This window comes from Talpa occidentalis, unplaced genomic scaffold (genome assembly GCF_014898055.3).
Source record: "Talpa occidentalis isolate TD23 unplaced genomic scaffold, MPIMG_talOcc4v2.1 talOcc4.8, whole genome shotgun sequence".
Lineage (NCBI taxonomy): Eukaryota > Metazoa > Chordata > Mammalia > Eulipotyphla > Talpidae > Talpa > Talpa occidentalis.
Genome location: NW_023605194.1, coordinates 75638612 through 75767405, shown reverse-complemented (window position 1 = coordinate 75767405; position 128794 = coordinate 75638612). Strand labels below are relative to the sequence as shown.

The window sequence follows — 128794 nt, the reverse complement described above, 5'->3', positions numbered from 1 at the left end:
CCAGGGAAATGCGCAGCCCGGTGGAGGCTCCGTAAGGAATGAACAGCAGCGGGACAACTGTATTTCCTGGCCCGGGACGTGAGGCCATAGGGGCCTCTCACTAGCTTCTTTTGGGTCCAAGTAAAGTCTCTGGTCCAGATCTGGGTTCTTCTGTGCTCAGGGTCAGAGACCTGGGCTCTGAGGCAGGCTGTGCTGAGTAAGACCCTCACCTCCAGAGCTCACTGGCCCTGTGACTTTGGGTAACTCACTCAACTCCCCTGATTCCTCACCTGCAAATGGACGCATACCGTGACACTCTAGTTCATAGGGGGATTGTGGGACTTCAGTGAGACCGTCACCTGCTTAGTGCACTGCCTCTCATAGAGCAAAAAAATCAACAGATGTCAGCTACTCTAGTAAGTCAGCAGACACTCAGGATTTTAGGGCTGCGCTCTGTTGGCTGCAGAAGCACAGGACGGGGGGAGTCCGAAATAGCCTTGGAGAGCTACTTGAACCCCTCATTTGCCAAGATTGTTTTCTTCTTATATGAAGTTTCTTAGCCAGATCGACACTTGCCTTTCGATGCAGAGCGGTAGGTGAAACCTGCACAGTCCATACGATACCTGAAAGTGTAAGGACGCCAGGGACAGTGGAGGCAGGTTTCAGTTGCAGTTGGCAACCTGTGTGAAACGATCCAAAAGGTTTGTTTTCCTTTTCTCCTGGGCTGGCTGAAAATATCCCCTGCTTTGAGTTTTTGAAGCAGCCAGTATACCTTCCTGAGGCGAGGCAAGGTGTGTTTTAGTGGGGTGGGTACCCATCTGGAGGGAGAGTTGGGGAGGAGAGGAGAGAGGGCACCTGCACTTTTCTGCTCTGAGAGACTAAGGAGATAATGTTCTAGTGCTTCTGACATGTCCACTGCTGGCCTAAGAAGCCACACTGTTGATCGCTGCCACTGCCCGGTTATGGTTGGAGAGGTTCTAGACTCTTCCCTTTGCTGGATAGAAGGTATAATAAGAGAGAGACACATGGGAAAAAGGAGTGTATAACTATAACTCAGGCCTCTCTCAGCAATTGTATTTCCTGACCCCCAAACAGCACACTTTAACTAGTAAGAGTACGTGACTGGGAACCATGACTCAGAGTGTTTGCAATTGGGCTTGTCCTGGAAACCTTAACTGTGTGGTCTCAGTAACCATGGGTGAGTGCCTGAGTCCTAAAAATGGAGGCGTTAGGGAGGTTGGGGAGCACTGCTGCCTTGAAGGGGCAGCTGCTCTGACAGGTCTTTCCTATCTCAGATTCTGTGGCTCTAATAGTGTCATCCAGCAGTTGAGCTTCCCTCAGGGGGAGTCACAGTAACCCTTCGTTTATGGATGTTTCAATTCAACCTTTAAAGTGTATGATTCCTTCCTGGATAAATAATAGAAGAAGAGCAGTACACGTAGTGTAGTATGAGGGGAAAGTAGAATTCAAAGATATAGTTCATCTGTATTAGGCTGTGAAACACAGTGGTCCTTTTAAGATACGAGAGGAGGAGAGTGAGGAGAGTGGGGAAAAGACCTGCTTATATAGTGGCATGGAGGAATTGGACTGAGAAATGTAATAGCAAAGACAATAAAAAATTAACATTTATTGAGTCCTTCTAATGTACTTAGTTCTAGGTAAATTGCTTTTCATGTATTCTGACAACATCCACTTAATCCTGACAACAATCTGTGAGATGGGTGTTATCACTAATATCTTGATTTTATGGATGGGGAAACAGAAGTTTAGGACAAATAAGTAACTTGGCCAAAGATGACTAATAAATGGAAAAGCAGCTGGATGCCAGGCAGCCTGATGTTGAAGGTTAACATCCCACACCCCCTTTATAAACAGCTCTAGTACAATGAAGTTCCATGTACCCATCACCCATCTCCTACGATTGTTAACTCATGGCCAGGCTTATTTTATTTGTTTCCTCTCTCCAGTATTATTTTTAAGGAAGTCCCATACAGCACATATTTTTGTCCTTAAATATTTTAGCGTCCTTCTCTAAAACAATAAGAACTTAAAAATAGTCATGATACCATTATTTTACCTGAAAATAATTAACAAGATTTATTTAATTTCAACAACCACTTTGTCAATATTCACAGTTCCAATTGTCTCATTTTTTAGCATTTTACTTTGTCCATATTAAAATATATTTTTAATGTACAATTCTATGAATTATAGCACATATATAGATTTGTATAACCACCACAATCAGAATATACAGTAGTTTGATCAACTTTTTGTCCAGTCTCTATGAACATAGATTTAAAATTCTTTCATAAAGTAGTAATGGGGCCTCCCTGGTGGTGCAGGTGGTTGAGTGACGCACTGTGAAGCTGTCCGCAGCCTCTGCAGCATAGGGTTCGATCCCGGCTGGCCGGCGAGAATCCCACATGGTGTGGCAGACCTCTCCTGTCTCGCCCATTGCTCCCCTCAGCAGTGTATTTCATCAGTCTGCCTGTTTTGTTCCCCACTCTGTCTCTGGTGAATCCTCTCACCCTCCTGCGCATCTGGTCTGTACCCCGGATCTTGCATAAATAAATAAATAAATAAATAAATAAATAAATAAATAAATAAATAAATCTTTAAAAAAAAAAGTAGTAACAAATCATAGCCAATATTTATTTAAAAAATTAAGGAACTAGGGCTTCCCCTGGTGGCGCAGCAGTTGAGCCCTGGGCTGAGAAGCTGCCCGCAGCCTCTGCAGCACTGGTTCAATTCCCGGCCGCAGGCGAGGGTCCCACATGGCGTGACAGACCTCCTGCCGTGCCCGCTGCTCCCCTCAGCAGTGTGTTTCGTCAGTCTGCCTGTTCTGTTCCCTGCTCTGGCTCTGGTGAATTCTCTCACCCTCCCGTGCTTCTGACTGTACCCAGTGCTTGTATAAATAAATAATAAATCCTTAAAATAAATAAATTAAGGAACTATAATCACGTTGGGTTTATCTCAGGAATGCAAAGATGCTTTACCCATTCTATTTACAAAATTCTGCATATTAACAGCACTTTAGTTCAAAAAAAAATTTACTAGAATGTTCAACCCCATAACTCTTTGGAAACTAGGGCCTGGTGAGAACTTCCTTAACTCAATGAAGATTATATAAAAAAATCCTACTGCAAACATCATGTATTAAGTACATTTCCATTAATCAAGTACAAAACTCAATATCTGTAATCGATGCTATTATTTAATAGGGTATTGATAATCTTAACCCAGGAATTAACAAACTTTTTCTGTTTGGGTCAGATATTAAATATTTAAGAACATACAGTCTGTGTTGCAACTATTTTATTTTTCTGTAGTAGCAGAAAAGCAGCCACAGATGACACATAAATGCATGAAAGTGACCGTGTTACAATAAAACTTGTAGTGAGTAGACAATATTTGACATGCAGGCCATAGTTTGTTGATTTCTGTCCTAGCCAATCCAAAAAAATAAGTAAAATAAATGGGAATAAGAATTGAAATGACAAAATAGCCATTACTGGCATATAATATATTTCTGCATAGATAATTTAATGGGCTCACTATTATAAATAATGAGAAAATTCAAGGTTTGAGAATACAAATTGAAGTTAAACCATGAAGAGTTCATTACACTGTAATTTACTAAATATAAAACTAAATATTACATTAATAGTTTAGTATATTAATATCAACAAGGAGCAAGACTTATGAAAAAATTATCAAATTTTCTCAAAAGACATATAAAGAAATCTCTTCTTGTCATTTTGGTGGATGGAAACGCCACGTTCCCTGTTACTCAGACAGAAACACTGAAGTTACCCTTATGCCTCTCTATACCCTACAACCAATAATGGGAAATAGTCATGATTCCATTCAATAGATGTGTTCGAAACCTGACACTTCTTACCATCACCACCACCACCACTCTTATCCTGACTGCCATCTTCTGTTGCTTGAATTCCTGCTGAAGCAACCTCTTTGACTCTGCTTCCGTCCTTGTTCTTCTCAATCCACCCTCAACACAGGAGCCAGGATAGTCCTTTAATAGCTTCAGTCACACCATGGGATTTCTTTACCCCATTCACCCCTGCTGTGTCTTGCATCACACTTCTGTTCAACGTCTTCCCTTTTAGTATGTGAGCTCCAGCAAGGTAGTCAGCATGGTATATTCACGTGCATCCCAAGTGCCTGGAGCAGTGCATATAGTAAAAGAGGTAACTATTAGCTCCAGGAAAAAATTATACGCAAAAGAAAATACAATCATAGGGCCTCCCTGGTGGTGCAAGGGGTTAAGTCTTAGCACTCTGAAGCTATCTGTAGCCACTCAGCAAGCGTTAGAGCTCCAGGCAGGGAGCTGACCCATATGGCGCAGCAGACCTCTCCTGTTTCACCCCCTGCTCCTTTCAGCAGTGTATTTCAGTGGATCTGCCTGTTCTGCTCCCCAGTCTGTCTTTGGTGAATCCTCTCACCCCACCCAGCACCTCCAGCCTACACCCCAGCTCTTGTATGCATAAATAAGTAAAATAAATCTTAAAAAAACAGAAAATATTATCATAGACTGTGACTGTTAAGTGATCAGCAGTCCTCAAGTACAGTGACTTTGGGAGAGTCACCTGTCACACTTCCATAAATCCAGTTGGTAAGGAAACAAAGAGACCTTTATTCCTGTTGACCTTGAGCAAAAGCACTCAGTTATTCCAATAACAAAATGGGTGTGTTTGGAAACAAACAACAGTAGAGCAGGCAGATGGGAGAGTAGTGCAACATGATGAGATGAGACCCACATGCACTTCCATGGTCCCAAGGCTGGCAAGTCCCTAAATAACCCCTGAAGGACATCCTCCTGGGTTCTAACCAGGAGGAAACATTTCTCATGGGAGATGCAAAACCTGTTGGATCCTGCAGGTTGCTGATTTAGGAATGTGTGATCTCTTCCTTCCTAACCCCAACCTCATTTAAATAGGGTTAATTTTTCAATATGAACATGGCATACCCTTTTGGCATACCCTTCTCCCCCAGTCCCAATGAAGAATTTATGGGGGAGGGTCATGGGAAGAAGCTAATCAGAGCATGGCTCTTGGTATCACAACCCGGAAATGCTAAGCTTAGGAAGTCCCCAATCCTGCAAGGGGACTGCTCTGCTCTCAGACTGCCCAACCTTAGCCCCACAGGGAGACATTATCCTTATTATCCTGGTTTGGAAACAAATCTTGTCTGGGGAGGGAAAAGAGATCAAATTATTCTGCAGTGTCTCTGGAGAACTTGTCTCTAAGTCTCTCCTGAGAGAGTCACTGTCTTTATAAACAAATCTTCCTTTTATAATCTCCCCTTTATAAACAAATCTTCTGCTCAGGAGAAAGACACTGGCTCTAGCTTCTAAGGCTGTCTGTTGTACACATTTTCTTGAAAAGAGATCCTGAGATGTGGAGAAATGCCTTGGAGAACTGGTTCCCAACAATTTAGTTGTTCAGCAGTGGATACTTTATAAAAACACCACAACATAGTCACCGATGGAACTGTAACGAAAGCATGGAACTTCACATAATATTTGTGCAATTGCATAAAAGGGCTAACACCTTAATTGTCATGGCAAAGAATTGTATATAAACTAATATGTTTTAAAATGTATTTTAATGGGCCTCCCCGGTGGTGCAGCGGTTGAGCGCTGGGTTGCGAAGCTGCCTGCGGCCTCTGCGGCGCCGGTTCGATCCCCGGCTGCTCCCCGGCCACCAGAGGAGGGTCCCACATGGCGCGCAGACCTCTCCTGCCACCCGCTGCTCCCCTCAGCAGTGTACTTCGGTCCTTCTGCCTGCTCTGCTCCCCACTCTGGCTCTGGTGAATTCTCTCACCCTCCCGCGCTTCTGACTGTACCCAGTGCATGTATAAACAAAACAAACAAATATAATAAATAAATAAATAAAAACATGCCTCTATAAAAAAAAAAAAAAAAAAAAAAAATAAAATGTATTTTAATGTGCGTGGTAGGTTAAATGTCTTATTTAGAAATATGGGGGCAAAACCCCCCCCAAATACCAGAAGAAATCGTTAAAAGACTTGAAAGTAGCTGTGTCTGGAGAAACAGAATTAGGGGAGGGGTAGTGGGGCTGCTTTCCTTATGCCCATTGTACTGCTGTTTCACCTCATCTCCGCTGCCAAAGCCACTGACCCATGATCAAGTCAGCTTTTATGTGGCCTACGGGCAGCATTACACTTTCTTCATACCACACTTCTCTGTCTACTCTTTTTCACCTTTGCTGGTTCTCCTTCTTCTTCTTGACCTTTTGTTAGCGGGCAAAAGGAGGGGCACCCCGGGAGCAGACCCACAAACCTGCCTGCTCTAAATGGGTTCTGCCATTTGCCGCATAAAGACAAAACATACTCTTAGTGTGTAAGACCTTCAATAGAAAAAAAATTTAAGTCCCCCTAACAATTGGTCTGCAATAGAGAGAAGAGAAGAGAATAGTTTCTAACTAAATATTCAAAGTTACCCATTCCTTTGTGGGTAAATGCCCAGCCAAAGAGGGTTGGCCCAAAGCAGGACTACTGAGGCCTGAAAGCCTGCCACAGTTTAGGGCAACTTCTGGTGGGAAAGGGGCAGAAGAGACCAGGCAAGTCTGGAAGGAATGGGACAAAATCAAAGTACAAGTCAAGATAAAGCTGCCACTGTCAGCCTTCCAACGCGTCTCCACCCACGTCTCTTTCAAGTATCTCCGTCCATATCCACCAAGTCCCTGGTGCAAGTCCAAGTCTAAGAAGCAAGTGCAGCTTGTTCCCATGTCTCCCTGGCCACATGCTTCCTCCAAGTCTTCTCTCTTCCCTGTCTTTTCTCCCAATTCCTTTCTGACTTCTCACTGCTTAGCCCCACCCTTCGTTAGTTGGGGCAGGGAAACTGGAACCTTGCCTGCTTGGGGATTACATGGTCACACTTTACTGATGAAATGATCTGGGCTCAGTGCTTGGAAATCTCATGCCTTTAAAAACTGACAGATCTCAAAATGTGCAACCTGGAGGTCATCAGAAAACTTAACAAGAGCTGTTTTGGTTGGGTGATAGAAGCAACATCCTGATTGGGCAGGGTTTAAGAGAAAAGGTCTTAGATTTATCAGGGGTGGGTGGAGTCACTTTAAGGATCCATGTATCCTTACATACAAAACCCCAAAGAAAACCTTCTATTTAACAAAACCTACCAATCCAAAGGTAAAGATCATTATAAAGTGTTAAAAGAGATCCTACAAGAAATTCTTCAAGATTTCACATTTATAAATATTGTCCTTTTGTCTGGGGCAACCTTGGGGGAAAGAGGAATGACCCAGTTTGTGAGTCCACACGTGCATGCTTCAGAACACTGGAGGACACCCAAAAACTGACACACAAAGAGAAACAAAAAGAATTTACTTAGATAGGAAGTGAGAAAAAAGGAGAACAGAGAGAGAGAAAAAAAAAAGGAAAAGAGAATATACTGGCCAGCACGTGGCTAGATGCCATCTGGTCACCCCAGGAGGTGTCTGCTGGTGAAGCGGGACCTGCATGTGGTGAGGAAGCTTGACCCATTTATGGGGGAACAGTGGGGGACTTCTTTCTCCATGGAGCTGGCCGTGAGCCTCACCCCTGGCTCAGCAGCTGCTCCCCTAACACCTTAACACCCTAACACCTTTTCTAGACATATTTTATGTACCACAATTTCTTCATTGACTTGTTCTACCTTTCGGGGATGAAAGGGTTTTTTTTTTTTTTTTTTAATTCATCTACCGTTTGATAAATGGATTCTCTCCTTACCTAATTTTGATACTTTCTGCTTAAAAAGAAAGTTTAAAAGTAAACCTGTCACAAGTGCTGCTTCTGATTCATGGAAGAGTATGTTTCTCAAGCTTGACACTCTTGATAGTTTTAGGTGGGCTAATTCCTTGTTGTTGGGGACTGTTCCGTCTGTTGTCGTTTGCTTAGTGGCTTCCTCCTTCTCTTCACACTAGATGTCAGTAGCATCCCCCAGTTGTGACAACCCCACATATCTCCTGACATCATTGTCAAGTGGCCCCTGGGTTTGGAACCGCTGTTGACAGGGTCAGGAAACAATGGGATGTCGGAGGCTGGGACAAAAAAGTTTATATTCTACCTTCATATGAAAGATAGAACTGGGGAAGCAAAACCAAGCATTTCTTTGTTATCTCACTTTATTTTTTACCTTAGTTCTAGCCTTTGTCATTCTTTGTTATTTGAAATAGCCCTCAACATGCCCCCTCCCTCCAGAAAATGCCATGCTTGTGTTTCAACTGTATTTCTATCTCTTCTGGAATGGCACAGCTGGGAGTGAGGAGCAAATGCCTGGGGAGGATTAAGGTCTTGCATGGGCACAGAAAGAGCTCTGGAAATTACCGAGATCAATCATTTCTCCCCACCACCACCCCCCCAAACGTTTCTGTAATCTTTGCTTTCCTGCCTACTGCTCATTTGGAGTGGTGCTAGTTCAGTAATTGCTAAGGGTAATGGTCTGAATCAAAACCAGGTTCTTCATGCCCCTTTGAACATTGTGATTTGTTAGAGTCCAGGGAGAAATGGTCGGATGGGGAGTGAGGAGTGTGGGATGGCTGGTGGATGGCAAGTGAGCTGGCAGCTGTAGATAGTGGTTAGATTGTATTATTGCAACAGAATTAGTTTTCTTTAAGTAATGATATTAAACTAATTTAAATAATGATTTTAATCATTTACAATCATATGAATGATAGTGGTAGCTAAAATAAATGAACCTGTAGTGTATGCTTGTTACTATCTAAGTGTCTTTCATGAATCAACTAATTCAATCCCCATAAACCCAGCAGTACAAATTATTTTTATTCCCACATTAGAAATAAAAAAGGCAGTGCAAATAACTTTCCCAACGGGCAAAGCTGTGCTTTTAATTCAGTTGTGAATTCATTGTGCTTTGTATTCTGCTCTCAAATCTTCATTTTTCAGCCCAATGATATTTGCAAATGATGTGGCCATTCTAGAAAAGGCCAGTGTCATTGAGAGAGGCTGCTTAAGTCACTTTGGGATTGCTTTGCATGGTTTTATTTTGCTTTTGGTAATATCTGCAGGTGCAGTTGCAGGATTATTTTCAGGGGAGAGATGGTCCCAGGTTCTTGTATAAAGTTGTTGACAAACATGAATGGTAGCTGGGCTCTCCTGTGTTTGAGAAGACATCACTGACACTGTGTACTCACCTGTACTGTGAATTATTTCCTGCTTGACTATACCTCCTTCCTTGATGTCCATCCCCCATGCTTACATAGATGGAATCCAGTGGCCCATCCCCACGGTCATACCTTGCACATACTTGTACCTTCTTTGCCTCTCTCAGTGCATTGTATAATTTTGGTGAACTTATAACCTATGGTCTATTTAAATATAATGGTCAGGGCCTCCCCTGGTGGCGCAGCAGTTGAGTGCTGGGCTGCGAAGTGGCCCACAGCCTCTGCAGCGCCGGTTCGATCCCCAGCCACCGGAGAGGGTCCCACATGGTGCGCAGACCTCTCCTGCTGTGCCCGCTGCTCCCCTCAGCAGTGTACTTCGGTCCTTCTGCCTGTTCTGCTTCCCGCTCTGGCTCTGGTGAATTCTCTCACCCTCCCACGCTTCTGACTGTACCTAGTGCTTGTATAAATAAATAATAAATCCTTAAAATAAATAAATAAATAAATAAATAAATAAATAAATAAATATAATGGTCAGTTTTCTTGGTCCATCCTGAACCTGTACCTCTTCGGCCGCCCATGGCTGGGAGTTATGCACAGCCATGTTGATCAGGGTCACTTGAATTCCTGATCCTGAACCAGAGTGGGGCCATAATGCTGTGGTAGAACTGCCCTAGGCCATTCTCTCTTTTACTGTTGTAGAATATTTACCATCTTCTCTGTCATCTTGGCTTCCAACACCTCTTCCTCCGTCCTCAGCTGATGCATTTGTTTCTTTTTTCACTGAAAATTTGAAGCAATCAGAAGAGAATTTCTGAAGACACATTGCACTGCTTCTACCCACCCGCCAGAGTCTGCACCCACATACTCTGCCTCCCCACCTGTTACCATTGATTAATCCTAATCTGAAAACATTTGCTCTGCTTAGGCACCAGGTCACACCCTCCAACTAATTGAAGATAGCGTTAGGGGGAAAGGATGCCTGAGCAAACTCCATACAGGTTTTGTGGACCCTGCCCCCACTCCAGACCAAAGCCATCAAGACATTGGGAATGACAAATCCCATCATCACCAAAGGGATGGCTGCTGGGATCTGAGAGTGGGGTTAAGCAGCCAGGTTTGGTGTAAAACCAGACACGTGCCTTGGGTTGTGCCCGTGGCCTCATGGCTCTTGGCTCTTCGCCAGCTGTCAGTGTGCCATTGGTATTCCAAGTCAGAGGAACCAGTAGGACACATTCATGAGTTTATCTCCCTCTTTTTCTCCTTGAGTTATTCATTTCTTCATTTTCCCTTTCTTTTGTAAATAAACCTTTTATTAACCTTTTTTGTGTGCCTGCAGTTGAGTATTTATAAGTCCTTTTTAAGCACGCAGGTGAGGACCCACAGTCAGGCAACCCGTTTTATATCAGGGTTGCCCTGTAAAATAGGAGGGCAGTAATTCTATTGTCTATGTCAAACTTTTCACTCTCAACTGGATTGTTACCATTGGCATTCTTAAAAATAGAAAGCAAACTACCTTGTCTTCATTTCCTCTGCCAATTTACTCATTCTATTTTCTCCCTACTTTTGCAGCAGAGCTCCCCTAAAGAGTTGCTTCCAGTTTTCCTCTCCCTGTTGTAAATTAAATCTAATTATGTTTTGCCTCCTAATATGCAGGTATCAATGACTTTCCACCAAGAGATCACACCCACTTGGATTAAGAAATAAAATGTAAGGGCCTCCCCGGTGGCGTGGCTGTTGAGCGCTGTGCTGTGAAGCTACCTGCAGCCTCTGCAGAGCTGGTTCGATCCCTGGCCACCGGGTGAGGGTCCCACATGGCGCACAGTCCTCTCCTGCCATCCGCTGCTCCCCTCAGCAGTGTACTTCATCAGTCTGTCTGCTCTGCTCTCCCCTCTGGCTCTGGTGAATTCTCTCACCCTCCTGCACTTCTGACTGTACCCAGTGCTTATATAAATAAATAAATATATCTTTAAAAAAAAAAAAGAAATAAAATGTAAAAAAAATCAGGACTTCAGCTGCCTCTATGTGCACTCCCATTTTCTACCACTCAGAAGTAACTGTCCTGGATCTTTACTAAATCCAAAAAATAAGTCCCCACTCCTTGCTCAGCAAGCAAGTTTGGGAGGCTTGAATGGATAAAGGGAGTGGATGGGGCTGCCATGGGAACCGGGCTGCTAAGCTGATGATCCCTTAAGCTGATGAGTCAGGACACACCCAAAACCAGTCACCCTAACCAATGATGCCTGGAGTATAAATAGAGCCTCAAGCACATCTCTCTGTCCAGCAGACCTCTCCTATCTCACCTGCTGCTTCTGAAAAGTGTATTTCAATAAATCTTCCTTTTCTGTTCTCTACTCTTTCACCCCTGTGCCTCTGGCCTACACCCTAATTCTCCCCTACAACAGTAATTGTTACCCAGATCTCACACAACAAATTAATTTCACCCTTTATAAGGGTTTATCTGTACTATCACTCCTTTGTGTCAGCTTCTTTGGCATTATATTTGTGATGACATAATGTGATGACCATTTGTTCATTTTTCACGACTGACTAGTATTCCATTGCGTGACTGGACCAACTTTATTTGTCCATTCTACTGATGATATCCCTTTGGTTACCTGGAATTTGTGGCTACTATAAATTGTGCTCCATATACGTTATTGGACATGTGCTTTTGCACTTGTATTTCTGTTGTATATATCTAGGAGTGGATATATATAACAGGATATATATGTGCCTCATCCTAAGTAGACAGACATATGGTTACAGTAAACACTGACAGTTTTCCCAAGAGGTCATGTTAGTTTTCACTACCCCTGGTGGTCATGAGAATTCTTTGCAAGTTACGGAATTTTCAAAGACCATTAATTCTGTTTGAAGCATCCTCATGTTTTCTCTACCCTGTATTTCTGCTTTTGTTCATTATTTTTCTAATTTTGATAAGCACAGTTATAACTGTTACCTTGAGCTCCTTATCAGATAAGTTTCATGGTTCTGCCAGATTTGGACTTTTTTTTCACGGCTTTTTGTTCTATCATTTTTGATATGTTCCTCACTTTTAGTTTATATGAGTTGAGATAAAGAGCTTTCTTTTCTTGGCTTGGTGAATTTGCCTTGTATGGCATTTATAGGTTGTAGGATAGAACCCTTGGTTTACCTGGGATCCTTGGTGTCCATTGTTTTGAATCCTAGGGCAAGTTAAGGATAAATAGGCAGCCTCAAGGACAGTGCAGGGACTTCAGGAGAGTTAAGAGCCACAAATTCCAAAGGGTACTAATCAAATGCCCCAGGACTTATGACATTAGGGACTTACTTTATGACCTTAGGGTCAACAAGACATTCCAAATAGAGGGCAACGAAGAAAAAAAGATAAGCGCTTGGACACAGAGACTTAATTCTGGGCACAGAAACATTTAGGCAGTGAGTGAGAGCACCAAGAACTAACCAATCACAAAGAGACTGGTGGAGCTTTAGAATAATTGGGGAAAGAAGGTCTGTATTCCCTGAGACATGACTCCACTTCTCCTTCCTTGCCCCTCCCTGGCCTGGTTCCATGGCCTGGGAGTCCCACTTTGTGAAACACCAACCCCAGGTGGTCTAGTGGCTGGGACTCAGTGCTGCCCCTGCAGCCTGGGATCCGTGCCTGCCTAGGAGAATAGGCCTGAAAACCTACAATTCCGGTATCAGTTTCACAGACTAATGCCTTGGCACCTGTTCAGATGACTGAGGTCTGGTGCCCACAGGGAGTAGGAGGTAGGAGCTGGGGCAGCTTGGTACAAGGAGGTTGCTGCTAGCAAACCCCAAGAGTTCATGCTCCCTGAAGTGCCATAGATGCCCACATTGTATGTGTGTGTGCATGCGTGCATGTCTCCTCTACAGTGACTCCTCTTCCTAGACCTGTTCCATAGTTAGTGTCCCAAATATTTCTGGGCTAGCACCAGCCTCTCAGCTGTGGGTCAGCTCTGGTATGTGGATTCTCTGGCAGATTTTCTTTCCTTTCTGGGTTGTGGGAAGGAGCAGAATAGTCTGAGAGTTGCTTGTTCTTACTGTGGACAGGCATCTGTCCTGGTTCTGGTTACAGATCCATGATGGGAGTGTGTTTCTCACGGTTTGCAGGTGCCTTCCACAAAAGCGTGCCTCCGCTGCAGACCTCTCTCAATCCCCTTTCAATGGTCATAGCGCCAGGAGGGATGGTAGTTGGATAGAGTTGCTGCAGGGGGGGTGGGGTGGGGCGTGTGTGTTGTCCTGATAGGGGATTGGTTGTTCCCTGGCCTTTCAAGTGCAGAAACTTACCCCGAGGCACTTGTTCCTGTTGCCAGTACCCAGGTATTTGAACTCGAGTTACTGGCCTGGCCCCACAGGGGTGAAGCGGGTATTTTGTGTGACATCACTGTCAGTTACAGAGAAGAGCCGCTTCTGTATGGAAACAAAAGTGAGCTGGTCTAGTCTTTCCCAACAGTTAGGGCTCTGTCTGTTCACACACAACAGTCACAAACTCAAGCTGACAATCACCATCTTACACAGACCCCACACTGGTGGTTGCCAGGAAAGCCCACTGCCAGTGTCTCTCCACGCCAGAGGCAGGGGTTTCACTGCATGGAGCCGGTGCCTGGCTGCTCCCTGGCTGTGTCGTGTCTGCCTTTGCTCCGGAGTTCTGTCCACTCGTAGAGTTTTCTAGAGGTAGAAACCTCATTCCTGCACTTGACTATGTGCGCATTGCAGTCCTGGGGTCCTAAAGTCCCAATGTAGGCATGAGGCCTTCAGCAGGCAACAAAAGAGAGGCTTTCTGGGACTGTGCTGCATGGGCGATGCTCTAAACACCATCACATTTCCATTTTGCCTGTCCACTCTGCTGGGCGGTTGCTCTTTATACACACATTGCTCATCTGCTGGTCCTCAGTGACAGTCGTGTTCATTTGTGTGTGTAAACATGTGAAGGTGGCGAGTCCAGTGTCTTCACCCTTCCACCGTCTTGCTGGATGTCCCTCCATTGGGATTTACATTTCAATTATTATTCTTTCATCTCTCTTTTTAAAGCACGGAACACTTCAAAATTTACATGCTATCCTTGTGCAGGGGCCATGCTAATCTCCTCTGTATTGTTCCAATTTTAGTATCGTGCTATGGAAGTGAGCACTTACATCTTTTATCTCTGTAAGAGTTCTGTTTTACAAATATTCTTGATCATTTTTTCTAGTCATTTGCTGTTTACTCATATTTTCAGTTCTTTTAGTTTTAATAAAATCAATTTTTTAAAAAATTCTGTGTCTGCTATTTCCAATATTTGAAGTCTTTTGTTTTTTAAGATTTATTTATTTATGCATAGATGAACTGGGATGTAGGCCAGAGGTGCAGAGAGTGAAAGGATTCGACAGAAACAGAGCGGGGGGCAGAACAGGCAGACTGACTGAAATACACTGCTGAGGGGAGCAGCGGGCAAGACAGGAGAGGGCTGCTGCGCCATGTGGGTGAGCTCCCTGGCTGGCCAGGGATCCAACTCAGGCCTTAGCAGTGATAGTGCCACTGAGACTTAATCCCTAGGCCACCAGGGAGACCCCCAATATTTGAAGTTGTTTTAGCTCTTGTTAACTGAAAAACAATGAGGGCCTCCCTGCTGGCGCAAGGGGTTGAGCACAGCACTGTGGGGCTATCCGCAGCCTCTGCAGCATGGGTTCGATCCCCGGCTGGCCAGGAATCTGTCCACGTGGTGCAGCAGACCTCTCCTGTCTCGCCTGCTACTCCCTTCAGTAGTGTGTTTCAGTCAATCTGCCTGCTTTGTTCCCCACTCTGTCTCTGATGAGTCCTCTTACCTCCCACACCTCTGGCTTGTACCCCAGTTCTTGGATGCATAAATAAAAATAAATCTTAAAACAAAGTAGATGAAGAGTTTATTAGATAATCAAAGTGAGAATTTGAACCCAGGAAGCAGTCCAACAGATTTTATTCTGTTGAAACTGTTCCTTGTTCCTCCAAACACAAGTTTGAATTTTGTTTATATTTTGTTTATATTGAATTTTGTTTATATAGGCAAAAACAGTGAGCCATTGATTGACATTAATGGGGGGCGGGTGTTGGTTCTAAATTGCCCTGATCTAGAGCTATATTAATGCCAGAGGAAGGCTCGATTTATTCTCCTCCTCTCTGAAGCATGCGCTGCAAAGGAGCATATGCTGGGTACTCATTGTTAGAGCCTTTTTTTGTCTGAAAAGACCGCCTTGTATGGGTGGAACCTGCAACAATGACTTCGCTATCTTTCCTACTAGACCAGGGGGTGGGTCCCCAGGAAATTTCATATTTTGTTTACACTCTGATTCATTATTTTTAAAATTCTGATTCCCATTATTGTTACCAAGTATACCATTATTGTTACCTCTTTTGTGACCCCCAAAGGGGGATCCTTTGCCCTCTTGAGAAAGAATTCACCAGACAGCACTAGATGTAGTTGAACCAGGCAAGTCTTTATTAGAGACTCATGCACAAGAGAACCAGTGCTGGAAGGGAGAATTTATTTTTTATTTTGTTATTATTATTTTTATTTTATATATTTTTTATATCATTCTTCATTTTTGTACAATATATGCTTTCTCGTCTTGGTTATAGTCCCCATGAAATTCCCACCACCCATTCACCTGTGAACCATCACCGTGGTCCCTTGTGCTCTTGCCATCCCTGTTTTGATCCTACTCCCTTCTCCCCCTGCAGAATGTCTCTGGTTTATAGTTGTTTATTGATTTTGATTTTCACTTTATTATAATAACTTTTTTTTACCCCCGATCCCTTATTTGGATCCTCTACGTGCCTCCTACAAGTGAAACCATCCAATATTTTTTCTTTTTCTTGGAACGGAGAATTTAGCTTGGCCTCTCGGAGGGAGTTAGGAGGCAAGAGTAGGTCCGCGAAGCAGGTGGAGGAGAGCAGCTCCATGCCTGGATCAGGGTGGGGCAATGCCCGGGAGGAACAGACTGTGCATGTGGGCTCTCAGCCTACTCCCTCCAGGAAACTGTGCGATAATCACCAGCCATAATCTAAAGCTTTTTGGCTAACGTGGCAACTTATGGTCAGTGTGGGGGGACCAAGTTGTTTGATCAGAATGAAAAGTAGAACTGCTAGTCCATGATTTAGATCACCTGTTTCGACAGGATTCTGTGGCACCTCAGCCTGGGATTCAACCTAGCTGTTCACGCAGGATGTGGGCAGTTTACATCTTACTAGCTGCACATTTCTTTCACTTAGACTGTTCCATTTTGAAGCCTATTTCCTTGTGTGTTTTGTGATTTTTTTTTTTACTGTGAACTTATTATTTTAGAACTTTTCAAAGATTCTCAGAGTCTTAGTTTCCTCTGAAAGATTTGCATTTGCCTTTTCAGGCATCTGGGGTCGGGGGAGGGAATGAAAGGCAGTGCCAACTTGAATGCTGATTTTTTAAAATTTTTTAAAAAGTTTTTTTTAAAGATTTATTTATTTATACAAGAATGGGGGTACAGGCCAGATGCACGGGAGGGTGAGAGGATTGTATTGATTAGTCTTTTTCCTGGTCTATTATTTAAGTTTTCTAGATTCCTGCTATGAGTGAGACCATATGGTATTTTTCTTTTTCTTTCTGACTTATTTCGCTGAGCATGATCCCTTCCAGTGCCATCCATGTTGCTGCAAACTGCATGTGTTTATCTTTTTTGATTGCTGAGTAATATTCCATTGTGTATATGCACCACATCTTCTTGATCCAATCATCCATTTTTGGGCATTTGGGTTGTTTCCATAGCTTAGCTATTGTAAACAGTGCTGCTATAAACATAGGCATGCAGATACCCTTTGGAATTAATGTTTCTGTGTCATTTGGGTAAATACCTAGGAGTGGAATTGCTGGATCATATGGAAGCTCTATGTTTAGTAGTTCAAGAAATCTCCACACAGCTCTCCATAGTGGTTGGACCAGTTTGCACTCCCACCAGCAGTGCAAGAGAGTTCCTTTTTCTCCACAACCTCGCCAACATTTGTTGTTGCTAGTTTTTTTCAACATGTGCCATTCTCACCGGTGTAAGATGGTATCTCATTGTAGTTTTGATTTGCATTTCCCTGATTACAAGTGATGTTGAACATTTTTTCATATGCCTGTTGGCCATTTGCATTTCCTCTTCAGAGAAGTTTCTTTTTAGCTCTTCTGTCCATTTTTTGACTGGATTATTTTCTTTGTTTTTGTTGAGTCTCATCCAAAGCTGAAGAGATTTTTGCCTTTCAGCCAACTAAGGCCCCTCTTGGGGTTTTTAAATGGAAACCTTACCTGAAGATTTTGCTTTCATCCCATTGGTTAACCCAAATGGCAAACACATGGATTTTTTTGTTCTTTTTTAGGTGTGTACATAGTCTCCTCTGTTGTAATTCTATTTTTAATGAAATGGGAGGATAAATATTCTAGTGAGAGACAACTGCTTATCCTAAAATATTTTTTCCATACATTTCATTTTAGGAAAAATTTCAAGATGAAAAAATGACAGAACCCCTCATCTGTGTATTTATGGGGATTCATAAACTTTATTAATCAATTCAGAGGAAACTGACACCTGTATTTACACCTACATTTTATTTTAATGGCTGATTTTTGATAAGTCCCTTGTTTGGTTAATTTATTATTCACACCGTCTTTAACAGCACTCAGTCATAAGTCTATACCCAAATATTTGTTGAGTGGATCATAAAAGAACATGTAACCCTAATTTCTAATTTTCCCAATGGATATAGAAATATTTCTGTTGTGACAGATTGTTTCTACACTCAAAAGATGTTTACAGCTGCTAGTTTCACTATTCTTAACTTTTCAGAGGTAGATACGAACATTTCAATGCTTTGATGAACATATTATCTCCTCAGAAAAATCTGCATATGAATTCATACCAAAATTTTCACAGCCTTCTAGGGGATTCACAGAAACTTGAATTGCTCCTTCCTGAATCCTGGCTGAGCAAGCTTTGCTCCAACAAGGCGTCAACCCTGGAGCATTGGAGGTTTGGGTCCTGCAGTGGCCCATATTTGTCTACCTGCCAGCCTCCCAATTCGTATGTTGAAATCCTAACTCTCAAAGTGTTGATATTAGGAGGTGGGGTCCTTGGGATGTGATTTGGCCATGTGGGCAGAGCCTTTATGAATGGGATTAGGTAACCTTAAAAAAGAAACCAAGGAGTTCCTTTACCCCTTTTGCCATATGAGAACACAGTGACGGTCATAAATGAGCCAGGAAGTGGACTTTCACTAGGCACTGAATCTGCCAGCACTTGATATTGGACTTCCCATTTTTTGGAATTGAGAGAAATAAATTTTTGTTGTTTATAAGCCACCCAGACTATGGTATCCTACTACAGAAACCTGAACAGATTAAGTCAAATACAGATTTGAGCCAATGTCACCACCTATGTCATCATACTACCAAACCCATCGCAGCTGTAGATAGAGCAGCAATTCCTTCATGGAAAGACCTTAAGGTGTTATAGTTGCATGTAGACGAGAACCAAGACAGTTCTTGGTGATTCCCTCTCCGACCCTTGGAAATCAGAAGAATATTGTTTTGTCTCTGCCCCTCATCAGACTTAAGTAGACTATAAAAGTCAGCGTTAGGATGACCAGGCATCTCAGCTTGCCTGAGACAGTCCTAGATTACAACTATTACTCTAGTATAATTTTTATAGTGCTTCCTTTTACTCTTAGAAATGTTCCAGTTTGGACAATAAATTACATGGTCACCCGACGACACGGTGGTCCCCGGAAAAGGGGAGGTTCCAGATTCCCTGCCCCACCCAAGGGAGGGTGGAGCTGAGCAGGGAGGAGGAGAAGCTGGAGAGGAGACTGGGGAAGGAAGGAAGCAGGATGGGGAGCCAGAAGGAGACCTGGAGGAGGCACAGGGAATAGAGACATATGAAGAAGCTGCTCTTGCTTTTTTGGTCCTAGACTGGTTGAAATAGATGTGGGATAGATGAGAGACCTGTGGGGAGGTGACAATGGCAGCTTTTTTCTTGGCTTTGATGTTGCTCTTTTCCTCCCAGATTTGTCTGCCTGTTTCTGACCCTCTTCTATGGGTCACTGCCAGACCGTGTCTCAGCCACATGGCAGTGTTTCAGCCCTCACTGCCCCTGCTTTGGGCCAACCCTATTTGGCTGGCATTTACACACGAGGGGATGGGTAACCATTAAAGGTCTTATATGTTTAGTCTTGTGGCCGATGGCAGAACCTACTTAGAGCAGGCAGGTCTGAGGGTTCTGGGGTGCCCCTCTCCCTGTCCTGTAACCCTTGGAATGAGCAGGCCTTGTTCAATTTCTAGCTTTATTTCTTGCCAACCATGTAGATTTCATCCTCAAACCCCATCAGGCAGAATTTCCTTTTCCCTCGAAGTCTCTTCTTCCTCATTCTGAGTCCAGACTTTGATCTGCCTGATCAGGAGCAAAGACTCCTGAGATGCTAGCACGAGCAGTCGTATGCAACTCAGCTCCTCCACAGAATCTGTTTCATAAAACACCCTCTGATCCAAATTTCCTTCAACCAGGGGCCCCAGCAGACTATAGCGAGCACAGCCTTTGGCATTCTTGAGGGGATCATAGCCCAGTTCTACTTGCCCGTGTTGCATCTGGTACTGCTTTTGTTCTTCAGAACCCGTCAGCACCTCTATCCGGATCACATTTTGTGGCCTTTCAAAAACCACAGTCAAGTAGTTGCCTCTTACAGCATCGAGGGTAGAAAAGCACTCCTTGTTCAGAAAATATGCATAATCTGGAATAATGTTGGATATTGTCATCATGTCAGTGAGGACACTGGCACTGGGGTTGTCTGGTTCACCGAAGATCTTTTCCTCCTGCACGGGAAAGCACGTGTCCTGGAACACAGAATAATTGTCCCAGTGGTAGAAGACAGAGGGACTGAAACGAATTGGGACACTTTGGGCCAAGAGGAGCTGGAATTCAGAGAGAAGTGAGTGAGTGGGAATGTCCCGCTGCAAGAGGAGGAAGAAAGACGCCAGGCGGTGGAGGTCATGGGTGTGGAAAACTTTCCCGGAGAAACTCAGACTGGAGAACTCCAGGATTACCCAAGGTAGATCTTTCCAGGCTAATAATGTCCAGTAGATGGTGGACACAAACTTGGGGGCACAGCGAATATTATCTTCAAGCATCAGAAAGTATTCTGAGATGTTGATGGCGAAGTTCATGAGCAGGGAGTAACTGACTTTCTGCCTGGAATAAAGTGCCTCGCAGTGTGAGGAGTTCCTGGCGCTCTTCAGATCTCCTGGGGGAGGAGAGGCACCAAGATGACCTTGGATCACAAGCAGCCTGTGGGCCTCGAGATGTGCTTTGAAAAGGCTTTGGATATTGGCAATCACTTGGCCGAGCAACTCAGAGTCAGGGACTGACAGGTGGACCAGCACCACAATGCAGTTCAGCTCAGATTCTGTGGAACCTTCAAACAGGGACTTCAGAGTGTCCAGGAGGTAGCTCTCTGAAGGATGCCTCACTGAGGAAATCCCCACCGTCAGCAGCTCTGGGGGTGGGGGAGAGATAGGGAATTTTTAGCACTCCAAGGAGGTGAAGACTTCCTAGATCTCTTCTCCCTGGTCTTCCCCTTAATGTCAATACCTGTGACAAATTCGCATTTCCTTGCCCAGGGATAGTGTGGTCCAGATAAGAGGTGAGTGTCCCCTCGGTAGTTGTGAAGTGGTTTTATTAGATCGCTGCTGTGAAAGGCTGAAGGGGGAAACTTTATGAAGGACAGGGCTCTCTCTGATGGGGAAGGCTTCCTTGTTCCAAAGATAAATTGACGGGCTTGGCAATTGATCTCAGCCTGGCCTTGACCTAAGAGTTATTTTAGCTGCTATGAATCAGCCAGATGTGGATTAGGGTATCTCCAGGGGCCTAAGTGAACCCCAAGTTCTGGTAACCTAGTGTACAGTGCGTCCATATCCATCAACCCTCTTTGCCCTCTACCAGGGCTCCCTCCCCTTCTCCTACCCTGTACTGTCCTCCCTGGGGACCTGCCATGAATGAGTTTCACTATGGGGGGGCTCCTTTGTGGGTGGCTATGGATTCTTCATTCTGTTAGTCATTCAAGGGGGCAGCAGGTGGGGAGAAAATATACTCAGGATTATAACCTGCACCAAATTCCCTAACATGCTCCTCTCAGAGTGCCCTCCTTTCCTTACTGGTTGCCAGCTCACTCTTCCTTGTTACCCACTTGTCTTGTTCTTGCAAGACTGTCTTGTCTGACCTTCTCCCAGTATGACCACTCCCTCCCATGGACTCACTCTTTTTCCGGGGAGGAGCTCCAGCCAGGAGTTTGTAGTTAGCATGTTGGAGTAAAGGGGAGTTTTTCTGCATTTCCTTGAAGGTCTCTAGATGATTCTTGCTTTCATTAGTGACTAGCTCCTTATGTAGCTGCCAAACTATTTTCTTCTTTTCTTCCTCCTGAGAATGGAATACACATCAGCTCTGAGGTTCAGCCCTAGATTTCTGGAGACAATTGAAGGGCAGATCCACTTGTTAGTCACCAGAGAGACTGAGTGTCAAAGCTCAGTTAACCATTATCCCCATCTCATCCTGGGCCTTCCAGAAGGTGTGGTGGACCCTGGAGTCAAGGAAGTGGGACTCCCTAATCTTGTGTGGTGTGTCTGCAGGAAACCCCTGGGCTTACGTAGAGTAAAAAGTTGTCTGCCCCACCATGCCCCCCATCTAATTTCTGTACCATTGTCAGACTGCAAGAGTCACCTGCCTCAGTTTACACTGTGCGGGTGCTGAAGACCAGTGAATTGTCCTGCCCTTTAGGGAATCACACACGGCCCCTCCATGCTACGGGTTTCCCTTTTCTTCAGTTCTGACCACGCACACTGAGCCACTTCCCACACCCACCTGCTTGCCTTTCTCTAGCTCGTCTGAGGCATTTAGGAAAGAATGTTTACACCAGAACCTCCGCGTGGCCTGTATTGGATTTGGTCTTCGCCACTTGCAGATGTTCTATGCTTAGGAAATTACTCTAGGGCTCTGAGTCTCAATCCCTTCACATAAGGACTGGAAGGATAACATCTCTCATGCAGGCTCTGGTGAGGAAAGTAGCTGGCGCTTAGGCAGGCATTACTGCCGCTAGGCCCACTCGTCAACCTGGTTTGCAAGAAGTGTCTTGTGTGTTGTTCTCTCCACACTTAAAATGCCTCTCTTCCTCCTTTTCCTCCTTCCACCCTTCCCTCCCCTCCCCTCCCTTCCCCTCCCCTCCCCTCCCCTTCCCTTCCCTTTCCCTTTCCTTTCCCTATCCTTCCCTATCCTTCCATTAACTTTTTAAAATTTTTTTACATTGTTCATTTTTAAACAATATTTGCTTCCCCCACCCCCTCAGGTGTAGTCTCCATGGAATTTCCTTCCCCAATGCACCCGTGCACCATCACCTCAGTCCCCTGTGCTCCTCCCTCCCTCCCTCTGATCCCTCTCCCACCTCCTCCCCTGCAGGATGTCTCTGATTTATAATTGTCTGTTTTTGCTTTGTTGTGTTTTGTATTGTTATTATTTTTTTTACACTGATGTCTTATTTGGTTCCTCTATATTTCTGCCATAAGTGAAACCATCTGATATTTTTCTTTTTCCTTCTGGCTTATTTCACTGAGCATAATTCCTTCTAGCTCCATCCATGCTGCTGCGAATGGCATGATTTTTTTGGGGAATCACACACAATCACACACAATCTTTTTTGATTGCTGAATAGTATTCCATCGTGTATATGTACCACATCTTCTTGATCCAGTCATCTATTTTTGGGGATTTGGGTTGTTTTCAGGTTTTACCTATTGTAAATAGTGCTGCAATAAACATAGGGGTACAGGTGGTCTTTTGAATCAATGTTTTTGTGTCCTTTGGGTAGATCCCTAGCAGTGGAATTGCCGGATCATGTGGTAGCTCCATTTTTAGTAGACTGAGGAACACCCAGACAGCTCTCCATAGTGGTTGGACCAGTTTGCACTCCCACCAGCAATGTAGGAGAGTTCCTTCTTCACCCCATCCTTGCCAACATTTGTTATTGCTAGTTTTTTGATATGTGCCATTCTTAGTGGTGTAAGGTGGTGCCTCTTTGTGGTTTTGATTTGCATTTCCCCGATGATAAGGGATGTTGAACATTTTTTCATATGTCTGTTGGCCATTTGCATTCCTCTTTGGAGAAATGTCTTTTAAGTTCTTCTGCCCATTTCTTGACTGGATTGTTTACTTTGTTTTTGTTGAGTTGTGTGAGTTCTTTGTATATCTTTGTTATCAGTCCCTTATCAGTCGTATGGAGTACAATTTTTTTCCCCCAATCAGTGGGGTGTCTCTCTGTTTTGGTTAATGTCTCTTTTGCTGTACAGAAGATTTTCAGTTTGATGTAATCCCAGGTGTTTATCTTTTCCTTGACATTCTTTACTTTGGGTGATGAGTCTTTAAAGATGTTATTGAGGGCCTCCCTGGTGGCACAAGGAGTTAAGATGCAACCTATGAAACTGTGCGCAGCCACTACAGCACGAGTTCGATCCCCTGGCCAGCCAGGGAGCAACCCACATGGCGCAGCAGGCCTCTCCTGACTTGCCTGCTGCTCAGCAGTTTGCACTTCAGTACATCTGCCTGTTCTGCTCCCCACTCTGTCTCTGGTGAATCCTCTCACCGCCCCCCACACCTCTGGCCTGTACCCCAGCTCTTGTATGCATAAATAAATAAATCTTTAAAAGAAATTAAAAAAAATAAAGATGTTACTGAGATGTATGCTTTGTAGTGTTTTACCTACATTTTCTTCTATATATTTTATGATTTCAGTTCTTATGTCCAGGACTTTTATCCATTTTGAGTTGATTTTTGTGCATGGTGAGAGGTAGTGGTCTAGTTTCATTTTTTGCATGTAGTGGTCCAGTTTTCCCAGCACCATTTATTGAGCAAACTGTCCATGTTCCATCGCATACTTTGCTCCTTTGTCAAAGGTTAGTTGTCCATATAAGTGTGGCTTTATTTCTGGGCTCTCTATTTGGTTCCATTGGTCTATGTGTCTGTTTTTGTTCCAATACCAAACTGTTTTAATTATTTTGGCTTTATAGTACAGCTTGAAGTTTGGAAGTGTGATACCTCCTTTCTCTTTTGTTTTCATCAGTAGGGCTTTGGCTATTTGTGGTTTTTTGATGGTTCTGTATGAATTTCATTAGTATTTGTTCTATTTCTTTGAAGAATGTCATTGAGATTTTTTATTGGAATAGCATTGAATCTCTATATTGCTTTTGGTAGGATGGCCATTTTAATAATGTTAATTCTTCCAATCCATGAGCAGGGGATGTCTTTCCATTTCTTTGTGTCTTCTTCTATTTCTTTTAACAGTGTTTTATAATTTTCTTTGTATAGGTCCTTCACCTCTTTTGTTAGGTTTCTTCCCAAGTATTTGGTTTTATTGTTGCAATTATAGAAGGGAGGGATGATTTTCTTGATTTCTTCTTCTTCAGATTGTTTGTGTATAGGAAGGCTATTGCTTTTTGTGTGTTGATTTTGTATCCTGCTACTTTACTAAAAAGGTTGACTATTTTGAGTAATTTTTCTGTGGAGCTTTTAGGGTTCTCTATGTATATTATCATAGCATCTGCAAATAGTGATAGTTTTACTTCTTATTTCCCTATTTGGATTCCTTGTATGTCTTTCTCTTGTCTTATTGCTCGGGCTAGGACCTCCAATATTATATTGAAGAGCAGTGGTGAGAGAGGACATCCTTGTATTGTTCCTGATCTTAACCTCCTTGTCTTTATTTAAATCTTGTACCTGTTTCAAAGCTAGTTCAGTATCTTTTCTCTACATCTGCCCTCTTCTTAAACTTCTGTGGTGATTCTAGAGTGTTTGCATACCTGGAAAAGTCCCCTCCACGACTGAGGAATTGTCATATAGTGCAACTCGATTGCTGTACTTACCAATGACACACTGTAGTCAAGATACTCTTTGTTATTCTCTTGGAAGAAGAAGCTCAGAAAGATTAAGGACACAGCAGTTATGATGTATGACCACAGGCAGCGCTGCATGGTCTTGGCCTGGTGTAGCTCTGCAAAGAAATGGAAGCGGGGCAAGGATCCTGAGTCATCCTGTGGACAAGTGTCAGGAAGATTTCCTCCTGCCTGGGACCTCCCACTTCCTTGCCCCATCTTTCCTCCTGGACACCACTGCCAAATGATTTCCTTAACCTTTTCTTTCTTTCTTTTTCTTTCTTTCTTTCTTTCTTTCTTTCTTTCTTTCTTTCTTTCTTTCTTTCTTTCTTTTCTTTCTTTCTTTTCTTTCTTTCTTCTTCTTTCTTTCTTTCTTTTCTTTCTTTCCTTCCTTCCTTCCTTCCTTCCTTCCTTCCTTCCTTCCTTCCTTCCTTCCTTCCTTCCTTCCTTCCTTCCTTCCTTCTTTCCTTCCTTCCTTCTTTCATTTTATTTAGTTATACAAGAGCTGGGGTACAGGCCAGAGGCGTGGGAGGGTGAGAGGATTCACCAGAAACATAGTGGGGAGCAGAGCAGGCAGATGGACCTAAAACACTGCTGAGGGGAGCAGTGAGCGAGACAGGAGAGGTCTGCTGCATCCTGTGGGTATCTCCCTGGCTGACCGGGAATCGAACCCATGCTGCAAAGGCTGTGGACAGCTTCACAGCACTGCCCTCAACCCCCTGCGCCACCGGGGAGGCCCTCCTTAACCTTTTCTGACCCACTCGGGCCCTTCTCCCCTGCTTGTCACCATCTAAGAAAATACAAAGACCAAGGAGCTTGATACTGTCCAATCTCTACCTTCTTCACCTCCTGCCTGGATTTCCAGGTGAAATTATTGTAGCTTCTTTCTTTTATCCACTCTTGGAGAAGAGAAGCAACCAAAGATGTGTCTCCAAGAAGAGGAAATCAATGACTAGTTATTAATCACTCCCTTCCCCAAATTTCAAACTCAAGCCAAAGTCTCTACACAGGTGTCAATGACTAATAAATTAGATTTCATCCACTAGCTCCCCACTTACTTTTTTGTCTGATTGTTTCCAGGATTATGTTAGGCAGATTAGGAGGTTTTGAATGAAGTCAGAAGGAGCAGAGAAAGCTGGATATCTCCCCAGTGCTGGACAGGTAAGAAGGATGGAACCTGAAAGTGACTAGAAATTTCCAATCATGTGAGTCTTTACCGTATTTGAGTGCTATATCCACCTGAGTCTTTGTATCTAACAGAAAATATTGCTTGAGGGTTTAACAAAGAAATCAAAAGAAAAACTTTAATGTTGCAGGAGGGGTCCCTGACTGGCTCTTCTGAGGTAGCAGAAAGCAGTCACCCTCCCAGGAGACCCTGCTTGACAACCATTGTTCACCCTGAATGGGGAGTTGCTCACCACTCCAGCCTCAGTCAAGCACCTGTGTCTGTGTAAGATGGAGACAAAGTTTTAAAGCCAGCTTTCTAGTCATCTCAAATCCAGACAGTTGGCAATTAGCTGTCAGTTGAATCAAATTGGCAAGGGTAGGTTTTGAATAACTCCTTCCCCTGTTGATGGCCCTCCCAGATGGTACATGGAGAAGTCATTGCTTCCATTCCTAACCGCCCCCCCCAACTCCCATCCCCTGCTGCTGTCTCCTTGTGCTGCTTGGTGAGCCTTTTAGTCACCACAAATTGGTCCTCAAATCTCCAGTTCTTTTGTGAACCCAGAACCTCCCAGTGGGCCTCTGAAGTTTCCTTTCTTCCCTTTATCTGCTCTTTGTCATTACCAAGAGTGCATCTCCACATCTTTTTTCCCCTCTCCCACCCCTCCCCTCCAGGCTGGCACTAGGCCAAATGTAGACTGGCCTTTCACTAAGAAAGAAGATAAAAAAATGGCATATTCTCCTAATGGGTTTAGTTTTGTTAATTTAGCTTTTTTAAATATGAGAAATAGAACCTAGATGTGGGGTGAGATATTACTAATAAGTACTGTTTTTTTCTTTCAGTTCTGAGATTTAATTGACCTACAACATGCTAAATTTGAGGTTACAACATGTCGACTTGACGTATATGTATTGTGAAATGATCACTACCACACCCTATGCCTTTACTTCATAGAGGTCCAGGAAAGGAAAAAAAAATGTCCTTGTGATGAGAGGTTTAAAAATTTACTCTTAGCAACCTTCAAACATACCACAGTGTAGTTTTAAATGTAGTTGTACTTTATATCCCAACACTTCTTTATCTCACACCAGAAGTTTGTAACTTCATCCAGTTCCCTCTCCTCCTACCCTCTGCCACTGGTAACCACAGACCTGATCCCCTTTTCTATGAGTTGCTTGTTTTTTTGTTTTTTTTTTTTAAGATTCCACATCTAAGTAAGATCATAGTATTTGTCTTTCTCTGCCCGACTTATTTCATTTAGCATAATGCCCTCAAGACCCATCCATGTTGGGGCAAAAGTCAGAATTCCCTTTTTTTTTCAATTTTTATTTATTTATGCATACAAGAGCTGGGATGTAGGCTAGAGGTGATGGGGGGAGGTGGGGTGTGAGAGGATTCACCAGAGACAGAGTGGGGAGCACAACAAGTGGATCTACTGAAATACACTGCTGAGGGGAGCAGCGGATGAGACAGGAGAGGTCTGCTCTGTCATGTGGGTTTCTCCCTGGCTGGGGATTGAACTCAGGCTGTGGCAGTGATAGCCCTGAGACTAACCCCTACACCACCAGGGAGGCCCCTCCCTTCTTTTTTTGGTTGAATAATATTCCACCACATATGATGGTATAATCACACACACACACACACAAATACATCACATTTTCTTTATCATAAGAATGTTGTTTCCATGAGACCATGTATTTAAAAGCTCTAGTTTTTCTTCAGGATATAACTTCTTTGAACTAAAACCTTTCTCCTTGCCTTCCCTTCCCCTCTTCAAATCCTCTCTCAATTTTCCCTCTTTCCCCTCTTAAGACCAAATAACAAGCAGGCAAAAAGAGAGAAACTTTTGAAAGTTTTATATTGAAGTTAAGATGGCTAGAGAGGATCTAGAACACTTTTTTTTTTTTTTTGGAGTAAGGGTTATATATAATTTCAATGGTCAATTTGTTATTTCTTTCTTTTATGGTCTGATTTTTTTTTGGTCTGGTTTAAGAAATAATATATACTACTAGGCTGCAAAGATATTTTTATATTCACTTCTAGAATTTTTAGTGTTAGTTCCCCCACCCACAACTTTACTCAGGTATATTTGACATAAACTGTATATATTTAAATCTATATCTTGATGTCTTGATAAATATTTACATTATGAAACAATCACTACACTCTAAATAACATATCTATCAATCTAAATACCAATCTAATAACATATCTATCACCTCACATAGTTACCAAAATAAAGTTGCCACACTTGAGTTACTTTCTTAGCAAATTTCATATATGCAATACATTTTTATCTTTATTTATACATATATTTTACATCATTGCTCATTTTTTTTAAAACTTTTTTTTTTAATAGAGGCATGTTTTATTTATTTATTTGTTCGTTTGTTTATACATGCACTGGGTACAGTCAGAAGCACGGGAGGGTGAGAGAATTCACCAGAGCCAGAGCGGGGAGCAGAGCAGGCAGAAGGACCGAAGTACACTGCTGAGGGGAGCAGCGGGCGGCAGGAGAAGTCTGCGCGCCATGTGGGACCCTCCTCTGGTGGCCGGGGAGCAGCCGGGTATCGAACCGGCGCCGCAGAGGCTGCGGGCAGCTTCGCAACCCAACGCTCAACTGCTGCGCCACCAGGGAAGCCCACATTGCTCATTTTTAAACAATGCTTGCTTCCCCCCCTCCAAGTGTAATCCCCATAAAATTTCCTTCCCCAATGCACCCGTGCACCATCACCTCAGTCCCCTGTGCTCCTCCCTCCCTCCCTCTGATCCCTCTCCCTCCTCCTCCTCTGCAGGATGTCTCTGGCTTACAGTTGTCTGTTTGTTTTTGTTTTGTTTTGTTTTGTTTTGTTTTGTTATTATTTTTTCCCCTGATGTCTTATTTGGTTCCCCTAATTTCTTCCTATAAGTGAAACCATCTGATATTTTTCTTTTTCCTTCTGGCTTATTTCACTGAGCATAATTCCTTCTAGCTTCATCCATGTTGCTATGAATGGCATGAGTTTATCTTTTCTGATTGCTGAATAGTATACCATTGTGTATATGTACCACATCTTCTTGATCCAGTCATCTATTTTTGGGCATGTGGGTTGTTTCCAGGTTTTACCTATTGTAAATAGTGCTGCATTAAGCATAGGTGTACAGGTGTTCTTTTGAATCAATGTTTTTGTGTCATTTGGGTAGATCCCTAGGAGTGGAATTGCAGGGTGGTATGGTAGCTCCATTTTTAGTAGACTGAAGAACCTCCACACAGCTTTCCCTAGTGGCTGGACCAGTTTGCACTCCCACCAGCAGTGCAGGAGATTTCCTTTTTCACCACATCCTCACCAACATTTGTTGTTGCTAGGTTTTTTGATATGTGCCATTCTTAGTGGTGTAAGGTGGTGCCTCTTTGTGGTTTTGATTTGCGTTTCCCCGATGATAAGGGATGTTGAACATTTTTTCATATGCCTGTGGCCATTGCAATGAAGTATTTTTAACTATAGTCTCATCACTCTACATTAAATCCCCAGAACTTAATCTTGCGTAACTGAAACTATATTCCTTGACTAAGAGCTCCCCACTTCTCCCTTTCCCCAGTCCCTGGCAACCCTATTCTAATCTGCTTCCATAATGAGTTTGGCTATTTTAGATTTCTTATACAAAGGAAATCATGCAGTATTTGTCTTTCTGTGTCTGACTTATTTCATTTGGCACAGTGTTCTCCAAACTTATTTGCTTCAAGTTGTAGAAAATGGTGGGATTTCCTCTTTTTTCAATGCTGAATAATGTTTCTTTGTTTATATACAAATCATTGTCTTTATCCATTCAGCTATCAGTGGACATTTAGGTTGTTTCTCTATCATGGCTATTGTGAAGAATGCTGCAATAAACATAGCTTGCCTATATCTTTTTGAGATACAGATTTCATTTCCTTTGGCTATATACACCCAAATTGAACTGCTGTTTCGTATGGTGGCTCTATTTTTAAATGTTTGTGGAACCTATATACTGTTTTCCATGGTGGCTGCACCAATTTACATTCCCACCCATCGTGAACGGATTCCCTTTTCTCCACATCTGCACCAATACTTGTCATTTTTTAAAAAGATTTATTTATTTATGCATACAAGAGCTGGGGTGCAGGCCAGAAATGTGGGGGGTGAAAGGATTCACCAGAGACAGAGTGGGGAACAGAACAGACAGACTGACTGAAATACACTGCTGAGGGGAGCAGCGGGCGAGATAGGAGAGGTCTGCTGCGCCATGTAGGTTGCTCCCTGGCTGGCTGGGCATTAAACTCGTGCTGCAGAGGCTGCAGACAGCTTCATTGTGGGGTGCTTAACCCCTTGCGCCACCAGGGAGGCCCCATTTCTTTTTTTTTTTTTAAAGATTTATTTATTTATGCATACAAGAGCCAGGGTACAGGCCAGAGGTGTGGGGGGTGAGAGGATTCACCAGAGACAGAGTGGGGAACAGAACAGGCAGACTGACTGAAAATCACTGCTGATGGGAGCAGCGGGTGAGTCAGGAGAGGTCTGCTGCGCCATGTGGGCAGCTCCCTGGCTGGGGATCAGACTCGTGCTGCAGTGACTGGGGACAGCTTCATAGGTTGCATCTTAACCCCCTGTGCCACCAGGGAGGTCCTTAATACTTTTCTTGACTGAAAGAAGTGCTATCATTGAGTTCATCATAAACTATTATGAAAGAAGCAGACAGATGTTATTAACTTTGTCTCAGGATAATCAGGGAAGGCTTCACAAAGTAGTTAACATTTAAGTTAGAATTTGAGTGTGTACTGGGAATATTTTAGGTGAGTCTGAAAGGGCACATTAGATGATCTTAATTTTGGGTGGGCAGGAAGCAATAGAATATGATCTGAGAAATTTGATGTGAAGACTCTTGAGTAATGCAGGGTTGATGTTTACCAAGTTACAAGCAGTTAGTAAGCAGTGGGTGTGCCCCAATGTCCTAGCCATCTGGACCCCTTCTCTGAGAGGACTCAGGCCTCCCAAGACCTCAAAAACTAAGTGTTAAGAGCTGGCACAGCAGGGACCTTCTAAGACCTTGTGCTATTTCTGGGACTCGTGCTTGATTGAAGGATGTTTGTTTCACCCAGGTTTCAATACTTTCAAGCACCACTTCTGATTTAATGCAAACAAAGAGACCCAAACCAAATCCTCCAAGAGAGAGAATATTTACTGAACAACTTACATGCCAGATGCGGTGATAATGGTGATGGAAGTCATTTGTTAATGTGTTCTTATTAAATACTTGGAAATACTGTTGGCATGTTTTTTATCCTCACATTAAAGATGAGGAGAGGAAATTCAGAGTAGTAAAGAGAAGGAAATTTTATTAAGTGTTTGCTATTGGAAGATGCTCCTCGGCTCTTGCCTTGGGCCAGGGGCATTAGTATTTATCTATCTAGACTCTGACTCCATCCTTGGCCCAAGTGCCTTAGGATATTCCACTCTAGAGCTCACTTTCCCACTTCTGGGTGCTTGATGTCAACTGCCTGAGCCATGTGTCCACTTTGTTGTTCAGAGCCCCCTCCATGAGACTTGGTGTGCACAACATGTGAAACAGAAAACTTCACACTGTACCCACGCCCATATGTCCATCCACATTCCTTTACTCCAGTCCTTGGCATCCCTTTAGTCCTTCCCTTCAAGGCCCCTGATTGGACAGCCAGACCTTTGGCTCCTGCCCAGCAATCATGAATGACCAGGTACACAGTCTAGCTCTCTGCCCAATGGGAAGATTTTCCTTCTCTATGTCTTTTAAAGTCACCCCTTAATATGGCTGTAATTCAGTCACTGTCCATTTTCAGCTTATACTCATGTATTGAGCATACCTACATGTAAATCAAACTTGGGCCTTTTCCCTATCCTTCAGCTAGCCATATGGAATTTTCCATATGGCCACAGGTGTGAGCTGAGTGACAGCATGATGTAACCAAGCTGGATGACATGGGAGCATGCCAAGTGACGTGGGAGTCCAGGCTGCCTATTAACACAGCTTACTCACACCTGCTGGTCCTGCTGCATCCAAGATGTACCATTTTTATTTTTGATGGGCTGCTGCTGGCCTTGTCTGACTTTTGAATCTCTGGATATCAGTATCCACTCAGATCTTATGTCCAACCCTCGAGAATATGTCTGAGTACCCTCCACCCTCACCTTCCCAGTTGTTCAATTACTCAAGTAAATGACTTTAGGTCCCTTGGGAGAAAAAACTGGGAAATAATTACAGGATAAACATGATACAGGTCTTTCCTTCTAGAGGCCTGGTCATTTCTTCTATTAATGCACATGGATCTGAAAATTACCTCAGGTCCAGGAACCATGAAGGGTTACAAGTTTTTACCTGTGTGAAAGTCCAAATCCACTTGCTCCTTCCTTTTTGCCTTTTCTTGGCTGTAGTTGTTAAGTATCAGCCTTATTGTCTGACTGTTTATTTCTCCTGTAGTGATAATATTTCATATTAACTTAATTTTAACCTCTATTTTCATGTGTTCTTGAGGGTCATGAGCAAGCCAACCCCAAATCCTTGTCTTACTATTTTCCCACTCTTAGTGCCCCTTCGTTAATTCATACCTACCAAGATGATATCAAAATGGGATTAGATATACAAGAGATTTATTGGTGGAGGGAGATTTACTAATGGAGGGGGAAGGTGAAGATGGGGAGAGGCCTCAAATAAGGGTGAAGATCTGAAAACTGTGGATGTTGACAGAAAAGGAAGGATTGACCATGAAGGGTCTAAGACTATAGTTTGGTTCTGAGAAAGTTTTGCATAGGCTTATGGAGCACCCTCGAGCAAACCTCACCAGCTGAGGATGGGCCCATGTTTTCAGAATGGGCCTTATGTGGTACCTCCACTGTGGTCGCCATTGATAGGGAGCATTTGGCGGCAATTGTGGCTTTGGCACCAACACTATGGTGGATCTACAGGGCAGCAGTGGGACTGTCAGTCAATCATGGTGCTTGTAGCAGGAAATTTGAAGGGTACTTTTTATGGCTGCCATATTCTCTTGCCGCAGCCCTTGCACCTGAGGCTCTCAAAGCTTTTACCTCCCATCCTGATTTTCCCACATCCTTCTTGTTTTCATCATCATTATCCCATTGTCCTGTTTCCAAATTCTCCATTTTTTAAAAAGATTTATTTATTTATGCATACAAGAACTGGGGTGTAAACCAGAGGTGTGGGGGTGGTTGAGAGGATTCACCAGAGACAGATTGGGGAGCAGAACAGGTAGATCTACTGAAATACACTGCTGAGGGAAGCAGTGGGCGAGACAGGAGAGGTCTGTTGCACCATGTGGGTAGCTCCCGGGCTGGCTGGGGATCAAACTCCTGCGGCAGTGACTAGCGATAGCTTGATAGTGCTATCTTTAACCCCTGCACCACCAGGGAGGCCCCCAAATTCTTTATTTCTATCCACATTGACCAAAATCCTTTGGCCACACTACCTGGCTTTATATTTGAGCTTTACCCAAATATTCCTCTTAAATTGGTCCTTTCCTCTTTCTTTCTCCTTGCCTTTTTGGATTATGGATCTCAAATTACTGAAAATCTCTGCTTAGACATTGCATATTACATATGAATTTAAGACTCAGGGTTCCAGATTTGGTGCTCAGATTTTTCTGGGAATAAAGATCTCATAGCAAAATGGGCTAAAAACACGTTAATAAAATGTCCAATGTTTTTCCTATCAGAAAAATTCAATTTCCCTATAGTCCCAGAGATAAGATGATGCTGGAAATAGGAACTATTAGAAATCACAGCAAATTATTTTTCAATAACTTTGATACTATTCAAAAACTATCCTGGCATATTGGGAATTCACGTAGAAGAGGATTCTGCTTAACCATAAAAGGTTCCCCATAAATGGTTATCAAGTGAATGACTTACTACCTTCCATGAAAAAATAAGATCACAGAGAAAATGTTCCTCTCTTGGCCAATCTATCTTTGTGGTCACATAGCCCATTCAGCTTTATTTATTTATTTATTTATTTTTAAAGATTTATCCGTTTATGCATACAAGAACTGGGTACAGGTCAGAAATGTGGGGGCAAGAGAATTCACCAGAGATAGAATGGGGAACAGAACAGGCAGACTGACTGAAATACACCACTGAGGGGAGCAGCAGGTGAGCCAGGAGAGGTCTTCTGCGCCATGTGAGTAGCTCCCTGGCCGGGGATTGAACTCGTGCTGCAGTAGCTGCAGACAGCTTCACAGGTTGTGTCCCAACCCCTTGCACCACTAGGGAGGCCCCCATTCAGCTTTTAATTAACCCATTTCTTGTTTGATGAAAGATCTTCTGTCTCTTTCTTGCACTGCTTGAGTCTTGTGACAGGAGCATCAGTCAGTCCTACCCACAAGTTCTTGTTTCTAGAAGTTTGGTGTTCTTAATCCAAGGAGACAATTTTGGATGGTAGATCCTTTTGGATAGAAAATCAGGGAAGGGGCCTCCTTGGTGTGCAGTGGGTTGAGCGCCACGCTGTGAAGCTGTCCGCAACCTCTGCAGTGCGGGTTCGACTCCCTGTTGGCCAGGGAGATTCCCACACGGCACAGCAGACCTCTCCTGTCTGGCCTGCTGCTCCCCTCAGCAGTGCTTTCGGTCCATCTGCCTGTTCTGCTCCCCGTTCTGTCTCTGGTGAATCCTTTCACCCTCCTGCACCTCTGGCCTGTGCCCCACTTCTTGTATAAATAAATCTTTAAAAAAAAAAAAAGAAAATCAGGGAAGGGTTTAACAAGCCCACTTCACCTGCCCATGGCTCTCTGGGACCTAGAAGATGTTACCTTCACTTAGCCTATCAACATGCTCAATCTTATGAATTGATAACCCTGAAAGTACCCAACAATGAGGTCTCCCTGGCCAAGTTCAATACTTTAATGTTTGTTAAAAGAAACTCCGTAGACTCTTTCAACCTAGCCACTCTCAGAACTCTCAGTGGTTTCTTCATATACTCTTAAACTTCAGTTAATCCAGAGGTTGATGTGCCTGAATATTATTTCAGAGGGTGAAGTGGCTGTCACAAGCAATCTCACACATTTCACCTTCTTCCCAGACTCATTATATAAAACCCTCTTATTCAGGGTGCCATTTATCAGAAGCCCCAGCAGAATATAGTCATCACAGTCAGTGATTCTATTAGTAGCATCAAAGCCCAGTTCTACTTGTCCCTCTTTCAGCTGGTTCTCATCTTTTAGGTGAGAGTCAGTCAGGACTTGAACTCGGAACACTTGGGCAGGTTTGTCCAAAACCACTGTCAGATGGCTGCCGACTTCCACCTCCTTGCTAGAAAAGTAAGTCCCATTCAAGCTATAGGCGTTCATGGGGACAGTGTCATTGGTAGCCTTCAGGTTAGTGTAGACGGAGGCAGCAGGGTTGCTTGGAGAACCAATGTCATTTTCTTCAAACTCTTCATCGTTGAGGCTATTAGATGTTTTTCCAAAGGAGGAGAAATTACCCCTGTCCGGGAAGAGAGAAGGGAAGAATTGGATTGGTGCTTGTTGCATGAGGTCATGAAAATGGATGAGGAGGGAGCCATAGGGCATTTCTTGGTAGAAGAGGAGAAGGAAATGAGCAAAGCTTGGGAGGTCTCTAGTACGAAAGAGTTTTCCAGTGAAGGGCAGCTGAGAGAACTCCAGAGTCACCCACGGCTTGTACTCCCAGGCAGACACAGTAGTAGCTATCTGGGTGACAAATCCAGGGGCACATTGCACACCATCGGCCATCATCAGGAAATAGTCAGAGTACGGGGCAGCAAAGTTCATGAGGAAGGCATAATCCATGTTCTGCTTGGAGTAGAAAGCTACATAGGCAGGGTTGCCATTCCAGTTTTTCTTACGTTTCTTCAAGGGAAGGTAGCTTTTAAGAGGACTATTGATCAGTACTAGCTGTCCAGCCTGGATGTATGGTTTAAAGAGGGTTGAGATGCTGGCGCTCATTTGACCAAGCCACTTGCGGTCAGCATATGCTAGGTGTACCAGAACAATAAAGTGTTTCTGCTCTGATGAGGAGGAAACAGAGAAGAGAGATTGCAGGGTGCCCAAGAGGGAGCTCCTTCTGGGGTGCTGCACTGAGGAAATCCCTATGGTCAGCAGTTCTAGGATTGGGGAGAAAAAGAGGACCATTATCACCTGAGGGAAGTGAAGAAAAGTGAGAAAGTGAAGAAAAGTCACTATGGGTGAGATTAGGATACTCTCCTAGGTCTTTCCACATGCCAACTTCGTGTGTTAGTAATTTCACATTTTCTCTTCCACAGAACTGAGTATCCATGATATTATGAGCTACTATCAGGTTACAAATTGTCAGTTACAAAAAAACACTACCTTTTGAAAAGTATCGTGGGAGAGATAAAAATGATAAACTAAAAACTTTTGCATCTATGTCTCCTGCCACCAAAAATCCCATTGAAAAATAGAAAGAGTGCCAGGCGAGAACCCCAGGATTTGAAGAATTCCCAGAAGATAGAATATGGAAAAGGATTAGTGGAGAAATCTAAATGGAAGAATTCACCATCCTAAGACACACATACTCACCTTCCTACCAAAAGCCCCAGAGTTCAGAGTCACCAAATCAAAGCACTGGGCCCTGGGATGCTCACCCTGACACTTATGCTCACCCTGACACTTGTTTCCAGAACCAAGGATCAGGGACCACCAAGGGCCTGGGGTGGCAATATCCATTCCCAGGCTAAAGTCTGAAGGGTTTCCGTCTAAATACCTGAAGCCCGGTGTGTGGGTCCTGAGGTTGGCTTCGGACTCTAAGCCAAGCACTCCCGGCCAGAGTTGGGGACCAGCGGGGGAAGGGGCTACATGGCTCCCAGGGCGTTTTCATCTACCGGGAAGCTCTGGGTATGGTGGGCCTATCAGACGTTCAAAAATTTTGAGGTTGCCAGAGTGTGTATAAGCAAAAAATGTAGAAATGCTCCAAAGGACTCAGGGCTCTCTTAGAAGAGGTGGGGGGACACATCTCTCAGAAGACCAACTGCCCACGTTCCTTACTTGTTCCTTGCATCACCGCCCTTTGGCAATCTAATGAGGTTTCCACGCTCACAGTCCCCTTTCACAGAGAGGCAATCAGGGATGTTTATTTAGACGGGAGAAATACGCTGTTCATTGTAGCCCCTCGGATCTAAATAGGAACCATGAATCACCAACATAATGGAAGAGAAAGAAGTCAACCAGGAGCACTCCAGAAATAGAAGTTACCAGAGGAAACAGGGAATTGAAGAGCATTTCAAATATATTAAATCAGTCCTCAGAGAGATTGATGTTGGAATTATCAGGCATGTATTTTCTAATAGCTATTCCAGTTGTCCTCAAAGAAGTTAAAGAAAAATAGGCTTGCAATTTATTTTTTTCCTTTATTTTTAAAAATTTTCTTTTTATTTATATATTTTTTATATCATTGTTCATTTTTATTTTATTTTTTTATACAAGCACTGGGTACAGTCAGAAGTGCGGGAGGGTGAGAGGATTCCCCAGAGCCAGAGCAGGGAACGGAGCAGGCAGACTGACGAAATACACTGCTGAGGGGAGCAGCAGGCGGCAGGAGAGGTCTGCATGCCTTGTGGGACCCTCACCAGCGGCTGGGGATCGAACCAGCGCTGCAGAGGCTGCGAACAGCATCGCAACCCTGTGCTCAACTGCTGCGCTACCGGGGAGGCCCTCACTGTTCATTTTTAAACAATGTTTTCTTCCCTTCTCTGCGCCCCTCAGGTGTAGTCCCCACAGAATTTCCTTCACCAATGCACCTGTGCACCATCACCTCAGTCCCCTGTGCTCCTGCCTCCCTCCCTCTGATCCCTCTCCCTCCTCCTTCCCTGCAGGATGTCTCTGATATATAATTGTCTATTTGTTTTTGTTTTGTTTTGTTATTATTTAGGAAGTCTCAAAAAAGAAAAAAAGACCTTATTTTGTCTCAAGATTTATTTTTTTCTTATCAAATACGATTGCAACATATGGGGAATCAAATGAGGTTCCTCATTTTTTACAAAGATGGTGTCTTAAGTAAAGGAAGTTTCTGTTCCTTCTAAAGCTGAAGCCAAAGAACAAGCTTTTAAAGCCAAAAAAAGCAGTGCTGAAACATGCTCACAGTCACAAGAACAAGAAGACCCACACATCACCCACCTTCCTGGGGCCCCAGACACTGCGATGCTGAAGGCACCTCAGAAGAGCACCCCGGGGAGAAACAAGCTTGACCACTGTGACATCATCAAGGTCCCCTTGATACCGACTCAGCCATGAGGAAGATGGAGGACAATACCACCCTTGTATTCATGGTGGAGGTCAGGCAACTAGCACCAGATCCAATGGGCTGTGAAGAAGCTCTGTGACATTGATGCGGCCAAGGTCAACACCCTGATCAGACCTGATGGAGAGGAGAAGGTGTGTGTTCGACTGGCTCCTGACAGTGATGTTTTTGGATGTTGCCAACAAAATTGGGATCATCTAAGCTGAGTCCAGCTGGCTAATTCTAAATATGATTTTTTTCATCATAAAAACAAAAGAAATGAGTGTCCTAGTTGGACCTCAGGAGGGTGCACAGTGCCAATAAGGCTATTTCAGCAAAGAGAATCACAAGTTCCTGACAGATAAAAGGCCACATATTCTTTAGACACAGACTTAGGATGCCAGCAGGGTTACCATGCCAGGGGTATGTGAGCACCACGGACTGATCTAGGCTGGAGCTTGAATTTTGAGAGTTATAGTGGCATAAAGATGGTCTTTACGGCTGTGGGGCTGAACGAGATCACTAAGACAGTCTAAACAAGGACTGAATCCTTGGGTACATCAACATCACATGTGGAGAAAGAAGATCAGCCAGAGGGAAATTGAGAATCTACCAGTGAAGTTGGAGGAAAACAAGAGTGTGAGGTTCTGGAGGCAGTTGAGAAAGTTTTGAAAGAAGAGAGTGATCTGTGTCAAATGCTGTCATAGATCACTTTTCCTTTTCATCTGTCTTCTCTCTCTCCCCTTTCCTGATTTGCTCCTGCACATTCTGTACCTCTTGTACATACTCACTTTTCTCCACAGGGGGCGCGCCAAGCAAAATATGGGGATTCACATTTGTGAGTGATCCAGAGTTTTCCTGCATATCTTTGAAGGTTTCCAGGTGCTTTGTTCTGCCAGGGCTGATCTGCATCTGGGCTCTCTGCAAGGCTAGTGCCTCCTTTTCTTCCTGAGAAAAAAAGTTAAGTTTCAGCTCTATGATTCATGCCCTTTGGGGATAATGCTGGGTGGATTCCCTTTTGCATAACATAATAAAACATCTCCAGGATACAGGGCGGCTGGCTCAGAGTTCCCTTCAGTTTCTTCCTTATTGTCTAAAAATGTTTGATGCTAGGACTTCCTGTATAGGTTGTGGGTCCTGGGGTGAAAGGAACTGAGCTTTCTCTAGCTCCCCTGAATGATATGCAGGGAATGAGACTGTGGCATCTATGCCGATCTTCATCCACAATCACCCCTCTGACATGAGTTATTCAATCCCATAAGGGACAAAATGTGTTAGGTGTGAGAGCTATGAGACAAGGTCATACTGTTAGGGGGAAATGATGTCCTGAGATAATCCCATGCAGGCTTTGTGGACCCCACCCCCACTCCAGACTAAAGCCATCAAGACATTGGGAAAGACAAATCCCATCACCACCAAGGGGAAGATGGCTGGGACCTGAGGGTGGAGTTGGGCAGCCAGGTTGGATATAAAAACCAGACACGTGGGCCTTGGGGTCTCTCTGGCTCGCGATCGCTCGCCTCCCGGCTTCACGGCTCCTGGCTGGCGGCCAGCTCTCAGAGCGCCATTTTGGGATTCCTGATCGGCGGATTGGGTAGGACTCATTTAAAATTTTGTCTCCCACTTTTCTCCCAGAGCTGTACATTTCCTCATTTCCCCTTCCCTTGTAAATAAACCTTTTATTAACCTTTCACGTGTGCCTGCAGTAGAGCATTGATAAGTCCTTTTAAGCGCGTGGGTGAGGACCCACAGTCAGGCACCCCGTTTTGTATCGGGGTTGCTCTACAACAATACCACTCCAGTGCCCCAATCTAAACTTCTTCCCATTAGAAATTCGAGTTCAAATTCAAATTCATCCACCACTCTCCCTTTTCTTATTTGTATTTCCTGGGTTATGGTGGGATTTTCTCAGCTCCTTAGAAATTTCTTGACTAGGACAAATGACTTAACTACACCCAGGTTCAGGATCCTATTACATAAAAATGGGGCAAAATGTATAACTTGGAAATCAAGGGAAATTTTCAAAATAGGAAAGTACTAAACAAAGAAAATATTTTCTACCTTAGTAATTGCTGTTAAAAAAAAGAAAGGGCGTGGGTAGGGTAGAGAAGGTCAGTTTTGCTGAATCACTAAATAAACATCATTTCCAGCCCCGAATTCTCTCCTCCAGTGCTACACCCCTTATTGCCTCAATGATGCATGGGTCCTCCAACGTTATTATTTTTCTTCTTTGAATGTCTCTGTTGCTAACAATTTCACGCAGACACTTAGGTAATGTCTCCTTTTTTTCAGTCCAGGGATTCAACTTTGCCCCACCCATGCTTTCTGATACTCACTGTGGACAGGAATATTGTAGTGTCAAAGGGGTTTCCTTTAATGAAAAAGATGATTGGTAACATCATGACTGTCGCAATAATGATGAGTCTCCAGAAGAAATCTCTCATAGTGTGGGTTTGGGAGCTTGGACAGCTGTTTCTCAACCTGTGATCCTTGAATATATATCAGATGTCTGCAATTCGCATACCATTGAGAACAGTTTTCATTTAACAGTAATAAATATTTTTATGAATTAAGAAAGTATACTAGTATAAATAGCATTTTAATGACTATTTTTAGAGCAGTTTTAGATTCACAACAAAATAGGGCCTCCCTGGTGGCGCAGCGGGTTGAGCGCCAAGCTGTGAAGCTGTCCGCAGCCTCTGCAGCATGGGTTCAATTCCCGGCCAGCCAGGGAGAATCCCACATCGTGTGACAGACCTCTCCTGCCTCGCCCACTGCTCCCCTCAGCAGTGCCTTACGTCTGGTCTGCCTGTTTCGCTCCCTGCTCTCTCTCTGGTGAATTCTCTCACCATCCCATGCCTCTGACCTGTACTCCAGTTCTTGTATAAATATATAAAATCTTTACAACAAAAAAAACTCAATAGATGTAGAAAAAAGCATTTGATAAAATTCAGTATCCATTTATAACAGGCATAGAAGAAAATGGGGTAGAAAAATATACCTAAAGTTGTAAAGACCATTCGTGAGAAACACATAGCTAACATCATACTCATTGGGGAAAAACTGAATGCTTTTCTTCTAAGGAAAAAAAAAACCAAGGATGACCATTCTCACCACTATTATTTAGCAAAGTAATGGAAGTCCTTGTCAGAGCACTTAGGCAAGAGAAAGAGATAAAAGTTGTCCAGATTAGAAAGGAAGAAGTAAAGTTGTTACTATTTGCAGATGATATCACATTATATGTAGAAAATGCTGAAGACTCCACAAAAAAAAAATTGTCAAAAATAATAAATAAATACAGTAAAGTTGCAGGCTACAAAATCAATAGACAAAAATTATTGCATTTCTATATGCAAACAATGAACTAGCAGAAGAGAGATAATTAAAACAATTTACAACTGTCATTTACAACTGCATCAAAAAGAACAAAATACTGGGGCCTCCCTGGTGGCTCAGCGGTTGAGCGCTGGGTTGGGAAACTGCCCACCACCTCTGCAGCGCTGGTTCTATCCCTGGCAGCCGGGGGAGGGTCCCACATGGCGTGTAGACCTCTCCTGCCGCCCGCTGCTTCTTTTTTTTTTTTTTTAATTTTCTAGAGGCATGTCTTATTTATTTATTTATTATTATTATTATTATTATTATTATTTTGTTTGTTTGTTTTTGGTTTATACATGCACTGGGCACAGTCAGAAGCGCGGGAGGGCAAGAGAATTCACCAGAGCCAGAGCGGGGAGCAGAGCAGGCAGAAGGACCGAAGTACACTGCTGAGGGGAGCAGCGGGCGGCAGGAGAGGTCTGCGCGCCATGTGGGACCCTCCTCCGGTGGCCGGGGAGCAGCCGGGGATCGAACCGGCACCGCAGAGGCCGCGGGCAGCTTCGCAACCCAGCGCTCAACCGCTGCGCCACCGGGGAGGCCCCCTCCCGTGCTTCTGACTCTACCCAGTGCTTGTATAAATAAATAAATAAATCTTAAAAAAAAACAACCAAAATACTTAGGAATAAATTTAACCAAGGAAGTGAAGGACCTGTACATTGAAAACTATAAGGTGCTGATGAGAGAAATTGAAGAAGACACAAGAAATGGAAAGATAGCCCATGCTCATTTATTAGAAGACTCAACATTGTCAAAATGTCCATTTTACCTAAAGCTATATATTCAACACAATCCCTATTAAGATCCCAATGATATTCTTCACAGAAATAGAACAAAAAACCTAAAAGACCTCAAATAGCAGAAACAATAATGGAAATATCATGTTTTCTGATTTCAAATTATAATGCAAAGCTACAGTAATCAAAACATAGCATTGGAATTAATATGGCACACAAAGAATGGAATAGAATTGAGAACCAAGAAATAAAACCACACAGAAAAAGAGCACAACTGCTAAATCATAAACTAATTTATGACAAAGGAGGCAAGAACAAATAATAGATAAAGGAAAGTCACTTTGATAAATCGTACTGGGAAAACTAGACAGCCATATGCTAAAGAATGAAATCACACCACTATTGTATACCATATGCAAAATTTAAACCAAATGGATTAGAGATTTGAATATGTACAAAAATCATAAGAGGCACAGAAGAAAACATAATACATTCTTTGACATCGAGCTTTGTACTGTTTCTGTGATTTGTCTCCAATAACACAAGAAGCAAAAAAAAATATTTTTAAAAATTGAGGGGGGGGCAACATCAAACTAAAAAATCTGCCTAATGAAAGAAACCATTGTCCAAAAGAAAAGCAGTCTGCTGAATGGGAGAAGCTATTTACAAAACTCATTTCAGAGAGGGGGTTAATATCCAAAATATATGAAGAATTCATACAACTTAACAATAAAAAATCATATAACTTGATTGAAAAAATGGGTAGAGACTCTAAATAGGCATTTCACCAAAGAAGATATACAGATGACCTATATCGCTGATTAGGGAAATATAAGTCAAAACCGCAATGGGATTTCACCTCACACTGGTTAGGATGGTTATTATCAAAACGTCAGCAAATAGTAAGTGTTGGCCAGGACATGGAGAAAAAGGAATCCTCCTGCACTCTTGGCAGGGGGCGGGGGAGGGGATGTAAATTGGTGCAACCACTATAGAAAACAGTATGGAGGGGCCTCAAAAAATTAAAAATAAAACTACCACATGATCCAGTAATCCCACTTCTGGGTATTTACCCAAACAATAAACACTAATTCAAAACTTTCTAAGGACTTCTACAAGTAGATATTTTCTTTAATCCTTAGGTAAACATTATTTTGAAATATAGCAAGTTCTCAAGGATCTGGGTCATTTACCACTCAAGAGATTACTTAAGCCCAGGTTGGTCCAGGAAATGCATGTGTTTGAATGAACTCTAAGTGATTCAAAAAAGGATTCACAAGCAAATTAGAATATTTCTTTGTGCTATTCTTCTCTCCCATTCACACACCAGTCCTTGTATCTTCTTGTCCTTTTCCCTCCCCCCCCCTTAACCTCAGAACCCTCACAGAGTTTACTGATACTCACTAGTTTTTGTAAGTATTTTACTGTATCAAATCATCTGCTGTGTAAATGGCCAGTATTTGTTATCATCGTTCTGCATTTATTTACTGCACAATTCTCTCAAATTCCCTCCATTTTATTGAAAATGGCTTCATTTAATCTTTCATTGTGGCTGAGTAGTAATCCATAGTGTGGATAGACCATATCTTCTTGATCCAATCATCTACTGATGGGCATTTAGGCTGCTTCCAAATCCTAGTTATTGCAAATAATGCTGCTATGAACATCTTGGAATATATGGGTTTTTGTATTGATGGTTTCATAGTTTTGATAGATGCCCAAAAGTGGAAATGCTGGGTAATATAATATTTTCATTTTTAGTTTTTTAAGAAAAATCTAGATTTAATGTGTTATTTCAACATACAACTACAGTCTAATGTTATTATCTTATTGTAAATAAATGGAACCTTAGAAGACCAAAATAACCCATAGGATATGAGGTTGGTTTTAAGTTGTTCTTTTTATTTAAACAATGTGCACCCCAGTTGCTCAATAAGTCATAAATATGAATGCTGCCTTTTGCAAGATACTACATCTAAGACCCAGGGGAAGTGAGTGGTGGTCATGCTAATTAAACAGTCAAGTAACATCAAGGCAATTGGTTTGCGGCTTCAAGACTGTCCATTTAAGTATTTTTTTTCTTAATGTCAGAGGTTCCACGTTATCCCCACTCTTTACTGTGTTTTATATCAGAGCCAGCACAGAATAGGAACTTTTGGACCTCCCACAAGCAGCAGCACACAGCTTCATTTCCCAAATCCTCCACGTGAAAATCATGTACTGTCTTGGGGGTTTCTTTCTGAATGTGAAAGTTGGTCATGGATTTGTTGCGATGATCTTTACCATAAAATCTTTTGTAACATGCATAACCAATTGCAGCCCTCCCAGTCACAATAGTAACTGCTGTGATCTGTTCAACTTGTGAGCTGGAAGTCGATTCATGGCACTATCACTTGAAAGGCAAGTACTCAGGACATTAGCACAAATGGCTCAAATAGACAGCCTCAGTCAACATGTGACAGGTGTCCTAAGGGTACTGACCCCATTTCAGATTTTGATGGGAAATCTATTGTTATCTTATTAAGGCTGTCACTTGTACGTGATGATTTGATTCTGTCTTGCTGCTTTCAAGGTTCTCTGTTTCGGCTTTTGGAAATTTGACTACAATGTGTCTTGGTGTGGATTTCTTTGGAATTTGGAATTTGTTGCACTTCTTGCATGTTTGTATTCATGTATTTCATTAAATTTGGGGAGACTCTAGCCAATATTTCTTCAAATATTCTCTCTCTTATTCTTCTTGCACATGCTTATGCTGATCTGCCCTCTGTTGAGCTGGGACATCGGTCTTCTGCCACAGACATCAGCACTCTTGATTGTCAGGCCTTTGAACACGATGGGGATCACACCATAGGCTCCCCTGGTTCTCAGACCTCCAGTTTTGTAATGGAACCACACTATGGGCATTCCTGGCTCTCCAGCTTATAGATAGCTGGATTATATATTGTGGGACTTCGGAGTCTCTATAATAACATGTTTTGTTTGTTTGTTTGTTTGTTTGTTTGTTTGTTTTGAAGATTTATTTATTTATACAAGCACTGGGTACAATCAGAAGCACGGGAGGGTGAGAGAATTCACCAGAGCCAGAGCGGGGAGCAGAACAGGCAGACTGACAAATATACTGCTGAGGGGAGCAGCAGGAGAGGTCTGCATGCCATGTGGGACCCTTGCCGGTGGCCTGGGATTGAACCAGCGCTGCAGAGGCTGCGGGGGCAGCTTCGCAGCCCAGCACTCAACTGCTGTGCCACCAGGGGAGGCCTTATAATAAAATGTTTTAATCCCACAAAATAAATTCCTTCCTATATATGTCTACATATCCTATTAATTTTGTTTCTCTAGAGAACACTGCTAACATGGGTACTTATTAAGGATCTAAAGTAGGCTATGAATGGAATCAAGTCAGAGAGATTCAGAGATAATCTGCCTTTCTGACATGAGCCTTCCATTGCCCCAGGAGTTTTGGGAGACAATATACATATATTTCTTTCTCACATATATATTTCTATCATACCTACGTATCTAACATATATCTCCTCACCTTGACTGGAGGTGTAGTTCCATCTGAGACCTTTAATTATTTTTCTGGTTGCACAGTAACAACTTCACACTCTTGAATGTTCATAATTTTCCTGAAAGTCAAAAAAAAAAAATGTTTGGTGGGGAGGGTATGGGATCAGAATATGCATCCTCTGAGGCAAGACAAACTTGTTCACTGCTTTCAGGTGACAACCTCCTTGACAACCATTGTTCTCCCTGAATGAGGCCTGTTTACCACTCCAGACTCACCCCAACCACCAGCTCCTTGAATCCCCAGGGGAGGAAGTTTTGCTATCAGTTTCCTGGATTTTGACCTAGCCCTTGACTATGGACGTAGATGTGCTTCATTTATCTCCAAATAAAAACAGTTATTGGTATTTTACCTATCAGAAATATGGTAAAATGTTGAGTCAGTTACAAGAAAAGAGTAAAAACAATTCAAAATCCTAATGGTTACATCCAACCTTTTTTTTTTTTTTTAATAATAAATTTTATTTTTATATTCCCCATACAATTGCAGCCCCCCCATTCTGACCCCAATCCCTCCCCTCCCACCCCCGCCCCCCTAAAAGTGTCTCTGGTTCGTAGTTTTTTGTTGATTTTGATTTTCACTTTCTTATAGTTATTCGTTTTCCTGGTCCCTTATTTAAGTTTTCTAGATTCCTGCTATGAGTGAGACCATCCGGTATTTTTCTTTTTCTTTTGGCTTATTTCGCTGAGCATGATCCCTTCCAGTGCCATCCATGTTGCTGCAAATTGCATGTGTTTATCTTTTTTGAATGCTGAGTAATATTCCATGGTATATATGTACCACATCTTCTTGATCCAGTCATCTATTTTTGGGCATTTGGGTTGTTTCCAAAGCTTAGCTATTGTAAACAGTGCTGCTATAAACATAGGGGTGCAGGTGTTCTTTGGAATTGATGTTTCTGTGTTCTTTGGGTAAATACCTAGGAGTGGAATTGCTGGATCATATGGAAGCTCTATGTTTAGTAGGTCCAGAAATCTCCACACAGCTCTCCACAGTGGTTGGACCAGTTTGCACTCCCACCAACAGTGCAGAAGAGTTCCTTTTTCTCCACACCCTCGCCAACATTTGTTGTTGCTAGTTTTTTTAATATGTGCCATTCTCACTGGTGTAAGATGGTATCTCATGGTAGTTTTGATTTGCATTTCCCTGATGACAAGTGATGTTGAACATTTTTTCATATGCCTGTTGGCCATTTGCATTTCCTCTTCAGAGAAGTTTCTTTTTAGCTCTTCTGCCCATTTTTTGACTGGATTCTTTTCTTTGTTGTTGTTGAGTCTCATCAGCTCTTTGCAGATTTTTGTGATCAGTCCTTTATCATTAGTGTTGGGTGCAAAAATGTTCTCCCAGTTGGTGGGGTTTCTCTTTGTTTTTGTTATTGTCTCTTTTGCTGTGCAGAAGCTCTTTAATTTGATGTAGTCCCAGCTGTTTATCTTCGCCTTCACTATCACTGCTTTGGGTGATGTGTCTGTAAAGATGTCTTTGATGTGCAAATCACGTAGTGTTTCGCCTATATTTCCTTCTATATATTTTATGGTTTCAGGTCTTATGTCTAGTTCTTTAATCCATTTTGAGTTGATTTTTGTGTGTGGTGTGAGGTAGTGGTCAAGCTTCATTCTTTTGCATGTAGTGACCCAGTTTTCCCAGCACCATTTATTGAACAAACTTTCTTTGCTCCAATGCATAGTCTTTGCTCCTTTGTCAAAGATTAGTTGACCATAAATCTGTGGGTTTATTTCTGGATTTTCTATTCGATTCCATTGGTCTGTATGTCTGTTCTTGTTCCAATACCATGCAGTTTTGATGATTATGGCTTTGTAGTAGAGTTTGAAGTCTGGGAGTGTGATGCCTCCATTCCCTTCTTTTTTTTTCAGGAGAGCTTTGGCTATTCGGGGTTTTTTGTGATTCCATATGAATTTCATCAATAATTGTTCTATTTCTTTGAAGAATGACATTGAAATTTTGATTGGAATAGCATTGAATCTGTATATTGCTTTTGGAAGGATGGCCATTTTAATAATGTTTATTCTTCCAATCCATGAGCAGGGGATGTCTTTCCATTTCTTTGTGTCTTCTTCTATTTCTTTTAACAGTGTTTTATAGTTTTCTTTGTATAGGTCCTTTACCTTTTTGTTAGATTTATTCCCAAATATTTGATTTTTTTTGTTTCAATAAAAAAAGGGATGGTTTTTTTGATTTCTTCTTCTTCAGATTTATTGTTTGTGTATAGGAAGGCTACTGACTTTTGCGTGTTGATTTTGTATCCTGCCACTTTACTGAACTGATTGATGAGTTGAATTAGTTTTTCTGTGGACTTTTTGGGGTTCTCTATGTATATTATCATATCATCTGCAAATAGTGATAGTTTGACTTCTTCTTTTCCTATTTGGATTCCTTGGATGTCTTTCTCTTGTCTTATTGCTCTGGCTAGGACTTCCAGTATTATATTGAAAAGCAGTGGTGAGAGTGGACATCCTTGTCTTGTTCCAGATCTTAATGGAATTGCTTTCAGCTTTTCACCATTGAGAATGATACTGGCTGTTGGCTTGTCATAGATGGCCTTTATGATGTTGAGGTATGTTCCTTGTATCCCAAGAATTTCAAGGGCTTTTATCATGAATGGGTGTTGTACTTTGTCGAAAGCTTTCTCAGCATCTATTGATATTATCATATGGTTTTTATATTTCTTTTTGTTGATGTGTTGGATAACGTTGATTGATTTTCGGATGTTAAACCATCCTTGTGTCCCTGGAATGAATCCTACTTGGTCGTGGTGAATTATCTTATGGATACATTGTTGGATTCTGATAGCTAAAATTTTATTGAGGATTTTTGCATCAGTGTTCATTAGGGAGATTGGCCTGTAGTTTTCCTTTTTTGTGTTGTCCTTGTTTGGTTTTGGTATTAGTGTAATGTTGGCTTCATAGAACGTGTTTGGTATTGTCCCTTCCTTCTCAATTTTTTGGAAGAGTTTGTGAAGGATAGGCACTAATTCGTCTCTGAATGTTTGGTAGAATTCATTTGTAAATCCATCAGGTCCTGGGCTTTTGTTTTTGGGGAGGTTTTTGATTACCATTTCAATTTCGCTGCTTGTAATTGGTCTGTTTAGGTGTTCTATTTCTTCTTTATCTAGCTTTGAGTGATTGTAGAGTTGTAGGAATTTGTCCATCTCCTCTAGATTGTTAAACTTGTTTCCATGTAACTGTTCATAGTAGTTACTGATTATTCTTTTGATTTCTGCTGTGTCCGTTGTGATTTCTCCTCTTTCATTCATTGATGATCCTGTTTATTTGTGCTTTCTCCCTTTTTTCCTTTGTGAGCCTGGCTAGGGTTTGTCTATTTTATTGATTTGTTCAAAGAACCAGCTCTTGGTTTCATTGATCTTTTGGATTGTTTTTTTTTAGTTTCAATTTCATTTATTTCTGCTTTTGTTTTTATTATTTCTTTTCTTCTACTGGTTTTGGGGTTTTTTTGTTGTTCTTTTTCTAGATCTTTGAGCTTCGAGATTAGGTTGTTTCTTTGAGTTCTTTCTTGTTTCTTGATGTGAGCTTCTATTGCTATATATTTTCCTCTTATTACTGCTTTTGCTGCATCCCATACATTTAGGATATTGGTGTCCTCCTTGTCGTTCAATTCAAAGAATTTTTAATTTCTTCTTTGATCTCCTCATTAGTCCAGTGGTCTTCCAGTAGTGTGGTTTTTAATCTCCATGAGGTAGGAAAGTTCCTTGCCTTCTTTTTATGGTTTATTTCTAGTTTGATGCCTTCATGGTCAGAAAAGATGGTTGATATGATTTCAATCTTGGTGTATCTGTTGATGTTTGTCTTGTGCCCCAGTATGTGATCGATCCTGGAGAATGATCCGTGTGCGCTTGAGAAAAATGTGTACTCCGTTTTTTTGGGGTTTAGTGTTCTATAGATGTCTGTTAAGCCCAATTGCTCTAGGTCCTTATTTAGAGCTCTGGTTTCTTTACTTATTTTTTGTCTTGTTGATCTATCCATTGTTGATAGTGGTGTGTTGAAGTCTCCCACTACGTATGTGTTTTCTCTGATGTCTGTTTTCAGAGAGGACAACAGTTGTCTGATATATTTTGGTGCTCCTTCGTTTGGTGAGTATATGTTAATGAGTGTTATTTCTTCTTGAAGTATTGTCCCCTTGATCATAATGTAGTGACCATTGGGGTCTCTTTTTATCTTTTTGAGTTTGAAATCTGTTTTATCTGATATAAGTATAGCTGTTCCTGCTTTCTTTTTTGGTCCATTTGCTTGTAGGATTGTTTTCCATCCTTTAACTTTGAGCCTATTTTTATCTTTTGTAGCTAAATGTGTTTCCTGGAGACAGCAAAAGGTTGGGTTTTATTTCTTAATCCAGGCTGCAACTCTGTGTCTTTTTATTGAAGAGTTTAGTCCATTTACATTTAGAGTTAATATTGATATGTTAGCATCTGTATTTGCCATTGTGTTTGTCTTTCCTTTGATTTTATTTATTTATTCCTTTAATAACTTTTTTTTTTTTGGCCTTCTTTCATTGTTATTCGTCCCTCTGAGGTTCTGGCTTTAGGACTCCTTGTAGTATTTTTTGGAGTGGGGGTTTAGTTGCAATGAAATTCCGGAGTTTCTGTTTGTCTGGGAAGGTCCATATTCTTTCTTCAAAGAGGAAGGAGAGCTTTGCGGGATAGAGAATTCTTGGTTGGCATCTGTTTTCTTGGAGTCTGTTGACTATGTCCCTCCACTCTCTCCTTGCCCGTAGTGTTTCTTCGGAGAAGTCTGATGTCAGCCTGATTGGCTTTCCTTTGAATGTTATCTGTTTCTTCCCTCTTGCCAGCTTCATTATTTTTTCCTTGTCCTGGATTCTTGGGAGCTTTACTATTATGTGTTTTGCTGTATTTTTCCTTTCGTCGTGGAAGTTTGGTGTTCTTCTTGCTTCTTGTATATCAATTTTCAGCTCCTTCTTCACATTTGGGAAGTTCTCTTCAATTATCTCTTTGAATATTTTCTCTGTTCCTACATCTCTCTCCTCTCCTTCTGGTATTCCTATAACTCTTATATTTCCTTTCCTCATGGAGTCAGATAGTTCCCGAAGTCTTTCTTTGTTCTTTTTCCTTCGTACTTCTCTTTCCTTTTCTGTTTTGGTTCTTTTTATTTCTGTGTCTTCAAGAGTACTTATTCGTTCTTCCATTTCATCTATTCTGCTTTCATTGCTTTTCCCAGAATTCTTTAGTTCTTCCATTAATTCTTTGATCTCCTGCATTTCTTTTACTTCCCTCTTTAGGGACTCAATTTCATTCTTCTGACCATTGTTTTCCCTCTCTAGGGACTCAATTGCATTCTTCTGATCGTTGATTATTTTTCCCTTATCATTGTTTTCCTTTATGACTTCTGTCAGTTTTTTAATCACGTCAATTTTAAATTCTCTTTCTGGAAGGCTCAAAAGTTCTTCCAAGTTACTGTCGTTGCAATCTGGGGGCTGGTTTTATTTTTGTGGTGTGCTTTTTCCCTGGGGAGTTGCTAGGTTGCGTGTGGTTCTTCTCCTCCCTACTGTCTGTTTTCTAATTTGCCGTATGCGTTGGGACACTGTGTAGTTGGGACTGGCCGGCATCTTGGGTGAGCTTCTCTGCTCTCCTCTGGTTCCTCCAGGAGTCATCTGTCAGTTTCAAGCAGTCTTTACTGGAGAAAGGTCCCTGTTCTAAAATGCCGATGTGGGGACCCACTCCCCTGTGCGGCTGGTCTGCCCCGGCGGTGGGTTCCTGCTCCCCCTCTGGGCTTGGACTGCAGGCCAGAGGGGGTCTGGCGTGGGCGAACTTCCCCTGCTCACCTCTGGCTCCTGAGGAAGCCTTCTGCAGGTAGTCTTTACTGAAGAAATGTCCCTGTTCTAAGATGGTGATGTGGGACACACTCCCTGCATGTCTGGTCTCAGGCACACTCTTCTGCGTGCCTGGTCTGCCCCGGCTGTGGGTGCTCGCTCCCCCTGTGGGCTCAGACTACTGGTCGGAAGGGGCCCGGCGTGGGCTAACTCCCCAGCTGGCCACTGGCTCCTCTAGGCGCCTCTGCTGGCTTCAAGTCGCTAGGTGGCGCCAGAGATCTCTCCTGGAGCCCTTGGGGAGCTGATTTTCCACCCCGTGGGACAGGGAATAGAGCGGGAATGGTAGGGTAAACCTCAACGGCTTTGGGGTGCTGTGTCTGCCTTGTGCCCCACCATCGTGGGGAACCCACGCCCCTAATTTCATGCCCCGGTTGTCAGTTCCAAAGCCCTCAGTTCCAGGACTCAGGCTGTAGCCCAGTTCAGTGGCGCGGGAATGGCGCCTTTTGAATCCCGCTCCCGTGCCTGGGCGCCTGGGCCTGCTCACTCAGTGAGGGCCTCCGCGCGTCTCCCCGCAAGCCTAGGTCGCAGGCGCAGGGACCTGGGCAGCTGCGATCTGGATCCGCGTTTGCTTTTCAACTGCACTGCTTTTCCGCGCGCGATCCCGATTCCGATCCGCCCTTGGTTTTCCAGCGCGCCGCTTTTCCGCGCAATCCTGACCGCGCTCCGCGCCTGCTTTTCCAGCGCGCCCCTTTTCCCGCAAGCTTACCGGGCGGCCGGGGCTGCGAGCTGGTGCTGGTCTCCTCCCCGGGGGCGGGGTCTCTCTTCAATGGCGCCCGGAGCCGTTCGCTCACCTCCGCGGCGGATCCTGCAGGATTCTCCACAGCTCCCGTTCACGGGGTGTGGTGGCTGCAATAGTTCCTTTCCACTCCCAGTCCCGCTTGCTGCGTCCTTTGTTCTTGTTGGCCGTTTTGGTTTGTTGTTTTCCTCCTCTCTGCTGGTCGGAGAGTGCCGCCTCTGGGGGCGGGGGAGGGGAGCAGGGTTCTGCGCTTCCCTCCCTTCTGGTCCTCTTTTATGGCCACTTTCTTCTTCGGGCAGTTTGCTGGCGTCACCCGTTTATCTTCCGTGTCCCGGTTCTCACTGGGACCTGCCGCTTTTCCTCCCTATTAACTTTTTTTAATGGGAGATCTTACTCGCAGTGTCTCCTTGCCGCCATGTTGCTCCGCCCCTCAACCACATCCAACCTTTTTTAACATCGATTGAACATCTTGAATCATAATGAGACCAGTGGACTGAAGTCTGACTTTATGACCACAGAGGTCAAGTTGCTCAGAAGTTCCCCCAGAAGAGTCATTCAGACAACAGAATTTAGCAAGTGTGGAAATTTCTTATAAGGCTTGGGGAAGTGATAAGCCTAGCTCTACAAATGTATTGTTTTCAGTTTCCCTGGCAATTTCCAATTCCCACTTATCTCAGACAGCTATCCTTTTTCCTCAAAAATCTCCCTTCTCTTTATCTTGTCATCTTCTTTTGTAACAGAATGTAATCTCCATAGAAAGGGGAGGCTCTGTGTTCCCTGCTCACCTAATGAAGGGTGGAACTGAGTGGAGAAGTTGAAGACTCTGGAAGAGTCTTAGAGAGAAAGCTTGGAGGAGGCAGGTGGAACAGAGACATGAGAAAAAGAAGGCCCACCTGCTTGCCGTAGGGATTTGGGGGATTAGGAGGAGAAACACACAGAGACACTTGGAAGAGAAATGGGGGAGAAACTTGTGGGGAGGCTGGTAATGGCAGCTGTTACCTTGATTTGTACTTGGATTTTGCGCCTTTTGTCTCAGACTTGCCTGGGCCCTTCTGTCCCTTGTCTATGGTTCCCTGCCAGAAGGTGCCTTAGACTTGTGGTAAGCTTTTGGGCCTCAGTGGCCCTGCTTTGGCCCAAGTCTGTTTGGGTTTACCCACTAGGGGATGGGTAACTTTGGGTGTTTAATTGGAAAGCTAGATCCCCTTTCTTTTTTCCTCACTATGCACACTAATCTATTAAAGTTCTTTCCTATTAAAGTTCTTTTGCACTAAGAGTATGCTTTGTCTTTGCGTGGTTGATGGCAGAACCTTTTTAGAGCATGCAAGTTTGGGGGCCTTGTGGTACTGTTAGGGGGAAAGGATGTCCAGAGTTAATTCCATACAGGCTTTGTGGACTCCACCCCCACTCCAGACCAAAGCCATCAGGACATTGGGAAAGACAAATCCCATCACCACCAAAGGGAAGGTTGCTGGGACCTGAGGGTGGAGTAAAGCAGCCAGGTTTGGTATAAAAACCAGACATGGGCCTCCTTGGTGGCGCATGTGGTTGAGCGCTGCACTGTGAAGCTGTCCGCAGCCTCCGTGGCGCGGGTCCGATCCTGGCCGGCTGGGGAGAATCCCACATGGTGGGGCAGACCTCTCTTGTCTCGCCCGCTGCTCCCCTCAGCAGTGTGTTTCAGTCAGTCTGCCTGTTCTGTTCCCTGCTCTGTCTCTGGTGAATCATCTCATCCTCCCACACATCTGGCCTGTGCCCTGGTTCTTGTATAAATAAATAAATCTTTTTTAAAAAAAAAAAAACCAGACACGTGGGCCTTGGGGTCTCTCTCCTCTTGGCTTCACAGCTCTTGGCTCGCCGCCAACTCTCAGCATGCCATTTGGGATTCCATGTTGGCAGTACTGGTAGGACTCATTTAAGACTTTATCTCCCTCTTTTATCCCTGAGTTGTACATTTCCTCATTTCCCCTTCCCTTGTAAATAAATCTTTTATTAACCTTTTGTGTGTGCCTGCAGTGGAGTATTGATAAGTCCCTTTTAAGTGCGCGAGTGAGGACCCACAGTCAGGCAACCCATTTTATATCGGGGCTGCCCTGTAACAGTACTGTTACAGGTCAGGGAGAGGGGCACCCCAGAACCCCCAAACCTGCCTGCTCTAAATAGTTTCTGCCATACACCGCATCAAGACAAAATACATAACACCTTTAATGGAAAGGAAATTTAGTACAATTAGTGAACAATACAGAAAAGACAAAGTTTCTAAATCAAGCATCCAAAGTTACCTGTCCCCTCGTGGGTAAAAGTCCAGCCAAACGGGATTGGCCTAGAGCAAGGCCTGAAAGCCTGCCACAAGTCCAAAGCAACTTTTAATGGGGACCCACAGAAAAGAGTCAGAAATAGCCAGACAAGTTTGGGGGGAAAAGAGTAAAATCAAAAATCAAGATAAAAGCTGCCATTGTTAACCTCCCTGTGGGTCTTCCACCCATGTCTGTTTCAACCAGTCCAGGGCCAAAAGTCAAGGACAGTTTCTTCACATGTCTCTCTGCTCCACGTGCGTCCTCCAGGTCTCCTTCTGGCTCCCCATCCTGCTTCCTTCCTTCCTCAGTCTCCTCTCCAGCTTCTTCTCCTCCCTGCTCAGCTCCACCCTCCTTGGGTGGAGCAGGGAACCCAGAACTTCCCCTTTTCCTGGGGACCACCCTGTTCAGTACCCTTTAGCCTGCCTGCTAAAATTGAACTCTAAGAAGCCATCTCGTGACATGGCAAACAGTACTGACCGTCATCTGGACATTTTGAGCTTTGAATTAGTTACAGTAACTGGGTGGGACCTTGAATTATCTTTTTTGAACTGAATAAATGAGTGTGAAGTGGGAGAGAAATAATGGGTGTGTCTATTTAGATGGTTAGAGTTGGATGTTAACAATGTGTTGATTGTCCTCCCAATTCATTTTTCTTTTCTTTAATCATCACAGAACTTTAGTTAGCTGGAGACTATGTATTTTTTTACCTTCTCTTGAAGTTACTTGACTAAGTTCTTCTTAGTGAGCCAGAAGGCAATAATAAGCCTTGTGACTCATGGATTTAAGAGAAACTTCTTACTCACCACTTCTCCTCTTTCCCCCTTCCTGTGGTCTGGTTGCTGATGTTGGGGTTTGGTATGTGGGGTTCTTGGGTCCCTCTGAGAATGAATTCAGCAGTGTCTCTATTCAGTGGCTCATGGCAAATTTATGATGAAAAAGATGTCTGCATAGACACAGGTGGGCAGCAGTCTTAGAGAGTTGTCTTTTGCTAGAGCAAGGGGTAACCTTATATAGTTTTTTGATGGAATTACTCTGGAATTTTCTGCTTGGGGTTGGGTTGGATTGGCTTTCTGTAACAACCAATAATCCTTTCTGCCTCCACCTTTGGTTTTTGACCTCATGAAAACTTCCATCCTACATTTTATACTCTGAGCTCCCATCACAGACATGGCCATGATCACCTTTCAGTGTTGAGGTTAATATTATCCTCTTGCTGATAAAAAAAGAACCTGGATCTCTGAATGACAGCATGGAGCAGCATGACACTGCTAGCCTGATCAGTATACTTAATCAATGTAATGTGTTTTGAGCCCTCTTTTTAAAAAAAAAAAAAAAGGTTATTTATTTTTGCATAGAAGAACTGGGGTGTAGGCCAGAGGTACGGGGTGTGAAAAAATTCACCAGAGACAGAGTTGGTAGCAGAACAGGTGGAACTACTGAAATATACTACTGAGGGGAACAGAGGATGAGATAAGAGAGGTCTGCTGCTCCATGTTGGTAGCTCCCTGGCCGGGGATTGATCTTAGGCCATAGTGGTGACAGCACTGAGACTTAACCCCTAGGCCACCAGGGAGGTTTCCCTGTTTTGAGTCTTAATGCTACACTGCCTTGATACATATACTGTAACAAGTGTAGGAACTTAGTTATGGATTTTTAGTCCTTTTCTGTTTTTTTTTCGTGTTGTCATGTTAGCACATAACTAAAGTTACCCAAGGACCCCAAACTATTAATGGGTGCACATCCTAAGAAGGATTCAGACATCCATGTGCACAAAGGCAAAGGAAGTATAATCTTAATGTTATAGGTTTTTAATAGACTTGCTGTGCATAGAAAGAGACAAAAAGGATTTCAAATAGTATTTTCCCAATAAAACTCCAAATTTTACCAATTCCCTTGTGGGCAAATGTCCTGCCAAGTAGGCTTGGCTCGAGAAGGGGCTGCTAAGCCCTGAAAGCTTGCCACAAGTCTAAGGGACCTTCTGACAAAGAACCACAAGAAGGGGGTTAGGCAGGTCCCAGAGAGCTGGGCCAGGAGATACTTAAAATTTAAAATATAGCACATCAAGAAAACAGCTGCTATTTTCTCTGCCAAGGACCAGGGGCAGCCTCCACAGGTGTCTCTCATCCAGATGTCCCTTCCAAATATCTCTCCCAAGTGTCTTTTTATGTCTTGCCACATCTCCTATGTGTCTCTTTCCAGAGCAAGTGAGAACTGAAAAGCAAGAGAGTGAGCCACTAAACTCTGCTCCTAGTTCCCAGCAGTCCTTCATTCAGGAAGTCAGGTTCATGGGATGCTGGGAGTTGTAGTTCCTGGCACCTGAGATCTCACAGACATGGAGATGAGAGTGTAGTCTTCAAATAGGTCAAGGAATGGAGTTCATTCAGGATATTGTTCACAGGTTCAGTTTGCTCCTTTTTGTTCTTCTGACAGTCATATTTTAATGATAAATTTTAAATGATCATATGAAAACATGGGCTTTATGGGTATGTAGTTATGTGAGTGTTAACACAGGCATAGGTTTGTGAAATGGTCACCACAATCAATATACAGAACAGTCCCATTACCCTCCCAAAACTCCTTGGTGCTTTCCTGGTATCACACCCTCTCCCCACTCCTAGCCTCTGGCAATCTATTATCTGTTCTTCATTATTGTAGCTTGGTTTTCTTTTAGAATTCCATAAAAATGGAATCATAGTATGTAACCTTTTAAGACTGACTCCTTTCATTTAGCAAAATGTCTTTGAGATTGAGAAGAAAATTGCTTTTTATCACTGAGTAATATTAAACTTAATATTAAACTCTATTATTAAAGTTTGTTTATCTAATCACTTATAAAGGTCATTTGGATTATTAATGGTTTTGGCAGTTACAAATAGAGGTCCAAGAAACATTCACCTATAGACTTTTGTATAAAAATAGATTTTGGTCCATGGGTATGACTTTTGGATAATAAAAGTACACATATGTTTTTGAGAAACTGCTAAATTTTGTGTCATTTTGCATCTCAACTAGCAATGCATGAAAGTTCTAGTTGCTCTGCATCCTTGTCAGCACTTGGTATTACAAGTACTTTTTATTTTAGTCATTTTAGTAGTTGTATAACTGTATTTCGTCTTGATTTTAATTTATATATCTTTACTGACATCCTTTGAACATGTTTTCATGTGCTTATCTGCTTTCTGTGGACCCTTTTTTGTTGAAGTGTCAGTTTAACGCTTCCCTCTTTTTTTTTTTCCTAGATTTATTTATTCATGCATACAAGAACTGGGTTATAGGCCAGAGGTGTGGGGGTGAGAGGATTCACCAGAGACAGAGTGGGGAACAGAACAGGCAGATGGACCGAAGTACACTGCTGAGGAGAACAGCGGGCAAGACAGGAGAGGTCTGCTGCGCCATGTGGGTAGCTCCCTGGCCGGGGATCGAACTCGTGCTGCAGTGGCTGCAGACAGCCCTGGTTGCATCTTAACCCCTTGCACCCCACCAGAGAGGCCCCAACCCTTCCGCCTTTTAAAGATTGGGTTCTTTGTAGTTTTTCTGTTAAAGTCTTGAGAGTTCTTCACAGGCATGGAGACGCCTAAATAATTGCTACTCAAAGGACTTTGTTCAAGCCCTTTGTTAGCTATATGAATTGTTAATATTTTCTCTCAATAGATAGTTGGTTTTCATTCTTTTAAACAGTGTCTTTTGCAGACTGAAAGTTTCATTTTGATAAAGACCAATTTATCAGTTTTCTTGTTTTATGGATGAAGGTTTTGATGTTATGTTTAAGAACTATTTACCCCAGATATCGAAGGGTTTCTCCTAAATATTTTAAGAGCTTTACATTTTATATTTTATAATATTTTTTGAGTTAACTTTTATATAAGGTATGAGGTTTAGATCAAGATTCATTTTTTTTTTTCATGTTCAGTTGTCCTGACACCTTTGTTAATGAGAAAAATCTTTTCCCCATTGAATTGCTCCGCATCTTTGTAAAAAATCAACTGGCCACTCCTGTGTGAGATTGTTTCTGCATATTTTCTTCTGTTTCATTGAAATATGTGTCTATACTTTTGCCAATAGCACAGTATCTGATTACTGTAATTCTATAAGAAGTCTTGTTATTGGAGTAATGGCTAATTTTAATGTATCAACTTGACTAAACTATTAGTAACCAGATATTTAATAAAACACTAATATTTGAAGGAAAGACAGAGGAACTACCTCAAGTGTGCTTGCTAACCACAAAGTCAAAGACTATGATCAAAGATAGCCAACAAGTTCAACAAATAGAAGAATTCACTCCTGAGTAAAAGTAACAATTGAGCAATCAAAACAGGGCTTTGAATGAGTATATTTAAGAACCTTAAAGAAGATAAAGGAATTTTATTTATCTCTATCACTAAAGCTAGAATAAAAGATTATGAAACAAAATAGGCAGATATTAGAACCAAGTAGCCACAAAGAAACTAATTCTAAAAGTAAAAAATTGTGTCAACTGAAACTTATAAAAATAAGCAATAGACAGCATTATTTCTAGGTGGGGTTACCTCTATGGGTCCTGGCATTCCAGATTCAGAGATGAAGCTTGTGGTCTGGCGAAGCGGGCTCAGAGACCATTTTATGACTCTATCTGGAGTTAGAAGTACCTTGTTGGGTCAGCCTGGTCAAGTTAGGGCAAGGTTGAATTAAAGGAGCGAGACAGTCCCTACTATTGTCAAATACTATTGTCAGATAAACTACTCTCTCTTTTATCTATTGGTCTTTGGGTTCACTAAGCAAAGAATTGGTGCTTGCTGTTTATATCCACTATTCTCTGAAAATTATTGGGCAGTCTTGATTATCTAAATAATTGCTACTTCAGGATTATTGCTAAAATGCCCAGCTTCATGTGGACAGCTTAGAAAGATAGGACATCGTTCAGGAACTCTACATTTGGACTCTTAAATGTCCATTTCTTAAGGTGATCTCAGAGGTGATATATCCCACAGCATAGAAATCAGGATGTCACCTAGGGTCCTCCCTGGTGGCTAGGGATTAAGTCTCAGCACTCTCCCCACTAAGACCTGAGTTTCAATGCCCCACCAGGGCGATGACCCACCTGGTGCAGCGGACCACTCCTGTCTCACCTGCTGCTCCCCTCAGCAGTGTATTTCAGTAAATGCGCACCTGTTCTGCTCTCCACTCTGTCTCTGGTGAATCCTCTCACCTCCGGCACCTCTGACCTACACCCCAGTTCTTCTACACACACACACACACACACACACACACACACACACAGTCATCAAGACAGATGACAACTGTCCTTTCTAGGGGGGCATGAGAAATGCAGTAATTAATCCTGGAAAAAATACAAGGTCTTGTGCCTGAAGGTCCTTTTGGCTAATGCCAAAAGATGCAAATTCATCAAAATCTTAGGTCTGTGGAGATGACTCAGAATGTTGGTGATCTGTTTATGTTGCAGTCCATCCTGTTGGATGTTCCTGTGGAAGCTGCATCAATATTTTAAAATATTGTTCCCGGAGTGTGTTGCCCTCCCTCTGTTGGGGAAGTCAATGGCTTGCGGAATGAATATCTACTGCAAGTTGGTACAAGCAGGTTTTAGGCTTAGAGAGCAAGGGGATTTAGGATTCTTTACTTACAAATAGAAAGAAACAACTCAAAGCAGCTTAAGACGTCAAGGGTGTCACTTGAAAACAAAGGAAGGGATACAGTTGGATCTCAAGAGGAATTGTAATTGGAACACAGAAAACCTAGTCTAAGTCAGAAATCTAGGAAATATGTTCCTATATCTCATGTAATTCTTGGAGAGTTTGTTTCATTCTTTTTGTAAGATAAGGTTTCTTAGATACTGTCCTAACCTAATCCACTTGACAGGAAAGCAATTCCTTAAAATCAGGAGTATCATTCAGTCATACTTAAAATGCCAGGATTAGTTTCTTTATTTCAAGTTCAAAAACATCTCCTGGTGTATTAACTAAGATTCTGATTACAAAGCTGGACAGGGAGGTTGCTTTCGACTTGCAGAGAATGTGAGCTGACGTCTGAGGTAAAGTAGGCTTGAGTCATTTAGGTAATAATGTAGTTGTGGGTTTTTAGCCAAGAAAGTCTAAGGGTCAAGGGGAAAATGAGGTCAGCATTTCAAAGTGCTTTTATATGCAATAGCTCTAGCTTGGTTCTAGTGCAAGCTTTCCTGAAAACGGACTCATAGAACAGTTTCTTTTACTTTATCATAGGAAGGAAGAAACAATCGATTGGTGTGATAGGTAAGCAACCATCCTTCCTCTGACCCCTCCCTCTGACTGGTCAGAGGAAGATGCTATTTTAGCCATGTTTTATGGGTGAGACCACTAAAAAGGCCTGTTATTTGGCTCCACTTCCCTTGCCAAGTACAAGACAAAAAAAAAATTACCTATTAAGAGACTTTTGCAAATCAGAAACAGCGTTCCATCTATAGTAGTACGTGGGACAAAAGCAAATTATCTGGGGAGAGTCTGGTGTAAATATTTTCTGGCATGCTGGCAGTGGTGATGCAGTAGCTACAGTGTGGGTTAGCTTCAGGAATTTTAGGCATAATTCTCAGAGCTCTGAGCTAATTACAGCAAGATGCATGTAGAGTGTTTGTAGCTAGCAATGGGGCTCCTTTTTTTTTTTTTTTTTCCTAATCCCATGGTGTTATGTTACCCAAAGTGCTAAGGGATGGAGCAGGCATTCCCTAATAGAGGGTATAGTATAAAGATTCCTAAGTTCAGTCTTTAAGTTGTGGCTTTGAATGTTCACTGGGTCATGAAGTATGAGATTGTGAGGCTAAGGGAGACTGTTCCCCCTTCCTCCCTCTGGTTTGCCCTTTGGACATGATGCTTCCTCAAACCCCTTTAATTAATAGCAATTCCTTTTTATGTGACCTCATTTCATGTGAAACCATGGTCATGCCCCTTGTAAGTTGGCAATCTGATGTCCATACCTTATGGGGTTAATAACAACATATAAAAGCACAAAACAGACCTACTTGCTCCTAAACAGAACATAGCAAGAGAACACACGTTTATAGGAGAAAAAAAAAAAAAAACTTCTTCACTGTGAGAGTGGTCCAAGCAAGAGAACCAAGAAAATGGAGTGTCGTCTAGAGGATGGCTTCAAAAAGGATAGGCTCGCCACAGAAATGCAAGGAGAGAGAGAACTCAGAAAGTGCAGTTAGGAGGTCAGTGGCGACACTGAAGAGTAATGTTCCAATGCATGGGTGAATTTTGAAGCCAGAGTTCGGAGACCCAAAAAATGACTAGGTGCTGAATAAACAGAGACTATGGGCAAATATTCATTTTGAATTCTGGTTCTGCCACTTGCATTGTTGTGAATGGTGTAAGAGGCGGGAGCAGTTCTTGTCACAGATGTTTTCAAGATAGAACAGACTTGTGCATGTTTGGAAACTAGAGAAAGAGTCTTATAGGTACGAAAGATAGGTAAGTAGGAAGCTAGGTAGACAGACAGACAGATATATAGATAGACGGATAGATAGGAATATATATATATATAGTTCTCTAATTCCTGGTGTATTTAGTTTTGCAGTCAATTTTCAAGTTTTATTGTTCCCTAAAATCTTGTTCCTGTAGTGAGGTTATACTGCCCCCATGTGGTGTAGGTTGCCCAGCTCTTCATTCTAAATGAGCAGAAGACATACTTGCCATACTTGTCATATGATCTTTGCCACAATTACTCAATTGACCTTGTAGAGTAAAAGCTGCCACAGATTATTCATAAACAAGTAGGTATGGGTGTGTGCCAATAAATCTTATCTTCAACAACAAGCATCGGTCAGATTTAGTCTGTAGCCCTAGTTTCTTAGTCCTTGGTCTAAACCTGTGGCTTAATATTTGGGCTGAATATTAAAGTTATCTGGGCATACAGTTTTCAAAATGTTGGTGCCCAGGCTGCACTATTAAATAGGAAACTTTGGGTGTGGGCTAGGCACTGGTAATTCAATTCTACCAAGGAGTTTATTATGTCACCAAAGTTGAGAACTGATTCAAACCAAAATAAGGTTCTAGTTGTAAGTGTAGCAAATAATAATAATGTATAATAAGTATAATAATAATGTATAATAATAATGTAAATAATAATAATAAGTGTAGCAAATAAAATAACATTTCCTGAGTGTTTATTATGTACCAGGTGCTGATCTAAGAACTTTCCATATATTATCTCATTTAATTCTCACACTAATTCTGAATTGGATACTATTATGTCCATTTTATAGATAAGCAAACAGAATTTGCATGGGATTAAGTAAATTGTTTGAGGCTGAAGGAGATGAGACTACTTCACCCCAAAACATGCCACTTTGGTATAAATATTAGTTTAAAGTAAAGACATTTGGTGATCAACGGACAACAAGGGAAATAAGGCTTCTCAGACTTTCCCTTATTTGACTAAAAGCAGTAATGAAGTTGCCATAAATTCCTCTTCAGGGTAGATACTCCTAGAAGGGAGAATGTGAATAAAATATACCTCAAATCCTTTATCTAGGTGGATTTTATTACCCTGTGGAGAGGGAAAGACCACTCATATGGAAGATAGAGAAATACTATCACAAACCTTATCTCCCATTTGTTCTGAAAACCCATCTATCTTTCAAACAAGTGCTTTTTCCAGGCCTTTCTCCTCCCCACTTTACCTATTAAGATACATATATATAAAAAAGCAATTCTAACCACTTCTGAGATACTGTTTGTCTCTGAGGTCCTCGTCCTTCTAATCTGTCTTTTGCCAGTTTAATATACAGGATTCCAGGACTTAATTTAAGAGGGTAGAGACAAGTTTTTTTCTTACCTACAAGGTCATGTAATTATTAAAAGGGGAACAGGGATTCAAAACTAGCTTATTTCTAGAATCTCTGCTCCCCATTACTAGGTTACTCTGTAATTATGTTTAACTGAAAAACACTCAGTCTCTGTTTGAACTTAACTATTTTATCATGTACTATATTTTAAATGAGGTATCTACAAAGCCAGTCACAAGCAGTTTTCTCCAGATTTAATACACATTTCTAGTACTATTGAGTCTTCTTTTGAATCAGATTGTTCTCAGATCTTGTCCACAGCTTTGGCATATCATAGAAATTCATTGTTTAAGTACACTTTCAGTTTATTTTCTAACTTACATATTTTCTCCATCTTAGCCACTGTTCAATTCCACATGTTTAGACTATTACTATTCAGAGGCAGAGTTTAGTATGGTTGTCTTCACTTTAGAGGCAGAATAGTATAATAGTTTTATATATGGGCCAGACAGTCCTCAGTGAGAATTCTGGCTCTGCCACTTGTATGCTAAGTACTCATTAAATGTCAGTTAGTCTTCTAGTATTTTAATCAGAGAGAATGGGATGTCTTCTGACTCTCCCATGCTTTTTCCTTTTCTTGCAGTAGAAGCAAAAAAGGAATTAGTCACCTCAGGTGTCGTTAAATAACAACCATCACAATTTTAATCATCACTACCACTGCAAAATAGCTGCCATTTGGATTTTACTATTTTAACTGCTTTTTACGCATTCAGATCTTATTATTACCTTTAATTTTTAGATATTTAAAAAAAAAAGATTTATTTATTTATTTATACAAACACTGGGTACAGTCAGAAGTGCGGGAGGGTGAGAGAATTCACCAGAGCCAGAGCGGGGAGCAGAACAGGCAGAAGGACCGAAGTACACTGCTGAGGGGAGCAGTGGGCGGCAGGAGAGGTCTGCGCGCTATGTGGGACCCTCCTCCGGTGGCCGGGGAGCAGCCGGGGATCCAACGGCAACCCAGCGCTCAACCGCTGCGCCACCAGGGAGGCCCTACCTTTAATTTTTAGACAAGAAAAGTAAGACCACAGAGATTAACTTTTCCAAAATCATGTAAATAAGTGGCAGAGATGTTTGTTGAACACACATAAGTCTGGCTTCAGAATTCACACTTTATTATTTTTCTACATTGCTTTATTATACTGTACTGTCGCCAATAGAAAATTCCACTGTTATATATTTAAATGAGAAGGAATAATTTCCCACTGTACACAAAGCAATAGTTTCTAGGCTTTAGGATTTCACAGGCTACTGAAATTTAAAAGAAGATGGCAAAGAACCACCTTTAAATTTTGACAAGAAAGGATCTTAAAAAGCATATACCAGCACCATCATTTACTATAAGCACAAAATAAGGGACAATTTAATACACCCAAAATAGGATGTACATAAAAAGAGATCATGCCAGTGCTATCATATATTTATATATTGTCCTTAAATTTTCCACTTTGTTGAGGACAAGGATTTCAGAATAACATCCTCCTTATACCCTCTTCCAAGTAGGGTGGCTAATGACTAGATACAATCTGCATTTAAATATAACAGCTCTTTTAGTAACTTTTACAACTTTTTAGAAAGAACTGTACCTTTGGGTCTGGCAGCTAACAGGTCACTAGTTAAAAATTGTAGCATTTTGAATAAAAGGTGGAGTAACAGATCTATGGGTATTTTGTTTCACTAAAGTGGCCAAAGTATTTAAGAGTCTGAGAGGCCTTAGGATTAAAGAAAAATATTTATTTTTATTTATGCATACAAGAACTGGGGTGTAGGCCAAGGGTGGGGGGCGGGCGGTGGGTGAGAGTACTCGCCAGACAGAGTGGACAACAGAACAGGTAGATTTACTGAAATATACTGCTGAGGGAAGCAGCAGGCAAGACAGAGGGGTCTGCTGGCCATGTGGGTCAGCTCCCTGGCCAGATCTAACTCATGATGCAGCAGCTGTTGATAGCTTCATTGTTTGAGACTTTAACCCCTGCCCAGGCTTAAGATATTCTTACTCTTGAACATTTGAAAGATGAAATAAACAGTTTGGTATAGGCATTTCTTTCATTCCAATTGCAATGAAATAAGTAAATAATTAAAATATTGAAAATGAGAAAAAATTTCAGTTAAAAGTTTGCCATAGTTATGGCATATTAATGGGTTTTGTCTCAATTTTTGATTTCCTTCAGAGTCCCAATGCTTTAATGTTTCCACGGGGTGCCACATGAACAGAAATCTGCATGATTGTGGGCCTTATGAATTTTTTATTCATAACATTGTGAAACGAGAAGGCTTAGTGCTTACCATCTGCATTTTGAACTGGACTACAAACCTGAATTATATATATATTGGAAACACTTAAAAAGATTTTCTTTTAGTTAAGTCTTCTAGGCCCTTGTTTCATGTTGATTTTAAATTTTGAATAATTGACAACCATAATAAATTATATTCAGCTTCAATTATAATTCCTAATTGATTCCACCCTATTAGAACGACCTCTGATAATAGTCTGTTATACAATGTTAGTAAACGACTCGGTTTGCTCTTAGTCAATCTATATGTTTTCGGTAATTACAAACAGGAGTCTTCGAAATATTTTAGGTGGATCCTGCAGGTGGATGCCTGGTCCCTAAACGCTATGCTCTCAAGCTAGGGATTAGCACCTTTCGGGAGCTGCAAGGAAGTTAGGACAAAGAACGTAACTGTGGAAATCAAACCAGTTATTCGTACTGGTGATACTAGCTCAGCGTCCAGGGCAAGATGATAATGTACGTGCAATTGTGTGCTCAAGGGAACCTAGAATGGGGACAGAAGAGGCCGTGGAAAAATCGGGGACACCCAGGGTGTGGACTTAGCTCTAATCCACGCGGAGTGGCTTACGGCTCTAAAACATCAACCACCTCACGTCAGGCGCGGCGAAACCCTCACTTCCCAAACCACAGCTACGTGCCCCGAGAGGACCCAGGCCCCGGCGGGGCCGCGGCGCCAAGTGATGACGTATCTGCAGCCCGGGCAGCGACAGGCTTCCGAGGGGGCGCGTCGCCGCTCGCGCGACTCGGAGCCCGGGCCTCAGTCCTCGCGAGAGCTGCGGCCGCCGGAGCGGGATGGCCGCGGAGCCGGGCGGAGCTACCCCGCGGCTCCGGGAGCCGGCTCCCCGGCCCGAGACATGGCCCGGGGTCCCGGCCCGCTAGGCCGGCCTCGCCCCGATCCGGTCGCCATGCCCAAGAGAGGGAAGCGACTCAAGTTCCGGGCCCACGACGCCTGCTCGGGACGAGGTGGGCGAGGGGGCGGGGGCGGCGGGGGCTGGACGGCTCCGAGGCGGGCGCTCTCCTGCCGGCGGGGAACGTGCGGCTGAGCCGGAGCCGGCGGTGGGGAGGAGGCCTGGCCGAGGGGCCTCTGAGCAGACAAGGCCTCCTCCCCCGAGGGTTGGGGCGGGGGAGCGGGCTTTTGCGTGCTCTGCAATGATTCCTGTCTGTTTCAGTGACCGTGGCGGATTATGCCAATTCGGATCCGGCCGTCGTGAGGTCTGGGCGAGTTAAGAAGGCCGTGGCCAATGCTGTCCAGCAGGAAGGTAAGCTTCCGAGCCGTCTTTTCAGCCCCAGGCCGCGGAGACAGAGCTAGGTGTTTCTTTTGCCGGAATTAGGCCACCGTGTTTTTCTTGCAAACCTTTGGGTACTTCCCATAACAGTGTTTGCTCTTCTCAGCTCTTGCTCATTTCATCGGGGGAGAGGCAGGCTTAGTTCAGAGGAGAAGAAGTTTCTGTAGGACATTCTTTTTCTGTTTTTTGCGTTAAAGAAAAATCTGCTTACTCTTGTTACCGCGGCTTGCTTCTTGTTTACTCACCTTTCCCCTGTAGTTGACATATATGCTTTTCTTACTGGGCATTTTGCTTCCTTGTCTGTAAGCTGGGTGTGATTGTGTTTCCTTTCCCCTTGCTTTTTGCATTCAAGCAAAAAAACTTGTGTTTTTATGACATCTTCTGTTTCCAGCTCATAAATGGGGCTAAATTGGATTTGGTTCCTTTCAAACATCACTTCTTAGAATTTAGGCGGATGAGACTAGCACTCACCTTTTGTTTTTGTCATCCAATCTTTATTGTGTAAGAAGAATGTACTATAGTGAAGAGAATGTATAAAGAATAATGCATTCCGTTTTTCTTAAGGTCCGAGGTTGGCCATTGTAGAGTCAGTTTCTGCAGTTTTGCCCATTGTTTTCCACTTGTTTTGTGTTTAAAATGCTGAAATTATTTTCTTTTTAGATTCTGTTTTCTTCAGCAGACTCAATGCTTTTCCTTTTTTCTCCACCTTTTACTTTCCCACATGGATGCTGATATTCTTACTATGTGTATTTCTGTATGGGACTCTGCCATCTCTTTCTCCCCTTATTTTCTTCTAGTAAAATCTCTTTGTGGCTTGGAAGCCTCCCAGGTTCCTGCGGTGGAAGCTCTTTCTGTAGCTGGTGAGTCGTGTGACATCATTGACAGCAGTGATGAGATGGATGCCCAGGAGGAGAGTATCCATGAGAGAACCATCTCCAGAAAAAAGAAGAGCAAGAGACACAAAGGTACAGAGTTTGCTATCCTTTGGATTATTAGTCCTGTCTGTGGTGATAACTTGAAGCTTTTGCTCTCTCAGTAGCACACTGGCACTTAGTAATGGGACAGAGTTTAATACACCAGGGCTTATTACTTTTGTTTGAATTTGAGAGGAAAGGAGATTGGCAAGAGTCAGCAGATTTCAGAGCTGTGAACTTGACTATAAGAGCCATTCATTGAAAACATGTCATTTTTCTTAATGTTACAAAAAATGTTTGCCTGAATATGTGGATTATATATAACCAGGTTCATTTCAGCTAAAATTAGATATTATCATGGGCTTTTAAGTGCTTTGCAATTATTAATGTATGCTTTTTGTCTAATGGGTTCTGTGGGAAATAGAAAAGTATGTGATGTTTATAACTTAGTGGTGATAAAAGTTTCACAAATGAAAGAAAGAAAAGTAGACTAATAGTATATATGTTCCAAGCCATCATTTGGACTTAATGAATCAGACTTTTTTGAGGTAGCGCTCAGGTTAGCTATTCTTAAAGTAGTTTTCATGATCAGCTAGAGTTAGGGGAAAGTTAGGTAATAAATAAGCGTATTTTGGTTGCAGATCTACCAGAACTTTCACATCTACTTGAGAATTAGGTAACATATTTGTGTTTGTTAAAATATTAAAATCAATAAATTTATCAACTGATATTGCTCTGTAATGATACCAGCTACTGTCAGTAATACCACTCTTTTTCCAGAACCTCAAGGTTAATATTAACTTTCCTCATCCTTCATTTCTTTCTTGACTTTCCTACTTACCATCTCCATTCTATTAGCGATTTATCTTGGTTTATGTTTATTATTTTTTCCACAGAATGGTTACAGGCTTTTTAAACTATTAAGATAAAATGCACTCCTTTAAAGTGTACAGTTTAGTGGTTTCAGGGTTCTCCCAGAGTTAACAGAGATGTTTAGTCAGCAACATGATTTAAACTTAGAACATTGCTATCACCCCAAAGTGAAAGCTCATTTTTACTAGCATCATTCTTCATTTCCTTTCAAGTTTCAGTGTGTGCCCCTCTCCCAACCTGCTTTTGGTCTCTGTTTACCTGTTCTGAATATTTTGTGAACATTATGTGGACTTTTTTGTTTAACTTCTTTCATTAGTATAAGTGATACTTCACTTATATTCAGGGTTCATCCACATCACAGCATGTATCAGTACTTCCTTTCTATTGCTTTGTATTCGACAGTTATGAATAATACTGCTGTGAACACTCCTGGACAAATTTTTGTGTGGACATATTTTTCATTTCTGTTGGGTAGGAGTGAAATTGCTGAATCCATATGATAATTCTGTGTTTAACTCTGAGGAGTTGACATACTGCTTTCTGAGATTTCCAGTTTTTATTCTCACTATCAGTATGTGAGAGTTCCAGTTTTTCCACATCTTCACCAACACTTACTATTTGACTTTTGAAATTGTAGCTGTCCTAGTGGTAGTGAAGTGGTTGCTCATGGTTGTGATTTGATATTTCTCTGATAGCTAATGATGAGCATCTTTTCCTGTGCTTATTGGCCATTTGTATATCTTCTTTGAAGAAATGTCTATTCAGATCCTTCACTTATTCTGAAATTTGGTTGTTTATCTTTTTTTTACTGAGTTGTAAGAGTTCTTTATGTATTCAGGACAAGAGAAGAGAGAAGAGTATAACAAATCCTGTTAGCTACTACCCACCTTGAAAATTATCAACTTGTGGTTAATTTTATTTCAACTATTACTCTCCCATACCCACATTCCAACAACCCTGGATTATTTTGAGACCATTTCCAGATATTATATCATTATCTCTATAAGCATTTTGGTAGCTATTTCCAAAAGGTAAATACTCTTTAAAAGAAAAACCATTATGGCAACTAAAAAAAAGTTAATAGTTTTTAATAGCAAAGTTAAAAAATTTAATTTAACTAAATATCAAAAAATCTTATTAGAATTTGTCTCTCTTTTGACCTCACATGTACTTTGTTTTTCTAAGTACCTGCTTCACATTAGCATTTTATATCTCTTGGAGTACTTTGTTCTCGACCTGTGTCTATCACAATTTTTTATCTCTCTCAGAAGGACATTCTTTCCATGAAGGTTTCCTCTGCTGATTCCTACATTTAAAATTTCCTCAGTATGCTTAGAATGCTGAATTCTTCAGTAATAACTAAGCTTTGTCCCTAAAAATGGACCATTTTAAATAACACTCTACTTTGTGAAAGTACTTCTGGGTCTCAGTGGAGGAAGTACTTATAAGTCATTTGCTTTCTCTTTCCGAGAGAGAGAGAGTTAATGTGAGAAGAAGTAGGGCCTCAACATGGTAGGCTAACTTGAGTGTTAGTAGGGTTTACAAGGAGGGCTAGGACCAGGAAAGGATGTTGTTCTAGAGACATTGGACTCTGTTATGTACACCAGATACAGGAGCCTGATTTGGGTCGTAAAGCTGCAGGAAGCAGTTAGCTGGAAAAGCAGAGGCAACTTTAAGGAGGTGGGGTAGGGGCTTTTTTCCCAGGAAAAAGAAAGAAGAAAACTGGTTTTACGATAGTTCTGTGACTAGGTCTTAATTAAAAGTTAAATAAGTTTAGTGTTAGCCCATATTCAGGTATCTTTTTGTAGTGTGAGTTTTCACTTGGACCGGAGATGTATAATAGATCTTTGGGTCAAAAGAATGATCCCTAATGAGGTCTGGAGGAGGGGGAGGAGGTGGGGGGTGGGTTGTTAGAGTATTCCTGTGAATGCCTGTCATGGGGATCGTAAGTCACACTGGTAATGAAGTAAGGAGAAACTGAGAAGAAAAATATATTTCAGGCAGTTATTGAGTACTGAAAATGCATGTAACTTGCCTGTTTTTTAATTTGGTTTGCACTTTGAGGTTTTCTCATATTACCGTAACATCAGTTTTGTTTTTTAAAAGGCTGAACTAAAGAAGATGCTTGGTGGGTAGGGACATGTGAGTGAAATCAAGGGCAGAGTTTATAATGCAAAGCTAGAATTTGGATTCAGAAATCTGGGTAGTTTTTGCCTTGACTTAAGTGGCAAGGTTCTTTTTTTTTTTTTTTTTTAAGATTGATTTATTTATGCATACAAGAACTGGGGTACAGGCCAGAGGTGTGGGGGGTTGAGAGGATTCACCAGAGACCGAGTTGGGAGCAGAACAGGCGGATCTACTGTAATACACTGCTGAGGGGAGCAGTAGGTGAGCCAGGAGAGGTCTGCTGTGCCATGTGGGTCACCTCCCTGGCCAGGGATTGAACTTGTGCTGCAGTAGCTGTGGATTGCTTCATAGTGCTGACTTCTTAACCCCTTGCGCTACCAGAGAGGCCCCAGGTTCTGTTTTCTTTTTAGTAAAATGGGCAGTGTAATATTTTCCTTATTTCCACTGAGGAATTTTTAAAGTTGAATAACATAATGTATACAATTGTATACTTTAAAGACTTCAAAATAGTATGTAAATAACTGCCAAAGGCTTTAAGAACTAGACTTATGGGCCTCCCCGGTGGCACAGCGGTTGAGCGCTGGGTTGCGAAGCTGCCCGCGGCCTCTGCGGCGCCGGTTCGATTCCCGGCTGCTCCCCGGCCACCGGAGGAAGGTCCCACATGGCGCGCAGACCTCTCCTGCCGCCCGCTGCTCCCCTCAGCAGTGTACTTCAGTCTGCCTGTTCTGCTTCTTGCTCTGGCTCTGGTGAATTCTCTCACCCTCCCGCGCTTCTGACTGTACCCAGTGCTTGTATAAACAAACAAACAAATAAATAAATAAAAAACATGCCTCTATTAAAAAAATAATAAAAAAACTTATAAAAAAAAGAACTAGACTTATTTGGGCATCAGTTTTCAGTAGCTAGAATAAAGTGGGAAATGATGAGTTTGAAGGGGTTCCTTGGACTATTTAAAACCTTTTTCTTAATGGTGCAAGCTCTGGGAGAATTGGAATCATTGGGGTTCTTTATATGTGCATGTGGTAGAAGGTTAAAGGTTGTAGTTCTTTTCTCTGTTTCAGAAGACCTGGATGGGGCTGGAGGAGAAGAGTATCCCATGGATATTTGGCTGTTGCTGGCCTCCTATATCCGTCCTGAGGACATTGTGAATTTTTCTCTGATTTGTAAGAATGCCTGGACTGTCACTTGCACTGCTGCATTTTGGACCAGGTTGTACCGAAGGTGCGACCACAGAGAGCTCACTCTGTTATCTGTGTAGCTGATTTCATTGCTGTGTGTGATTTGAAGCTACTCCCTGGATGGTGACTTCTTTTCACTTTCTCTACTCCATGCCTGGGCATGAGCCTAGCTTTGGACTCCTTGAACCCCTGTCTAATTTAAAATTTATGTTATTAATTCATGCAGGTAATTGTCTTCCCTGTGACTGTCCCCCACCCCCTTCCCTATCCAGTATCCACTTTCAGCAAAAAGGCTTGCTGAATCAGGTCTCAAAAAGAACTGTCTTAGGCTTTCTTCAGAGGTTTATCTTAAATTTTCAAAAACTGTAGTTGCCTATCTACTTATCTTTCCAACTGATTAGTTGTTCTTAAATTTCTAGTCATTTTGAAGTATTATGGTTTTTGTACTTGCTCCAGGTGTAGTGGTGAGAAGAGAGTGAATTATGTGGTTAGTGAGAGGGCTAACTTTTGATACTGGGGTCAGAAGTTAGTGGAGATTACACACTGTTGTGAGGAACACAACAGTGTGTTGCTGTTGAGGAACTTGGGAGGGGACCTGCTGAGACAGGTGCCTGGAGAACCTGGTGGCTCCTTCCTGGTCCAGGTTCTTTTTGAGCAACTGCAGTGTTTTGTATTGATGTCAAGTCAGAGACTTGCCCTTTTTTTACAGTGACATAGTGAGGGTTTGAAATGTAGAAATGGACATAGAAGTGAGGGATTACAAGATACATATGAACTGGGTTTTGCATTGCATAGAAGCAAAAGTAGGTGAGAGGTGAAGGAGGTGGTGATTTGTGTATGAGAGACAGCAGTGGGGACAAGCTAGCTGCTGGCCCCAGGAGCACAGTAGAATTCATACAGAGAATCGGGATCCTTCGAGAATGACCTGGAGCAGGAGAGGCTGGTCACATGTTGGTAGGAGTAATGTGTCGTGTTTCAGGCACTACACGCTGGATGCCTCCCTGCCTTTGCGTCTGCGACCAGAGTCAATGGAGAAGCTGCGCTGTCTCCGGGCCTGTGTGATCCGATCTCTGTACCATATGTATGAGCCCTTTGCTGCTCGAATCTCCAAGAATCCAGCCATTCCAGAAAGTACTCCCAGCACATTGAAGAATTCCAAAGTAAGTAAGAATTAGTGCTGGGGTTTAACTAATGGGCTCTTGTGTGATGGGCCTATTGTCGTGGCTTCTCGCCAGCTTCTTTGATGGGGAGGGGAGGGCTGTTGGTACCAGGCTGCTAGGGGTCTACTGTAAACTTTCAGGGCACAAGCGTTTCACTTCTCTGAGATATTCCTGCTGTGCTGGGCTGGCTTATGTTACCTTTATCTTAAAGCTTTCTTGTGCTTTTAGCATATTCCTTATTCTTTTTAATTTATTTTCATGCATTGTACATTGTACCACCTTAGATTGTTTTGATGGCTTGGGTTAGGAAAAGCACAACTCATGATGGATATAAACTAATTCTTAAAAGGTGCTTTAAATTGTGATAAAAAGATTTAGCACAAACAACTCACTAATTTTTTCTTTCTAATAGACCTTCAATTTGGAATTCCCCTTTCTTGTTGACCTGCTTAAAAGTTTCTGATGTAGACTTTACTCCTTTAGCACTTGCTAAGGGCCCGCGATTGCCAGGCCAGTGGAGTAGGTCATCTCAGAGACTAGAAGGTACTCGCACTCATAGACCTTAGTGCTCAAAAATTTTTCTTGTGTTCTAGATTTCTTGATCTCAGGATTCCCCTAGTTGTTTATATTCATACACTGTATTCAAGTTTTTCACATTCCTCTGATTTGTAAATAGGTCTGTTAGCCTTGGGTTGAATTATCTCCTTTTCTCCTCCATAATGAAATACTGGGTAAATGACCCTCTAGACTGTTAATGGCAGATGTGATTATTTAGGCAAGCTGATAGCTCAGCCTTTTTCTCATTCAGCTACTACCATTGTCTAAATTTGATATCTTTAGAGCTTGTGGGTAGTTTTTTTTATTCTGTTCCTGTCCAAACTCTGGTGTTCAGTAGCACTTCCTGTTACATTTTGTTTTATGCTTTGGATGTTATATAATAATTCTTACTTATTTTACCTCTAGTGGGATAATCTACCTGATGTGTATTGACTTAAAAGCGTACAGTTGTTTTCAGTTTATCAGGTTCCTCCCAAGGTTGCAAACTGAGGTGGTCAGGGCCTTTGGCAGAGTTCAGTTTAAGATGGATTTGGGGGCAGGAGTAGAATGCTGGGCGAGTGGAATTTCACCCAGCAGCTGCTTCTGCTTGTAATATGAGTGGACAGTATATTATTTCACATTTACAATTTCCCTTCCTTAGAAACATTTGATAGTATCAGACTAACTGGTGAGTGGGATCATCCCAAAGCTAACCATGCCAGGTGCGAATCAGTTGCTGGGAGCAGAGCAGCATCGGGCAAACTCCTCATGCTTGACACATCCTAGCGGCTCCAGTGCACAATGCAAGTGCTACTGCCTAAATCTAATATATCATGTCTTCATATTCTTATCAGTTTATTAACAAAAAGTGGACTATAAAAAGCCAAGGCGGTGATAACTAAAGTCTTAACCCAGATAGTAACCCCAGGCCACCTGGCTGCTTCTTTGGTGCCTTGTTAGAGCTCTTCTGGAGAAGATGTGGGACCTGCGGTGGCAGGTTTCCCATGCATGGCCTTGCCATTTGTATAATCACAATCGCATGGCATTCAGGGAGTTGCCAGCATGCCTAAAAGAAGTTGTCCCATGTTCCTGGACTCCAGCTTTTCGTATTTGATTCTCCCTCTCTCTCTTTTCAGTAGCATAGCTTGTGTGGGACACTGGAGCCGTTGTGATGGCAGCAGAAGTGTTTGCCCCTTAAAGCCAAGCCCATTATTGTTGATGGAACAGCAGGACGTACAGGGCATGTCTGAAGGGCAGCTGGCACGGCGGACGACCCACCCCTTATCCCCTGGGAGGTACTTAACTTCTTGTGCTTAACCCTAGCTGTAGCCTGACTTTCACTGAGGGACTTACTCTAGACTGAATTCAGCCCAACTCTGTGCTTTTCACACTGGCTGTCTGCTCCCAGTATGTCCTGAGTGGCTTGCTCCTGTCACAGGGCGGGCTGTCTCTGCCTGCCTTATGGCTTTGTTATCATCTTGCCTGGTGGCTATTGGCTGCCCTTATATTTTAACATAGAGGATCGGCCTGCTGAATCAGAATGCCCCAGTCTCTAGAGACCGAGTTTCTGTCTTTAAAGATAAGAACAATAGGGGTCGACCTCAGTCTGAGGTTGACTTACGTTGGTCCCTCTTTTATTGGGTAGCCCTGGGATTGTCTCTTTTCACCACTGTCAAATTGGGGGGTTTCTATCTGTGCCAAAGTAAGATCTCAACATTGGGACTGTGGCTGACTTTAGAGCTGTCAAACAGAAAGGTTTTTGCTGATTATTTTTTGTTTCCTTATTTTGATTACTTTTTTCTCTTTTATTTGTTATTATTTTTTGGTTTGTTTTATTTTTATTTTCTTACAGTGCTTACTTTTCTGGTGCAGAAAGATTGTTGGGAACAGACAGGAACCAATGTGGGAATTCAACTTCAAGTTCAAAAAACAGGTTTGTAGTTGTATCTTCTCTTTGTTTTTCAAATACCATTAATACATTTTACCAGGCATAACATTATCATACTAAAATCAAATAATCCACATCAAAACTTAAAATAATGCCATGAAAAGAAAAGAAAGGAGGACTTATTCTATATGAGAGAGACAAAAGATGTAATAGCTTAGTGTACAGTAAACCTTGAGTGTGTTCTGGTTCAGGGAACAAAAAAGGATATTTGTGAAACAAAGAAATTTGAACTTAGTAATTTTCTTATATGTAATAATGATACTGTGTTTGTATATAAATGTCTTTAGCTAAACTGCATGAGGGTAGGATGTCACTGTTTATTTCAAATGCTTTTGTATTCCCAACCCCAACAGAATGTATGTTTTTATAGATGTATCTAAAATGAGAGGTAGGGGAAAGCAAACGTCGTAAGGTATTCAGTGGTGGAAAGTGTACAGGAGATTATTGCATGACCTTTATTAACTTTTCTACATATTTGAAGACTTTAAAGTGGGGAAAAGAAAAACTTACGAATGTGTTGAAGTTATTTGCCTAAATTGTTTTTTGGTGTTCAATTATTGTCTGTAAACAATAATTTTAATATGGGTAACTGAGGTAATTGGGGGAAAAATAGCCAAACCCCTATCTCTGCCTGGACTGTGTCTGAGATCTTGGCCACAGTAAGGATCTGTTTTGCATGTTTCTACTTACATTCAGCAGGCTCATTTCTTGCACTGGTCTCCTCTCCTTAGTAGATCACTGGTGAGATACATTACACATATGATTAGTTACTCCTCACTTGGCTGCTGGTGAGTAACAGATAAGTTTGTAATTAAAGTAAGTCATATTTTTTCAAAAAACATGGTTCCAGGGAAGAATTTTGCCTCTGACCATTTGCTTTAATAAGATGTTCAGAATCTAAATGTCCATTAGATGTTGGTAGAAAGGCCACCATAGGATCTTTCTGGGAGGGCCTGAGCAGCAGTGTTAGCCGTGTATAAGCTGCAAGAAAGTGAATGCTGGTATTTCCTCTAGTTCTGGGACTTGCGTCCCTCATGGTGCCTGGAATGAGGCGGTTGCTTCTGCGCCCCTTCCTTTGTGCAGCAGGTGTTCTTTGGAGTCTGACAAGTCACAAGGAATTTGCGATCTTTCAAACATTGGAGAGCCTCTCAGAGAGCCTATAATTTCCATTTCTTGCCAGATGGCAGGAAATACCGTCTAAATGAAGCATGTACCCACTGTCACATTGCTCATCCAAATGTGTTTCCCTCCTTTCAGAGGGCAGCTCTTCTGATCTATAGAGAAACTGATACATGTATAGAGAGGAGGCCACACGGAACAGTGGAGCCGTTTGGTTTCCCTTGGTGAAATCTTAGTGCCATTAACAATTCCTTTGAGCTATCAGATTAATTCTCAATTCTCTTCAGTCCCCTAGATTAAAGAGCAAATGTGTGGGAGGGTTGCAGCCTCCTATTCAGTATGAAGATGTTCATACCAACCCAGACCAGGACTGCTGCCTTCTGCAGGTCACTACCCTCAATTTCATCTTTATTCCAATTGTCATGGGAATGATATTTACCCTGGTAAGTGGGGACTCAAAATATCATCCTCAGCTCTTTCACAGACTTAGGTTTGAAAGAAATTTGAAAATTTAACCATCAAGGAAGAAGTCTTTGAAGAAGAATGTCAAAAGACTGTAAGCATACTTGTATATTAGGAAACAGAAATTTGTTAATTATGTGTAAGGATAAGTTAATTATGTGTAAGAAGTTAATTATGTGTAAGGATATTTTACTTCTGTTTCCTTCTCTGTAGTAAAGGGGATGGTTTTGCATCTCCTGCGTAGCGGTCATTAGTGTTTGAGAAACATATAATGATGAAGGGCCAGTGATGAAAGCCACACAAGCATGGCATGTCAGGACCTTGAAATGTGCATATGTGTGTGATATAAATGGAGTGTTAAAATGTTAAACCAGCGCTGTCCTTTGTGTGATGGTCTGACTAAGGCTTAGCAAGGACTTAGATTAAAATAACATATATGCCTCTGGAATACTTTCCAGTTTTTTAAAATTTCTTAACTGGAGAGTTCGTGTAATTTATCTTTTCTGTATCTTAGACTTAAGCTCAGAGATATGTGGGGTTCCTCTTAACACACTGAAAATAACTTGATTTTTAAAAAGTGAATAAATAATGCGTACCATGTGTAAAGAATTTAAGTAATACAAACATACACTGAGAAAGTAAAGGCGATTTAGACTTCCATTATCCTATAACTGTAGTTAACCTTATGGGAAAATGCTGTAACATATCTGTTTATATGTATGTGTATACATCCACTTTCTCAAATGACTTTGCATGATTGAGATTATGTTATATATGCTACTTTAATTGTAGACACTTTCCCTCTCTAGGTTAAGCTATATTAATTACCTGGTTATCTACTCATACCATTCTAGACAGACCTACACAAAGATATTTAGAGACTTTGTGTTTTATTTTACCAAAAAATGTCATCAGATATATGTTTCGTGTCTCTTGCTTGACTTGCTCAACAATATTTCATCTGAATCTGTTCAGGTCATCATCTCCTATACTTCTAACCAAATCTTTAACAACTAGCTTTGATGGTAATATATGTGTGGATGCCATTTGTGAGATTTTCTTTAGCATAGTTTAAATATATAAAGCTAAGAGCTTATGAGAACCACTCTTTATTTTTATCTTTGCAAAGGTGCTGGTATTATAATTTAGAGATTACCTGTGGCCTAACCAGTGTAATTTACATGTAGACGGTCTCATTTTAGAGGGAGCTGTAGGAAAACAAGGTTGTTTAATTTGGTTCTGCATTTGCTTTTTCTTCCCAGTTTACTATCAATGTAAGCACAGACATGCGGCATCATCGAGTGAGACTGGTGTTCCAAGATTCTCCTGTCCATGGTGGTCGGAAACTGCGCAGTGAACAGGGTGTGCAAGTCATCCTGGACCCAGTGCACAGCGTCCGGCTCTTTGACTGGTGGCATCCTCAGTACCCATTCTCCTTGAGAGCGTAGTTCCTGCTTCCTGTCCCTGAGTGCAGCCCTGAGCTAGGCCAGTCCATTAGTATCAGATTCCAGTTTGGAAGGGGTGCCTGGCTTGTATATCTGGTTAGAATTGCACATGCTCTTCAGGTTCCTGGGCTCCTGTTAGGGGAAGGAGAAGGGTTGAATCAAGAGGAAAAACAACTGATTTATAAACATTTTAATGTGAAAATTTGTATTTGAAAGGAGAATCTTGGCCCTATTTTCTGCTTTAAATGCATTTGGTGCTATTGAGTTTGTTCTTCGTTCTTTCATCCTAGCAAAAAGAAGTGGTCTTGCTCTAGGGAAAAATTAACTCTTGAATCTCAAACAAGGAAGTTACAGCATAATCTTATGGATCAGAGGAATCTTAGAGGTCTAAAATTGTTGCTACTATTGCTTCCAATTTAGCTGCCCCTCAAATTCAAGTGAATATTTTCTCTTCTCCCTTTCTCTTCTCCAGAAATAAAGCAGGTGACAGGGTTTTCAGAATCTTAAAAGACTGACTTGTGTATCTTTCTTTAAAAATAATCTTTGGATATTTATTGCGTAAATATTCTTTTGCCAATTTTGGATTTTAGATATTTTTTTGCATGAGATGTAGTAGTGATGATAATGATTTTGTGACCTTGGTACTTTACTAAGAACTTTACATAAAATCTCTAATTCTCTCATCGCTTCTCGGCCTTTTGGCTAAGATCAAGTGTAAAACCTCTAATTCTCACTGTTCTGCAAGGTAGGTGATAACTATTCCCATTTTTTTGGTTGAGAAAACTCAATTAGTGATCTAGCCAAGCCCAGAATGGCCAGTAAATGGCCAGAATTCCAACCCAGGTCTTTATGCTATAACATAATTAAAAATGTCAGTCTCACTTTTCTTGTGGTAGAAAAAAGTGAGCATGCAGAAAATACAGAGGTAAACCCGTAAAAGTGTGAGTAAAGATTTGATTATGATGTACGTTATCCCTAGTCAGCCTAAAAGGTATGTAAGATGAAAGAATCTTTTCAGTATAAGTATATTGTAAAACGAGGCAAGAAAGTTATTGTAGGAAGGATAGTGTATTTTCATTGAGCTGTTAGAAAGGCATTTATTTTACTGAAAGTTATTTAAATAAAAATGCATCCCATGTTAAAACCAACCTTCTGAACCATCAATACTTCATGACTACTCTGCCCTGCGCTGCCTGTTACCCTGTGTGCGTACGGGAGCCTGCACAATCGTCCCTGTAGGAGTACAGATGTCCTCCTGCTAGTCACACAACTTGCCGTAGCTGATATACTCTAAGACAGGGACCATGGTGGCTTTTGTTGTTTTTCTGCTCATGTTTTTTGCTTCTCCTCTCTCTTCTGCCACCAACTCCTTCCCCAAACTAACCAGTGAGCTAGATACTATCTGGATGTTGCCATGAGGTGGGATCAAGACAATAGTCTTTAAACATAAGTATCTTATGGGGGCAGTTGTATGAGCTAAACTGCTAAATTAGTGTATTGTTTTGTTCCTCACCATCCTTACCCTTGCTATTTAAAGAATAGTCTTGGGAAGCATCTGCTTAATACTGCAGTTAACAGCTAACCTTACCCACACTGAGGGTGGTACTAAAGCTGTTCACACAGAAAATAAGCCTGGGTCATGAAAAACAGAATTTGGGCTTTTAAAATGGTAAAAATAAAAAACCCCAAGGACAGTAAGCACCTTGCAGATCTCTGTAATCCAGAGTTCTTTCTTTGAGGCAGGAGGAGAAACTCAGAATCTCTAGTCCCTGAACTAACGATGCCAGGAAGCAGGAAGGCGTAGTCCTGCTGGATTTGTGTCCCCAACTTAGGAATTTAAAAGGAGAGTGAAATAAATTTGGCTTCATGTGTTCTGACTCAATTTCTGAGTTTTTGTGTCAAACTCCATGAATGATGATAGATACATTACATAATATCTTCTGTCCTTAGCATAATGTTGAAAAACATTTGGTAAAGTGTATAATCAAAAGTTATTGTAGTATTGGCCTTCCCTCTGCATTGGGTGTCTTTTCTAGGGTGATTCATGTTTTATTAGTAAAGTATGTAAAAGGACTCAAATTTTCTTTTGATAAGAACCCCAAACTACATCTAGAAGGGTTGGAACTTTCTCAACAGGTTAAAAATGGCTTTGCAGTTTTCACTTCCTTATTATATACTTAGACTTTGCTCTGAGGGGCAAACGAAATAAGAAATTTAGCTTCAATTCTTACCCCCAAGTAAGTCAGAATCAAATACTTGGATTCTCCTGCGTTCTACCAAAGATACAAGGAAACTAAGCCAAATGATGACTATATTGGGACAAAGGGGAAAAAAATTAGTGATATGTGCCACTAATCTCAACTACATTATTTGTTGATGATATAGATGATGTGTATGTCTATAAATATGTACAAGTTGCATGTATATAAAAATTCTTCACACTTCTAGCAGTGCTTACTGGATATTGTAAAGGCTTTGAGTAGGCACTGTGATGAAGCTTCACAAACCAGATGGGAAAGATACATTAATAGCCACAGGGACAGGGTAAGGAGCAATTCAGGAAAGTGGAGAGATTCAACTAAAATTTGTCAGGAGTTTTGGCTTTGAGACTGTCTACATACTATGTATATATAATCGACATTTTATAGTAACAGTGTGAGCACAGCCAGGAGCCTGAAGGCGAGCGGCATGATTCATTAAAGTGCATCCTACAGAAAAGAGTCTAGATTTCAAGTTTCTCCACCTAAAAAGTGGGTGCAACCAAAGGGAAAGGAATGGGTGTGAGAGAAGATGTGGAGAGTGACAAGCCATTGGCAGCAATTAGGAGGCCAGCACAGGCCAATTTAGGGAACAAGTGGTTACACTGGGGACAAGGGTGAATACAAGGCAGGGAGAGAACGAACGCGGTGCCCCACTGGGAAGGCGCCATGGCACCACTGGGCCCTGAGACTTATCCCTGTTGGGTAAACCTGGCCTCACCCACCGCGTAGGGCCGCACCAAGATGGCGCGGAGACCAAAGCCGCTCTTTCGTCAACCGGGGCGGGGGCGTGGCCCCGGGAGAGTCAGCCAGGCCCCGCCCCCAGGGGTGGGTCAGGGCCTATCAGCGGAGGGACGGGGCGGGGCCTGGGGGCCCAGCGCTTCGGCGCTGGCGGAGGCTGCAGCTACCTCGGCGCCGGCTGGGATCGCTAGGTCGCGTCGAGCTCCCCCAGTCGGGGGAGACTCCCTGCTGCCTCCGAACCGAGCTGCCCGGCCTACCGCGACAGCAGGCAGGTGAGCGTCCAGAGCTGGGGTCGCGGGGTAGGGTGCCTCCGGCACCCCCTCACAGTTTTGGGTTGAGGGGGTCACTGTCTAGGGCGTCCTGGAAAACAGCCCCCTTATACTCGGGATGTGTGGTTTCCGGCAGTTATCGATCCTGCTCCCTTTGCCGCCCCTCACTGGCCTTTGCAGTGTCTGTGCCCTTGGGGGTGGAGATGGGGGGGCTGTGCCCGATTTGTGGGGAGGGCGTGGAGTTCGCCCTCACCTCCCATCAGTCTCGGAGGAGGGGGGCTGAGTTGGCAAGTCTCCGGGTGGGGACTGGATGGACTGCGCCCCCATCTCCCCTCCAGGAGAGTCAGAGAAGAAGCGCCTCTTAGCTCCTGGGCCAGGTCCCCTCTCCTTTGGGCACGAGGGGGACGGAGGTCTTCGAGCTTCCGGGGTCCTATGTTGCCCTTCTAACCATCGCTAGCTCTCCGTTCCTAGAACTGCCAGTCTCAGGCTGTGCCAGAAACACCCCGTCTCCGCAGTGCCAGGGAAGTGGGGTGGAGGAGTGGCCAGCCCGGGATCTGGAGGGGGTGAGGGGAGGGTGGTCGCAACTGAAAAAAGGTGGAATAGAGATTTCAGAGCAGAGCAGGGAGTGGAGACATGACTTTCGACCAACACATACTGCAGGTTTTGGTGGTGGGTGGGAGAGAGGTCGGGTTGAGGACTTGGAAACATGGTGTGGGTGGTTTTCTTGGAGAAGGAGGAGGGATGAGGACAACATGCCACTAGGTGTGATGTCACCTTCGAGGAGAGGTGTGCTGGTGGTGTCCATCAGAGGGGCAGGACAGTCAAGGCCGCTGTTCTACCTGGCACGGGCTGGTTAAGGAGATTCTGCTTAGCATGATCCCCTCCTGGGGGTGTTTGAAGGGCCAGGTTTTAGGGAGTTGCCTCAGTCTTTCCATAGGTGTTGGAACTGCTACCTCGTACTTTGTTCAATATCCAGCAAACACTTATTGGACACCTACTATGCCAAACACTCTGCTAGATGCTGAAGGCAATTTAGGGTCATGGGGCAGCTGAAAGATGCAGGCAGTAGGCACTCTGTCATACCCCCAGCCCCAGCCCCAGCCCCAACACACAGTTCTGTCACATGGATGTTGGAGTAGCAAAGGAACCACGTCCACATGTTTTCAAAGAACTGTCTGAACTGGATTCCAACCCACTCACACCTTGCCAGTGTTAACTAGCCAGGTACTCCCAAGGGAAGCTGCCTTAGAAAAAGGACCAATTTGAATGATATCCCCTGGTTATTTTTTAGGACTTTGTTCTGAGGCCTGTGGAGGCTGCCTGGGATAAAGAGTATCTCAAAATAATGAGATGAAGAATAGCACAATGGTTTTCTGGGGGCCAAGAATTCAGTAGATGCCGGCGGAGCGGGAGACGCCATCTCTGGAAGACAGAAGAGTGTGGGGGAAGGGGGTGTGGAAGGGAGCTCTCACCCAGTGCTATCTGGGCGTGTGAGCATTTCATGATGTCAGAACCCTGGAGTGTGTGAGCAGCTGGGTGGTAAGGAGGGCCCAGAGGGGCAGAGCAGGCAGCCAGGCTCCTGGGTCTCTGAGTCGATTTCTGAAATCATGAGTTGAAGAGTTGTCAGGGATTGCTTGTGGGTCTTTCAGAGCCTCGGAGGATAGCTGGGTGAGAGCAAGGGGGGGACGGAGGAGTCAGGCTCTGCTGGAATAAGGCAGGGGTGATGCCCAGCAGGGCAGGGTTGCTGGGTGTCAAGGGGGCTTTTAATACAGGGATACACGCCACTGGGGCTTTAGGTCCCAATATGTTGGTTGGTGTATGGGTTGCTATAGAAATCAGGTGTGGTTTCCCAGTGGCATGAATGGGTGTGTGTGCGTGCGCACGCTAGAGGGGAGTTGGAGTGTGGACAAGAGCAGGCTGAGGGAGTGAAAGCCACCTCAAGAGTCTAGGTCCCAGGCAGAAAACTGGGTCAAACGGAGAGGGGGCAGTGGGGGCGGAGGGAGGGTGAGTGTATATTGCAGCCACATGCAGTCACCATCAGCCCCCTTTGTGCCTGCTTGCTCACTGACCTATAATTAGCTCTGGAGGGCATGAGGTGCAGGCTCACCAGAGCGATGCACTCTGGGTGGTCAGTAGACTAACAGGTTTGGACTGCTAGGGTGCTCAGTGCATGGAGAGGGGCTGCTTCTCAGGACCCTCACCTCGCTGTGCTGGGAGGGGCCTGAGGGAACTGGGAGAGTCGTGGGGGCTGGGCTACTCAGGCAGAACCTGGGGACTCCCTTCGTCTTGGCCGCTGACTCACCCATCACACAGGAAGCCGGATCGCTGCCCTGTTCCTTGCTCAGCATTCAGAGTCGTGGCTGCTGCACTCCAGTCTCCCTCAGGTGTCTTCTGCCTCCTGGGTGAAGGCAGTTGTAGCACAGAACTGTTTCCTGTTTGCCAGTCAAGGACTGAGAGGCCTAGGGGGGGCTGCTTCATTCTGAGAGAGCTGGAGCAGAAACTGCCACTAGTTAATTCAATTGGTCCAACTCCAAGTGGCGCTCCGCCTTGATTCCCCGCCGGGGCCAGGCCTGGAATGCTCCATCGTGTGCTACTCTGTGTTGCTTTCAAACCGTTCCTTGTGCATCTTTGTTTTCTCAGGTGGGCTGGGAACTTCTTGAGGGTTGAGACATATCTTACATGTCTTTTGTGTCTATAACAATTACTAGCTCAGTATTGGATTCGTGAAAATCTACTCAACGAGTGACTGTCGGATTGAATTGAAGAGATCAGTCTTCTGATCCCCTGGGTTCAATGAAGCAGGGCCTCCTTGCAACTAGAAATATCTAACCAGGAGCAGAGGAGCCCCTGGGGACCCTGTGCAGTGGTGGAACATCTCATTGGGGAGTTAGATTCCATAGGCTGTAAAGTGAACATTCCTAAATCTCCCATAAAACATGGCATATGGGTTTAGGCTTATAACTCTGAACAGTAATATTAATATTCAGATATAGTACACATTGTATATCAATTACATAAATATATAATGTGCTCAGTAATTTAAATGTGTATGATTGTACAATATAATTTTTTGTACAGTGTAACTTTGTACTTAAGTGTCGGATAAAATAACTGGGTTGCATTTAGAGGCCTTCCTGCTTAGCAGAATTGAACCCTCATGAATTCAGTGTATGTCCTCATTGTCTTCAGATAGATGACTTATTTCAAAGGGGAAAGAGGTTTTCATTCAATTTAAGATAAAGTTTCCTTAGAGAGGACTTCTCAGTAGGGGCCTTCCCTGGTAGCACAAAGGGTTGTATCTCAGCACTCTGAAGCTGTCCGCAGCCTCTGCAGCACAAGTTCGATCTCCGGTCGGCCAGGGAGCTACCCACATGGCACAGCAGACCTCTCCTGTCTTGCCCGCTGCTCCCCTCTGCAGTGTATTTCAGTGGATCCACCTGTTCTGCTCCCCACTCCTGGTGAATCCTCTCATCCCCCACATCACTGGCCTGTACCCCAGTTCTTGTATGCATAAGTAAATAAATCTTTAAAAAAATAAAAGGACTTCTCAGTCGTGAGCTCCTTGTTTCTAAAGGGTTCTCCAGCTAAGACTGAATCGTCAGGGATGTTGTGGAAGGAAGTCCACGCAGGGTGTGAGGTTGACCTCCACAATCTCAGAGACCACTTCCAGGTAGGAATCTGCAGTGCCAGGGAAGGGGTCTGGGTGGAGGTGGGCACTGGATGGTAGAGCTCCTTGGCAGCTCACCTGTTTGGCTTGGAGGAGAGATGCTGAGAGTAGGTCTGGGGAGAGAGATCAGGCCAGGGCTTGGCCTGGGGAGAGAGGCCAGACCGGGGCTTGGCCCAGGCTGGTCCATGGGAATGGAGGTCCTGGGAGGTTCAGGGAGTGGCTGGACCAGCTCCCATGCACATGGCGTTCTGGGTTTGGGACGACCCGTGGTGCAGGCAGTCTTGGTGGATGTCGGTGAGTAGAGAGGGTGGGCTGGGCCCAGTTCCTCCACCTCAGCTCCCACCAGACCAGTTATGGAGGACCCTAAATTTTTGACCCTTGTTTGGCGGCAGGCTAGAATTCTACCACTGAACCACCAATGCACCTTTGACCCTTGTTTGGGCAGAGCTTCTGAAATGAGTAGAATTTACCTTCTTCCATTACCATCCTCATCCTTCTCCCTCTTGCACATTCTCACACAGGTTCAAGACCACGCATTCTCTCAAATGCTTTCATGACCAGTGATATGTTTTCATGCTCACATTCATGCAGAAGCTCTTGTGGCCCCCGCACTCTTATACATGATTTCATGACTCCCAGGTGCATGTGCATGACCTCACACATTCGCCCTCCCGCTGTGCACACACTCACACGTGCATCCTCCTGACCAGGCCTGCACAGTCCCAAGCCTCATGATCACACAGCCTCACTGCTATTTACACACTCACACATGTACACCACACTCTCACCACGAACATAAACACACTTTTGGTGACACCACTTCCCTGGATCTTCTGCACTCTGGTGCCTGCCAGCTCACCCCTTCAGTCCCTTTGCCCCTGGGCCGTTGTGTTTTCTGCCGCATGATGTCTCTCTGATTGGCTGGGCTGGTCTCTATGTAGAGTCTTCTGAGCAATTTTTTCTATATCAAGAGGACCAAGAGGACTCATCTTTGTCCCACATGGACTTATAGTTTTGAGAATTTTTATTCTTCATGGACGTACCAATGACTTTGTTTTCTCCTTGTCAAACATTATCTGAGGACATATGTAAACACTAACGGCTCTGATTAGCAGGCTGCTGTCATTACTGCATTTAGTGATGTGATTTCAGCCAAAGCCATGGGCTGGGGTCACAGGAGCAGCCCGATCCCTTGGCTTGTGTAAACATATGACCCCTGCTAGTCATTCAGAGTGTGGAAGACAGGTGGTGGGCCCCAGTGTCATTGCGGGCTCCCCAGGTTTGTGGCTCCATTGCATTGAGGCGCTGCCTCCCATAGAGAACATGTGCTTATTTTTAGCTGGGGCCTCTGGAGCCAATTCTTAAACCAGGAATTTCCAACCTCTCTTTTTGTTGAGCCCTTTGATACAATGGAAACCTTAATCAGATGTCCAGTAAAATCGACAGATTTGGAATTGGTGAGATTAAAGGAAGAAAGGGAGTTCAGAGCCCTTGCTTTTGTCTCCCCTCTTGTCCTTTTTCAGCTCAGGCTGTCCCTGAAGGTACTTTGTCATCCAGTCCAGCTTGCAAATCTCCGCCTTGATTTAAAGAGGTAGTTGGACGGCTATTATTTGGAGTATTTCACAAGTGGGGCTCTGTTGGAGTTCCACAGACTTGTCCTCCTCTCCCCGCTGGCCTTTAATGTCAGTCCTCCTGGGGTGGTGATGGGGAGGTTGGACACATGGCTAGGCGTGCTGCGACGGCCTCCCCTCACACCTCGGGGGCTTGTTAGGAGCCTCTGTTCACAGAGGGGGATCCTGGATCAGACGCTAAGTTGTATGTTAACCCAAGTGATAGGTCTTGGGAAGAAGTAGCTTGTAACTAACTCCAGGGGAGCAACTGGAGATGGGCTTCAGGTCGGGGAGCATGCTGGGTGAAAGGGACTCCACCTATGTCCACTTGCATATGTTCACCCTAGGAAGTTGGGTGCCTGGCTGGCCAAGGTCCCTGTGTGGGAGCATTCTAGACTTCTCAGGACACCTTTGTGTCTCTATGGCCTTGCCCCTCATGCCAAGCGGTGTGATCTCTAGAGTGTGTTATGACTTTCTTCTTGCAAATTTGGGAACTTGAAGCCCAGGGAGAAAGTCTCGTTGCTGGCCTTTCAGGGCCCAGGGTACTGGATGCTCTTGAAGGAGGGATTTGTGAGAAACTGTAAGTAGAGCTTTTCCAGGAGATTTTGCTCTGAGAATGGCTTCCGGGAGCTAGTCGGGATTTGTGGTTTTCTTATTGAACTTAGAGTGGGCCCAGGGAGCTTCAGGGGTCAGGCCGCCCCCAGTGCCTGTTGGGCCTGAGCTCAGCGCTTTGAGTGTGCAGCTTGCTGTCTGAGGGGTCCTGTTTCCTCATCTATTTTGGAGAGCCCCCTCCTTAGGGGGGTCAGGGACAGACTGCCCCGTGTGTGACCCTGCCACACATATTGGTTAAGTTCCCTGGATGTGCCATCGCCTCTAAGGATGCTAGAATGTAGTTCTTACCTGCAGTCTTCAGGTGGGATGTGCCGAGGCTGAGCTGGGGCTGTGGAAGGGCTGGTCTTACCTATTGTGGGGGAGGGGGAATCAGAAAGGCTCTAGGGGAGCCTGTTTGAGTGAGCTTGAGAGGGTGATCAGAAGTCCCCTAGACTGGCATGGAAAGGAGGCAGGCAGGCCGGGTGAGGTGGCAGAAACTCAGGGGCCATTGGTGGGCTCTGGGAGCCTGACAGGCAAGGGTCGGAGAGGCTCAGCTGGGCTTTTGGAGGGAAGGATGAGTGAGCTCAAGCCTCTGGGGGTGGTGAGCTGGACAGGGAGACAAGGAGGTGAAGGGTTAGAGGGAAGGAGATGTGGGCAGCCTGAGAGGGGATGGGCAGCTGTACTTCATTCCACTGGTCTGAGAGTTCCTGGAGGCTCCACAGGTGAGGGTGCTGAGGGAGTGTGGTGTGGGTGGGCACTCGGGGAACTGGCTCAGTATGGAGCCAGCTGGCAGGTTGGGGGTTTGGGTGGGTGGTGGATGGATCACTCCCAACGGGGCACTGGCCGCCTGAGACCAGGGTGGTTGCCGGGCAGAAGCTGTCCTCCAGGCCAAGGAGGCACTGAAAGGAGGCCGAGCTGAGTTGTCCTCAGGCCACCTTGCCCTGGATGAGGGCGAGAAGGCCACGGCCCAGGTGCCTGGGCCCTGGGAGTAGATGTGGTGTCTGGAGGCATCACGTACGCTCTCCCTCTTCTCCCCCCTTCCCGCCCCCCTTTGGAGTCACACAGACTGGAACTGAATCCCAGTCATTCCCTGCCTGGCTGGGAGACTTGGTTACGTGACTTGGAGTCCCAGTCCTCACATTTGTGGAATGGGAAAAATAGTTACATCTTCCTTGCCAGGAACTGTGAGAATTAAAGTCAATACCTGGCCCCCGACACTGCACCTGGCCTGTGGTAAATACGGAGTAGGTCCTGGTGCTGTCATGTCAGATATTATTACATCCTGCGTGTCCAACTCCCTCCCGATCTCCTCGGCGCATCCCCTTCCACCAGTAAGATCGGTTCCTTTCTCATCTCTTCTCTCTGGAAGGGCCCCCCTCAGCTTCCCTCTTTGCCTAGCTTTCGGCCTGGCCCTCTGGCCTCCTTGGGGCAGCAGCTTGGTCCTCACCAGCGAGCTCCCCACCACAGGGCCCACCATCTGGTCAGGCAGCAGGGAGGCCGCCTGTGGGTACGTGGCCAGCCAGAGTCTTAAACCCGAGTACCCACCCCTCCTGTTTGTTAGGAAAAGATGGGGGTGACTTTTGGGGAGCCAAAGAGGCCTCAGAGTTTGCCCCTTCTGTATTCACAACAGCAGAGGCCTGGGCTCCCCCTTCGCCCCCAGCCTGCTTGGCTCTCAAGGCCTGTTCTGTTGCTTCACAACCTGCCCACACTCCTTACCGGCAAAGCCCCTCGCAACCACTTGCTTTGGGGGCTGGTAGCTTTCGCCTCTGAATCAGGACCTGTGAGTGTTACTTAGAAATAGTGCAGGAGTTGAGGAGGCTTCTGTTAGGCTGAGATGATGATAATTGCACTATTTAAAGAAGGCCCTGGAGTCAGAAGGAGCCAGGTGTCCCGCCTGGTTGTCCTGGAGCCCCCCCACCCTGCTCATTCCGTCTGTGTAGGCAGGTGGGGGTGGGGTACAGGCATCTTCAGCCTGCTCTGGTGGGGGGGGGAGGGAGCCGGGGTGGGGGGTGGGGCGGGCACTTCTTACTGCGGGAAGCACACTTGCTACCTGCCACCTGGTTTGGAAGGAGGCTGGGAAGGAGCTGGTGGTGCTAAAGCCAATTCTCAGTTGCCAGAAGGACCCGGAAAACTTGGGGAGGCCAAGTTGGACCAAATAGCTGGCACCTCACAGCAGGCTTCTTCTCAGCCTTTTTCCTGTTAGGAACTTGAAATACCCCACCTGCCTTTGCCCTCCACTGAGGTAATTCAATCCCCTGCAGGGGGAGGATGCTTTCTGCTTTTCCAAGGTATTTATCTACAATTGCATCCCCCTAAGGTGGCAAAATGGGTCGCTTGCCCCATCTTATAGCAGAGGCCTCAGCAGGCACTCACAAGCCCAAGGTCACCCAGCTGGTCTCCTCGGAGCTAGTTCCGGGCTTCTATATACTATGTTGCAGGCTGCCTGGGGCCTGCTGGCTGAGGCCGTTCCCAGGACACACTATCTCTGCTCCAAAGGACAGTGTCTTCTGTGCACCAGTTTGGCCATCTTGTCTGCTCTCTCTTCTCGCGGGGCAGGGTGGGGATAGCGGGAGGGGATGAGGGCCTGGGTGTTGATGAGTTCTGAGATTATGGTGGGGCCACGTGGGTTCTGACCTCATGGCTTGGAGCATTCAGGGTGGAGGGGCCTGGGGACAGCGGGTTGCAGAACCCACGGAATTGCTGTTATTAGCAGCAGCGAGAAGGCTAGACTGGGGTAGCAGCCCCTCCCTCTGCTCCCAGCTGCTTTGTGGGGCAGAGTGGGGTGGTGGCGTGGGCTGCTCGGCAGCAATGGTGCTAGGGGCAGGTATGGTACCCAGCAGGCTGCTACTTTTCACCTCTGTAGCCTCCCAACCATAGGCTGTCCAGTGTGGGGGGCAGAAGCCCCAGGATCAGAGTCTGAGTTCAGTTTCTGTGTTTGGGAGCATGTCTATGGCCACATGGGTGTATGTGCCAGGCCTTCGTGTTCCCATGCTTGCCTCTGTGCTTGAGCACGTGCAGGTGTGCACACATGCGTGTGTGCACACACCTGCCTTCTTGAACTATTGGGCCTTCTGGGAATGACTGTGGGTGTGAACTCTGGAACTGTCAAGCTGGTGCCCTGTTATCTGATCCAAGCCCACACTCTTCCGCAGGCTTGCTCTCTGCCCCCTCCCCATCTCCTGGATCATCAGGGCTGTGGGCTGGGGAGGACCACTGGGTTCATGTGCCAAGGACTTGGCCTTTCTCTGGTTCCCCCACCAAGGTCAGCCCTGCCATAGGCTGGGAGTCCGGTGGCGAGGGGAGGAAGAGTGGGGCCACCCCATGTCTGACCTCTTACCCCACGCAGGATCCCAGTGCCTCCTGTCCACGCTGACCCTCCCAGTCTGCCTGTTGCTTTATCTGCCACTTAAAGGGTACAGAAGAAGCTGCCTCTATGTCTCCCGGATGCGAGGGGGAAAGGCAGGCAGGTAGTATTTAGGGAGCATCGTGTGCCCATCCCTGTGTGGTGCTTCCCCTCCATGCCAGGCCACAGAGCTCTGAAGACATTGCCCTCTGAAGACTGACCGAGGTGGGGCCTTCCAGGAATGGGCACGGAGGTTGGAAGCCTGTGGGAGCCAGAGAACCCCCAGCTGCGTGTTGCCTGTCCTGTTACACCTTCCTTTGTTCTGACCACTGGACTTCCCCATGCCAGGCTGAGCACATGCTAACTGCCCTGGTTAGTGATGGCTGGCAGTGCCACTCATGGGCAATTACATGGAGGGCGATGATTCCCAGCCAGGAGCAGGCCACCCATGCCACAGCCCTGCGCCACCTGACCCTGGCTCATCTGCATCACTCAGTGCCTGCCCCAACCCGGAGGTGGCAGGCTGTGAATTCAGAATGGAAGCCTGCAGGTGCCAGGTTTCAGGAGTGGGGGGCCACTCGGGCCAGAGCCTCTTCTCTGAACCATGACCTAGAGCAGGCAGGGCTCTGCCCACTCCAGTGCCCAGCCCCTGCCATGCCAGCGGAGTCTACCTGGCGTGGGCCCCATACCTACTAAAAGCCCTTGAACCCCTTCTGTGCTCACCTCGATCTGAATGTTGGGGAGGAGGGGCCAGACACCCGATTTCCTCTCCTCCCACTCTCCCACCCCCGGCCTCAGGAGGACTCTGGGCAGCCTGCCTGCTGCTCCCCTGCCACTGACTGAATCATTTCTATATTTGGCCAGTTAGCCACGTGGGTGGGGAACCACTCTACTGCGGCGGCACTTCTGACAGGCGGGGAGTGGGAGGCAGAGGCCACGGCAGCGGGCAGGTGGGCTCCCCGGGAGGACTCAGGCCCGCCCCAGCTGAGTAAGTCCAAGGAGGGGTGTATACCAACACTGCCCTCTCCTCCCCCGCCTCCTGGTCCAGGTCCTGCCTCCTCCCCTTGCCCCTCCCCTGGATGCCCTTCTCCACTCAGCTGGTCTCACAGCAGTCTCTTCACCCACAGACCACTGCTCTTCAGAAACCATGGGTGTCGCTAGCCCCAGCTGGGACTCTGCCAGGCTCCGACGCTCCGTCCAGAGGCTCCTCCAGCCCTGCTCTCCCTGCCTGTCATGGCCACACTTGGCTGCTGCCCGCTCGTCTGGGGACAGAGGGCGCCTGGTTCCAGCCCTGTGAGGTTAAGCCAGGCCCTCTGGCTCCATTCTACAGTGGCACTCCAGGCACCAGGCCCCTTTTAGAACAAGAGTCACTATTGCCATGGGAGAAACCCCTGCCCATCCGTCCACTTGCCTGGCACTGCCCACTCTGAGGCCCATGCCCTGGGTCCCCCTGGAGGTGCCAACCCTGTGAACCCCTCCCTGGTCCCCTGACTCTGAGAAGGTCCTGCCCACCTCCACCATGTGTGAGGTGATGCCCACAATCAACGAGGGGGACCCCTTAGGGCCCCCCCATGGTGCCGATGCTGATGCCAACTTTGAGCAGCTGATGGTGAACATGCTGGATGAGCGGGAGAAGTTGCTAGAGTCTCTTCGGGAGAGTCAGGAAACCTTGGCAGCCACGCAGAGCCGGCTCCAGGATGCCCTGCATGAGCGGGACCAGCTCCAGCGCCACCTGAACTCCGCCCTTCCCCAGGTAAGACTGGCGCCTCCCCCACCCCATCCCTCCAGCAGCCCTGCTGAACCCAGCATCCTCTGGGCCCTCGGCTCATCTGCACCTGTTTGCATATCAAAAATGGCATTCACAGAGCTTTTACTTCCCGTCATCTCCCTACACAAATCCTTTCCCTGCCACTCCCAAGCTCCTCAGCCTGGAGCTGGCTTGACCTGGAGAAATGGATGGAATTTGATGCAGGAAGAAAATCCAGCCACAGTACCCGGCTGCAGTGAGCCCATTCAGCCAGCAGGTGGCACCCTAGACTGGAAAGACCCCTCTGTGCTGGCGGCTGCACACCCAGATCTAGGAGGTGGCCAGTGGGACTCAGAGTAGAGAGGGGAGATCATCTAATCCCCCTGTCTTGCTGCACAGATGAGAGAAACAAGAAAGCCACACAGGAATTTATAGGCGGAGCTAAATCTGGAAACCAGGCATCCTACACCTGCCTTGAGCTTGTCAGTCCACTACTGTGGGCAATGCTAGTCACTGCTTATTTCTGTGTAATAAGCACTTAGTAGCTCACTGCATTCTTACAGCTATGAAGTCAGCACTGTTGTGACCATCATCTCTATGAAGGAGAAAATTAGAGTTTCATTATCATTACAGAGGATGAGACTGAAGTTGGAGATTAGGAAATTGCGAGTGGCCACCCAACAGGGGAGCTGCTGGGTGAGGGAGGCAGCCCTGAGGATTGAGGCAGCTCCAGGCTCAGCCCCAGGCCCTTGGCCTATGTGTGGCGATAAGAAGGGGGGTCCAGGAGTGATAGTCGGGGGGAGGGGCAGATTCTTGTGATGCTTCATCAATATGTATATGATGAAGTTGGAGCAGGAGAGCGGCTTGTCTTCCATAGCGCATGAGGCCCTGAACAAGCCCTGGTGTGAACAAGTGGCTTCCTGTGCCCAGGAGCTCAGAGACTAGAAAGGAGTAAGCCACAGACCTGATGACTGGATGAGAACCTGGAGGAGGATGAGAGGGCCCACGGGGTTGTTAGACGGCATTGGCCATAAACGTAGCTGCCTGGCATGGGCATGGGCCCAGTGCTGTCCATATGTCTCCTGGTTTCATCCTCATACGACACTCAAGGGAGGCCTCTACCCCATGTTACAGTGCAGAGAGTCGAGGCACAGGGGTTTCAGAACTTGTCTGAGGTCACACAACGACCCTGCAGAGCTAAGGTGTGGTACCAGGCCTGCACTGGGGGCTTTGTGAGGGTGGGCATTGTGCCTTTTGACTGGCATGGGACCTGGTGCATGGTCGGTGCTCATGGGATTGGAGGTTGGCTGGTGGGCCCTGGAGTTGCTAACCACAGAAAGAAAGGTATTCAGAGGGAGAGAGCATTCCACTGGGGGCTCTGGCCACACCCAAGGAGGCATGTCCTTTGAAAGGTACATGTGATTTCATCATTGTGACAGGGCTTTCCAGGTGGGGAGCAAAGGTGTGGTGGTAGGAGGGCTCATTGGTTCCCTGGTGGATTAGGTCTCAGGGTGAGAAACCCAGGATGAGAAGTTTGTATTTCACATTGTTGGCAGAACTGTGGTTTGGGAGAGCCCCCTGGCAGCAAGGTATCAGATGGGCCAGAATTGGGGAGGCATCCTGGGGTGGGGAAACGTGGCAGCAACTAAGAGTGAGGGCAGGAGAGGGGAGCAAACTGGCCCGTGGTGGTGGTGCCCTGGCATGGGCTGGGGTGAGCCATCGATTCATGCCTGGGCCCGTATGTGTGTGTGTGTAAGCTTTGGAGTGCAGCAGGACTGAGCCAGGCCTGGCCTTCTAGGGTATAAAATGCCTAACTGCCTTTGGCCATGGCCTCGATACCAAAGCAGTAATCAGGAGGTCCATGGCTTCTCAGACTCTGGCATCTCTGCTTCCCCTCCCCCCAATATTCCCTGCCATCTTTGTCTGAGCAGGGGTGATAAGAGGGGATGACTTCGGAATTGCTCCCTTCAGTCGAGAAGCCTTGGTGTGTGAGGGAAACTCCTGTTAGGGAGGGCTGTGCCACCATTCCGTCCCAGACCCCACATGTCCACAGAGCTTGGCCCACTCATCTGAAAACCCTTTTGGAACAAGGTGATGCTTCACTAAACAAACAGGGTGCACGGGGCTTACAGCTGTGTGGCCAGCCTCTCCCTACTGTGCTAGTTCTGAGGAGGTGGCGGGCTGGGCAGGTCTTTTAGGGTGTCCAGACCTGGGGTGGAGGGGCAGGAGGGATCCTCTGAGCAGGCTATTTGGGAAAGCAGGCAAGTGCCCTGGCATCAGGAACTGGAAGCCGCTCTGGACTGAGTGTTCAGGGCCCCCAGAAGCCATAGCTGAACCCCATGGCCCACTGGGCAGGTCTGCGGACTCTGTAGCTCCCACTAGGTACATCTGTCAGTCCGCCTTTCACCCGCCACCTGCAGCTTGCACAGGCAGGAGAGTCTCCTTTCCTCCTCCTCTAAGAGCCACTGGTCTCTGGACCAGCCCAGCCCAGGGCAGGGAACTGCCCTCGGGTTCTAAAGGGAAAGGGCATCGAATTATGGGGGAAACAAATGCAAAATGCTTGTTGACTGCCGCGCACTCACGACTGCTCCCCTTCAAGTCCAAGTCATTCCCTTGTACCCCACCTACTCCCTTGCACCCCACGCAGTTCTGCAATGCACGAGGACCCAGAGATGCCCCCCCCCCCCGCCCTCCCGCCAGAAGCACAGCCCGCTGTGGGTTCACCGCCCTGTTGTGTGGATGGAGAGGGATTTTTCTGGGGGCAGGTGGTGGTAGTAGGGATGCGTGAGAGTGTCCACCACTGATTTGGGCATGTAGGACACAGCTTAGGGGGTGAATCCCCAAGCACTGAGGGGACTTGGGGTTTTCAGGAATTTGCCACCTTAACCCGGGAGCTGAGCATGTGTCGGGAGCAGCTTCTAGAGCGGGAGGAAGAGATATCAGAGCTGAAAGCAGAGCGGAATAACACAAGGGTAAGCAGGGGTGACCTGGGGTGACCTGGTATGTGTATGGGGCTGAAACCCTTGATCTGGGGAGCAGGCATCGCCAGGCTGGCAACCCCCCCACCCCCCGCCGCCTCTTCCTTACTTCTTTCTGCCTGATGTCCCAGGGGCGGCACATCCTTCAACCCCCAGTGCTGGGCTTCACCTGCCGTTGGGGGTCATAGGAAGGTCAGGGTCCTGGGAGAGAGGCAGAGCCGGGGCTCAGGACTCAGGCTGTGCTCATCTGGGGCCGTGGCTGCTTACCACCATGGAAGCATTTTGCTGTTGAACAGGAGTTTGCGTGGCTGTGCTCTTGTCTGCTTGGCCATCGTGTGGTCCATTCGGCTTCTGGGCACGTGCTCACCACCCTCCCTCTCTTGCCTTCCCTGCTTCCTGCCAGTTGCTTCTGGAACACCTGGAGTGCCTGGTGTCCCGCCACGAGCGGTCACTGCGCATGACTGTGGTGAAGCGCCAGGCCCAGTCCCCCTCCGGGGTCTCCAGTGAGGTGGAGGTGCTGAAGGCCCTCAAGTCGCTATTTGAGCACCACAAGGCCCTGGATGAGAAGGTACCAGCCTGACCTACCATCTGGCCCTCCCCACGGCCAGCCAGGCTTTGTGGGCATCCGCCATGTGTGTCTCTGCAAGTTCTGCATCCTGTGTCTAGGGAAAAGCCTCCTTCTAGCTTCCCGACTGGCTCCCTCCGGCCACTGGCTGGTTCCCAGGTGTTCTGTTAAGTTCCCTTTCAAAAACGTGCCTCCTGGCAGATCCTTCTCTTTGCCTCGTGACCACCAGTGGGGACCCAGCCCAGGCTTCTCCGCCTGAATCCAGTGGGGTCCCTGTTTTGTCCTCCATCTTCCCTCACCTTGGGCAGGTGCGAGAGCGACTCCGGGCAGCCCTGGAGCGAGTTACCACTTTGGAAGAGCAACTGGCAGGGGCCCACCAGCAGGTAAGCAGCTCCTGGGAGCCAAGACTGCTTTACCCCTTTGTCCCTCAGCAGACACCACCCCCTCTCTTGGCTGGATACTGTTAGCCAAGGTTCCCTGGAGGTGGGAGACTCAGCAGGGTCAGGAATATATAGGAATTCTCTTTCCTTGGACTCACTGCCCTGGGGACTCTGCCTACAGGTGTCTGCCCTACAGCAGGGGGCAGGGGTTCGGGACGGAATGGCAGAAGAGGAGGGGGCGGTGGAGCTAGGCCCGAAACGCCTGTGGAAGGTGAGTCATGGGGGGCTGCATATGGGGTGCATGTATCCCCCAGACAGATCCTGTCCTGCCTTAGTTCAGTAGGGTAACTGCTTGAATTAAATGTAGAGCTTTCTCCAAAATCCCCACTTCACCTTCTTGCTTTCCCCTACCCTATCTGCAAAAAAAGAAAATCTGTAGATTTTTGTTATAGTTCCTAGTGCACTGCTAGGCACATAATGTACTTGAATTGTCAGGTGCCATCTCCCTGCTTCAGGCAAGACCTTCTCTCTCTGCGGTTTTGTTCCCCCAGTCATGCCCCTTTCTGGGTTATGAGGCTGAGACACCAGAGACTATTGTTTTTCAAGAGATATACAGACGAGCAGAGGTGTTTGGGCATCGTGCCTGGGGCCCTGAGGCAGGCCAGCATGCCTGGAGGTGCACCCTGACCCCAGGCACGATGATGGCTCTGGGGGTGCTGTCCCCCAGTGCCCGCCTGGGGCAGAGGAGTTGGTGCCCTGGGCGCTGGTGGCTGACTGGTGACACACTGTCCCTGGAGGATGATGTTGGCCGGGTGGAGGAGCTGCAGGAGCTGCTGGAGAAGCAGAACTTCGAGTTGAGCCAGACCCGGGAGCGACTGGTCACCCTGACAGCAGCCGTGGCTGAGCTCGAGGAGGACCTGGGCACGGCCCGCCGGGACCTCATCAAGTCAGAGGAGCTGAGCAGCAAGCACCAGAGGGACCTCCGGGAGGTGAGCCAGGGCCTGTCCTGTCCCCGGCTCGCCAGATGTGGGCCTTGGGCACCTGTGGGGTGCTGCTTAGATGCTTGGGTGGAGGGAGGGTCACACCAAGGCTGGGGAGGGATCCAATGAGGGGAGGAGTGGTGGGAAGAGTGGTCAAGGTCAGAGGTCAAAGGGCATTGTGCAGGGGATACAGCCAGCGAGGTGTTGGGGAGGTGCAGCCGGTGGGCAGGGAGGTGCTGGTGACCTTCCTTCCCGCCCCCTCCTCCCCCACCCAGGCTCTGGCCCAGAAGGAGGACATGGAGGAGCGTATCACCACCCTGGAGAAGCGCTACCTGGCTGCTCAGCGTGAGGCCACCTCCATCCATGACCTCAATGACAAACTGGAGAATGAGCTGGCCAATAAGGAGTCCTTGCACCGCCAGGTAACTGTCACCTGGGGGTAGGGCGAGCCTGATGACCAGACCAGAGTCTTCCTTTGGTGTCCAGGAGCCCCAGGGGATCCTGCAGGTCACTTGGGCAAAAGGAAGGTCTCTAGCAGCCTGGTACCCAGGTTGTCCCTTGCTGCTTTGGCCTGTCACCTGCTCTCTATTGGGGCTGGTGGAGGTGGGCCAGGCCTCAGTGCTCCCTCTCCACTCTCCTCCCCTACTCCCCACCTTGCTAGTGTGAGGAGAAGGCCCGACACCTACAGGAGTTGCTGGAGGTGGCAGAGCAGAAGCTGCAGCAGACGATGCGCAAAGCGGAGACACTGCCCGAGGTGGAGGCCGAGCTGGCCCAAAGGATTGCAGCCCTCACCAAGGCAAGAGGGCTAGGGGAACAGCGATCCGCCCTGTCCCCCGGCCCCACCCTGCCCCCAGCTCTGTGCAGTCGGCAGTGAGTAGAGAGTGGGAGGATTGCTGGGCTGGGAGCCAGAAAGCCACTTCTCACTGTGTGACTCCAGGAAGCACACTGTGTTGTGACTCTGCTGGAGGAGTAATCCCTGCCCTCATCACCCCACAGGGATGTGACAGGTCCTTAAGAAAGGGTGTAAAGGTGCTTTGAGAGGCAGAAGACTCTCTTGATGCAAAGTATTTGGTGATCACTCTCACCGTTGTGGTTAATACTGCCTTTTGCTAAAATCAAGAGTGGAAAAGTAGAACTTTCATCTCTGAAACGATGAAATCCGAGAGGAGATATGATCAAAGTTCATCTACTCTGAAGGGATGGGGGTGGGAATTTAGGCAGAATGTATCTTTCTTGATCAAACTGAAGCATTCTAGATGTGGGAACCACCCTTGCTCACTGGAAGCCTACATCTTTAGAATTAGGATTTTACCCAATGGATAGTTAGCTTCATGGAGTAATAATTCCTAAGAGATGGACAGACTGAAAACAGTTAATTCTGGAAGAACTAGGAAAATGCATGAAAATGGAAATATGGTGAATGGATCAAGAGAATTAGGGGAGTTTACAGCTTCCCTTTTGGGCACCTCATGTAGGTTTATTATAGCCACCTCCCTTCCCCACCCCAACCATGGAGACCAGGAAGCCAGTATTTAGCAAGCAGGAGGCCTGGAGCCTTCGGGGAACAGGGCTGGATAGCCTGTCACTGTAGCAGCTTGGGGCCCTGGGGATGGAAGCTCTAGCCAGCCTGTTCCTTGGTGGACCCAGGGCCACGTCTGCTTCTCTCGCTGGAGGCTCTGACCTGGGAAAGGTCCTTCTCTTCCAAATTGGGCTTCTGTTGCTATCTCTGTAATGCTGAGGCTGGCCCAGGGGTCTCCAAGGTCTCCCCAGGCTGGGAATGAAGGGCTGGGTCTAAAGAGCAGCAGAGCATGTTGTGTGGGGTGCCAAGCAGTCAGCCCTAGTGTCTGCCAAGATGAAATAATGAATACATTCAAGTGAATCATGGTGGGGGTGCTATAGGAGGGGTTCCTGACTGTCAGACCTGTGATGGTTTGGAATATTCTGACAGCAGAAACAATAGGGTCTCCATCCCTGGAGATCTATTAACAAAAGGGAGACCCCTCTACCTGGCCAGTAATGACATTTGTTGTGTGCCTGTTGGATCCTGTGTTCACTGTGGGTCGTCTCCCTGCAGTGGTTCAGTGGGTCTAGGTGCTGTTTTTTTTTTTTTTTTTTTAAAGATTTATTTATTTATTTATTTATGCAAGAACCAGGGTACAGGCCAGATGCATGGGAGGGTGAGAGGATTCATCAGAGACAGAGTGGGGAACAGAACAGGCAGACTGACGAAATACACTGCTGAGGGGAGCAGTGGGCACGACAGGAGAGTTCTGCTGCGCCATGTGGGACCCTCACTGGCCAGCAGGAATCGAACTTGTGCTGCAGAGGCTGCGGATAGTTTCACAGCCCGGTGCTCAACCGCTTGCGCTACCAGGGGAGGCCCTCTAGGTGCTGTTTTTATCCACAATTTGCAGTTGAGTAAACTGCCAAGGGTCACACAGCTGGGAAGAAGGGGGCTGGGATATGAACCCAGGCAGCCATGCTTGGGTCCATCTTAGTGCTGGTCCATCAGGTCCAGCACAGATGAGATTCATGGTAGCTTATGCTTTCAAAGGGAGTTTTTTCTGGAATCATGGGGGAGAATTTAGAGTGTCTTGATTCGCTGGCACTGGGATGTTTTAGGCCAGGCCCTTAACAGGAAGAAGGGAGCTCAGGGAAAACTTGGCAGGGGTCAGGGTGCTTGGGAAGAAAGTCAGTGATGATGACAATTCTGCTCCGAGATGACAGGTGGAGGGCTGGGCTTCATTGCTACCCGAGGCCCTGGTCCCCAGAGAGCACCCTGACCCCAGGGTGGCTGGTATGCAAGGCCTGGCAGGAGGGCAGGCCTGTACTGACCAGCCCTGCCCCCAGGCTGAAGAGCGGCATGGCAACATTGAGGAGCACCTGCGGCAGCTGGAGGGGCAGCTGGAGGAGAAGAACCAGGAGCTCGCCAGGGTGAGGGCACTGGGCTGGGCTCCAGGGCCCCCTCCCTACCCTAAGGGCTCTGTCCCAAGAGGTCTGCGAGGAGGGGAGGGGGGATGCAGGAGTGGGACAGGGGCGGGGCCTGGCCAGGGGCTGACACTGAGGTGCTGGAGGGGGCGGTCAACGCACTGGAGAGAGGGTTTCTGGGAGGACGAGACAAGGGGACAGGCGAGTGGGGTAGACCCTCCGCCCAGAGGTGCTGTAAGAGGGTCCTGGGCACCTGGTGCGAGGTGGGCTGGCTGTGCAGGTGCGCCAGCGGGAGAAGATGAACGAGGACCACAATAAGCGGCTGTCAGACACCGTTGACCGACTGCTTAGCGAGTCTAACGAGCGCCTGCAGCTCCACCTCAAAGAGCGCATGGCCGCCCTGGAGGAGAAGGTGCTGGGCACTGGGTGGGCGGGGCTGCTTGGTGGGCGGGGCTGCAGGAAGGGCGGGGCGGGTGAGAGGTGGGTGGAGCATGGAGGGAAGGTGCTGGATAGGGAGAAGGTAGTGGGCCTGGAGCGTGGGCAGGGTTGGGGAGATGGGGCTAAATGGACAGATTTGAAGGTCATTATGACAGCGGGGTCAGGGTGGGGGTCGAGCGGGACTTGAGGAGCCAGGCAAGGGCCATGGCTCACAGCCCTTCTCCCCTAGAACACCTTGATCCAGGAACTGGAGAGCTCCCAGCGGCAGATTGAGGAGCAGCATCATCACAAGGTACCCAGCTGCGGCCTGCACAGCCATCCTGGGAGGGCTGGGCTTGCTGTGAGCAAGGAACACGCCTGTTTCTCACGCAGCAGCTCTGAGCCCCAGCACTGCGCAGCCCATTTGTTAATCCCCAACATACGTTATTTCACTCATCCTCACTAGAGCGTCACAGCAGATGTGTCTCCAGCCACATGTAAAGAGATCCAGAGCCAGGGCACAGGGCATAGGTGGGCATCAGACAGGCAGAGCCCAGCGAAGGGCTCTACAGGATTCCGGGGGGCCACGCCTCCTTTGCCATGCACTTGTGTGGTGGTGAGGGCTCCGCAGGCCTGTTCCCGTAGAGTCCTTCCCCACAGACCCCTCTCCTGGCTCTGCCCCTCTGCCTGCCCCCCGCAGACCCTTCTGCTCACTTTCCCCTTGGACTGCTTCTCTTTTGATGCCGTCAGTGGGCCTGGCCTTGGGCCCCTGGCTTTGGACTTTGCAGTGTGTTCTTCTGCTTCTCCCCAACTCTGCTGTCCTCTTTGTCCCTCTCTCCCCTCTCTGCCCCTCCTTGGCCCCCACCCCCACCCTGGGTCTGCCTGGCACAGGGCCGCCTGTCTGAAGAGATTGAGAAGCTGCGCCAAGAGGTGGACCAGCTGAAGGGTCGAGGGGGGCCGTTTGTGGATGGCGTCCACTCCAGGTACTGGAGCGCGGGAGGCTAGGTGCTGGGACGGGGTCTGGATGGACCCTGAGGTAGGAAACTTCCTCCCACCAAAGATGGCCTGGACCTTGGGGTCCTGCTCCTGTTCAGGGTGGGACACTGAGGCTTGGATAACTTGGTCAGAGTCCCTCAGCTCACTTGGGCAGGTTAGAAGGGAGCAGCTATCCCCTGAGGGAAGCTAAGGGGCATGCAAAACAGAGGCTGCTCCTTCTCCAGCGCTGTGGGACACAGGCCAGGGTCCACTTCCTTGACAGACGGTGTGCCCTGGAGAGGGGTCTGCTGAGTTAGATGCTCACTCGTGTCCCAGGGGCAGGAGAGGCCCAGGAGAGCATCTACTTCACTCTAGTTCTTTTGAGACACTGTCTTTAGAGCTCTGAAGCATCGCTGTGTGAGAATCGAGGGCCACCTAGGTTTGGGAAATAGGCCGCAAGCAGGAATGCAGCAGAAGAGACTGAAAGGAGACCCCAGAAACTTCCTGACTGTTGGAGGCTGAATTGCCATACCACTCATAAAGTTGAGATCTCCTTTCTCCTGAAAACATTTTAAGAGATGGTGAGCAGCGCTTTCTAGCTAGTGCTCAAATTAGGTCCACTTTGTAAGGGAGGTTCTTGGATCTTTTTCTACACATTTGCGAAGAAGCAACTGGCATTGAACTCAGACCTGGAGCCAGCCCTCAGTTCTGTGCCCGGAGAGGCAGGTGAAGACCTGGGAGACTGAAGTGGGTGATGTGGCTCCAGGTCCATGGTCCTGGCTGTTTTCTCTCCAAACCAAAGTCTCTTAGATCCGAATCCTTGAGCCCTTTGGCTGTGCTCTTGCTATACCAGGGAAGTGGGGATCAGCTGCCATGAAGAGAGGAAATGTGTACATGGAGAGGTAGGGCTCGAATTACCAAAGGGACGATGCACTTGAAGAGAAGCCTGTGGCTGTCTGGGGCATGAGAGACTTAAGTACCATCTTCAAGTCCCTCAGGGATTATTATATGGAGAGAATCAGGGAATGGAGCAGAAAACAGTAATTGGGGTGCCTCCTACTTCTTCTTTCCTGTAGGTCGTGCAGCAGAGACCAAACCCCTAACTAATAAGACATGGCCCAAAGCCTCTCAAGCTTTTGCCTCTGCTTGCTTTCCTTGATGGTTGGGGAATGTTGACTTTGACTGCAGAGCACTGGCCCCATCGTGGAGTTGAGACTGAGCTGCAGGGGAGAAAAGGGGGATAAGCAGAAAATGCCCTCTCCCTCCAGCCACCTTGTGTAATCCATGTGGATTTCATATCTACCCCTTCGCTCTGGGCTCCTTCAAGGTATCCTCCTGGGGAGGGGAGAGGTGTCACCAGGGGAGCCTTCCAGATACTCCAGAGCTCCTGACATCTCAGAGTTGAGATGGCCTTTGGGGTGACCAGTGGTTTCTGTAGCACACGTCGCTGACAGTGTCTGGACACTGGAGTTTCCTACAGATCATTTGTCTGGGTTGAGTTTGGGGCAGATGCACAGTCTAGGCAATGGGGAGAGGCCAAGGAAGGTTGCTGGGAAGATGAGCAAGGAACCAAGTCCCTCAGAATTAGGGGGGCCTTCACAAGTCACCCCCATACCCCTCTCAGAGCCGCACCATTCTTGTCAGATGGCCAGGGGGTCTCAATTCCACTGAATACTCTTCAGAAGGGCTCAGCTTTTTCACAGCCACCAAACCAACTCCAAATCCTTCTTGTGTTAAACGGAAAGCTGCTCCCTAGAAGTGGGTCCTTCTGACCCCTGGCGCACCTGAGAATAACCCTAACGTCTCGCTACATGGCCACCCTTCAGACTTTTGCGACAGCTCTAGGTCCTGCTAAGACTTCTCCAAGCTGAAGCTCCCTTACCAGTTTGGGCACAGTGGGTGTGAGCTGGGGCTCCCAGTCCTCAGGGCTCGTCTCTCCTCCCCACCCCACTCAAGGTCACACGTGGGCAGCGCGGCGGACGTGCGGTTCTCCCACGTGCCCCCGGGATTGCACCGCCGCTACTCAGCCCTGCGGGAGGAGTCTTCCAAGGTGAGGGGCTGAGGGGAGTGTAGGGGGGGTCTCCCCAGGGAGCTTGGGGTCAGTTCGGCCGCGTGCCTGGCTCCAGTTTCACAGACGGCTGGCGTGTGGTGCAAATCCCCCCTGGCCCTCCCTGGTGTCCACGACAGCTGCAGCCCTGGGGTTGGGGCCATCGTCAGCTGCAACAGCTGTGGCCCCCCTCACCTCGGCCTCCTGGTAGGCAAGAGGTAGGGGCTGGCGGGCGTCAGCCGGTCCCTGAGGCCCCACTGAAGCGTGGGCCTGGGTGTGCAGGCATGCGTTTCGGGAGCTGGGGTGGGGGATACAGGGGCAAGCTGGAGTTGGAAAGCTTTCTGGATCCAATGCTGTGGCTTATGGGGGAGAGGAGGGAGGAATGACAGGTTAACTGGCCCTTGGGATGGCAACTGAAGTTTTCTGAGGAGCAGCTGTGGGTCCGCTTGCGTCTGCCTGGGGAGATTCCCAGGCAACAGGAAAGAGGAAGGGCAGCAGTAAGCAACTTTTGTCTTTTGGGGAGTTATAATTTCTTCCTAGTCTCATAATTGTTAACCGTGCTCTGTCCTGGGCTCACGTCCTCTGCGTGCTCTAGGCTCTAGGAGACGTGGGCAGAGAAGGGGGCGAGCCCCTTTCTCCGAGGAAACCCCTAGTGTGATGGGGGAGTCAGTCAGAGGCACCTCTTATTCTCTTATCCCTTACCCTTTTCAGTCTTTCTGTTTATGAGAACACAGCAACTTCTCAGGAGCTGGAAAAGAACCCAGAGAGGAACTGGGGTTGGGTCACAGAAGGTGGGGTTAGCGCCCCTGTCCATCCCTAGTCCCCGCCCTCCCCTGCCCCTGCTCCTCCAGATCCCCCAGCCAGTTCCGGTCTTTGCATAACGAGGTATTAGGATGATTTCTGAGAAGTCATCTCCTGATTACATAGAGCCCTTCCATACTGTTTCCTTTGTGCTAAGTGTGTTGCATGTGTTCCTCATTCAGCCCTCACAAATACTGTGAAGTCAGTACTACTGCTGTCCCCATTTTACTGACAAAGAAACTGAGGCACAAAGACATCAAACAACCTCTCAATAGTTAGCTGCTAATATTGGGCAGAGGGGTGATTTAAAGCAAGGCCACGACTCTCTTGAATCTGTCCCCAACCCCTGTGCTGTCTAACTCCTTGATCTAGAGCAGCATTTCTTATACTTTACTGTGCAGATAACCACCCAGGGATCTTGTTAAAAATGCAGATTCAGAATCAGGGGGCCTGGGATGGGGCCTGCATGATGCCAGTCACAGCAGGCTCCCGGGAGATGCCAGAGCTTGTTGGAGGGCAGAAGAGCCTGCCCCCAGCTGTCTGGCACGTCTTATTACTGCTCCTTTACCCTCTTTCTTTGCTAAGGACTGGGAGCCATCTCCACTGCCTGGGGTGCTGGCCCCCACAGCTGCCACTGCCTTCGACAGTGACCCTGAAATCTCGGATGTGGATGAGGATGAGCCAGGGGGTCTGGTGGGCTCTGTGGATGTTGTCTCCCCCAGTGGCCACTCTGACGCCCAGACCCTGGCCATGATGCTACAGGAGCAGCTGGACGCCATCAACGAGGAGATCAGGTCAGGCAGGGGCCCAGGGAATGGGAGCTGTCTTGGAGGAGAGAGGCCCCTTTTGCCTCTGGACTTTGCAAGAAAAATCCTACAGGTGTTGGCCTGTATGGCCCCATGTGGGTCATCAGGCAAGGTTCTAATCCGGTTCTGGACTGAGAAGGGCAGGGCCTCACATTGACTTCATTTTCTCTCCCAGAGCTGGTGAGGGGGCTTGGAAGACCATGTTCAGCATAATCACTAACAGTGTAGCTTCCGCTGACTATTCCGGTGGAGAACTTTATAATGTTATAGTCAGCCTTGCCATAGTCACTGAGAGAAGCAGCATAATTTCCATCTTACAGAGAAGGCAGTAGAAGCCAGAGACGTCGAGAGATTTTCCTAAAGCCACATAGCAAGTAGCAGAGCCAGCATTTAAACCTGGATTTAAGTTCAGTCCCTTTGCCAAGCCTCACACCCCTAATGAGGCATCAAACAGAAACCAGTGGCGAGAAAGTTACCAAGGCTTGCACTTTGCCCCGCTTTGTATACTGTTCATGGCCAACAGCAAGGAAAATTCTGAGCTAGAGCACATCATAGCTTCATGGGCTCTCTTGGCATCTGGTTTGCACACCTCTGGATTTCATAGACCAGTCAAAAAGAAAATCTCTCTCTCTCTCTCTCTCCCTCTCTCTCTCTCACACATACACATGCACATGCACACGCACATACACAGATACTAATTAGGACTGCCAATGTTTATTCCACAAAGTAAAACATTAAAGATAACTGCCATTTCCCATCACAACCATTCTGCAAAAGAAAGAACATTTTAACACCCCTAAAGACATACTTTTAGAATAAAGTCAAGTCCTGCCCCTTGGTGACAGTTGGCATCTCTGTGTCAGTGTGAGTACTTGTGCACGTGTGTATGTGTGTGAGTATGCACGCACTCTCCTCTGCGTACCCTCCTCCCCCATATACCACTATTGTGATTTCTTTCATTTTGCCATGGAACAGACTAAACTTCTTCAGTGTTGGCATCAGGTAAAGGCCCTGTGTTTGGGAACTGCTGGCTCAGACCTCTCCTGCCTTGTGTACGCTGGAAACAGGCCAAGGTCACCCTTTTGTTTTTGTTAAGTCAGGAATTCTGACTTCTGGGTTTGTATTCCATACGACGGTTTCTATTTCATTTTCTAAATTGCCAGCTAACAAGAAAGAGAGAAAAATGTTTCTAAGACACTGGAATAGGACCAGCCATGCCCAACAGGCCTTTATGTCCTGGCAATGCCAGAAACAATGGGGTTCAGCTGGGCATTGCCTTCTGCTTGGGGTCATGGGGTGGTGAGCGCAGCCCCTGCCTCCTGCTGGTCCTCACTGGGGTCAATGACTTGGCTTGGTTTTGTTTGCCATCCAGAATGATCCAGGAAGAGAAAGAGTCCACAGAGCTCCGTGCTGAGGAGATCGAGACCCGCGTGACCAGTGGCAGCATGGAGGCCCTGAACCTAACACAACTGCGCAAACGCGGTTCCATCCCCACGTCCCTGACAGCCCTGTCCCTGGCCAGCGCGTCCCCACCGCTCAGCGGCCGCTCGACACCCAAGCTTACCTCCCGCAGTGCTGCCCAGGACCTGGACCGCATGGGGGTCATGACCCTGGTGAGAGTCTTGGGGTTGTCATCACTGGGCTCCACTTTGGGGGGTGACTGCGGGGAGTTGCTGGGGTGTGATAGAGCTCCCCCGCTCTCAGCTGGACTGGACTGCTGCTTCTCAGGATGCGTGGACCCTGGCAGGTCCGGCCACCGTGTCCTCTGGGTTGGGAAAGGGCCTATGTAGTATCTTGCCTGCCCTAGCCTCGGAGAAGCATGGAAAGCTTAAGAAACTCACCCACTGCCCACATCTCTTTTCCAGAGCTAGCCCGATTTATCTTTTCAGGCCAGCTTTTTTTTTCTGCTGTGATATTCTTTGCAGGCCTGTGTGAGATACTGAATCCTATCTTCTCATCCTAAGACCACTGGGCTCCCTTGGGGTTGACTTTTGGGCGTCCATAGCGTGAGTCTGAGCTCGCCCTTCACTCTCTCTTCCAGCCCAGTGACTTAAGGAAGCATAGGAGGAAGCTGCTGGTGAGTTCTGCCTGCGACCCAGGGAGTGACGGGTTAACTCTCCTGGGCCCTGCCCTTGGCTTTTCCCTGGGCCCTTGAGCCTGAGTCTGAACTCAGCGAGGCCCTCAGGGCCTCCTGCCTGTCTGGGCTGGGTCGGCAGGCCCCGGAGCTCTCCCTCTATGCCCTGACAGCTCCACTGTCTGTTCAGTCGCCAGTGTCTCGGGAAGAGAACCGAGAGGATAAAGCCACCATAAAATGTGAGACTTCTCCTCCTTCCTCACCCAGGACGCTGCGGCTAGAGAAGCTTGGCCACCCAGCCCTGAGCCAGGAAGAAGGCAAGAGGTAGGTGAACAGGCACCACTTCGAGTTTCCGTCCCCAAGCTCGCCTTGTCCCTCCCTGCATCTCACGCCTCCAGGGAGTCTGAATGTCTCACTTCTCTCAGAAATGCCATTCGGGGAGGACAGTCCTGGGTCTCCTTTGGGTATCTGCTGATTGTAGTACCCTCCTCCCCCCCAGACCCAGCTGTCTGAGTCCTCCAGAGGTGTGCCCTCCTTCTCTCCCTCCCGTTGTAATTATGTTTCTTCTCACCCCGCCCCCACCTCCCACCCTGTAGTGCTTTGGAAGATCAGGGCAGCAACCCCAGCAGCAGCAACAGCAGCCAGGACTCCTTGCACAAGGGCGCCAAGCGCAAGGGCATCAAGTCATCGCTCGGCCGGCTGTTCGGGAAGAAGGAGAAGGGCAGGCTGATCCAGCTGAGCCGGGATGGAGCCACGGGCCAGGGTCTCTTTCCTCTTCCTAGCCAATGGGTGTGGGTAGGGAGCCGGAAGCGGGAGGGTGTCTGATCCGGCCTCCTCTGCCTGCCTCCCTGGGCCCAGTGGGTGGAAGCCACAGACAGGCAGACGTCAGCTCAGAAGCAAGTTTCTGTTAGCGCTAATCACAGTGGGAAGTAGCCTTAGAGGGGGTCAGCTCTGCCGCTGGGAGTGTGCTAGGAGCGTGGGGAAGCAGACGGATGGCTGTTTACTTGGTTCCCTGCCCAAGGGGTTCCTTTTATATGCAGCGAAAGAGTGGACCTCTGAGCTTTCTTGTGACTTGGAGGTTTTCTGACACACTGTGCATCGGACCTCGGGAGAAAGGTCTGTTCTTCCTTTCGGAGAGTCAGTTCTTGATTAGAACTTATTTCTAGTGCATCTTGCCTGCAGGACTCAAAATATCATAATGCCTAAGTAGGACTTTGTAGACGTTATAGTCAAGTGAGTGTCTGTGCAGGGGCATCTCTTTTACCTATGTGCTAATGCGAAGTTCAAGTTCATGGGTGGCAGGGGTCCTTGGACCGTCCACTTTAGCTGTCTTCCTCTCTCCTCCCCATTCCTTTGTTCTTTCCTCCCTCTTCTCTTTCCTTCATCTATCCAGTCATTTGTTCAATGTTTATTAACTGTTGTAGACAAGCCTTAGTACTGGGTGTTGGGGAGCAGTCCATTCCTTCAAGTCCAGTGTCTAATGAAAAGGGAAAAATAGAGATGATTTCGAAACAATGTCATATGGGCACAGGCCCAGGCTGGGACTGAGTCCTGAGTGCTGGACTGACAGGATTGGCTTCCTCTGCCAGGACTGAACTCCTGGGCTGAAGCTTGAGGGCCAAATAGGAGTTAGCCAAGAGGGAAGGGGCTTATAAGAAAGGCAGGTTCATGGATGTGAGAGTTTTGTGTACAGTTGAGTCTGTTCAGAGAAGGGAAGAGGGGGGGGGGTAGATTTGGGCCCACTGGGCTGGGCACACTCGTCAGGGTCTGCCCTGAAGGGGGTTGAAGCCCCCCCAGGCAGGTACTTCTTGATGCAGGGAAGGAACCTGATCTACCAGAAGAGAGAAACCTTTAAACCCGGATGCATAAACAGCCTTCATCTCCGGAAGGTGTGAATTAGTACAGAGTTAGCTGATAGAAGAGGAGGGGCGGGAGGAGCAGGAGGAGGGAGGAGGAGGAGAAATTGTTGTTGTCAGAAAGGATCTCTGCTCAGGATGTGTGGGGGCCTCAGTTGGAGTGAGGTGGGCCGTCCTGCCCCCAGCCCACTGCTGTGGAGAGTGGGGCCCGCCGCAGAAGGGGGTGCTCGAGCTGAGCAGGCCCTGTCAGTAAGAAAGCGTTATGTGTGATTTCCTGTATTCCCCACACCAGGCTGAAACCAACATGCCTACCAGAGTATCTCGCATGGGTTTCTGGGTTACCTATACCCCCTGCCTCTTGGGCTTGCAGGGAGTGACCAGGCATCAATGAATTCCGCAGGGTTCTGGGACTGGGTCAGGAGATGCCCAGTGGAAGAGGACTGAGCTGTGCGTGTTCCCTTTTGGGGAAGTGAGCACACCCCGAGGAAGGGGCCAGGACACAGCGTGCCCTTTCTGCTCCCCTGACCCAGGCTGATGTGGCCTTCTCTGGGCCTTGTAGCCCACTGGCGTCTGCCCCTGAGTTTGGAGGAGGAATAAGTTCTGTCTAGGATTCTGCTGCCACTCTAGTGGCATGGTGTCGATTCACCAGCTGGCAGATACCTCCTGGGCTGAGGCTCCATGGGGACACTCTCTGGGCTGGGGGTGGCCCACATGATGCCACTCTGGGACCACTTGGATGCAGGAGCATGGAGCAGGGGCTCCAGAAATAATGACTGGGTCTGTCGTGCCCTCTGGGTTGGGGGAGCCTCCTGCTGGTCTGTGCCCAGTGCTGACAAAGGCCAAGGGAACAGGAGCAGAGCGCCCGGCTGACGTGGCATCTCTCTCCTTCTAGTTCTGCTCACCGACTCGGAGCTCAGTCTGCAGGAGCCCATGGTGCCTGCCAAGCTGGGAACCCAGGCAGAGAAGGACCGGCGGCTGAAGAAGAAGTAGGAGCCACAGGCCAGGGTCTACTGGGGGAGCCTAGCCCCCTACCCACTGTCCTTCCCCTGGGCTGCCATGGGACTGAGCTCAGGCAGCCAGAACCCAGTGAGGCCCTACCAGAACTGAGCTGGCCTGGTCCATGTGGACACAGTGTGGTTCTTAGGATGATGGCTCGGGAGAAGGGGACCGGGACGCGGGGAGAGTCTCTGGCAGAGCAGACTGAAGTGTCTGTGTGTCAGCCCAAGTGCAAACAAAGAGCCCCTAGCCCTCTGGGAATGGAGACATGTTTCTGCCCATGTCTTGCTTTAGGCATAGAGCAGAGGTGGCAGTCCCAGGTGGGGGGCAGGGGTGGGGAGGCCAGCCCCAGCACAGCCTGTGGTCCCCGGGAGTAAGCATGGTTGAGAGAGAAGAGCAGACTTTGGGCCTCTTGTCCTTCCTCCTGCCAGGCACCAGCTGCTTGAAGATGCCCGCAGGAAAGGAATGCCCTTTGCCCAGTGGGACGGCCCTACTGTGGTCTCTTGGCTGGAGGTAAGGCTGGCCAAGGGCAGTCCACTCTGGGGCGGGAAGGATGTGCATGTTGAGATGAGGACTCCTCAGGCAAGGGATGGTGTCCCCGGAGCTTTCTCCGTGCGTCTCCCTATGAGTGCATGGGTGCCACGCATAGCACGTAGCCCCTCCTCCCACAGACACCCTCAGTTACTTTGGGGTGCAGAACTGGTATTGCTTGTGGAGGCCTATGGGTAGCTGTTTGCATAAGGCACACTAACTTTTACTGAGCTGTAAGATGCCCACAGGCAGTTCGCTTTTCTGTGGGCTCGCCCCCGGAGCGAATCACTATATTACATTAGGAAAATCCCTTCATCCTCCCAGGCCTCAGATGTCTCATCCAGAAGATGGGAAAGAGGCCTTTGAGGATGGTCCCCTACACAGTTTCGCTGGTCTGCGTTTGCGATTCTGCTCTTGGTGGCAGAGTCCAGGTCTTGGGCAAGGGGCTGAATTACCACCCCTGCCCTCTGTCTGCAGCTCTGGGTGGGGATGCCTGCCTGGTATGTGGCAGCCTGCCGAGCCAACGTTAAGAGCGGCGCCATCATGTCAGCCCTGTCGGACACGGAGATCCAGCGTGAGATTGGCATCAGCAACGCCCTGCACCGGCTCAAGCTCCGACTGGCCATCCAGGAGATGGTGTCCCTCACCAGCCCCTCGGCACCCCCCACCTCCAGGACGGTGAGTGGCCACTCTCTCAGCTGGACATTTTCAGAGACCCCAGTGCGGTGTTCACATCTCTCCTGGGGCTTTGGGGAGATGGTAGCATTGAGTCCTCCCCCAGCCCTCCCATCCCACGGGTACTCCACCTGGGGTCCATGAGGAGTGGCCTTGACTCTAGGAGGCCTAGTTCTGCCTCCTACATACCACCTCTGGGCCCCATCTTCCCATTCTAGTTCTGCCAACGGTTCTCGATCTCTGGGGAAGTTTCTGGAACAGGATTTTTGGGTCTCTATATTGTTGCCAGATTGGAGGAAGCAGAGGGAGTAGGGTACTTGTGAATTGTCCTGATTTTCCAGACTTTTCCTTGTGGACTGCAGACTATACCCTGGTCCCCCAGGGTAAAAGCTTCTATCATAGTTCATCTCTATGACTGGGGTCAGCCCTCATTCCAGATCCACACCATTCATTCATTCAGGAAACATTGGTTGGACACTATCTTGTGCCAGGCAATGTGCTAAGCAGTGTGGGTACAATGATAAAGGAGAGTTGCTTGGAGCTAGACGGTGTGCAGAGTCCTGACCTGGCTTGTGGGAGGACTTGGGAGGGGAGCTTTGTCCTTGTACTTGGGGCTCCCAGCCAGAGAAGGATCCTGGGGACCCGCACAGAAGACCAGCTAGGTTTCCCCTCTGCCTACAGTCTTCCGGGAACGTCTGGGTCACCCATGAAGAGATGGAAACTCTGGCAACATCCACTAAAACAGTGAGTCGGACCCTGGGCCCAGGTCTGGTGTTAGGGCTGGTGAGTCCCACAAGGGGAAGGGGAAGGTGTTGGGGACCCAGAGGGCGCTGCAGGTGATCTAATATGAGGTTGACATCCCTGACGTGTGACTGGGTTCTGTTTTCAGGGTGGAAACTTGATGCCAAAGAAATGAGATGTGGCACAGTTTTTGAGTGTGTGTGTGTGTGTGTGTGTTGGGGGCCTACTCCGGGGATGACAGGCATATCCTAGGCCACGGGTGCGCTGCAGTGAAGATCTGGGCTTGGGGCATGTTGCTCTGCCATGGGCCTGAAACCTCAGTCCCTGTCCCTGAGCTTGACCCTTGATGGAGGAATAGGGAAGGATAGGGAGGCCTGCACCTTGCTGGTTCCCAGCCAAGCTGGGAAGAATGGAAGTGAGGGGTGGCCACCCCTGCATTTGCCCCCCTGTCACTGAAAATGTGGGCACCTGCAACAGCCCGCTGATCTCTTTTACTCATCCCAACAACCTTTCCCTACTCCCCCGCCCAAGTAATGGGCTGTCTGTTCCCTCATCTTATGGGGTCTGGTTGGAGGCTGTCTGGTCCTTGACTTTGCCTGTTTCCCCTGACATGCTGCACTTGTTCCTGCTAGGACAGTGAGGAGGGCAGCTGGGCTCAGGTAAGACCCCTCCTTGTTCAGAACCAACTCTCAGGAGTTCAGGACAGTATTCTCCCCGCAGTTTTGCTGCCTGCAGACTTTTTGTGTCTGTTTGTGTCCCTCTTCCATGAAGAGCCATAGACACAGGTTCCTTCCTCCTCCTGCAGACCCTTCCCTCCATTACCCTTTTGCTACTTGTTCTGGTTTCTCAGGGTGGCAGGTGGGGAGCGCTACTCGGGCTGTGCCCCCAGCAGGTCTACCTCTTTCCTTCAGCTTGTCTCTTTTCCCAAGAACGATGAGCCTTAATTTGGTGTTAATCCTCTTCTTTTCTGGGTCCTTGGGGACACCCCTGGTGCACCGAGCAAAGGTCTTTCATTCATTCATTTATTTAGTGAGCAAATATTTATCGAGTGTCTACTAGGTATTGGGCATTTCTAGCTCTCTGGATACAGTAGTGAACAAACTAAGCCCTCCTGGGTCTTGTGTTCTAGGGGAGAGACAGCTGGTAAACAAATGGACAGATAAATGGCCAGTGTGTCAGGTAGCAGGGAGCTGCGCTGTTGATGCCTAACAGGGAGAGGCGTATCCGCAGGAGATGAGACAAATCAGCTGTGGTGTCGTCACACAGTCAAACCCTATTCAGCACAGGAAGTGGATGAATCTTAGAAATACAATGTGAAGTGAAAGAGGCAAGTCCCAAAGACTCATAGAATTCTATACTAAAACTCAAAAAAAAAAAAAAAAGCAAGCAAAGTTAACAATATATGGTGTTAAAGAAATATACATTGTAATTGTAAAAAATGCTAAAGATCTTTTTTTAAAAGATTTATTTGTTTACACTTGCAAGAGCTGGGGTACAGGCCAGAGATGCGGGGGTCGGGGGGCGGTTTGAGAGGATTCACCAGAGACAGAAAGGGGAACAAAACAGGCAGACTGACTGTACACTGCTGAGTACACTGCTGAGAGGAGCCGCGGGTGAGACAGGAGAGGTCTGCTGCGCCATGTGGGTTGTTCCCTGGCCGGGGTTCGAAATCATCCTGTAGAGGCTGTGGATTGCTTCATAGTGCAGTGCTTAACTCCTTGCACCACTAGGGACACCCTGCTAAAATATTTTTTTTTTTTTTTATAGAGGCATGTTTTATTTATTTATTTGTTTGTTTGTTTTGTTTATACAAGCACTGGGTACAGTCAGAAGCACGGGAGGGTGAGAGAATTCACCAGAGCCAGAGCGGGGAGCAGAGCAGGCAGAAGGACCGAAGTACACTGCTGAGGGGAGCAGCGGGCGGCAGGAGAGGTCTGCGCGCCATGTGGGACCCTCCTCTGGTGGCCGGGGAGCAGCCGGGGATCGAACCGGCGCTGCAGAGGCCGCGGGCAGCTTCGCAACCCAGTGCTCAACCGCTGCGCCACCGGGGAGGCCCCTGCTAAAATATTTTTAATGGCATGATGGAAAACTCAGCGTAGTGGTTCCCCTGGGGGGAGCATGTGTGTGGAGGCAGAACACACTTCTTTATGTTTTTGCCTTTGGACACTGCCCAGTGCCCCGCGGACGGTGAGGCCGGTGTCTCAAGTGAGACTGGCTTCCTCTGCTGCTCTTCAGGTCCTCTGTAATGAAGCCTGTCCCCTGGGCTCAGCGGGCTTGAGGCTGACAAAATCAGAAAGGCGAGGCTGCTGGGCGACAACACACATGCTTTCAAGAGCCGACAGGAGGATTTCAGATTATCTGCTGCCTGGATAGTGGCTTCTGTTCATTAGTGTAGATAATTGATATGTGAGTGGAACCATATCATTTCAGGGCATTGAGAAGTTCCATTTAAAATCCCCACCTCCCACTGCTACCAGCCCCTTGGTGAAAATAAGCTGAAATTTGATTGACCTGCCATGGAAGATGGAGCTGTGCCCTGCTGGCACAGCCTTCTTCCCCCCACAGCTTCCGCTGTCTCATTCCTGCAGACCCTAGCCTACGGAGACATGAACCACGAGTGGATCGGGAACGAGTGGCTTCCCAGCCTGGGGCTCCCCCAGTACCGCAGCTACTTCATGGAGTGCCTGGTGGACGCGCGCATGCTCGACCATCTGACCAAGAAGGACCTGCGGGTGCACCTGAAGATGGTGGACAGCTTCCACCGGTGAGCGCAGCGGGGGCCCGGTCCGGCACACAGTAGAGGCACCCACCTCTGTCCATGGCCAGGTCTGGGGGTAACAGTCACCCTCTTGGGAAAGCTGAGTCCTCATTTCATCTGCAATTTTTTTTTTTAAACAAAGATTTTAATGTAGTTGATTTTATGAAATTTCTCTTTTATAGATTTTATGTAGTTTTTTTTAAAGATTTATTTTTATTTATACATACAAGAGCTGGGGTACAGGCCAGAGGTGTGGGGCCTGAGAGGATTTAACAGAGACAGAGCGGGGAACAGAACAGGCAGACTGACCGAAGTACACTGCTGAGGGGAGCAGCAGGCCAGTCAGGAGAGGTCTGCTGCGCATGTGGGTTGCTCCCTGGCCGGCTGAGGATCGAACTTGTACTGCAGAGGTTGCGGATTGCTTCATAGGTTGCGTCTTAACCCCTTGCACTACCAGGGAGGCCCTCATCTGCAATTTGAGGATTTGATGCTTTCGCCTCCAACCTTTGCGATACAAAGTCATTTCTTTTAGCCTCACTTTCTTGGAAACTTGCTCCCAGGTCTGAATTTCATTACTTATTGCCTTTGCCCTGAGAAGACTCAAACTCAACCCACAGTCAGATTTAGGGGTCTGATTTCTCCAAGTTGAGAGGAAAGTTCTTTCTGGACACCTGCCATGCCGTTACCCCAGATCCGGGCCCCTCAGTGTTGAATCCACGTCCATTTGCACAGGATGTCATCCAGTCCTCCTCCTCCCGCTGAAAAGATTTTCTGTTAAAGTGTAGCACAGTCCCCAACTGGCAGGCCGTGGGCAGAATTTGGCCCACTGATGTGTTTTGTTTGGCCCAGACAGTATTTAAAAATTGTGATCAGTTGCCAGTATTTAAACACTAGGAAATTTTGCACAAAATTCTGGATGTCTGGCTTCTCTTGAAGAGTTGAAAGCTCTGTTGACATATTCTAGCATGAGACAGGCAGCTGGAGCTGGATGGCGGCAGCCCCCAAGCCGGGTGGTGTCCCCAGGCTCTCCCACCTCCTCCTACCTGCTCGGCTCATTCCGTTAACCCAGTAGGCATTTGGGTTTGAGCGCAAGGTGGGTGGTAATGGTTCTGGCAGATCTTAGGAAGTCCCTTTTAACATCCAATTTCAAGTCGCATAGGCTGCTATTTGAGCCAGGTCTTTTGCCTTGAGTGGATAATGGGACAGAGGTGGGAGCTGGGGTGAGGCTGCAGTGTGGCATTTAAGGTTCTCTGGGGCTTTGCGGCTGTCCCCTGGTCTCTCCAGACACAAATCACACGGGTGTGCTGGGTATAAATGACTGCCCAGTCATTCCTTAAAGATGTCAATCTGAATAGATCCAACTAGCCAGAGTCGTCCAGGGACGACAGGTCCCGAGTCCAGTTCTCTTGCCCCGGCACAGCAGAGCCTTTTGCTCTGGGACTCCCAGCTGTGTCCTCCCTCCCCACTGGGCTGAAAGGGAATCTTTTGTCTTTGTTGGGGAGGCTGCAGGCTGAGCTGCACCTGTTCCCTCCCTGGTGACTGACAGGGTTGGTGAGAGCCGGGATGAACCAGGCTGCTGGGGGACCAGTCGGCCTGGCCCCACCCAGCTTTATGAAAATCCCCCCTTGACCCTCTGCCCAAGCCCAGGAGGGACTCCCAGCTGCACAAATGGTTCCAGAGTCAACTCTGAATTTTGATGACTTCAGAGTTTCTAAAGCTTCTCCACATTCCTTTCCTCAACTATATAAAAACCTGCTTTTATTCCACTTGACATTTCCTAAGTATGTTCTTAGGTCTGTAAACATTTTTAAAAATTATATTTTTGTGACAAGTAAGGCCTATCTTAAAAAAAAATTATTTACAGGGCCTCCCTGGTGGTGCAAGGGGTTAAGCACTGCACTAAGAAGCAATCCGCAGCCTCTGCAGCACGAGTTTGATCCCCGGCCAGGGAGCAACCCACATGGCGCAGCAGACCTCTCCTGTCTCGCCCGCTGCTCCCCTCAGCAGTGTATTTCAGTCAGTCTGCCTGTTCTGTTCCCCACTCTGTCTCTGGTGAATCCTTTCATCCCCCTCATCTCTGGCCTGTACCCCAGCCAGCTCTTGTATGCATAAATAAATAAATTAAAAAAATAATTTACAGAGAGGGAAACCCACCCAATAGAGGTCAGGTGCCAACCAGGAATGTACAGAATGAGCCAACATCCTTCCTTCTTGACACCTAGCTCGGAGCTCTTTCCCTAGAACAACATTTTGTCGAGCAGGTTCTCCTTGAGCGTCTCCTGTTTCATGGGAGAACAAGCACACTCAACAATCAGAAATGTCCTCCTAGTAGCGGCGCCCTTGCTGAGTGCCCATGATGTTCCAGGGGCTGGGCTGTGCCCTTCCATGCAGTATCACTTTTAATGCTCACAGCAGCTCTCAAGAGAGGTAGGACTCAGCTCATTTAGGCTGAGTGCCACCCAGCAGGACGGTGGCAGAGCCTTATTCAAACCCAGCTTGATCTGACTTAAAGGCCTTTATATTGTGGCTGTGCTGTGCGACAGCTTTGAAAGTTACAGGAACCGGACTGACAAGTATAATAAGTGAGATTGAGACTAGACAGAAGGCATTTCCAGGAAGCAGGTAGTGTGTCTTCCTGCCCTCTGAAGGGACCAAGGCTTAAGCCTGTGGCTTGAGCAGTGAGTGGGTACCTGCAGACCCAGGAAAGTGGGTGTCTGGTGTACTGGTGGTGTCTGCCCTAGGAGGGACTGTTGTAGGCAGAAGGGCTATCTGGTTGGACTCAGGGAAGAAAAGGAGGAAATGATCTGCATGGTTTAATTCTTTCTTTTTAAAAAAGATTTATTTATTTATGCATACAAGAACTGGGGTATAGGCCAGAAGTGTGGGGATTGAGAGGATTCACCAGAGACAGAGCAAGAAACAGAACAGGTGGATCGACTGAAATACACTGCTGAGGGGAGCAGCGGGCGAGACAGGAGAGGTCTGCTGCACCATGTGGGTCACCTCCCTGGCCAGGGATCGAATTTGTGCTGCAGTAGTTTCTGATAGCTTCATAGTGCTGACGCTTAACCCCTTGCGCCACCAGGGAGACCCCCTGCACGTTTTAATCTTACAAAGCAATGGCTTCAACAATAGAGTGGAAAGTAGTTAGAGTTGGAGGAAACTTGTGTTCTTCCCATGACAAAACCCAAAGAGCCTGAGTGACAGTGTAATGTCCAAGGTGAGGAGAAAGTGCCCAACGGGAATAAGCTGCCTGGAGACCTTGTGAATTCCCTATCCCCAGAGGTGATCGGGCACAAGTGTTCACAGTTCTTGGAAGGGTGAGACAGAGGTGTCTCCTGCAGTTGGCCTCTGGGGTCCCTTCTAACCTACAGTCTGTGCTTCTGGCTTATTTACAGCATCCTGACTATGCCCTAGTGCTGTTTAAGTATTTTTAGTACTTTATGTGAATTATGTCGATTTTGTGCCAGGCTCTATTCTAGGGCTTTGAGATAGATCCGGAACAAAACATGCCTGCCCTCATGACAAAACTTCCTGCCCTTATGGTGCTTGCTTTCTAACTGGGACAATAATGTGTCATATGTTAATGAATAAAAAAATACCAGGGAAAAAAATTAGGCCAGGGTAAGGGTGATAGGGAGTGTGGGCTGGGAGTGGTGATGCTGTGGTTTTAAGTCAGGCAGGCAAGGTGACTATTGAACTGACAAGGTGACATTTGAGCTGAGTCTTGAAGGAGACACAGGGCACTTCAGCAGACTTCGAAGAAGGATCCAGGCAGAGGGGGCAGCCATCCAGGCAAAGGGGGCAGCCTGTGCAAAGGCCCTGAGGCATGTTGCCTGTGCCTGCTGTGTTTGAAGAACAGCAAGGGGAGGCCGGTGTGGCTGCCGCAGGAAGAGGGGAGGAGAGTAGTTGCCGCATAGGTCAGGCAGGCAAGGGGCAGATCACGAAACATTTTGTAGACCACTGTGAAGTCTCTGAGTGGCATGGGGATAACATCTTGGATACTAAATAAGGATTCATTTCATGTTTTTGCTTTTTCTTTGACTTGCAAGTAGTAAAAGTCTTTGTATTCCAGCACCTGGAGACAAAGGACATGCTGCTTTCATTCAAAGAACTTTGTATTCGCCAATTAGGTCCATGCCCTGGCCAGCGGAAGGACGTGGAGAAGGCAGAGAGGGAAGCAGCCATGGAGTGGGTTATGTGCAAGCTGGGGGATGGGGAGGGGAGGGACAGGCGCTGGGTGGTGCTCTCTGCTGGAGGATGTAGGGGGACATGCTGGACGTGGGCTGAAGTGGTGGGAATGTGGCCCCGCTGAGGCTCAAGGGGCCCGTGTGCCTGCAGATCCAGTCTTCAGTATGGTATTATGTGTCTGAAGAGGCTGAATTATGACCGGAAGGAACTAGAGAAGAGGCGGGAGGACAGCCAGCATGAGATCAAGGGTAAGCTTGTTGGGCTCAGTGGAGCCTCCTCTAAAGGGTGTGGGAGCTATCTTGGGGAAGCAGGGCTGGCTTACTGACCCCACCATAGGCAGCTTCCAGCCTGATGAGGGCGATGTCACCATCTGGGGAGAAGAAAGAGCCCCTGCCCAGAAGAAACACTCCCACCCCCACCCCAGACAGTGGACACCCACTGGACAAATGCGCTGAATCTTGGGGACAGCTCTAGACGGGTGTGAGCCCATGCCCCCGCATTCGGGATCTGAGTGAAGTTGGGCAGGAAAGAGGGGGCCAATCTCAGAAAAGACCTTTCGGTGGGAGGAATAAGAGGGCCTTCTAGCCTGGGTAGGGGGTGGTCTGTGCAAGGGCTTGGGGAGAAAGTGGGAGCCTGCTGACTGGACCCTGAGTCCTGCGGGCTCGCAAGGATAGAATGGGGTAGTGCTGGTTTTCCAGGCACCCAGGTGCCAGGGAGAGGCATGTAAAGTTGGGAGCCTGAGGGCAGGGTCTAGGGCCTTGGAGTTCCACTTTTGTCCTTGGAGGGGCCTTGGTCCAACCTGTCTTTTCATATCCTTTCCCCCCCATCCTCCAGATGTGCTTGTCTGGACCAACGACCAGGTGGTTAACTGGGTCCAGTCCATTGGGCTTCGGGACTACGCTGGAAATCTGCACGAGAGCGGTGTGCATGGGGCCCTACTGGCCCTGGACGAGAACTTTGACCACAACACACTGGCCCTGGTGCTCCAGATCCCCACGCAGAACACCCAGGTGGGTGCCCCTGCCATCCGTCCGTGACCGGCTCTCGCCAGCATGTGTGCCACATGCCCAGGCTTAGGGGTCTGTGGGAGGGAATTACCTCCTGGGGGTCCCTGTGCATAGCCAGGTTCCCTAGGGAAAAAGTGCCCTTCACATAAGGAACATACCTAGCACCTCGCCCAGGCCTGAGACTCTTAAACTCCTCTTCTGTCTTCCCCAACCCTCTCTTGGTAGCTAAAACTCTGTGCCTACCTGTCCCTCAAGGTCTTTTCCTGATCTGACATTTCTTGAAGGACAACTGACCCTGGGGTCCAAAGAAGCCAGAGAGCATGTCTCTCCTCTGTCTCACCCCTAGGGATCTGCTCCTGGGTCTCCTGGCTTAAGAAAGCTAAATATACCAAATCACACAGCCAGGGCCTCTCCAGCCGGGTCTTTGTCTCCCTGTCAGCAGCTCAAAAGATCAGACATCGCCTTAAATTACATTTCATAATTGTTATGGAGTTGCCCTCCAAGAATATATCTAAATTCTCTTGAACCTATTTATATGTTTGGCCTTTCTCACTTCCTGTGGGTAATGGACTCTAGAAGTCCTGCTACCTGGTGTAAGCACTTCCTGATTCTATTTGTCCCAAATGTGCCCCGCGGGCCTCTCCCTGGGGACAGGCGCTACCTCGACATAATCTTCTAGACTTGGTAAGGATGTTGTGCTTGACCAATTCTCACTTTTGTGATTTCATAAACTCTGATTGTGTTGCCTCTGGGCTCCAGCCTTTGTCTTTCCAGATGGGGTGGTCTTAATTCTTTTAGCCTTTCCTCATATAGACGGGCCTCCAGCCCCTGATCACTTTAGCTGCCCTTGTCTGGACTGTTTGCAGCTGTCAGGTCTCTTTTGAAATTCAGCCACCAGAGCTGCGGAGCTATTCCGGGAGCAGATGCGTTTTGGCTTGTGAGAGGGCAGAGCTGTGTTGTCTCAAAATTCTGGGTGGCATGTTGGCCTTTTGGGGTTGATCGCAGCAGACAGGGTGAGTGTGACCTATAGGCTCCCTGCAGTGAGCCCCCTGACTAATCAGATGGCTAGCACAGATCCTTGGGCTCTAAGAAGAGCCTGCCTTACCCCCCAGGCATTTCCCATACTTGCCCACCTCCAGCCTCACCTGCTGGCTCCTTGCTCGCTCACAGCTTTGAGATGTCTCTGAAGTTTAAGCATCATCTTCACCTTTCGCTACCAAGGGGAGTGGTGTCTGCATTGCTAACAATTTACTGGGCTGCTCTTTTCTGATGATTGATAAGAATGATCCATTTCCAGGACTGACACGGGCTGTCCTTATGGAGGTTTTCTCCACCCACAAATGTGCTTCGTTTTCTGCCTTGTGTTTTTCCTATCTTAATACCATCCAGTGTCTGTGGCTTGTGGGCCATCTACAAGCAGCAGCAGAAACACTGCTATTATCTTCTAACCTTTCTCACTTGGCTGCACATTCTTAGCTTCACCATTAGGGGAAGGGGACCTGACGCGGGTGGGATGGATCCATTAAAATTGGTTAAAATTATCTGGTGGCGGTTTTGAAAATTTTGCTGTTTCTGGCATTTCTCAAATCCCCTACAGAGTTCAATTCCCAAGAGGCCCAGAGAAGGTCTCCATGTACACATTCAACCCAGGGGCCACCACCATCCACCACTGAGCCATCTTCCTAAGTTAAAATTTTGACGTGAACCTTATGTTTGCATCAGTTGAATTAAGTTAAATCCTTATTACCCATGGCCCACTAGTATATATACCCCTCTAGGCAGGCAAGAAGGCAAGATTTTCCCTTATAGACAAAATGTCTTTTCCCTCCAGTAGGTGAAGCCTGTCCACCCATGTGTCCTGTGATCCCACTTTTAAAAAAGGGATAGTTTTCTAATTTTCTCCATTTGAAAGACTCATGAGTCTTTACTTCTAGGAGGACTCTAAAGTTCACCTGAAGGAGCAGTGTCAGGGCTAATATTAGGGCTCAATGCACTGAGAACCCCAACTGCTCTTGGACCCTAGGGCGCAGGGGAGAGGTGGCATAGAAGTCACTAATGCCCGCCCCCTCCCTCTCTCCCTGTGGACTCCAGGCACGCCAGGTGATGGAGAGAGAGTTCAACAACCTGCTGGCTCTGGGCACCGACCGGAAGCTGGATGATGTGAGTCATTGCTGTGAATTGGGGACTTTGGGGTTTGTTCACTGTTGGTTCACTGGGTTATTGTTCATGAGTTCTGCTTTGCCTGGGCTGGCAATTGGTGGATTTGCCTGAAGTGGAGAGCCAAGGGATATGTGTGATGTTAGGGCATTGGGGTGTCCAGGCCCAGCAACGGCCATGGAAGTCACTAGAAACTCTTGCCTTGTAAGAAAAGCTGAAGGCTCCTATATATTCTCCCTCCGGCATCTTCCAGGACTGTGGCCCCCCGCCCCAACCATGCAGGGTCAGAGGTTTCCCCCAAAGGTTATCTCTTTGGATCTTAGCATTTTCTTCATGTCTCAGACCCCAGCTCTTCAGTGTCATCAGCTCAGCTTACCTGCAGCCTGCTCAATCACATCCCCAGCCCTCCTAGAGCTGTGAGGTTGCACAGTGACAGCATATGACAGGTGACAGCCTATGACTGGTCTGCTGTCTTGTTCCTCAGCCATTTGACACAGCTAAACACACGGCTCAATTTTCGATCAGCCTGGCTTCCTCCCCAGTTTCACTCTGTGTCTGCATAACAAGTTAAAGTTATGCATAGCAAGTTAAAGTTCCCCCCTCTACCCTCCAGGTACCCTCCATTTGCCTTTGGAGCAAATGGGTAGGCCTCCCCTTGAGTTCAGACTGAATCCTGTCTGGGACGACGCAGACATCCTGAGTTCCGTACTCCCGTTAGAGATGCCTGCCAAATGCACCTGTTTCCTGAGACCCCGCCTTGCCCCGCCTCCTCCTCCTCCCTCCTCCCTGCTCCCTTTCCTATTATCGACCTTGCCTGCCCTTGCCTGTCCGGTCTGCCGTAGCTGTGCCTTGGCTCCAAACAAGTTAAAAACGAGCCTAGACAGTTTATTTTTAGCTTCTCCATCTTCAGTCAGATCATTGTTTCCGATCTCCATTTTCTGGGTAGCTCTCTTTTCACCACCACCCCTGCCCCCACTGATTCCTCTGTGTAGTCCCCTGGGTCTCCTTGTGGGACCCCATTCATGGGTGCCTTCTTTGTTGGGTTGAGCCGGACCCAAACCCACCTTTGTAGAATAACTGCTGTGCCTCGGTGGATGGGACATGCTCAGGAATACACTGAATTTGTGGAAGAGCTTTGGCTTCACAGAAGTACCTTGACATTTGGCGTGAGAATATTCCAATCAAGGAGATAAACTGCTAGTGCCCACCCCACCCCCCAGCTGTCCCCACTCTCAGAGGTCCTAGTGTTCTCCCTGTCCCTGTGACAAAGGACCCTGCTACTTGCTCCTCTCATACCTAGGATCTTAGCTTTCTCATGCTGTCTGGAGAAATGACTCCCGTGTATTTCAGTACCCTGCTTTCTAATGTGCAAGGTTATTTATTCCTTCAATCCTAACCAATGTATTCTTTTTTTAAAATTTATTTTTGTTACTGAAATACCATTATTTTACATCCTTGCCAGTGTTTTGACAGTATAAGATTCTCCCTTCACCACAGAACTCCCATGACCAAAGCACCCATAATCCATAGTCCATTGTGCCCCCCACCCTGTCCCCCCATTTTCCCCTCCCCACTCGGAAAGCCACAGATCTATGGTCAGCTTTCAAGGGTTGGTTTTATTTTTTTTTTTTTTTTTTTTTTTTTTTATAGAGGCATGTTTTTCTTTCTTTGTTTTTGTTTATACATGCACTGGGTACAGTCAGAAGCGCGGGAGGGTGAGAGAATTCACCAGAGCCAGAGCAGAGAGCAGAGCAGGCAGAAGGACCGAAGTACACTGCTGAGGGGAGCAGCGGGCGGCAGGAGAGGTCTGCGCGCCATGTGGGACCCTCCTCCGGTGGCCAGGGAGCAGCCGGGGATCGAACCGGCGCCGCAGAGGCTGTGGGCAGCTTCGCAACCCAGCGCTCAACCGCTGCGCCACCGGGGAGGCCCCTCAAGGGTTGGTTTTAAAGTTTGTATTTGTCTGATCCTTTGGTTTCTCCATATTTGATCTCTACGTGACAATATCTGGTATTTCTCTCTCTTCTTCCTTCTGTGTTGCTGCATATGGCATGACTTTGTCTTTTTTGATTGCAGAGTAGTAGTCCATCGTTCTTTGAATATGGTAGTGGATGGAGACATCCCTCTCACTGTATTCCGACTGTCCTCATGGGTAACAGGTTATGAGCTCACCTTACAGATGAGGGTACCTCATAGGGGTGACGTGCCTGCTGTCCTAGGTTCTGTGTGGCATAGCAGGACTGGAGCAAATGTGTGTCTGACCTGCTGTCTACCCTGTATCCCCTCCCACTGCCTCCTGGAAGCACATGGGCTGCCTAGCCACTCAGACTTCAGATATGGGGTGGAGTTATCGAGCAGGTGACGTCATCTTGGCAGTGCTATGGGACATGTGACGTACTAGGTGTGGGGCTCGAGGACCTGTTCTTGTAAAGAAGCTTAAAGGAGAAGGCTAGGTGCGAGGAATACGATGAAATTTGGTGATGGGGGCGGTGGGGGACGTCTGGGATTGAAGGTTGGCTTCTTGCCCCACCTCCTAGCACATCCACAGTGACCTGAGCTGTCTCTTGCACCTCTTCTCTCTGCCCGTTCTGCTTCCCAGTTTCCTTTCTCAGGCTTCAAGGTCCTAGAGGGCTGCATCCAATTCTCCCTGGTTGGAAAGCAGGACTCATGGGAAACAGGAAGGAGGGGACATGAACATCTGATTATTAGAGGAGAAATACAGAAGCAAATCCTTAGGTTTGGCTGAAGGTGGAAATGGGGGGCGGGGTGCATGGGCTAGGTTAATGACAGGATCCCAGGGAGGGCAGCACTGAGGACAGTTCCTGCTTCACTCAGGGGTGGGAAGTCTTACAGGCTTCATTTAACACATGCTTGCCTAGTTCCCCCAGTGTCCCCAGGCACTACTCAGGGACTGGGGTGACATTGATTGGTACAAAAAGGATCACAGTGTCTGTCTGTGGAGCCTAGAATGTGAAAGGGAGGGGAAGGGAAGAGGAAGTAGGAATGGGGGGCTAATGAAATAATCTCATAAATACATGTAAAAATGCTACTCTTACAAGTAAGGCCCATGGTACTAAGAATTGATGGGAGCGTTTACCCTCCTGGGTACACAAGCAGCTGGCCTGGGATTGGGGCTCGAAGGGGTGGTTGAGGAGAGAACTGGTGGGTGGTGGCTCACTCCTGCCTGGAGCCCTCTGCCTGCACCAGCTCCAAGAACATGGGGGCGGATGGACATTAGGCATGACTGCCAGAAGGGCTGCGGATGTTCTGAAGAAAGCTCGTGTACAGGGGCAGCCTGTGGGGTGATGGCCCCCGTACCCTATGGCTGAGCTGTTGATTTTGGAGACTTGGCTGACAGATGGCAGGGGGATGCCCACCATGTGCCATGGAGGAGTCTGCCTCTGACTGGCTATCTGCTGATCCCGTTAGGGGTAGGCCTTGGAAACAGGTAGATCAGATGATGATTCTGTTTTAAATAAGGAAACTAAAGCTTAGAGCTCTTGATTTGCATGGGGTCTCAGAGCTAGAAAAATGGAAGCCAGGTCTTCTGACTCCTGACCCAGTGCTCTTCGGGCATCCTGGGGCTTCAGCAGGACTCAGGCCCCATGGGCAGGAGGGGTGGGGGGGCACTGGCCAGTGACCACTTCCACCGATGAAGCTGAGAAGAGGTCAGTGGCCATCCGAAGCCCACTTTGGGCAGGGAAACAGAGCTCAGCTGTAAGTGACGATAGATGCCACCAGAGGGGGCCCCATCCCACCTACAGACGGAGTTGGCTGCGCGTGAGGCCAGAGAAGTCATCTCTTTCAGCTTGACTCATTTTACAGGCAGAACAACTGAGGCCCAGAAAAGGCACGCGATCTTGCAACCTTCTTTCTAAAGGGATGGGGTGGTAACCCCCAGGCCCAGTCAGGACTGCCCTCCCTCCAGGCCAGGCGTGGGGGTGGTCATCCCAAGCTGTCCTCTCCGTGCAGGGGGAGGAGAAGGTGTTCCGCCGTGCGCCCTCCTGGAGGAAACGCTTCCGGCCGCGGGACCCCCACGGAGGCATGCTCAGCGCCTCGGCGGAGACGCTCCCGGCAGGCTTCCGCGTGTCAAGCCTGGGGCCCCTGCAGCCTCCCCCGACCCCTCCAAAGAAGATCATGCCGGAAGGTGAGTGACAGGCTGGCTGGGCCTGGTCTGGGCGGCGACCTGCGCCAGGGACCAGCCGGAGCCTGAGTCCTGCGGGGGCAGCCGGCAGCCGGGCTCGGGGGCGGGCGGGCGCTGGCGGTCCGCGGCCCGCGGCCGGAGCCTGGGCGCCCCGCTGCACTAACGCTGCCATGGCCGGCGCGGCCTGCAGGCCCCGAGCGTGCGCGCACTAACCCGCGCTCTGTGTGTTCTCCCGCGGCTGCCGATCCTCCCAGCCGGGACGGCGGGGGCGCAGAGACTGGAGACCTCCACGGTTCGGACTTACTCCTGCTGACCCCCCTCCCGCCCCGGGTCTGACGGGGTGTGCCCGTGGCTCGGGGTAAGTGGGCCAGGCCCCGGGGCGCGGGCGCTCTGCTGCCGCCTCGGCGCACGCCTCCCCACGCTGGCTGGCCCTGCCGCTCGCGTCCTGCTCGCTGGCTGCCGGCTTGCCCTTCCCGCTTCCTCCGACCTGGGGCCTGGGACGCTTTGCACTGGCTAGCACCCCCCCCCCCCCCCCCCCCCCCGCACACACCTTGCAAACCGCTCTTCCAGGGACTGAGTCCCAACTCACAGCGCGATGCCTGTCTGTCTGTCTCTCTGTCCCTCAGCTCACTCCCACTATCTCTACGGACACATGCTCTCCGCCTTCCGGGACTAGCCCTGGCCCAGGCCGGCTTCCTCCTCCTCCTGAGTTTCACAGACTCACCGGCTCCGACCCCTCCAGCTCGTTCCCCTTCCCCCCCGGCTCCAAGTCTCCTGATTTTCCACTAGCCCTGGACTTCAGAATATACTCGTCCCCTTCTTTCCTCGGCAAGCCCGAGGCCCACTCTGCGTCCTCTCTACGTCTCCCATGGACTTGCTGGGCTTCCTGGCCTGGAGGCATCAAGGTTCCATACTTGGGAGTCTGCAGGAGAGAGAGGACAGACACCCTGGTGGGTGGGACACCTTCCTGGTCTCTGGACCTACCCTGGTCTGGGCTGCAACCTCCACCAGGGACCAGGACGCCTCGCCCAGGGCTGAAAGGCCCTTCCGGAAGGGGGCGCATCAGACTCTGCCTTGCTTGGGCTACTTGGCCATCTGGTCCCTGTCCACCTCCTGACAGTGTCCATTGGCCTGACATCTGGTTTCGGCACCCACAGTATTTCCCTCCCCCAACTCATCTCCACAGCTGGCACACCTGCCTCTGGGACCACCTTGGGGCTTGGAGAGCTGCAGCAGGCCCATGCACCCAGGATGGCGAGGCTGGCAGAAAGGCCAGGTGGAGCTTCCGGGTCCCCGCTTAGGTGGAATCCCAAATGTGAGTTTGGGAAGGATCTGCGAGAAGTGGCTGCTGAGCTGTGAGCCAAGGCTGAGGAA

The 128794-nt window shown here is 46.8% G+C and overlaps 4 protein-coding genes, 1 long non-coding RNA gene and 1 other non-coding gene across 14 annotated transcripts; 3 read left to right on the top strand and 3 right to left on the bottom strand.

Moving 5' to 3' along the window:
- Positions 1-14175: 14175 nt before the first annotated feature.
- LOC119235014 (U6 spliceosomal RNA) lies at positions 14176-14279 on the bottom strand. The gene has a single exon (XR_005122770.1). It is a non-coding gene; the product is annotated as a U6 spliceosomal RNA (small nuclear RNA).
- Positions 14280-19423: 5144 nt separating this feature from the next.
- On the bottom strand, positions 19424-26439 carry LOC119233986 (alpha-1,3-mannosyl-glycoprotein 4-beta-N-acetylglucosaminyltransferase-like protein MGAT4E). The gene is made up of 4 exons (XM_037496723.2): positions 26136-26439; positions 25069-25196; positions 21421-21580; positions 19424-20660 (listed from the first exon to the last, which is right to left on the bottom strand). Exons 2-4 carry the CDS (start codon positions 25174-25176, stop codon positions 19486-19488), a joined length of 1443 nt encoding a protein of 480 aa, XP_037352620.1. The 5' UTR covers positions 25177-25196; positions 26136-26439; the 3' UTR covers positions 19424-19485.
- Positions 26440-26527: 88 nt separating this feature from the next.
- On the top strand, positions 26528-36592 carry LOC119234306 (uncharacterized). The gene is made up of 3 exons (XR_005122581.2): positions 26528-26620; positions 35442-35537; positions 36500-36592. It is a non-coding gene; the product is annotated as an uncharacterized LOC119234306 (long non-coding RNA).
- LOC119234304 (alpha-1,6-mannosyl-glycoprotein 4-beta-N-acetylglucosaminyltransferase-like) lies at positions 32670-59584 on the bottom strand. 7 transcript variants are annotated; one of them, XM_054690545.1, is made up of 5 exons: positions 59562-59584; positions 46117-46207; positions 40809-40981; positions 39264-39420; positions 34124-36340 (listed from the first exon to the last, which is right to left on the bottom strand). In XM_054690545.1, the coding sequence occupies exons 3-5, from the start codon at positions 40914-40916 to the stop codon at positions 35208-35210; spliced, it is 1398 nt and encodes a 465-aa protein (XP_054546520.1). In that variant the 5' UTR covers positions 40917-40981; positions 46117-46207; positions 59562-59584; the 3' UTR covers positions 34124-35207. The 7 variants fall into 7 exon arrangements, 4 of the variants coding, with proteins under 4 accessions (XP_054546520.1, XP_037353057.1, XP_037353058.1 ...); XM_037497160.2 differs by lacking the exon at positions 59562-59584 and adding an exon at positions 52712-53159; XR_008550085.1 differs by lacking the exons at positions 34124-36340; positions 59562-59584 and adding an exon at positions 32670-32686 and having other exon boundaries at positions 46117-46297.
- Positions 59585-66904: 7320 nt separating this feature from the next.
- On the top strand, positions 66905-79699 carry TMEM183A (transmembrane protein 183A). 2 transcript variants are annotated; one of them, XM_054690724.1, is made up of 8 exons: positions 66905-67104; positions 67311-67400; positions 68225-68392; positions 72406-72562; positions 73499-73679; positions 76069-76149; positions 77571-77726; positions 79008-79699. In XM_054690724.1, the coding sequence occupies exons 1-8, from the start codon at positions 66996-66998 to the stop codon at positions 79191-79193; spliced, it is 1128 nt and encodes a 375-aa protein (XP_054546699.1). In that variant the 5' UTR covers positions 66905-66995; the 3' UTR covers positions 79194-79699. The 2 variants fall into 2 exon arrangements, with proteins under 2 accessions (XP_054546699.1, XP_037353396.1); XM_037497499.2 differs by having other exon boundaries at positions 72403-72562.
- Positions 79700-82354: 2655 nt separating this feature from the next.
- Positions 82355-128124, top strand: PPFIA4 (PTPRF interacting protein alpha 4). 2 transcript variants are annotated; one of them, XM_037497500.2, is made up of 30 exons: positions 82355-82461; positions 92797-93422; positions 96287-96388; positions 96798-96962; positions 97268-97342; positions 97521-97610; positions 98137-98328; positions 98595-98741; positions 98981-99115; positions 101170-101253; positions 101528-101659; positions 101915-101977; positions 102556-102647; positions 104596-104689; positions 106073-106281; positions 107666-107906; positions 108335-108370; positions 108558-108691; positions 108964-109130; positions 111116-111209; positions 111651-111732; positions 112228-112428; positions 113107-113169; positions 113799-113825; positions 115755-115930; positions 120266-120363; positions 120950-121125; positions 123214-123282; positions 127249-127423; positions 128047-128124. In XM_037497500.2, the coding sequence occupies exons 2-30, from the start codon at positions 93189-93191 to the stop codon at positions 128094-128096; spliced, it is 3603 nt and encodes a 1200-aa protein (XP_037353397.1). In that variant the 5' UTR covers positions 82355-82461; positions 92797-93188; the 3' UTR covers positions 128097-128124. The 2 variants fall into 2 exon arrangements, with proteins under 2 accessions (XP_037353397.1, XP_054546698.1); XM_054690723.1 differs by lacking the exon at positions 113799-113825.
- The last annotated feature ends 670 nt before the right edge of the window (positions 128125-128794 follow it).

What these genes read in the sequence shown, in the direction of transcription:
- LOC119233986 (XM_037496723.2), bottom strand. Translation starts at nt 25,176, where the DNA reads ATGCAGCGCTGCCTGTGGTCATACATCATAACTGCTGTGTCCTTAATC. An exon ending in TTGACTACAGTGTGTCATTG is followed by an intron (nt 21,581 to 25,068) that starts GTAAGTACAGCA and finishes TTCCATTCTCAG; the next exon opens with GAGGAAGAAAAGAAGAAAAT. An exon ending in AGCTCCTCCCCGGAAAAAGA is followed by an intron (nt 20,661 to 21,420) that starts GTGAGTCCATGG and finishes CCCCACCCCCAG; the next exon opens with AGCTGCTGACGGTGGGGATT.
- LOC119234304 (XM_054690545.1), bottom strand. Translation starts at nt 40,916, where the DNA reads ATGAGAGATTTCTTCTGGAGACTCATCATTATTGCGACAGTCATGATG. An exon ending in CTACAATATTCCTGTCCACA is followed by an intron (nt 39,421 to 40,808) that starts GTGAGTATCAGA and finishes TTTTTTTCTCAG; the next exon opens with GAAGAAAAGGAGGCACTAGC. An exon ending in CGCGCCCCCTGTGGAGAAAA is followed by an intron (nt 36,341 to 39,263) that starts GTGAGTATGTAC and finishes CCCCAATCCTAG; the next exon opens with AACTGCTGACCATAGGGATT.
- TMEM183A (XM_037497499.2), top strand. Translation starts at nt 66,996, where the DNA reads ATGGCCCGGGGTCCCGGCCCGCTAGGCCGGCCTCGCCCCGATCCGGTC. An exon ending in CAATGCTGTCCAGCAGGAAG is followed by an intron (nt 67,401 to 68,224) that starts GTAAGCTTCCGA and finishes ATTTTCTTCTAG; the next exon opens with TAAAATCTCTTTGTGGCTTG. An exon ending in ACTTCAAGTTCAAAAAACAG is followed by an intron (nt 76,150 to 77,570) that starts GTTTGTAGTTGT and finishes AATTCTCTTCAG; the next exon opens with TCCCCTAGATTAAAGAGCAA.
- PPFIA4 (XM_037497500.2), top strand. Translation starts at nt 93,189, where the DNA reads ATGTGTGAGGTGATGCCCACAATCAACGAGGGGGACCCCTTAGGGCCC. An exon ending in CAGAGCGGAATAACACAAGG is followed by an intron (nt 96,389 to 96,797) that starts GTAAGCAGGGGT and finishes GCTTCCTGCCAG; the next exon opens with TTGCTTCTGGAACACCTGGA. An exon ending in AGGAGGGCAGCTGGGCTCAG is followed by an intron (nt 113,826 to 115,754) that starts GTAAGACCCCTC and finishes TCATTCCTGCAG; the next exon opens with ACCCTAGCCTACGGAGACAT.